We start from the raw sequence: 144,179 nt of genomic DNA, 5'->3' as shown, positions 1-144,179 counted from the left end.
CCTTTTCCAACTTCAGAAAAATACAAAAAAAAAAAAGTATGAGCTATCCTGCCTGAACAGGCGGTAGCACAGTGGATAGAGCATCGAACTTGGATACAGAGGACCCAGGTTCAAAATCCTGAGGTTGCCAGCTTGAGCATGAGCTCATCTGGTTTGAGCAAGGCTCACCAGCTTGAGCCCAAAGTTGCTGGCTTGAGCAAGGGATCACTCGGTCTGCTGTAGCCCTCTGGTCAAGACACACATGAATAAGCAATCAGTGAACAACTAAGGTGCTGCAATGAAGAATTGATGCTTGTCATCTCTCTCCCTTCCTGTCTGTCTTTCCTTACCTGTCCCTCTCTCTGTCTCTCTGTCTCTGTCACACACACAAAAAAAGTATGGACTATCCTTCTATAGGTATTACACCCTCACTGAGGGTACAAGATAATGATCATAGCACATACTCATATTTTCTTCCTTGCTCAAATATATTAACTATATTATAGTCTTTTCTTTTCTAAAAATGATTTTCCTGCCTAACCTGTGGTGGTGCAGTGGATAAAGCATCGACCTAGAATGCTGAGGTCTCCGGTTCAAAACCCTGGGCTTGCCCAGTCAAGGCACGTATGAGAAGCAACCGCTATGAGTTGATGCTTGCTTCCTCCTCTGCCCCCTTCTCTCGATTCTCTCTCTCGCTAAATAAATAAAATCTTTTAAAAAATAAAATAAAATAGGAAAGATTTCCCTTTCCCTTACAATTTCATATAGGGTGTGTTTGTAGTGATTGACTTAACAATTTAGTTATGGGTTTTTAAGACAGTATTACATTAGCTAAAATAGAGGTCAGCAAATTTTTCTGTAAAGCATTTAATAGTAAATATTTAACGCTTTGCAAGTCATACTGTACTGAAAATATTACTCAACTCTGCCCTTGGAGCACAAAATCAACCATAGACAATACAAAAACAAATGAGCATGTCTGTGTCCCAATAAAACTTTATTTACAAAAAAAAAAAAAATGAGTGATAGATTGGATTTAACCCAGAAGCTATAGTTTGCCAAATCTTGAACTAAAGGATAAGTGTGCATTGAAATATTTAGAGTAACCAGTGAGACTTATTCTCCCCTTTGGGGAGAGGGTAAGGAATAGTTGCATTTTGCTTTAGGGGAAAATGTTTTTGTTACCATTGTCATTTTGAAGTTTAATTATAGGTGTTTGTGGACCCAGCTAAAGAGGTGAACTGTGGAAGGTATCACAAATTTGCTTACTCAGTTCCTAATCCTGACACATTTTGTTGCTTTTCTGTATAATAAAGAGTAGAAAACCAATGCTTTATTTCTAAGAATCCCCATTAGATGAGGCTTTACATGTGACCTAAATTTCACCAAGAAAAGACATTCATTCAAGACCTGAGAGTAAAAATGAATAAAGGAGATTAGGCATTCAGAGAAGCAAAGTGGCCAGAGTGGCTATGGTGAAGATGTTACTGTGTGGTCCCTGCTATCACTGGAGTTGAGCAGAAAGCAGCATTGTGAGGAATTTGCACTAGAACAGTTCTGGGCAGGATTGGAGTTTTCTCTGTGCAGCACTGTTTCCAACTGCTAGCATCTCAGGTTGGCTTACTGCCCTCTGAGAATGTAGAATACTAACAAATACTACCTTTTATTATATGACTCTCTCCTCTTCTGAATAAGGACTCTCTTTTAGTAATTTTTTATTACTCAACAACTAGTCTAATGCCTCATACATAGCTGTTACACATTAAAGTGGTTGCAGTAAATTGAAACCAGTGCTCATTAGTATCCTAAATAGGAGAGCCCTCTACCTGAAGTATCTAAGACTAAAGAATGCTGCAGTGGTCACATCAACTTTATTTTCCTTATATCAATCAACTTCAGGGACTTTGGCAAGAAACTTTAATAACACAATGGCTTTTGAAATAAGGCTCAAAAATAGGAAGGCACAGATTTTGTTAGGTTAAAATTTCACCTTTCACAAACAAAATCAGATCACCAGAGGTAGCACTGGTGTATGGTGTGTGTGTGTGTGTGTGTGTGTGTGTGTGTGTGTGTGTGTGTGTGTGTGTGTGTGTGTGTAAAATCATTAATTTACATTTATAACTGAAAAAAAATTTACATTGAACATCTCATTGGCAAAGCATAGATATTGAAGGGGAAAGCAGTCATTGTATATCTATTATGTATTATATATTCATCATGTATTCTATATCTATTATTGCATATCTCTAAATAGATTTTCTTTTTTTGTGTGTGACAGAGACAGAGAGAGAGGCGAAAAGAGGAACATATAGGGACAGACAGACAGGAAGGAAGAGAGGTGAGAAGCATCAATTCTTTGTTGCAGCACCTCAGTTGTTCATTGATTGCTTTCTCAATGAACAACTGTGCCTTGACCAGGGGATTCCAGTCGAGCCAGTGATCCCTTGCTCAAGCCAGTGACCTTGGACTCAAGCCAGCAACAATGGGGTCATGTCTATGATCCCATGCTCAAGTCAGCAACCCAGCGCTCAGCTAGTGAATTCGTGCTCAAGCCAGAGACCTTGGGGTTTCAAACCTGGGTCCTTTGCATCCCAGTCTGATGCTCTATCCATTGAGGCATGCTGAAAACATTTTTTTTATTTAATTGACACAACACTACAGAGTGGATATTATTTTATCTTCACCCAGCCCCATAAAATAAGTATCATGAGAAAAATAGGAGGTTGGTTCATTCATAGAATGGATCATTCTCCCCAGAGCCTCAGGCTTTGCACAAGATCTCCCCTCTCCCTACAATGCTTGGTTTCAAGTAATTATTGTTTATTCACCGTTCATATCTCAGCCTAAACATTGCTTACTCAGAAAACTTTCCCTAACTCCTTCCCCAACCAATCAGGTTTGTCATTTCTCCCTATATCTTTTCTTCTCAGCATGTATTACAGTTTCAACTACTCATCGTGTGGCCTTTAGATTTGTCTGTCTCCTCTGCTGCCATGTAGGCTTGCTGATGCTACCTAGATCTTTGTATCCCCAGTGCCCATCATAGAGCCTGTCACACAGTAGGCACTCAGTAAATATTTCTTGAGTGGATGGATGGATGAATATCATCTGCCAGGAGTATGGCTAAATGCTACCATAATTATCTCATTCAATCCTCACAACAAAACAAAGTCTCGAGTCCTATTTTTATCCCTTATTTTGCAAATAAAGAAGCTGAAAACATAAGTATAATAACTTGCTAGGTTTTACCTACATGGCGAGTGACAGAGCTGAGAGCCAAGACTGGTATCATTCCATTACACCATATTATTATTATACTTTTTAATTTGCATGTTCAGATAGGTTTTTATTGCCTTCATATGAAAGTAAACAATAAGTCAATACAAGACAAGCAAACAATAACAAGCATAGTTTTATCACTTGTGAAAGCTGCTACAAATAGAAGAAAACACACTATCAGGATTAGACTGGAGATTTTTTCATACTTTTGTAGAAGGAAGCAAAAGCTTCCTCAGAGGTTTCAGGAAACAAATTCTGTACTATAAGAACTTTAGAAATAGCTCAACAGATCCTACTATACACACTGAATTTCAATAACACCATAATTTCAAAAAATGGTCATTTTAGGCTTTGACAAAAAAATCACTTAAATACAAAACTTTAAATGAATAAATTATCTTTCATACAATTCCACTTTCCTGAAACAATTTTTTTCCTAAATTTTATCATCTGGACTATTTTACATATAAGTAAACTTTTATTTATTAATATATTTATATTCAGACATAAATTTATGTAAATGCATAAATGTGGAGCTTTTTGTTTATTTGACTTTTGCAATCTCTTTTTTTCCTATCTAGATACATCAGCCCTTACACCCCAAGTGTATCCATTTATACAACTTAGTCTATATCCTTTGATATATTATTTATGCTCACATATTTCTATTTAATCATATATATATAATATATAGGTCATATATATGTGTCATATATACACACACACACAGATATCTATACATTATAGGGACAAGTTTCTCTGGTCATTACTTTACAAGAAGAAGTTAACATTTCTTCATTCTGCTTTTCTCCTTCAACTTCTCATGGAAATCCTTCCAAATTGACTGGCATTGCTTTTATTCATTAGTTTTAAATGACTACATAGCATTGTATAATCTACATATATTGTGCCATTCATTCAATCCTGCCCCTATTGATAGAAAATGTTCTTTTGCTATGGGCCACCAGAGAGCACCCTTGGAGCAGAGTCAGGGCCAGCAGAGCCTAATTTGGGGCAAAGATTTAGAAACATTTGTTTCTACATTTGCCTCAGCTCAGGGAGAAAAGCTAGAATTCTCTAGCTTCTCAAGTAATGTTTTACCATCCCAGCCCCTATGGGATGATAACAGTTGTTCACAAGCTCATGGGGAAAAGACAACAGAAATATTACAGTCAGCATAACCAACAAGAATAGCCACTATCACTGCTGTAATTGTGATACTGCAATTTATAGATACCAAAAATTGCCGATAGACAGGCTAAAACCTTAATGCATGTTATCTCATTTATATTCACCACAGTCCTGTGAAGCAAGCACAATTGTCCCACTATATAGATAAAGTGTGTGTTATAGAAATAGCACACTCAGGTTCAGACCCTTCAGTGATCCCAGGGATTTTCCCCACATTTGTGTGTCAAGTCTAACCCTGGGTGGCCCCTCCTACCTCACTCTCTCTAATTCTTCACTGCCCGTGAATCATTCTCCATTCTGTCCTCAAATCTGACAAATTCTCCATTCCCTAAATAACTTTTCTAGTTTATGTAAAGTCTGCTTTACATATTCCCCATTTATTTCTAGATGAACATGCCACAACCATTTTCCTTTTTACCCTGGTCTCTCCATTACCAACCTGTCATGAACAAAAAGCCCCACTCCCACTTCTGCTTTTATAACACCTTTACTGACCAGGCGGTGGCGCAGTGGATAGAGCGTCGGACTGGGATGCGGAAGGACCCAGGTTCAAGACCCCGAGGTCGCCAGCTTATAACACCCTTTACCTGGCCCTAGCACCAACTGTCTCAGGAACATTACCCCAATCAACCCTTAATCTGCTAGACAAACTCTTCCTTCTTTAAGAAGTCAGATTACATTTTCCCCTGACTGTGGAGTTTCCCCAGGTAGATTCAAATACTGCATATATCTAATTCCCCTACTAAAAAGATGGTGGTAGAAACAAGTCTTACTTAGTATCCCTGTGCCTGGCACTGTTCTTGGCACATAACAGTGTTCTATATGTTTACAAGTGAATAAATAACTGAATGGGTGAGCTGCAAGGGTGCTCTCAAAAAAACTGGAGTCAAACCCAATGCTTAGCAACATAAAATAAATAATAGAAGCCAACAGACTTGGGTCACTTCCTTGCAGAGAGGATTTCTGCGACTAAGCACATCCATAGCAAATAAAGGGCCCCTGGTTTTTGCTCTGCAGCTGATCCTGCAGCAATGACTGCCTGTGGATCTGGGTAGTCAGAACTGAAGAAAGTGTGTTGAACTGTTCACTTATGTGCAGGGTCTGCTATTAGTTGCTGCTGAAGGACAAGGTGAAAATTTTTATTAGAGCAATAGTACATCAGGTTCTAGAAGTTTACAGCAGCTATTGAGGGGGAAAAGAAAACAAAAATCTACCTTTCATCAGAAAATTTTGTGGTAAAAGTGCGTATTATGTTTCTCTGTAAAAATCTATGAAGAAACTGTTTGGCTTGCTTGGGCTTACTTATTATTTCCTCTTGCAAAAGCCTTATCAGTCCTCTCAGGAAAAGAAATGAAGACTCAGCAATGGGAAAGTCACTGGGGCCACAATTAGAAATGTTCTTTCTTGTGTGGTGCTCTTTTCTGTGAACTCTCAGTGCTACTAATGAGAATGCCCAACTATTACATCTATTGACTAAGGGCAGTGCTCTTTGCTGTCCAATAATACAACATGTTCTGGCAGTTTATTCTAATGAGAAACTGGGTTATTGCAGGATTCTTTGCCCAGGAATACAAGTCAAGAAGTTATAGTTTAGGTTGAACTCGCAGCCACAAACGCATATTTTCAGAGGCATTGTGATGAGACCTTAGAAGTTTCCCCACCCCCAAAAGAAGTTGACTTACTACTGTTTTGCATGTTTCAAATCTAATAAAGTAAAAATACATATATTTTTCTTTTTCATTAAAAACTTTAAATGCATTTTTAATATCACAGAACCAGAGACTTGGATGGATCTCTAAATGTTATCTGTCCCACACAGGCAGAACTCTACCTAACTAATCGCTGAAAGCAAACCATCTACCCTTTTCTCGGAAATATCTCAAAGGGACATCAGACACCAGTGCATCCTGCTATTTCTTGGCACAATTTGCTTCCTTGAGGCTTGAATACCATTGTCTTCATTTCCTCTACTGCTCAAGTAGAAGTTTAGCTTTTCCATTGCTTTTATTTCCTCTGCTGCCCAAGTAGAAGCTTAGTTTTTTTCCATTGTCTCCAGAGTCACTGGGCTTTTAGACTACAGAGAGATTTATCCTCTCCACAGTAAGAATTCTTATATCATCTCTAACACCCCGGCGCTTTGTGAGAGCCTCCTCATCTCCACGTTCCGTCACTCCCCAGTCCAGGATGTCAGCTACTAGTTCCTGAGTGCTCCCAGCAGGTCTTCTAAAACTGTCATTCAAAATGTAGTCCTTCGACCAGCAACAACAACATCATTTGAGAGATAATTAAAACCGAGCATTCATATCTTTGGAAGTGGGACCCGGGCATCCGGGTTTTTAACAAGCTTGCTTAAACATAAGAAGCACTATTCTCCAATAGTTCAATTTCAGATAACCTTTGGTAATTGTGGATTTAATGCTCTTGATAAAAAAGAAGATTCATGACATGGAGTTATCATTTCACTGAACAAAATTGAAATAGACTCCTGAGGAGGTCATTTACTGGAAAAGAACCTATAGGAGCCGAGACTCTACAGCTTCACTGAAATTGCTGCTCTTCATTCTTGATTACAGACATATTTTGAGGGAGGAATTATATGGCAAATTTGGAAAGCCATGGACATTTTCCTTGAGAATACCAAGAGTCAACATTTTTGCCCTATAAACATCATGCTGAAATTATTCCTTTCCATGTTTGTCTCATATTAGCCAAAAGATCTAGATCCATCTTGCATTCATTTCAGAACAGATGAGCACTGGCCCTGACACATAGCAAGCAGTTAAGATATTAACTGAAATAATGAATGAATGAATGAATGAATGCCCATACAGAGCATTTCTTTCTGAAAGCTCACTGCCTATTTTAGACAATACAGCCACCAAATTTAGTTTTGGTTTGGTCTCTGCCAAACCAAATAGTATTAGTTTATGCTACTGTTTTTCCTGCTGAGGTCCCTGGACTGACCAACTGAATCTCCATTACCTGGGATGTACATTCTGTACAGATTCCTAGACTAACCATAATATTGTATCTGAATCTCCATTCTGCGATGTCCAAAATTTCAGGTGATTCTCATGTGCACAAAGTTAGAGAATCACTAGATTATGTGGTTATCTCAATTTGGTCATTATTAATAAAAGGGAGAATAATCCCTAACCAGAAAGCTCATGTTTTACATTTAGTATAGGAGGAGTATTGATGAGATAGGAAAGAAAGATTCCATGGAGAAAATTTTGTTATGCAAAGATCCAAACAGTCCCATGAATTCCACTGTTATGTTTGGATTGAAATCCATACCTTCAGCAATAATTGCTTTGGGAAGTGGGTGTGTAAATTTCTTTTGCTAAGTCACCCCTTACTTAAGAAACCAGTGAAATATACTCGCAGGAATTCAAATCAACTAAAGGAAAGCAAGTAGAGGAAGTATGGAGGTTGTGTTTTAAGAAAATAAAAGAGAGCCAAACATAGAGTTCCATATTCTTCCCAAGCCCCTTCTTTATCAAAGACAGATACAAAGCCCCAGCAGATACCAATTGATCATGGAATGATTTCAAGGGATTGAAAACTCCATTTCTGTTCCCTGACAGTCCCTAGAGATGTGTTATTTTCCACAATTTGAGATAACCCCTAAATTATAAATACCCTGAGGAAAAAACACATTGACTTAAATTCAAAATATAATATGGTAACATAATAGCAAGGATGTGTAGTTTCTTTTTTTATCTTTCTAGGTCACCGCATAAACATAGACAGAGCCAAACCAAAAAGCCACAGACAATATTTATAACATTAGTAAGTTATTCTCATGAAGCCCGGAATAAGAGTAAGTGGGGATAAGTCACCAAAACCCATGTAGTATCAGCATGTATACCGGAAGAAGCCAAGGAAAAATAAGGGGGTATCTAATATATCTGTGAATGTAACTCCAAAATCGCCAGCCTCTACTGACTGGGAGAAATGGGCAGACTATTTGATGACTGCCACTGAATTGGAAGAGTTGTTTGCAAGTGAGTGCTATGGGATGGCACTAGGGTTTAAAGAAGCTGGATTAATCTGGGATTTACAAACTGTGGAAACTAACTTGCCAAAGTGTTCTCCCAGGACAAAGCTCTACACCAAGGAGAACCGACTGGGAATAGAACCCAAATTGACCAAGGGGGGGGGGGGGAGCTACAGAGAAAGTAAAGATAAGGAACAAAATGAGGAGATCTCTAAAAGTATGAAAACATATTTTTGAGCAAAAACACTAAAACAGAAAGGCAAAATGCTACAGTAATGAAGCTAGAAAACAAAAAATACAGAAACCATTTTTGGGAACAACAAAAATAAATAAATAAAATAAAACAGAAAGACAAATCTCCACAGCAGTTCCTGATCCATCCATTTCTTCTAAAAGTTAAGAAGCAATCTCCTGTAAAAATGAGCAACAGAGCCTGACCAGGCAGTGGCGCAGTGGATAGAGCGTCAGACTGGGATGCGGAAGGACCCAAGTTCGAGACCCCAGGATAGCCAGCTTGAGCATGGGCTCATCTGGCTTGAGCAAAAAAGCTCACCAGCTTGGACCCAAGGTCACTGGCTCGAGCAGGGGGTCACTTGGTCTGCTGTAGCCCCCCAGTCAAGGCACATATGAGAAATCAATCAATGAACAATTAGGGTGTCGCAATGAAAAACTGATGATTGATGCTTCTCATCTCTCTCCGTTCCTGTCTGTCTGTCCCTGTCTATCCCTCTATCTGACTCTCTCTCTGTCCCTGTAAAAAAAATTTTTTTTAATTAAAAAAAAAAATGAGCAACAGGAAAGAATCATAGTTCAAACTTATACAACATTTTTATAAGAAAAAAGAAAATTTTTTAATCTTATTTTTATTACTTTTAATGCAGTGACATTGATAAATCAGGGTACATATGTTCCAAGAAAACATCTCCAGATTATTTTGACCTTTGATTATGCTGCATACCCCTCACTCAAAGTCAAATCGTCCTCCGTCACCTTCTATATGGTTTTCTTTGTGCCCCTACCCTCCCCCCACACCCTCTCTCCTTCCTCGCCCCCTCTCCACCCCTCCACCCCACTCCCTGTTACCATCACATTCTTGTACATGTCTCTGAGTCTCATTTTTATGTCCCATCTATGCATTGGTTCATATAGTTCTTAGTTTTTTTCTGATTTACTTATTTCACTCCGTATAATGTTATCAAGGACCATCCATGTTATTGTAAATGATCCGATGTCATCATTTCTTATGGCTGAGTAGTATTCCATAGTATATATGTACCAAAGCTTTTTAATCTACTCGTCCTTTGATGGACACTTGGGCTGTTTCCAGATCTTCACTATTGTGAACAATGCTGCTATAAACATGGGGGTGCATTTCTCCTTCTAGAACAGTTCTATGGTGTCCTTGGGGTATATTCCTAAAAGTGGGATGGCTGGGTCAAAGGCAGTTCAATTTTCAATTTTTTGAGGAATCTCCAAACTGTTTTTCACAGAGGCTGCACCAGTCTGCATTCCCACCAGCAGTGCAGGAGGGTTCCCTTTTCTCCACATCCTCGCCAGCACTTATTCTGTGTTGTTTTATTGATGAGCGCCATTCTAACCGGTGTGAGGTGATATCTCATTGTGGTTTTAATTTGCATTTCTCTAATGATTAATGATGTTAAGCCTTTTTTCATATGCCTATTGGCCATCTGTATATCCTCTTTGGAGAAGTGTCTATTCATTTCTTTTGCCCATTTTTTGATTGGATTGTTTGTCTTTCTGGTGTTGAGATTTACAAGTTCTTTATAAATTTTGGTTATTAACCCCTTATCAGACATACTGTCAAATATGTTCTCCCATTGTGTATTTTGTCTTTTTATTCTGTTCTTATTGTCTTTGGCCGTGCAAAAGCTTTTTAGTTTGATATAGTCCCATTTGTTTATCCTGTCTTTTATTTCCCTTGCCCGTGGAGATAAATCAGCAAATATATCGCTGCGAGAGATGTCAGAGAGTTTATTTTTTTGGTTGTAATGTGAAGGGGATTGTTTCCTTAATTTCTCTTTCTGATTGTTCATTGTTGGTGTATAAAAATGCCTCTGATTTCTGAGTATTAATTTTATATCCTGCCACCTTGCTGAATTCATTTATCAGGTCCAGTAGTTTTTTGACTTTAGGATTTTCTATATACAATATCATATCATATGCAAATAATGATAGCTTTACTTCTTCTAAGAAAATAGAAATTTAGGTGCAAGAAAATATTTCTATTCATACTGAAAGCATTCCAGAAAAATGTTCAAAGAACAATGAAAACTGTAACCTAATATTTTTCAAATAACCTAATGGAAAGTCTTTAAATGATAAATTATATGAAAGAACAATATACATCAGAACTAGAAAAACTCAGAAACGAGGTGAAAGAACTAAAAACAAAATAAAAAATTTTTTTTTCAATTATATCAAAATATAAAACTCTGAGTCACATCACAAAAGAAGATATTCAAATGGCTAATAAAAATGTGAAGAAATGCTCAATGTCACTAGTCATCAGAAATTCACATTTAAACCACAACAAGATCTTGTACACCCATAAGAATGGCTAGAATCCAAAAGATTGATAATACCAAGTGCTTGCAAGGATGTGAAACAGCTGTAACTCTTACATACTGCTGGTGGAAATGTAACATTGTATAGCTGCATTAGAAACTGGCTGTTTCTAATACAAATAAAAATACATCTGCCCTATTATCCAACATTTTGGTTCTTAGGCATTTTCCAAGAGTAATAAATTCATATGTTCTCACAAAGATTTATCTAAGAATATTTATCAGAGCTATAGTTCATAATAGCCAAAAATCTGGAAACAACACAAATGTCCATCAACATAAGAAAGGGTGAATTGTGGTACATACATGAACTGCTGATATACACTAGGGTGGATATTATATTGTATATTTTGGATATATTGGTTTTATATCAGATATTTTTTAAGAATCTCAAAAAATATTACCTTGAGTGAAAGAAGTTCAGACATAAGAGTTATCATACTTTTATGATTTCATTGACTTGAAATTCAAGAATAGGCAGAAATAATCTATGACAATAGAAGTCAGAATAATGGTTACCTCTTTTTAGGAGTGAGGGTTTTACTGGAAAGAAGTATGAGAGAATTTTCTGGAATGATAGAAATGTTCTGTATCTTGATCTGCTTGATGGTTACAGAAGTGTGTATAACTGCTCAGAAAAAGTAGGGGATCAGGAAACTTGCAGATACTTCAGTACTTTCAGCCTTTTGTACAGTGCATTTTCACCAATGAAATAAAAGTTGGTTTTGCATCTCATTTGCATAATTGAACAACTTTCTTTGACTTGTTGTTTGCTTTTCTGATATTCTTGTTTAATAAAAAAATCAAGTGCTTGCCCTGGCCGGTTGGCTCAGCGGTAGAGCGTCGGCCTAGCGTGCGGAGGACCCGGGTTCGATTCCCGGCCAGGGCACACAGGAGAAGCCCCCATTTGCTTCTCCACCCCTCCGCCGCGCTTTCCTCTCTGTTTCTCTCTTCCCCTCCCGCAGCCAAGGCTCTATTGGAGCAAAGATGGCCCGGGCGCTGGGGATGGCTCTGTGGCCTCTGCCTCAGGCGCTAGAGTGGCTCTGGTCGCAACATGGCGACGCCCAGGATGGGCAGAGCATCGCCCCCTGGTGGGCAGAGCGTCGCCCCCGGTGGGCGTGCTGGGTGGATCCCGGTCGGGCGCATGCGGGAGTCTGTCTGACTGTCTCTCCCTGTTTCCAGCTTCAGAAAAATGAAAAAAAAAAAAAAAATCAAGTGCTTCTTTTTTTATTACTTCATATTCATTTTTAAATATCCCCTAATTTTTGTGAGCAGTATATATGTGAGCCAGGGACCACAAGACCACACCCAAGTTCAATGAGGAGGAATCATAAGACTCAGCACCATATGCTCATACTGTAAGTTATTACATAAGAAAAGATGCAATGTAAAATCAACAAAATGAAAAAGCACATGGAGCAAGGTTCAGAGTAAACCAGGAGCAAGTTTCCAAAAGACTACTCCCAGTGAAGTCACACATGACGTTAATTCCAGCAACGAATTGTAATATGTGTAAAGCGTTGTCTCCCAGAAAAATCCATTAGAGACCCAGGGTCAGGGGTATTACTGGGAGCTAGTTACACTGGGAGCTTCTGCCTACCATGTACCAGAATTGCATATTCACAGAAGGAAAGCTGTGTTTAACATATATAATATTATTTGTATAAACACATAAGCCACTCTGGTCAGGAAAACAATATAAACCTTCCTAAAATTCAAGTTTCTAGATGCTAGCAAAAAGCCAACCTCATAAGCAGGCCGTTTTAAAGATAGTAGTCATGCCTGCTATGTTAATTCTTTTCTGCATTATATGTAAACAAACAAACGAAAAAGAAAAACCTTCACCAAGCTGTGCATTTAAGATTTTAAGATTTTGCTCTTTACCATGAATGGCCCTGGAAAGCATTACACCAAGTGAAATAAGCCAGTCAGAGAAAGACATGTACAATATAATTTCATTCATATGTAGAATCTAATGAATAAAATAAACTAACAAACAAAATATAAATAAACTCACAAATAGAGAACAGACTGATAGCTGTCAGAAGGGAGGGGAGTTGTAGGACTGGGTGAGAACAGTGAAGGGCTTAAGCAAAAAAAAAAAAAAACAATTCATAGACACAGACTACAGTGTGGTGAATACCAGTGAGAAAAGGGGTTGGAGGAGGTAAGAGAGGGTATGGGGGAATAAATGGTAATGTTAGAAGACTTAAATCGGGGTGGGGAACAAACAATACCATATAGAGATCATGAATTATAGAATTATACACCTGAAACCTACAGAATTTTATTAACCAATGTTACCCCAACAAATTCAATAAAAAGTAAAGCAAAAAAATATAAATTAAAAAATTATTTTGCTGTGGGTTTTTTTACTTTAGTGAAAGAAGGGGAGGCAGAAAGACAGACTCCTGCATGCACCCCAACTATGATCCACCCGGCAAGACCACTAGGGGACCAGACTCTGCCCATTTGGGACCATTGCTCTCTTAAAACTGGGGCCATTTTTTAGCAACTGAGGCAGAAGCCATGGAGCCATCCTCAGTGGCAAAGGCCAACTCGCTCGAGCCAATCAAGCCATGGCTGTGGGAGGGGATCAGAGAGAGAGAGAGAAGGGGGAGAAGTAGAGAGGCAGATTGGGAATCAAACTCAGGACATCCACACAAACACTGAGCCAAATGGCCAGGGCCAGATTTTGCTATTTTATTGCATATAAATTATATATCCATGTAAAACACTGTAAATATATAGATAATATAAATGACAGGTCCACAGATTCTTTTCCATGAGCAGGTTGTCGCATGCCATCAAACAAGAAAATCATAATATCTTTGGAGGCCTATAAACAGGACAAAGTAAAAGAACTCTACCTCCCCTAACTTGTAAAGTCTCAACCCTCCCAGGAGCCTAATGTAATATAAAAGACATGGACTTTGGCATTAGACAAAACTGGTTTCAAAATCTGGCTCCATCACTTGCTAGCTGGGTGATAATAGTCAAGAGATTTCACTTATCTGAGTTTCAGTTTCTTCATCAGCAAGATGACAATTTAATGCCTGCCACTGAAAAGTTGTAAGAATTAAATGAAATAATACATGCAGTCAGCATTCAAAAAATGTCAAGTTCATTACTAAAGAAGCTAAAATCGTAGCAGAAAAGACAAATGTACATATGAAAGATTATAAGACAAGAAAGAAGTTAATAAATTCCATAAGGCTTGTTCAAAGGTTTGACTTCTAGGAGTCTAGACAGAGGGGCTGCTGGTGCTGGACCAGAACCTCATCAAAGAGATAGAACTTGAGTTGGTGATTGAGTAGGATTTTGAGATTCAGAAATGGAGAGAAGGGCATTTCAGGACCAGGGAAGTATACATGCAAATTAGCAAGCTAGATTTGTCTTGGGTCGTTGCTAGCCCAGATTTTGTGGAAAGTACTAGCCTTTATTCACCTACATGATTTGCCACATGAGGCCATTATGGCTATCAAACATAAAGTCATCCAAATGAAGTGACACAGTGGGCTCATCCAGTCTGGATCTAAGGCAGATGCCATTTTTGCCTCCTGACACATAGCAATAAGGAGCATGACCTCAAGCAGGAACACTATTGAATTCATAGGGTAAAATGGTGGCTTCTGGAGAAATGTCAAACATACAAAATCTTGCCTTCATTAGTCTAGTCAGACTCTGTCTCCTCTTTCTTTTTTTCATTTATTAATTAAATATTTATTGACTAGATAGCCTATGCCAGGGATTGTGCTACACTCTAAGGATGAAATATATAGGTACCAGCCCTAAGGAGCTCACAGCTCATCAGAAAGGCTACATGTAAATACATGAATTACATAGAGAACAGTGGGGTCTGTAGGGGACAGAACAGCAAAGGACTTCAGGATCACACAAGATAGATACATCTGATTTCTGCCTTGATGGTGTGCTCACTGCTGACTCCTAAACTGAAGGGTGAATATGATAAGCTAGCTTCTTTCCAAAACTGGTCAAATGAAGAAAAAAAAAAAACACAAAAAAACTGTGCTCTAGGTAAGGTCGGAGTGCCCTCTACTGAAATAGAAAGCTGGAATTAGAAGACAAACTATTCTAAGTTTGTCTATATAAAAACATTCTCTACACCCTTTTATTTGTAGAAATGAATAAATAATCATCCACTCTTAACAGTAATCAATCTTGAGCCTTGTAGAATTCTTATGTTCACTGGGAGGCAATAAAGGAGGGCCAAAAACCATCAATAAAATAGATGTAAACATCCTAATGGCAAAATAGACTTAGGCTAACTAGCATATAAAATTTTTCCAGGTTGACTGGTGGGCTATCAAAATGCAAGGTATATCAACCTGGGCCTTTTCATAGGATAACAACACTAGAGTCCCAACTCCTAGCAATCTACCATGTGTTTATATTTTCCCCACCCCAACGTAGATAAAAATATATATATAAATTTTTAAATGGATTAAAAGAAGTTCAGCCATGAAAAACATAGAGGAGCTCTAGCCAGTTAGTTCAGTTGGGTAGAGTGCCATCCCAACACGCCATGATTGTGGGTTCAATCCCTGGTCAGGGCATATACAAGGAGCAACAGATGAATTCATAAATAAGTGGAACACAAATCAATGTTTCTCTCTCTCTTTCTCTGTCTCTCTCTCTCTTCCTCTCTCTCCAAAAATCAATAAATTTTTTTTAAAAATACATAAAGGAAATGTTACTTATTTATGTATTAATAAAAAAAAATCTATCTGAAGAGCCTACATACTATTGAAATGTAGAAAAGAAAGGCTCTTAGCATAAATAACTTTTAGCAGAACTTACTTTCTCAAAAACAAAGAGACTTTTAGCAGAACTTAATTTTTCTAAAAGACTCCCTACCCCTGGCCTTGAGGCTGGTTTATAGGCTGTGGCCTTGGGATAGTTCCACAAGGTTACAGATGTTCCCAGAATGTTTCTTCCTTATAGATAAACATTGTAAAAGAGCTTGTTTCATTGCTTTGTTTTACTGCTAGGCTTCCCCTCCTCCCCATACCTAATCAGTGTGTAATTTTGTCTTTAAAAGCTAACCTCGAACTTATTCGGGGGGGGCTGCATGATTTGAATGACTTAAGTCTCCCTGCAGTCACTGGGTTTAAAATAAAAACGCCTTAATTTGGCTACTTAATTGCATGACAGAATGTCTGTTTCTTGCTGTTCCAATACAACACTATCTAATCCCAACTATGACATTTTTAAAAAGGTAAAACCACAGAGACAATAAAAAGATCTGTGGTTACCAGGGGCTGAAGAGGCAGAAAACAGAGATATTTTTATGCCCATGAAACTACTACTCTGCAAGATACTGTAATGGTGGATACATGTCATTGTACATTTGTCCAAACCCATAGAATGTACAATACCAGGAGCCAATCCTAATGCACACTATGGACATTGTGTGATAACAAGAGTGTCGATGTAGATTCCTCAATTGTTAACAAATGTACCAAGGGATGTTGATAGTCAGGGAGGAGGTTGCCTGGCAGGGGAACAAGCGATATATATGGAAACTCTGTATTTTCTGCTCAATTTTATTGTGAACCTAATACTTCTCAAAAAACCCAAATCTGTTAAATAAATAAAAAATTAATTCAAGGTAAATTTGTCATAAGGGCAGGTCTCAGAAGGCAAAAGATCATAAAACGGTAATCTGTCCTGCCATCTAAAAAGGCTATAGGTAGGAAGAGAGGATGTGTGTGTTGAGGGAAAGCCCCCAAAATCTAAATTCAGTATTGATTCCAAAGAACTGACATGTAGCCTTATCCAAATTCATAACAGCTTTATTTTATCTCTTTCTTTTTCATAAGAGCTTTAATAGTAGAAATGTATATATAGACAGGCAAAGCAGGTACTTCCAGTGGTGGTGGGCCGGAGTAAATCCACACCCCTCCCAGAACAGGGTCCCTTTTTAGAGGATGTTAATAGCAAAACCATATGGTGGGGAGTCATGTAGACCAGTGGTCCCCAACCTTTTTTGGGCCACGGACCGATTTAATGTCAGAAAATATTTTCACGGACCGGCCTTTAGGGTGGGATGGATAAATGTATCACGTGACCGAGACAAGCCTCAAGAGTGAGTCTTAGACGGATGTAACAGAGGGAATCTGGTCATTTTTTAAAAATAAAATTCGTTCAGACTTAAATATAAATAAAATGGAAATAATGTAAGTTATTTATTCTTTCTCTGTGGACCGGTACCAAATGGTCCACGGACCGGTACTGGTCCGCTGCCTGGGAGGTTGGGGACCACTGACGTAGACCACCAGAAAGAACAATGCATTTCTAAGTTAAAGGTAACATCAGGCAGTTGTTACACTCTATACATCCATTAACCTTCCTCTTGGGACATGATATCTGTCTTGGGCAACAGGCAGTGTTCTGGCTTTTGGAGCAGTCAGCCTAGCATGAGGTTGCAGAGAGAGTCACAGAGAGCACAGCACTTCCAGGACGCCTCTGCTGCTGGAGCCACCTGGCATCTCTACAGTGAGCTTTCCTACAGTGTGTGATGGGCCGTATGGTAGTGTGAGCTTCAAAGAAAGTCACCTTATTTCTTTCTTCTTGTCTAGTCTCCCTACCAAGTAGCCACCCCTAGAGTTAGTGACCATTATTGTCTATGGATTACATTCAGATTAGTAGAAATGGAAGCATTTAGTACTCCAAAGTAGCAATAATTGTAATCTTGACTAACTCTTATTTTTAACATACATCTCAAACTGTGGAACTCAAACTGACATTCGGACTAAGATGTGACACAAAAAGGAGAAGTGATTTGCTTAAGGACCCACCTCCAACAGCCAGGGAGTGCCTGGTCCCGATGATTGGCAGGGACCTGCTCCATGGAATAAAAAAGACAGGGGCAATACTGTATCTTGTAACTAAAATGACACTTTAGCAACTATGTTACCTTTTAGCAGAAATTTGTGCTGCTGAATGTCAAAAGCTTTCCCTTGGGTTGAATTATTTGATCTGAAGCCATTATCTACCTTGAAATAGCTTCATAAAACGAATCCCCTATTTTGAAATAGTGATTAATAAGTCTTCAAAAACCATCCCAGAAGGAATACTAGTCATTTACTTAACTGGCATTCAGAGTAACATAATTAATAGTTTTAGAAATTTTTCTAGTCTCTTTAATTATGGAGCAAGGCTAAATATTTTATCACTCCTGCATGATCAACATGCTTGTACACATGAAAAGGTAAGGGGGAGTTCTCTTTGAACAGGTGCTGAATGCCTTACTTGCAATAAACATCCGCAGCCACTACAAGCGGGACATCTGGTAGAGATTTTTTAGCAATGAACATCTGGAATATAATTTGGTACATGTAATAGAAACTCCTTTCATTTAAAAAAAAAAAATCTCTTCTTTATCCAAAGTAATTTGCAGTCTCATAATCCACTCTCACCCTCACCCAACCTCTTGGAAAAAAAGTCTCCACAATACCTACTGTGAAGACCCTTAGAATTTCTTGCCTTTGCAAAATGCTAACTTCATGGAATTCAAGCAAGCTTATTTCCTTTTTTTTTTTTCTTCATTTCAATCCATTGATGAGCTCTGGACTTATGATTAAAGTGACCTTTCTGGGTATTGCAACTTGATTAGTCGAAGCTGTCATCTATTCCATGGACTGTGGGTTTAACACTCTGTATGGAAGTGAGGTAAAGGTAAGGGGAGGAGGGACTGCAGAGACTTCCTTTGTGTTCTTTGTGTATAATATCCTTTTCCTGTGGAAATGGGCTTTTGTGATTGCCCTTCTCAGGGTTCAGTAGATTGCTTGCTCCACTGCAAATAGCTGCTATCAATAAACACTCCTACTCTCATTTGTGAGAACACCCAACCATCATTCCCTGGAGATAAAGATGGCTTGGATTTCAGCACAATATAAAACAGATTCCAAGACATTTCTTGAATGGATTCGGGATATTTAAAGAAAACTCGACAGACCTTAGATAAGATGGCTTTTGCTCTTTTATTTTTTGCCATCCTCAACTACAGGGTCTGCTAAGGTCCAGAAAGTAAGAAGGAACCATTAGATAACATGAGCTCCTTTTTCAGTCTTAAGGGTGGCAAGTTGCCTCACAAAAATAAAAGACTAGAAGCTGACATTTAGACCCTGAGTGTCTTTCCCAGTCCTTTCTAAACTTGGCCTATGGGCAGTTTTGTGTGCAGTGTAAGGCAAGAAGTACTTCTCAGAATGATTTCCTGTTCCATTGAAACAGATCCCGAAAGGAAACATTGACTCTGACTCTACCCTCAGATTACGCATATTTGGCATTTCCTACCATCACTAACACCCATCTCATTAAATTAAGTGTCCCCAAACAGCTATGACTGTTCCAAAATTGAGTTCCTTTTTTCTCATCTATTTCTCCTTATAACAAATTGTCCCTTTGAATCTAATATATCAGATTCAATCTGCTAAAATACTCATTTTTCTAATAATTAAAATTTGAATTGATTGCCTGTGAAAACCATATTCTGTCCAGAAAAACACATCCCTGTAGTTGGGACCTTTTGAAGTGGAAAAGTTACATATGAGAAATATACAATATGGAAACAGTTTAAGTGGGATTCTCTGAGTCAGAACCAGATGATCTTCCAGTAGTCTTCATTCAGCTTTCAGACAAAATGAAACCTAAAGTTGGTTCTGTAAGGAGAACTTGTGGTGACTGTGTGTGTATGTGTGTGTGGGCGTCGTATATTAGATTGAGAGCACATGTTGTTTAAGGAAAGAAAGCTTGACACGGTTAAAACTTTTGATGCGACAAAGGAAGGAAATTGATCTGGGTGTCTGTCTGTAATGTGCCATTTGATGTGATCAGTCTCTCATCCAACCCTGATCTCTGATGTCCCTGTTTGTTTTGGAGCCATTTCCTGCATGATAGTACGTTCCTGTTTGCCACACCATGCCTGGGAAAAGGCAGTATCATTTACCCGCACCCAGCAGACACAGCTGTACGACGTCATCAAAACCCTTTCTGTTTCCGTTGCTGGGCGTTGGCCATTCTGCTGGGTTTGCATCTTTCTCTCAGTTCTGCAGGGTTTGTACTTCCTGCTCAGTTAAGGGAAAACTATGGAACTGTCCAAAGACTTGGTTTCAAGATGAATTGGCAAAGCTCAGAGAAGGAAGATGAAAAGGAGGTAGATATATTATATATTTCAAGGTCTAAAATTTTATAATCAGAATTTTGAAGACTATAGAATTTATAAGTTCTCTGTTACTCAAAGTGTGATCCATGGACCAGCAGCACTGGAATCACATGGTTGCTTAATGCAAAACCTCAGACCCCACTCAAGACCTACTAATCAGATTTTGCATTTTAACAAGATACTCAGTAAATCTGTGTGCACATTAGAGTTTAAGATTCACTGATCTAGTCAACCCTTTTATTTACAGATAAAGAAACTAGGTCTCAAGTAAGTAGCTTGTGCCAAACTGCAAAGCTATGTAATCAGAGATGGTAGGACTAGAACATTTTTATGAATGTTCCAGTTAAGCTACTTTCACTATATATGAAAGGAAGACATACAGCTCAAATGCCACAGGGACAACATTTCTTCAAATTCCTCATCATCTTTCAACCGCAGGCCAAACCAATTTTTTTTTACCAAACAGAGCCTCCTTACTTCTCTCCTCATCCAGCTTGGTTCCATTATAATCCTTCTCCTGCAAATTCCCAAACCACCCACGTTTTCCATACCTACCTCCAAACAGTTGACCAAAGCTGGAGAAAAATCACTCAACTGAATAGACTGCTATCACTTTACAATTAGAAATTAGCCACCTCCACGGAGCCCTCGACAGTGCCCATTAGTCTTCCTATGTATCTCCAGTAGTACCTTTTCCATTTTACACCTTTTCCAGTTTTCTCAAACTTCTCACACTCATTCTCAAGTAATGACCTGTCCCCAACTTCAGTGAGATAATAAAAGCAATAAATGATCAAACTCTTCAACTTCCCACTGCTGGTTCTAAATCTACACATCCCCCTGCACTTGTTCCTGCTGCACCTGTCTTCTCTCCCCTCGCCCTTTACAATAGATAAATCACTCTCCTGCTGACACAGGGGAGCTCAGAATGGGCTCTGTGGGACTCATTCACTCTCCTCTTCTCTGGAAGGCATCCCACTCTGTATCATCTCTTCCCTAAACGGGCCACATGCGCACATCTTTGCTTCTGAACCACTTCATCTGTATTCAGATTTATTCTAGTCTCTCCTTCTTAAACAAGAAGCAAGCTAACAAAGTTTTAGAGGAAACCTCTTCAGTTTGGTCCCTGTGTCACTTCTCTCCTTCACTGTTAACTTCCTGGAGGAGTGTGTTCCCTACACATGCAGTCTTTACTTTTCATCACCCACTTACTGTATTTCAGAATGACTTCAATTGTGCATGATCTTTTCTTTAATTTAAATAATAGAGAAAAAAAATGAAAGAAGAAAGCAAATAAACAAAAAAAATCACCAGAACTCTCATATCCCCAAAATAATAATGTCTTTTCTCTTTGTAATATCTTTTTCTATTAATAGATGCCAACAAGAGGATGGACAGGTTGGGGAGAAAATGTAAAATGGAATAATATTCTATATGCTATCTTTCTTTTTTCTTTCTTTTTTTTTTTTAGAGAGAGAAAGAGGCAGGGAGAGAGAGATAGGAACATTGAGCTGCTCCTGTGTGTGCCCTGACCAGAGATTGAACTCACAACCTTGTTGTTTTGGGATGATGCTCTTAAAAGACTGAGCTAACTGGCCAGGGTCTGTGCTATCTTTTTAAAGTAAGATTTCATTGTTCTTGAATTTAACAGAAGAAATGAAATTACTAAAAGACCAACTCCTTACTTTGAACAATTTTCCTCATATTCTTAGTTTTATAAGTTATGTTGTTATTTTTAACATTGTCAAGTTATTTAATACTTAAATCTGTTTTTGTAATTATAATCCTCCAAGTATTCAGTCCTAGTTCTCTGTTTGAATGCATATAATCCTGAACACTAATAATTTTTACCATAGGTTTTCCATTCCTGAGTATACTCAATAAATACATTTGGGGCATGTAGCACTTGGGGGATGAGAATAAAAAATGGGTAATATCTTTGCACTCGTAGAACTTACATTCTAAACAAGAAGAGAGAAAATATGCAAGGCAAAGCAAGATACTTTTCAGATTGTTTGTAAGTGCTATGTACATCAGGATACATAGTGAATAAGTAGGGAAAAGGCTATTTTAGCCAGGAAACAACTCTCTTTAGATGTGACATGTGCATTGAGCCCTGAATGATTCAAAAGAATCAATCACGAAAAGGTCTTAAAGGAAAAACATTCTATGTAAAGCAGAGGCAGATTTAAAGGTGGGCACACTGGGCATGCGCCCTGGGCCCCGACTTCTGAAGGGCCCCGCAAAACCCCAACTTTACACTTTTTTCTAATGACACTAAGTTTGGTTTCATATGTGCAATTTTAACATTAATCGTACATAATATTTTTATTTACTTAAAAATATGGTTAACATGTATTTTTATTTTTCCTATCTCTTTTTTTAAGGGGCCCAATATTTTCTTCTGAGCCCGGGGCCTCAACTGACCTTAATCTGACTCTGATGTAAAAGGAACAAAAAAATACCTAAGACAAAGATAAGCAAGACTTGTTTGAACACCCGAAAGTAGGCCTGTGTAGCTAGCTGGAGCTTAGTAGGACAGTAGGAGAGGAGAATACGTGATTGAAGAGGCAGTCAGGAGTCATTTTATACAGGGAATTTCGGGCCAAAACATAAACCTGGGACTTTATTCAAAATGCAATGCAAAGGTTTTAGAAGGAGTAAGCAAGAGAAGGAGAGATGGATATGAACTGACTTACATTGTTTGAACACAGATTTGACTCCTGGCAGGCATCCCCAAACTACGGCCCGCGGGCCGCATGTCGCCCCCTGAAACCATTTATACAGCTCCTGCCGCACTTCCGGAAAGGGGCACCTCTTTCACTGGTGGTCAGTGAGAGGAGCACTGTATGTGGCGGCCCCCAACGGTCTGAGGGACAGTGAACTGGCCCCCTGTGTAAAAAGTTTGGGGACCCCTAGAGAATTAATTAAATGAGAAGGTAGCATGACAAAGTAGACTCAGGAAGTCCAGTTAAGAGATTATCATAGTAATCCAGGCAAGAGATGATGGTGGCCTGAACTAGAGTGATAACAGTGAAGATACAGAGTGTAGCATATTTGAGATATACATTAGAAGTAGAGTGCATGGCACTTCCTGGAGTGGATGGGATTAGAGGTAGAGGAATAAAAAAAATGGAACCAAGGACAGTTCCAGTGTTAGGCTGGTTGGCTGGTTGGTTTTAATTTATTTTCCTTGAGAAACTGAGTGAAAACTAGTGTCATTTATTAAGAAGGGAAAGGCTGAAAAAGTAATAGGTTGGATTGGGAGCAGGGGTCCAGGAATGTTACATTTGAAATACCATTACCTACTAAAAATCCAGGAGTCAGAGAGGTTCAATGGAGAAAGAAATTTAGAAGTGGTCAACATTTGGATGGGGAAATTTAGATATCTACTGGATAGTTACTAGAAATCCAGGAGTCAGAAATTCAATGGAGAGTGAAATTTGGAAGTAGTCAACATAACTCCAAGGGTAAAATCACTCCACAGCCCCCACACCCGCCTTACCTGGCCCAATAAAGATGGTGGTCATAAGTCTTCACTAATACAATGAAATCATCTGAGAAACTTTAAGAAATATTTATGCCCTGTTCTCTACCCCCAATTAAAACAGAATATATGAGGATTGGATGTGGCATAAATGTAGATAAAGAAGTGGACCAGGAATAAGACTTTGGATGCACTCACATCGGACGCTGGAAAGAGGAGAGATTCTAGTAAAGAAGTCTGAGAAGGAGTAGAACCAGGGAGGAAGGGGGAGAAGTGGAAAAGTGTGCTGCTCTTTCTGTCTGGCTCCAGCCATCAGGAAAGCCAAGATGGGCACCTACAAGTACACCCAGGAGCTGTGGAGGAAGAAGCAGTCCATGTAACACACTTCCTTCTCAGGGTGTGCTGTGGGCAGTACCGCCATCTCTTTGTGCTCCGCAGGACCCCACGCCTTACCTGCTGATAAAGTACACAAGGCGGGATACAAAGCCAAGCAAGATTATGTCATATATCAAATTGGTGTGCACTGTGGTGGCTACAAACACCCTGTCCTTGAGGGTATGACCTAGACAAGCCTGTCCATCATGGTGTTAACCAGCTAAAGCTTGCTCAAAGCCTTCAGTCTGTTGCCCAGGAGCAAGCTGGATGCACTGTGGGGCTCATGACGATTCCACATGCAAATTCTTTGAGAGTATGCTCATTGACCCATTCCATAAGGCTATCAGAGGGAATCCTGACACCCAGTGGATCACCGAACTAGCCCATAGCACAGGGAGATGTAAGGGCTGGTGGTTCTCACCATGCAGCTTGGAGAAGAAACCCTCCAGCTCCACCATCACCGCTAATGTAAGTAACGTTTGTAAAATTCCCACCTAATAAACAATGTAAAACAGTCCAAAAAATTAAAAAGTGTGCTGTCCTGGAAACCAAGAGAAGAAAGCGTTTCATGAAGGATAGAGAGACCACTCTGCTACGGACACAATGGGTAAGATGTGGACCAAGTAAATATGGAGGAGTTGGTCAAGTTACCATCTGTTTGTTTGTGATTTATCAGTCATGTAAAGGGAAATCATCAGCTAAGAGAATGTAAAAACAGAAAAGTATCCTAGAAGTTGGAGGAGAGAGAGGAAAATGTGTAAAGGTTGTTTTAAGGAGTTAGAAAGAGACTATACAAAAGATGCCAGAAAGTATTAAGTGCTCTTTTTTTAAATTATAGGCATAAATTTAAAATGGGACTGGTCAATCCATTTCTATTAATTACCCTAATCCCATTCAGGTGTTTAAAGTAGCAGATAGTTTGGTTTAATCATGGGAGGATCTTTTGGGGTTTTTTTATTTTTTGTTTCTTTGTTTTGCCTTCAATATGATAAATCTTTTTGCTCTACAACAAGCAGCAACCTCACCAAAAAAGCTTCTGTTCCTTGGGGAGTTTGACACAAAACAAAGTAAAAAGTTTATTCAGATTTGAAGGGTTTTTAAGAATTTTTTTATTTGTTCAATTACAGTTGATAAACAATACTACATCAGTTTCAGATATACACCCCAGTGCAGTTTTTAAGATTCTCTCTGTCTTTAACCCATTCTTTTTAATTATGACATGTCTTGGTGTGGGCCTCTTTGAATTCATCTTGTTTGGGACTTCCTAAGGATCCTGGACTTGTGTATCTATTTCCTTTACTGGTTAAAGAAGATTTTCTTTTACACTGGGGAACAAATTTTTTTCATTTTCTGTTGCATGAGGTTTTAGAACTGTTTCTATATAGTTCTGCATCGCTGATTCCAAATCTGAAATCTGTTTTTTGGTGCGTGCTCTAGTTTGTATGCAATTTTAATTTTTTTTGTTATAGTTAATGACATGCATTGGTTTTTAAATTGGAGTTAAAGGACAACAACTCTTGGATTGGACATAACCAAAAGGCAATTAATGTTTTACAAACATCACTTTTAAATAATTGTAGTTGTTTTTAAATGTAAAAAATTATTATCTGATAAAAACACCCTCTTATTTTGTTTTAAGACTGAATCATGGCTTCTTCAAGTAGGCATAAATGTAAGAATAGTCCTGACACCTTCTATTATATATGTGGCTGTTATACACTTCAGTGTCAAAGGCGCAATATTTCATCATTTGTGACATGTGCATACATTGCCTATTTTCAAGTTCCCTTTGGCGATCAAGACAAGAATTGGGCTCCTCATGTTGTGTGTCATAATTGTGAGGAAATGCTTTGGGACTGGACAAAAGGAAAATGCAAAGGAATGTCTTTTGGTATTCCCATGGTTTGGCGTGGACCTAAGGACCACAGCAGTCACTGTTATTTCTATCTGATCCATACAAAGGGCATCGACAAGAAAAAATGGCATATGACACATATCCTACTATTCCTTCAGCAATACGACCTATCCCACACTCTGAGACACTCCCGGTTCCAGTTTTCAATGGTTTTATTTCTTCTAAGGACGAAGAAAGTGAACATGGTGATCAAGTGTATTTTGATAAGATGCATGAGGAAATGGTTGTAGAATCTGAAGCATCTTCTTCTGATGCCAAGCAGTCATTAACCCCTCAGCAGTTTAGCCAACCCGAATTGAATGACTTAGTAAGAGATTTGGGCCTATCAAAGAAATCAGCTGAGTTATTAGCCTCCAGCTTCAAGAAAAGAATGTACTTCACCAGTCAGCTAAAGTATCCCATTTCAGGCTATTTCTTGACAGCTCTAAACAGAGTCTGAAATGTGTTCTCCTACATAACGGTAATGTTTATGCAGTGGTTCTAATTGGTTATTCAACTCATCTGCGAGAAGATTATAATGACATAAAAATTGTCCTCAACTTTCTGAAGTATAAGGAGCATAACTGGATCATTTGTGTGGATCTTAAAATGGTAAATTTCCTGCCAAGACAACAGAGAGGTTTCACGAAGTATCCTTGCTTTCTGTGTCTGTGGGACAGCCAAGCTCGGGAGAAACACTGGACACAGAAGGAGTGACTGAAACGTGAAGTTCTGGAAGTAGGGATGCAAAACCTATATTTAATCAAGACAGGATCATTTTTCCCCCACTTCACATCAAACTTGGCTTAATGAAGTAGTTTGTTCAGGCTTTGAATGGAGAAAGTGAATGCTTTCAACATATTATTTCTGCTTTTCCGAATGCCTTATCTTTCGAGAAGATAAAAGCAGATGTATTCCATAGACCTCAAATTTCAACCCTCATATGTGACGAAGAATTTGCCAGGAAGATGAATAAAGAGGAGAAAGCAGCATGGCAGTCTTTTGTGGCAGTTACAAAGAACTTCCTTGGCAACAAAAAAGCAGAAAACTATGAACTTCTGGTTCAAAGGATGCTGTTGGCTTTCCATGACATTGGATGTAACATGAGCGTTAAGATTCACTTCCTGAACAGTCACCTTGATAAGTTTCCCGAAAATCTTGGAGCTGTTAGTGATCAGCAGACTACTGCTGGAGCATCAAACGAGATTGTCCTCAACAATTACACAAACGCAAGAGCTACAAATGCCTATTTTTGCCTGAATAGAATTTAAATAACTTTTGCGCAAATTTTATGATTAAAATAAGTGTTTTAATATGTTCTATTTCAAAACTTTAGACAAATTCTGATGCAATCATATCTTTTAGTGTATTAGTATATTTACTACATTATATAAATTATTATATTTTCACAAAGATGATGCCCAAGAAGACATTCTACTTCATTATGTTAAACTAAATGTTGAAAATTTTACAATAAGATAAAAACCTAAAATCTTGAATTGCAAAAAAACTTGTAGCTTACAGAGAAAAACTAATGTCAGATTTGAGATCAGCACACTCGAATTAGGTAAGAACAAGTGTTTTATGGATGCAACAAAAATTTTGTTCCCCAGTATTACTTTTCAAATAGGTTTTCAATTTCTGGCTCTCTCTTTTCCTTCCAGAGCCCCCATGATATGATTATTGGCAGCTTGAAGTTGTCCCAGAGGATCCTTATACTATCCTCAATTTTTTTAATTCTTTTTTCTTTGTGCTGTTTTGATTAGGTGTATTTTGCTTTCTTATATTCCAAGTTGCTGATTTGATTTTCTGCTTCATCTATTCCACTGTTGATTCTCTGTAATGTATTCTTCATTTCAGTTAATGTATTCTTTATTTTTGACTGGTGCTTTTTTAAGTTTTCTAGTTCTGTTTTTATGTTTCCTACTTCTTTGTTGAAATTCTCACTAATTTTATCTACTAAATTTTGAACTCTGCATCTAGTAGACTACTTATCTTCATTTTGATTAGTTCTTTTTTAGAAGTTTTGCTCTATTCTTTCATTTGAGACATATTTCTTTGTCTCCTCATTTTGGCAGCCTCCCTGTGTTCGTTCCTATGTATTAGGTAGAGCTGCTACATCTCCTGGGCTATATGTAGTAGCTGTCCCTATGTAGGATGGCCTTATATAGTAGGGGCTTTATATAGTAGGTGTCCTTATGTAGTAGAGTGGCCTTATGTAGTAGGTGACCTATAGAGTCCAGTGGCACAGCCTTCTCATTCATCAGGTGGGGCATTGCAGGTGCATACCCAGTTCCCATTCTTATGTGGGCTGTGTATACCCTCCTGTTGTAGTTGAGCCTCGATTACTGTTGGCACCTCAATGGGAGGGACTTATCCCAAGCCAATCAGCTGCAAGGGCTGGCTTTGACCACCATGGAGGATCAGCTGTGCAGCACTCACCCCACAGAGCAAGACTTACTTCAACAAGGCTCTGGTGCCTGCAGAGTTAGCCCCTTGAGACTGTTGCTTCAGGAGGGGTTGTATGGTGATGCTTAGATGTGGTCTGAAGCTATCCACTGGGTGTACTAGCTCTGGGGCCTCTCAGGAGGTTCAGGTCAAGGTCAGCCACCATCTGTGCTCTGCCCAGGCTCACCATGCATGAGCCACAAAGCCATCAGCAGATGGCTGCTAGCTGTGTTGGGCTTGGAGATGCCTGGGAGAGGCCAAGCTACAAGCCAAGGCCCACTGCTACTTCCGGGCCTAGGGTCATTTAGCAAGAGGTGTGGGGTACTGTGAGGCCAGATGCTGCTTGTTTAAGAGATTTTAGGAAAGTCCAAAGTAAGAGCCAAAAGAGGCCATTTGTATGGAAATGCCATTAGAAATAGCTTATGTGGGCCTAAAACTTGGTTGGGGTGGTGTCTCAGAGAATCACCAGGCAGGATGAACAGTGGTAGAGACTCAGATATGGTGACTTCCTGCTGACTCTGTGGAGGGAGGTTCAGAAAAAGAACACTGGCCTCTGCCACCAATACTGTCTAGGTCTAGGAGAAGGCTGCCCTTCCAACACACTTCCTGCAGCCAGACAATTCAGTTCCTCACATAATGTCCCTAGTGTCTTTGAGCTGCTGCCCCAGAGCTGGAGTTCAGAGCAATTGAGTCTGACTAAATCTGTGTGAGGAGAGCCTGGGACTTCAGCAGACCTCTGTCTCACTCAGCCATACTACCCTCCCAACCCCCACTGATCTTTACAGCCAGATGTTATGGGGACTTCTCTTAACCCTGGGCTGGGGGTCTGGTGTGGAGCTGGGACTCCTCACTCCTTAGGGGGGGACCTCCACACCTGAGAGATCCCTCCCATTTGTATCTGTCATACATGGATGTGGGACCGGATCATTCCCTGTCCCCACCTATTCTACCAGTCTCAATGTGGCTTTTGTATATCCTTAGTTGTAGAATTTCAGCTAGGTTTCAGGCAGTTCTAAATGATGGTTGTTCTTTAGTTGTAATTTTGATGGGTTGTGAGAGGATCTGAGTACAGCATTTACCTATACTGCCTCTTGACTGGAAGCCCAAGGAGTGTGTTTTTAACTAAACCCAAGCTAGACCCCGAAGGAATGAGGATAGAAAGCTTGATGAGTAATGAAAAGTGGCAGGATTGACAGACTGGGGATCCCAATGCAGTAGAAGAGTTGGTGATGTGTATGAACACAAGAGCGAGCTAGAGGGCCAGTGATGGTGGCACTCTTTGTTCTAATGCTTTCAACTCTTGCATTTTTCCTCTTTGTTCACTATTATTATCTTCAGCTTTTTCTCTATGGAAATAATTGATTTTCAGATGTGTGTGCTCTTTGTTGTCTTTAATTTACATATGTTTTATAACAATATTGTTTTGGTTATTTTAAAACCTTTATTTATTGCTTTTAGAGAAAGAGGAAGGGAGAGAGAGACAGAGAGAGAGAAACATCCACCTGCTGCTCGGTCCATTTATGCGTTCATTGGCTCACTCTTGCATGTCCCCTGACTAAGGGAGGAAACTGAATCCCTGGCACATCAGGATGACACTCTAACCAACTGAGCACCCGGCCAGGGCTGTTTTGGTTCTTAATTTGTTCCCTTAGCTCTAAAATCACCTTACGCATTTTATGCTGTTATTTATCATTCTCTCCATGAATTCTTATTTTTTATATTCCTGTTCTTAATAAGGAATTCCAGCTCATAATTCTTTTTTAATTGATTTTTCTTTTTAGAGAGAGAGAGAGAAACTTCAATTTATTTTCCATATATTTATGCCATCATTGGTTCATCCTTGTAGGTGTCCTGTCCAGGGATCAAACCCGCAAACTTGGCATGTCGGGACAACACTCTAACCAACTGAACCCCAGTCAGGACCCTGCTCATAATTCTTTTATGACTCAAAGCACCTTTGGAAATGTGGACTGAACTACTCAGCTATATTTTGCCCAGTATGACCCTCTTCCTTTCCTCCTTCATCCTCAACTTTTCTTTTTTTTCTTCCTTCTTCCCTTCCTTCCTTCCCTATTCTTAATCTATTTAGCACCATGCCCCCTTTCACAAGCTGAAGGTGGACAGCTCTAACAACACTTCTTTTTGCTCTAATAAAAGACAAATCGGGCCCTGGCCGGTTGGCTCAGTGGTAAAGTGTTGGCCTGGCGTGCAGAAGTCCCGGGTTCGATTCCCGGCCAGGGCACACAGGAGAGGCGCCCATCTGCTTCTCCACCCCTCCCCCTCTCCTTCCTCTCTGTCTCTCTCTCCCCTCCCGCAGCCAAGGCTCCACTGGAGCAAAGATGGCCCGGGCGCTGGGGATGGTTCCTCGGCCTCTGCCCCAGGCGCTAGAGTGGCTCTGGTCGCAACAGAGCGACGCCCTGGAGGGGCAGAGCATTGCCCCCTGGTGGGTAGAGCGTCGCCCCCTGGTGGGCATGCTGGGTGGATCCTGGTCGGGCGCATGCGGGAGTCTGTCTGACTGTCTCTCCCCTTTCCGGCTTCAGAAAAATACAGAAAAAAAAAAAAAAAAAGACAAATCGGTCCTCACTAACAACTTCTGCAGCTCATTTGAGACTGCAGTTCTGTAAACTGGCTCTCAGCAGGTGTATGGAGGGGAGCCCTGATTTGTAAGGTTTGCAGGTTTCTGTGGTGCACATACTTACACCATGCCATTTTAAACTACTAATAATATAATAACCAATTTGAAAAGTCCTGCATATTTAACAGCAAAAGGCAAGCCTTTCAGCCTGTGACACCATGCAGGTTGCAGCTCTAGAAACCAAGCTCCAGTCTTATTTTTGGAGTGGTATTCAACAAGTTACTTAACCTCTCACAGTCTACATATTTTTACCTGTGAGACAGTTAATGATATATAACTGATAAAATTTGTGAAGGTTAAATTAGATAATTATTATTCTGTGAAATTTTCCTAAATTATCAAGAACACACGGGGTGAGGCATGAGTTTATTATGAGCTGAGCTCAGAAGCAGAGTCTTTGAGGGGCCTCAGAATAACAGAAGACAGGCTTCTGCATTCCATCTCTCTATAACTACTAAACTTAGAGACCACATTAATACTCATTTCCTTCTCTTGGGGCCTCTTTCTCACATCCATACACATTCAGTTTAAGCCTTCTGAATGTCCCATGGTGACAAATCAGCCTCCTGCTTTAGTCCCGACTTCCCTGGGGACTTCTGACAAGTTATTCTGGCTCCTGTCCCTACCACTTCCTCATTGAGAAGAGGAAACTCATAATCAGCACTCAAATCCTCAGACCTCACAGGAAAACTTTCCACGGTGGGTGGGATTGAGTAAAAACGTTTACCTTCCTCCATAGCCTCCAGTCTACTATTACATGTGACTCTGTGACCCTCTTTCCTCAAAGACTCCCACATAGAGACATCTGCAGAAGTCACTAACAAAAATACAATGGAAATGTGCCTTAGCTAGTGTGGCCCCTGCCTGTGCATTACCTAGAGAGTCAAGTTTTGTCTCCCAAGGACAGTGCCCCTGACTGCAAGGCAGAGAGCACCAGGTTGGCAGCCAGCTGACCCGATTCTAAAAGGCCTCAGTTTTCTCCTCAGTAACCTGGGCATAATAACTATGTGCACTTCATAGTGACCATATATAGATACTTCTTAATTATGCTTACTTCTTAATTAAGATCTTGTGTGTAAAGTACTGAGCATAGTGTCTGGCACATAGAATATACTCATAAATGTTAGCTAAAATTATTATTAAGTATATGTTTCTTATTAAGAATATTTTTTCAGTCCTTGGGAAGTTTCGCCTAAAAGTTTAAGACAGGTGCTTGTAAGTAAATCTCAAACTCACATTTCAGAGCTTATTTCACTGTGTTGTTACTCTTTAACTTATCAAAAGCTCTTTTATGATTCTTAATGCCATTTTCCCTGATACAAATTTTTATGACTCGTTTTTCTTGACATGTCAGTTTTGACTGTTTCTAAAACCTTATTTAAGATTCATTTGCTCAATAGTTATTTCTATCTTTTTTTTAAAAGTTGTTAATTTCTATTATATTCTTTTTTCTTTACTTTTACAATATGGATGGAGAGGAAACCAGCATCAGTGTGAAGGTGTAAGTATGGCCAATAGGTGCATTTACTCACTCCACACACACCTGTGGAGTACCCGCCTTATGCCTGTGTGCCAGGCACTGTTCTCGGAGTTGAGGTCAGAGAGAGCAAAATCACAGGCCCTGGCCTCACGGACCTCAGAGAGTAAGTAGAAGATATAGACAGATCAATTGCTAATAAATGTATGGTATGATAAATGCTAGCTACAACCATTTCTGTGATGCTATGGAAAATGTGGGTCAGTGTAAGCTAAATTGAGAGAAGAGGAGACAGAAGGATGTTTGTGGATTCGAAGTGACAACTGAGTGACTGAGGTATAATTAATTAAGAAAGTGAACAAAAAGTCACAGGCACAGAGAACAACCTATGCCTAAGCACAAAGACATGAGAGAGACTGGTCCACTTGGGGAACCATATGTAGTTCAATTTGTTGGAAATTAGGAACAAAGTGGGGAGTTTCCAGAGGTGAGGCCTCATGAACCATATCAACCAGTTTATATTACATCCTTCTGTCAATGGGAAGTGATTGGAGGAGTGAAGAGACCAGGTCTGTGCTTTGAGAGATCACTGTGGTAGTGATACGGAAAAGACTTAAAGGGGAGAGAAAAGCCTGAAAATGGAGAGACCACTTAGTAGGTCACGGTAACAAGTAGAGGAAAGTCCAAGCTAAGGCAATAGTGGTGGGATTTAGAGAAATAGGTGGTATGAGAGACATAAAGTAGCAAAATCAATAACACTTGATGACCAAATAGACATGGTTACAGGGGAAAGGAAAGGAAAGGATGACTCTTAAGTCTTGTTTTATGCATCTAGACACATATGAGTGACATTCAATAATGGGAAACACAGAAGACAAGATAGATATAATGGATTAAATAATTATCCATTTTACATATCTTAGGTTAAATTGTCTATAAAATGTCCAGAGCAAACAGAAAGAAGTGTTTAAGAGTGATGCAGTAAATATTTTGTATTATGTATGTATATCAAATCATCATATTGTACACCTTAAACTTACACAATGTTATATATAGTCAATGATATCTTAATAAAGCTGGGGGGAAAGAGTGGTGCCATTTATCTAGTTTGGAGTTGAAGAGAAAGATCTAGGCAGAATAAAAATAATAGTCAAGGCCATGGACATATATAAAGAGGGGGTAGAATGAGAAGAGAAAAAATGGTCAAGGAGAGAAGACTGGGGAACATACATGGTGAAACAAAAGAAAGATAAAAGAAAAAGCTAAAGAGATAGAACCAAAGTAAGAAAACTTGGAGACCACATTAACACTCAAGCTTTAAGACTTAGTTCAGTATCACCTTTAACAACAAAAAAAAAAGAGAAAAAAATGCCTTCTCTTTCTCCTCCCTGCCTTACCACATTAAGTGCTTTTTCTTTTGGCTCTTAAGCTGAGTTGTAGCCCAATGACATTAAAGCAGCATTTAACTGTCTTCTCCCTAACCCCAGCATCCAGCCTCTAAAGCTCATAAGGACAAGATCCACGTCTTACTCACCTCCACAACTCGAGCAACAAGAATGGTTTCTGGCATACTGTACCTGGTCCATCAATAAATGTTTGTTCAACAAAATTTAAATTAAGGAAGAAAAGACATTCAAATAAGAGGAAATAATCTACTCTATGAACTACCTCCAAGAAGCCAGGTCAAAATATTTTACTTATAAACAAGATAGTGAATTGGCAAAGTTTTTGGCTGAAAGCTTAGTGGACTAAGAGAGGCAGAAATCAAACAACCGGGAAAGTAGATTGAGACAGTAGAGAAAAGAAAAAGAGATTTCTCTTTCAAGAAGTTTGACAGTAAAGGGTTATGTTACCTCATATAGTAGCTAGTGAGGAAATTTTTTTTACCATAATAGCTCTTCATTTAATTATTTAAATTTTTTTTAAATTTATTGATTTCTCAGAAAGAGAAGAGGGAACGAAGAGAGAGAGAGAGAGAAACATCAACTTGTTTTTCTACCCATTTATGCATTTATTGGTCAACTCTTGTATGTGTTCTCACTGGGGATAAAACTCCCAACTTTGGTGTGTCAAGATGAAGCTCTAACCAACTGAGCTACCGAGCCAGAGCTAATGACTCTTTATTTAGCAATTAAGATTTTATAAAGGAGTTAATGTTGTTAAGGGAGGAAGAAATAATAAAATGGAAATGGAAGGGTGATAAGAAATCTAGGGAGATTTCTTTTTAAATTGAAAGATAGTTAAGCATAATTATGTACCAAAGGGAAATAAAAATACATAAGAGAGAGTAAAGACAGAGGAGTCAGAGGCATTATGATAAAGCAATATCCTGAGAAAGTGAAACAAAAGGAGTTCCAGAACACAGATGAATTAATGCAGAATGAAGGCCACTGTTTTCAGAAAAACTGAGGCATGGCAAAGACTTGATGTAGGGGAATGGGAAGTGGGGAAGGATGTTCTGTGTGCACCTATTTATTTTTAATCTATTGATTGATTTTTAGAAACAGAAGAAGGGAAGGAGGGAGAGAGAGAGAAACATCAATTTGTTTTTCCACATATTTAAGCATTCATTGATTGATTCTTGTATGTGCCCTGACCAGAGATAAAATGCTCAGCTTTGGTATATCAGGATGATGCTAACCAACTGAGCTACACAGCCAAGGCCTGTGTATAACTGTTTATAAGAATTTTATATATATTTAATAACATATATAAATCACATTTTCTCATATTTTTATCTGTGTTCTATAATCTAAATAGAAGTAAATGATGGCTTATCCTTTTAAAACCCAAGAACCCAAATATCCAAGTAGTCACCATCATATTCAACATAAATTATGTTTGCCATATTTTCATCATTTGTTTTAAGAAGTAAACATGGCAGTGGTGGTTACCAAGGACTGGGGATCGGGAATATGTGAAGATATTGGTCAAAGGGTAAAAATTTCCAGTTACAAGACTAGCAAATTCTGGGAATTTAATGGTGACTATAGCTAATAATACTGTATTATATACTTGAAAGTTGTTAGGAGAGTAGATCTTTTTTTTTTTTTAAATCAAATGAGAGGCAAGGAGGTGGAAAGACAGACGCTTGCATACACCCCAACTGGGATCCACCCAGCAACTGCCTTCTGGGGCTGATGTTCTGCCCATCAGGGGCTGCTGCTTTGTTGCTTGTCAACTGAGCTATTTTAGAGCCTGAGGCTAGGCCATGAAGCCATCCTCAGTGCCTGTGGCCACCCTGCTCATTCAAGCCATGGCTATGGGAGGAGAAGGGGGAGGGGGAGAGGGAGGAGGGAGAGAGAGAGAGACAGAGAGAGAGAGAGAGAGAGAAGGGGGAGGGGGAGAGAAGCAAATGGTTGCACCTCCTGTGTGCCCTGACCAGGAATTGAACCTGGGACTTCCACACACTGGGCTGACACTCTACCACTGAGCCAACCTGCCAGGGCCAAGAGTGAATCTTTAATGTTCTCACTACACAAAAAAGATTTTTAAAAAGTAATTATATCATGGTTTGGAGGTGTTAGCTAAAGCTATTATAGTCATCATTTGGCAATATGTAAGTGTATCAAACTAACACATGTATACCTAAAACTTAAGCAGTGTTATATTCACAACAAAGCTAGAAAAAACCAAACAGGACAAATATCTCTGATGCTTCTTTGTACTTTTTCCTTCTTTTTTTCCCCAGACATCACCAGATTCTTTGACTACCCTCCATGTTTTCCTACTTTATCACCAAAGTATATTATTATCTATAAGTAATATTGACCTTTACTGGACACTACAATATGTGGCAAAAGAATATTATGTGAAATACATATGGTATTGTTTTTAATGTTTTAATTGTTTAAATGAGTGTCTTCTTACTATACTTATTCCACAATTTTCTTTTTTCACTCTATATTTTGTTTTAAGATTTTCCATGTTAATAATACATGTAACTTTAGATTTAGTTTTATAATTTTAAAGTAATGTTAGAAGCACTGATTTATTTTACTTGAAAAAAATCTTTTTGCAAGGAGGAAGTTTTTAATTCCACTTGCTAATTTAAATGAGCAGTATTTATATATTGCTTGTATTAATTACAAAAGAACAGAATGACTAACAGCTTATTTCTTAAGTAAAAAACAATTCTCTGTTACAAATATTTTCACAAATGTAGTTTCTTAAAACAAATAGTCATTGTCTCAGTTTTCAAGTCAACATTCCTTGGACAATAACTATTATACAAACTTCTGCATATTTTAGGAAACTTCTTTGCTCTTTTAAGTAAACAGACTTACACAGAGACAATTTTATGATAACAAATACAAACAAAACATAAATTAATTTAAAAATTGTGGTTACTGGAATGTAAATATTCTCCAACCTTCTGTGTTATCTTTCTAATCTAAACAATGAATAATGGCTACCCAGTGTTTTGAACTCTCAAAAGCACTTATGCCAATAACTTCATTGAAGTGTCTTATTTAATCACGGAAACATGTGGTTTATAGCTTCAATTACAATTTTAACTGAGGTTGATTCAAAGTATTTGGGGTCAATTTTGCACAATATGAAACATTATAGAATCTATAGGTAGAATCTAAATCCACATAACATATTTATTTTTATTCTATACAGTGTTCCATTTTATGAAGAGTCAACATTTCTATCCAGTCTCTAGTGAAAGAATTAGGTTATTTCCAGTTTTCATTACCACAAGCAATGCAAGAACACTCATGCACACACCTCTGTGTACACATGCAAGAGTCTCTCTAGGTTCCTCATAAGCAGAACTGTTGGGTCACACAGAATGTGTATTTTTATTTTTATATGACATAAGGATTATATCCTTACTAGACACTGTCAAATTGTTCTCGAAGCAGTTAGATCAGCACATCTTCTCACCACCTATGTGTGAGACATGTCTTGTTTCTTCATATCCCCACTCACAGTTAGAATTATCAGACTTTTAAGTTTTCACCAATCTGTTGGTTATGAATCCATGTCTTAATTTGCATTTCCCTGGTTACTGGTGAAACTAAACATTTTTCATATGCTTTTTGTGCATTGCCTCATCATTCACAGATTTTGTCTTTTCTTTAAAGGTTTGTAAGAACTTTTAATATATTCTGGATACAAATTCTTTTTTGTTTTCTTGTCGTTCAGTCTGCAGATTTAGTGCTACCATCTTAATATGTGTTTACCTTCTCCACTTCCTCCTCATCCTTTTTTTTCCTTTCTTGCCTTCTGTCTTCTGTTGCACTTATTGTTATATACCTTCTTTTCTTATCCTTTCTGGTCTTTAAAGCTATATATAATTTATATTCATTTAATTATCACCCTTAATTTTTTACCTAGAGAGTTAGCTACAACATTTTTCTAATGAAGTCTAGAGGAGTGACTCTCAGAGTGGGGACCTGGACCGGCAGTGGTAGCATCCCTTGGTAAGTATTAAAAATAAAAATTTTTGCCTGACCTGTAGTAGCACAGTGGATAAAACCTTGACCTAGAACGCTGAAGTCGCTGGTTTGAAACCCTGGGCTTGCCTGGTCAAGGCACATATGGGAGTTGATGCTTCCTGCTCCTCCCTACCTTCTCTCTCTCTCTCTCTCTCTCCTCTGAAATGAATAAATAAAATAAAAACAAAACAAAACAAAATTTTCAGGTCCTACCACAGACCTAATGAATCAGCACCTCTGGTGGTGGGGCCCACAACTTGTGTGTTCCAAGTGATGCTGAGGATTCAAAAGTCGTAGGTGGATTTTTGACATGCAGGGGCTAAGCCCCTAACACTACACTGTTCAGAGGTCAACTGTATTTACTGCCTTGTGTACATATGTACATTTATTTCTATTTATCCTTTTCATTATTGTTTGTGCCTTTTAAATGCAAGGGCTTATGGCCCTGACCAGTTGGCTCAGTGGTAGAGTATTGGCCCAGCATGTGGGTATGTTCATGTCCCGGGTTAAACTCCCAGTCAGGCCACACAGGAGAAAGAAGCTACATCTGCTTCTCCACCTCTCCTTCTCCCCTCTCTCTTTCTCTCTTTTCCTGTCCCATAGCCATGGTTCGATTGGTTTGAGTGCCTGGGAACAGAGCCTCTGTTCCATGGACCCTCTGCCCAAGGAGCTAAAAATAGCTTGGTTGCAAGCATGGCCCCAGATGGGCAGAGCACTGGCCCCAGACAGGGGTTTCCAGGTGGATCCTGGTCACTGCACAGGCAGGAGTCTGTCTCTCTATCTCCCCTCCTCTCGTTTGGAAAAGAAAGAAAAAAATTTAAAAACAAAGAATGAATAAATGTAAGGGCTCTAAATTTCTTTAACTCTGAAAAGTCCTCAATTACTCTCTCTTTAAATATTCCTTTTCTCTTTTTATACTGCTATATATTTTAAGCAAAAGTGAAGCTTCAAAAAATATATAATGGGTCTGACCTGTGGTGGCGCAGTGGATAAAGCATCGACCTGGAAATGCTGAGGTTGCCGGTTCAAAACCCTGGGCTTGCCTGGTCAAGGCACATATGGGAATTGATGCTTCCAGCTCCTCCTCCCCTTCTCTCTCTCCTTCTGTCTCTCCCTTTCCTCTCTAAAATGAATAAATAAATAAATAAATTTTTTAAATTAAAAAAAAAAAAAAAAAAATATATATATATATATATATATATATATATATATATATATATATAATGCCTTTGTGAGATATAAGTTCTGACCAGGATCAACTTTGTTATAGTTTCAGAATCCAGGGAAGTATACAGAATGATGTGGACTTCCGGTTTCTAGTACAGCACGTAAAGGCATGTAAAGGCATGTAACCCCACCCAAACAACTAGTTAAAAACTGAACAAACTGCACAGTGAGCCTAACCAATTTGGGGAAAGGGAAATATCCAACTCCAGCTCTTTTTAGCCTTTTGTCCTATCTACAGGGGGAGAGTGTAGGGAGGTGAGGTGCACTTGGGAAATTCACAGTCTAGAGGCACAAGCTCACTAAAAGCCTAGACCTGATTATAGGAATAGAAAATATGTCCCCTCCTCCCCACACATCACCAGCACAGCATTAAAGGCCTTATTTATTCACTGGAGTTCCTGATACCTAGTACATCATGTCTGATTTTCAACAACAAAAAAAGCACAGGCCAAAACAATAAAACAAAAAAATAAAAACCACACATACTTTATAGAAACAGAGCAAGCATCAGACTCAGGGATGGCAGGAATAAGACCTATTATTATAAGACCTATTATTTAAAACAACTGTGCTGAACATGCTAAGGCCTCTAATGAAAAAAAAATGACAACATGCAAGAATAGATGCAATAAGTAGAGAAATGGGAATTCAAAGAAAGAATCAAAAAGAAATGCTCACAATTAAGTGGAAAAATAATCCATGTTCACGGATTGGAAGAATCAACATAGTTAAAATGGCCATATTATGCAAAACAATATAAAAATGTAATGCAATCCTCATCAAAATCCCAATGTGATTTTTTTAAAGAAATAGAACAAAATATCACCAGGTTTGTATGGAACCATAAAAAACCTCAAATAACCAGAGCAATCCTGAGGAAAAAGATTAAAGCTGGAGGTATTACACTATCTGACTTCAAATTTTACTATAGAGCCACAATAATCAAAACAGCATGGTATTGGCAGGAAAACAGACATACAGACCAATGGAACAGAAATGAGATTCTAGAAATAAAACCACATATATATGGACAAATCATCTTCCACAAAGGAGCCAAGAACACACAATGGAGAAATAAAGCCTCTTCAATAAATGGTGCTGGGAAAATTGGAAGGCCACAAGCAAAAAAATGAAACTTGACTACAGTTCTTCCCCCTGGACAAACATCAATTCAAAATGGATCAAAGACTTAAATATAAGATCCAAAACAATAAATTACATAGAAGAAAACATAGGTACTAAACTCATGGACCTTTGCCGTAGAGAATAATTTATGAATTTGACCCCAAAGGCAAGAGAAGTAAAGGCAAAAATAAATGAATGGGACTACATCAAACTAAAAAGCTTCTGCACAGGAAAAGAAACTGACAAAACAAATAGGCAGCCAACTAAATGAGAGATGATATTTTCAAACAACAGCTCTGATAAGGGGTTAATATCCAAAATATATAAAGAACTCACAAAGCTCAGCAACAAATAAGCAAAGAATCCAATTTTAAAATGGGGAGAGGACCTGAACGGACATTTCTCCCAAGAAGACATACAAATGGCCAACAGACATATGAAAAGATACTCATCTTCACTAGTTATTCGAGAAATACAAATCAAAACCACAATGAGATACCACCTCAGACCTGTTAGATTGGCTATTATAAACAAGACAGATAATAACAAGTGTTGGAGAGGCTGTGTGTAAAGGGGGACAAATATGTGGTGACAGAAAATGACTTGACTTTGGGTGATAGATATACAACATAATCAACAGTTCAAATGCTATAGAAACATTTACCTGAAAGCTATGTACTCTTATTGATCAATGTCACAGTGTTAAAGTTGATTTTCTAAAAAAAAAAAAAAAAAAAAAAAGAAAGAAAGAAATGCTAGCACTCAAAAACACTGTAAGAGAATAAAGAATGCCTGAGAAGCCCAGATATGACTGAAGATACAGTTTCTAAACTTGAGCATACGTCAACAGGAGCTTCAAAATCTGAAAAGCAAAGAAAAGAAAGATAGAAAAAAAACAGGAGCAGACTATCCAAGGACTGTGGAACAACTACAAAAGGTATAAGGTATGTGTAATGGCAATATCAGGACCGGAATGATGTATAACAGCAAATCTATATCTACATGACCAGTTAAATTTCATCCTCTAATCAGTTTTCTTGGAAGAGAGAACAAATTCCCTGTCAGTAACTCTCTGCAAAATTTCTTCGTAACTCAGTTATAGGCCACACAAGAAAAGCATCTTTGAAGTCACACCCCACATGCATCAAGAATCAAGGTAGAGACCATACAGGCCGTCATTTTAAAGTCATTTGAGTAAGGTCTAAACAAGTGTTGCCACATGCCCAGCACACATACCATGATTGATCTAGGTAGTCCAGGTGACATTGCCAAGGTGTTCCTGTGGCAGCTTCCTTCTATAAAACATTAATTGGTCAAAAAAAGAATAATAGCATTAAACAAATTTAAAAATAATGAGTCAAGCCTGACCTGTGGTGGTGCAATGGAGAGAGCATCAGCTTGGAATACAGAGGTCACCAGGTCAAAGCAAATACAACAAGCAATCAATGAACAACTAAAGTAAAGCAACTATGAGTTGATACTTCTCAATCCCCCACTCCTTTCTCTGTAAAATCAAGAAATAAAATATTTTTTTAAAAAAACTGAATCAAAATTATACAAGTTTTTTTCATTGTCAAACTTAATAAACATAATAAATCTCTATTTCCTGAACTTTCTAAACCAGGAAGGAACAGCTGATAGAATGAACATTCCTTGAAACATACTTTGAGAAATATGATTCTAGAAACATTCACGGTACATTGTTTAGGAGAAAGTACAGAAGTTTGGAGGTAGAGCAGGGCTGGCAAAATTTCTCTGGAAGAGGTCACATAGTGAATACTTGGGGTTGTAGGTCAGATGGTCTTTATCACAACTACTTACCTTTGCTGTGGTAGCAAGAAAAGAGACCTGAGTCAACGTTGGGTGTAGCTGTGTTCAGATAAAACTTTAGGAAAAGAAGTCCTCAGGCTATAGATTGCCAGTCCCTGCTGTAGAAGATAATGATTATGCTTTGCCATAAAAGTCTTTCATTCAAAAAATACTAATTTAAGGCCTTCTATGTGTGTTCTGACTCCATAAATATTGTTGGATGCAAGAACAGATAAATCTATGTGGAGGGGGACAGGGGAGACTTTAGTGTTTAGGGAAGAGGCACTGTACAAAGTCCTAGAATTTTCACAGTTGACATTTAAATTTCACACCTGACATTTTTTTAAATCAGTATTTTTTCTTTTGTAGCAATGGAGAGAGAGAGAGAGAGAAACTGAGAGACAGACAGACAGATAGGAAGGAAGAGAGATGAGAAGCATCAACTCATAGTTCTGTCACTTTAGTTGTTCATTGATTGTTTCTCATATGTGCATTGACCAGCAGACTGACTGCAACAGAGCCAGCAACCCCTTGCTCAAGCCAGCAACCTTGGGCTTCAAGCCAGCAACTTTTGGGCTCAAGCCAGTGACCATGGTGTTATGTCTATAATTCCATGCTCAAGCTGGTAAACCTGCACTCAAACCGGATAAGCCCACACTCCAGCTGGCAATCTTGGGGTTTCGAACCTGGGTCCTCAGCCTCCCAAGTCGACACTCTATCCACTGCACCACTGCCTGATCAGGCTAAATGGTATTTTCAACATCACTCTTATACAGAGGAGGACATGGAGACTAGAACTTTCTTTAGTGGCCATGCCGAAGATGGCAGCTAGGAAAAGAAGGTGCGTAGGCCCATGCTCAGTATGCATTTCCAAGTCACTTATACTTCCTGTGTCAACCTGACATTGTCCCCAAATTATAGTGAGTCCCACAAATATTGAACCGCATGAAAAAATAACTAGCCCTGGCCGGTTGGCTCAGCGGTAGAGCGTCGGCCTAGCATGCGGAGAACCCGGGTTCGATTCCTGGCCAGGGCACACAGGAGAAGCGCCCATTTGCTTCTCCACCCCTCCGCCACGCCTTCCTCTCTGTCTCTCTCTTCCCCTCCCGCAGCCAAGGCTCCATTGGAGCAAAGATGGCCCGGGCGCTGGGGATGGCTCTGTGGCCTCTGCCTCAGGCGCTAGAGTGGCTCTGGTCGCAACATGGCGACGCCCCGGAGGGGCAGAGCATCGCCCCCTGGTGGGCAGAGTGTTGCCCCATGGTGGGCGTGCCGGGTGGATCCCAGTTGGGCGCATGCGGGAGTATGTCTGACTGTCTCTCCCCGTTTCCAGCTTCAGAAAAAATAAAAAATAAATAACTAAGTGGTTTTTGCCTTAGGCAATGGAAATAAATCCAACCCTGCAGTGGTTATTACATAACCATTTCTCTGAGTAGAAATAAAACAAAAGGCAAAGATGGCCATGTGTGTCACTCTGTGACCCATGTCACAGAATGCATAACTGGCAATCTCATGGAGCCTCTGTTTCCAGCCTCCAGACAGAGCTTCCCAGGCCAGTGCCCAAATGCACAGAGAGTAGTTGTCTCATTCATGTTCCAGGATGGGATAGATTCTTGAACTGTTTAAAGAAACTGATTGCATCATTTTCTGTATGTGTACAACTCACTAGTCCTTCTGCTGAACTCAAAACCTGGCCAGTAGCAAGGAAAGTTAAAGGCACCCTCTGTTTTGTTCAATGTTTTGTTTTGAAATCTCAATGGAAAAGCTTTATTTGGCTCTGGCTATCCTGCAAAACTTTCCAAACAAAAGCTTCACAGTTTGGTTACTTTCCAGGTTCTGTTGATTCCTGTAAGTCAAGTTAACCCCAGGCATGTTTGGGCTTTGTTCAAATCACCACCAGCTTCCATTTCCTGCCTGTTTCCCATGCCAGCTGTTTATACTACCGCATTCAGATATCTGCTGCCCTGGGTTACACGGTGCCCTTCCCTAGGAAGAGAGAACCCCCAAAAAGATGAAAGCATTTAGCATCTGACAACTACAGAAGCAGGGGAAGAGAAAGTGATTTACATTAAGAGGGGAGATTGAGGTTCATGATTACTTCCTCAAGTTCTGTTCTACTGTCCTTTCTAAGTGAATAAACACTAAGAGTTAGCCTGCTTCTGACCAAAGAAACCATTGAAATCTCTGTAACGCTATACACCAAGTTGCTGATATGAAACAATTAGCATTGTGACCAGAACATAGAGCTCCAATTCTCAAAAGTGCTGTGTTCCTTGGAATTCCTTAGGCTTGGCTACCCCGCTGGCCACAGACCCAGCCACTGGAATGTTGACTAGAGCAAATGTTGCTCTCGCCTAAGCCATTTTTTTCTCTTTCTAGAATTCCTGTGAAATTTTTCCTGTGAAATAGATTCAAGAGTCAGGATGAACAAAGAGCCTCCTTTTGATCAATTGTCTTCCACTCCCCTACACTTAGCCACACCAGATGAAAGCAACGTTCTCAGATTGCGCAAGCAAATTTGGGGCCTTGTAAGGGCTTGAAAAAGTGGGGGCTGTTCTCCATTGGGTTCAAATGTCTGATCTACATGAAAGCAAATTCCTGGGATTCCCGTTCAGCTGGCATCCTTCAGTGTAGCCATCCCGAACAAAAGTACTGCTACTACATCTGCCAACTGGAATTGTCACCACGCATAAACATCTGCAGATTTAACTCGCCCCAGAGCTTTAAAGAGCGGGAAATCAGGCACTTGTTATTTCTGCAGAACAAACCAACCTTTTGACCGAATCAGGGACAAAAACAAAGCAAAGCAAAATGAAATGGCAAGAGACAGGTGTGAGTGATAGAAGGCAGAATTTAGAGACAAGGGAGGGAGAGGGTTTGTCCTGGGGATGTATAATAGACAGTGAAGAACACCTGACCAGCATTTAGAACTACGCCTTTGGTTAAATTAAACAAGGAGGCTGTTAAATGAATGTGGCTCTCTTGCTGCAGTGGAGCATAAACAAACCAAAATCTAAGCTTAGATGGTGTATGCCTCAGGTTACAAAATCAAAATACTCAGAACAAGCAATCATAAACAACCAGTGAGGCTGTAAGCTACAGCCTGTCCACCATTTTCTGACTTTGGTTCAGCCTCTTCTCTGTCTAAAGGAGCCTTCCCCTGCACCTGGTGCTGGAGCTTGCCTAATTTCTTCCTGTTCAGTGCTGCCTGCTTTAAATCGATTTTTGCTCAGATAAACTCTTAAAATTTTTAATATGCCTCAGTTATCTTTTAGCAGGTCAGCTGTCAGAAGAGGAAGCACCTTCCACCCACCCCCGACCCTGCCCGGAGCTGCAAGCCCAGAGGCTGTCACCCATACCTGCTGAGCCCCTCGGCTCACTGCTTTCTCCCAGCCTCTGGACATGGTGGGGAAGTCCGTTCCCATCCTAGCTCTGCAGTTTTTTAATTAGGAACTTTCAAACTAACTTGAGCCTTTCTTTTCTGGGCTGGGTCACAAACTGACTAGAGTAGAACCGGGTCTGGAGTCTGACGGAGTCGACTGAGAAACCGAACTCGGTTTGTGGTAGAACTGGGCCCGGCTTAAACTGAACTGGGGCCACCATGAGACGTCAGGTGAATAAAATTTAGTTTTAAGGCAACATAAACAGGTTAAAAGTTAACTTACCACCAATAATTCTTAAATTACAGTGGCCATGGTGGAGAACATTTTTTTAGAGAGAGAGAGAGAGAGAAAGAGACAGGAAGGGAGACAGATGGGAAGCATCAACTCCTAGTTGCGGCACTTTAGTTGCTTTTCATGTGTGCCCTGATGGGAGGCGGCTCCAGCTAAGCCAGCGACCTTGGGCTCAAGCCAGCAACCACAGGGTCATATCTATGATCCCATACTCAAGCTAGTGGCCCTGCGCTTTAAAACCTGGGTCCTCAGCATCCCGAGTCAACACTCTATCCACTGTGCCAGTGCCTGGTCAAGCAACAGTGGAGAACTTTCAACCTAGACAAGCTTATCCATTTACAAGATACTCTAGAAAAACAAAAGGAGTCTCAGCCAAGCACTCACCATCAAGAGGAGAGGAAAATTACTTTTCCTCCTTTACTGTTTCTGGTGGTTAATGTGGCACCTTCTGAGAAATCCCACTTGCTCTAGAGCAAGGGTCCCCAAACTATGGCCTATGGGTCGCATGCGGCTCCCTGAGGCCATTTATCCAGCCCCGCTGCACTTCCGGAAGGGGCATCTCTTTCATTGGTGGTCAATGGGAGGACCACAGGATGTATCTGCATCCTGTGCTCCTGGAGTACTGTATGTGGCGGCGCTGCAAAGTGCGGTGTCACTCACATACAATACTACTTCCGGTGACGCGGGACCCACGCGACAGGGCTCTGGAAGCGTGTCATATCACTTGTTACGGCTAGCAGTGACAAATATGGAACTGGACATTGACCATCTCATTAGCCAAAAGCAGGCCCATAGTTCCCATTGAAATACTGGTCGGTTTGTTGATTTAAATTTACTTGTTCTTTATTTTAAATATTGTATGTGTTCCCATTTTGTTTTTTTACTTTAAAATAAGATATGTGCAGTGTGCATAGGGATTTGTTTATAGTTTTTTTTTATAGTCCGGCCCTCCAACGGTCTGAGGGACAGTGAACTGGCCCCTGTGTAAAAAGTTTGGAGACCCCTGCTCTAGAGCCTGCAGAGATGATCCTGGGGCAATACAAGAAGCTGGAGTTGTTTCTTCACTTTCTTTCTTTGTAGTACAGAAAATATATAATATTACATAAAATCCCAGTGAGTCTTGCAATCAGTGGAATCTCAACAGTGGGTGAAATATCTCTTCTTCATCATGGCTGAGTACCAAGTAAACCTTGATAAGAGTCTGAATAATATGCTGTAATTCATGTATATATGACTCTTACACAGAAACTCACCTTTATGACCTCTAGGCCATCAAACACACACACACACACACACACACACACACACACACACATCCAATATTGAAATCCATCCAAAGGAACAGTCTGCAAGGCATGCCTGAGCCCAGTTATTTACATGGAGAATGCTGTGTTGCCTTGCACCCCTCAAGCCTAGAGAGCTTCTAGAGAAGAGGCTCAGGGTCATCAGGTTTGCTTACTTAATAGAAGAGATCAATAGAAGAACATACCCACTCCCCACTGGCTAGCCCAGAAAAGCATTAGCTGCTGTGAGTGAATTACCCAATCTCACAAATCAGTTAAATTACTTATTCTTGTGTGTGTGCTGGGGGGGGGGGGGGGGGGGGGAGGCGCCAGTAGAGTATAGAAAAGAGAAAAACAATATAACTGAAAATGTTACTCTAAGGCTGTTCCCTCTTGAGAAGTAGAACTCAAGTCTTATTCTAATTTCCTAGGGGTATTACAAAAAACTACCACTAACTTAGTGGCTTAAAACAATACAGGGGAAAAAAAACACCTAGAAGTTTATTCTCTTACTGTTTTAGAGGCTAGATGTCCAAAATCAAGGTGTGAGTGGAATTAGCACCTTTTGTAGGCTCTGAGGTAGAATCCATTCCTTACCACTTTCCATTTTCGATGGCTGCTGGCAATCCTTAGCATTTCTTGGCTTGTAATCGCATAACTAGTTTCTGTCTCAGTCTTCACATGGACATCCCCCCATCCCTGTACCAAAGCTCTCCCTCTCTTCTACTAGAAGAATATTAGTCATTGGATTTAGGAACCATCCTAAATCTAGGATAATCTCATCCCAAGATCCTTAATTTGATTATATCTGCAAAGACCGTATTTCCAAAATAAGATCACAATTCACAGGTACTTGGGGTGAAGACTTGGACAGATCATTTGGCAAAACACTAAGCAATTTTTATGAAAGCATGAAAACAAGGATTCTCTCTTTACCTTTCCTTTATTCCAGGAACTGTGCCAGGCACCAGAAATCCATAAATGGGTAAAATCAATGTAGTCTTCATGCTAACAGTCCATTCTTCCCCTTCCTTACTGCCAATGCCCTTTGGGAATGGTCTCCCAATTTTTCTCCCAGCCTCAAGTCTAACTATTTATTAAGATCTAACTTGTGTCAGATCTAAAAGAAACTAAACAAAACTTATAAGAACCAAAACAGGCAATGATATGCTGCAATAACAAATAATCACTGTAGCCTGACCAGGCAGTGGTGCAGTAGATAAGAGTGTTGGCCTGGTACAAAGAGGACCCAGGTTTGAAACCCTGTGGTGCCCAGCTTGAGTGTGGGCCTACAAGCTTGAACACAGGGTTGCTGGCTTGAGAGTGGGATCACAGACATGACCCCATGGTCACTGGCTTGAGCCTAAGGTTGCTAGTTTGAGCAAAGGGTCACTGGCTTGGCTGGAGCCCCTGGTTAAGGAAGCACATAGGAGGAGGCAATCAATGAACAACTAAGGTGCAGCAATGAAGAATTGATGCTTCTCATCTCTCTCCTTCCTGTCTGTCTGTCCCTGTTTGTCCCTCTCTCTCTCTTGCTAAAAAATAAATAAATAACCACTGTATCACAGTGTATTAAATAACAAAGGTCTGTGTCTTTTCATATCCATAACAAAATAGCTGAGAGTCTCCTCTGTGTCATTCTCACTCAAGGACCAAAACTCATGCTTCCATAATGGCTAAGGCAGGAAATGGGTCAATGACAAATTTCTAAAGTTTATGCCCAGAATTGACACACATCACTTTTACTCGTTAGCAGTGGTCAGAGTAAGTTGTGTGGTCCTGCCTAACTTCAAATGTCAAGTAGTACAATCCTAATACAGGCTTAGAAGTGAGAAGAACTGGAAATATTCAGTGAATAGTTCTAATAACTACTGCACTCGTTCTCTTGTTTAAATGTCTTTCGTGGATATATCTTGCCTGCAGGTTAAAGTTGACACTCTTTGGCATGGCATTCTAGGCTCTATATAGTAATCCCAATTTTGATTCTCTGTTTCATTCTCCCTCCTTCTTGCCACATATGCTCCATCTACACTAAATTTGCCTACTCAAAATTACCTGCCATGCCACCTGACCTGTGGTGGCACAGTGGATAAAGCATCAACCTGGAAACGCTGAGGTTGCCAGTTCAAAACCCTGGGCTTGCCTGGTCAAGGCACATATGGGAGTTGATGCTTTCTGCTCCTCCCCCCTTCTCTCTCTCTCTCTCTCTCTCTCTCCTCTCTATAATGAATGAATAAATAAAAATCTTAAAAAAAAAAAATTACCTGCCATGCCATGCTCTCACTAGCTTCCAAGCATTTGTTCACACTGTTCCCTTTACCTGGAATGACCTTTGCCCTATTCATTCTCTAAGTTGTTTTTTTTCTTAAAGGCCCACTCCTCTTTAAAACCATCTCTTTATGTAAAATTAGTCCCTTCATAGGTCATCTTATTTCATTTATATATATCTCATTCCTTCATTGATTTACTAACTCAAGAAGTAAATCATGCACCAGGCAGTACGCTGCAGTAGAGAAAAAAGCATAGCCCAGGTCCTCAAACGCTTACTCTGCGCTGGGGGAGAAAGATGTAATAGGCAATTTACAATACAGAATTACACATGCCGCTGTGGGGAAGTATGAGGTATTATGGGATATGACAGTTAAACTGAGGGAGTGGGGGGAAGGCATGCATTAGCCAAGAAAAGGAGTGGGGAGGAGAAATAGTCCAGTAGAAAGAAAAGCATGCGTGAAGCCCAGAGATAAGAGAGCATGTGGTGAGTCCGGAGAACTGAAAATATGTCCTTAAGAAATACAGGGCACTCAGCGGTAGAGCATCGGCCTAGCGTGCGGAGGACCCGGGTTCGATTCCCGGCCAGGGCACACAGGAGAAGCGCCCATTTGCTTCTCCACCCCTCCGCCGCGCTTTCCTCTCTGTCTCTCTCTTCCCCTCCGGCAGCCAAGGCTCCATTGGAGCAAAGATGGCCCGGGCGCTGGGGATGGCTCTGTGGCCTCTGCCTCAGGCGCTAGAGTGGCTCTGGTTGCAACATGGCGACGCCCAGGATGGGCAGAGCATCGCCCCCTGGTGGGCAGAGCGTCGCCCCTGGTGGGCGAGCCGGGTGGATCCCGGTCGGGCGCATGCGGGAGTCTGTCTGACTGTCTCTCCCTGTTTCCAGCTTCAGAAAAATGAAAAAATGGAAAAAAAAAAATGAAAAAAAAAAAAAAAAAAAAAAAAAAAAAAGAAATACAGGGCAAATATACGTCATATACTGTAAAGCGAATGGAGGACTGAAACCCAGATCTTAAATTGGAGAACAAGTGCCTATTTCCTACTTTCACAATTCATCAGGGTAACTGGTTCCTTAATTTGGCCTCTTTGATCTCTCAGTTCTGAGAGGTATATTCCTTTTTGTCTCTTAAGGCTGCTTCCTATTAGTGCATGTTGGCCCTTTTCCCAGTGCATTTTCTTGCTTAATATTCTATTAGTACTCTATTGATAACATTCTGTCAATATTCAATATTAATATTGTTATATCAACTTTTTGGGTTAGTATATAATTTTCTCATCTTTTCATGTCATTTTTAAATTATTTCATTGTATTTTGTTTAAGTTATGTCTATAAATAGTTTATAATTATGTTTTTATAATTGAGGTATAATTGACATATAAGATTATATTAGTTTCAGGTATACAACATAATGATTTGATATATGTACTACAAAATGATCAGAATAAGTCTAGTTAACATACATCACCAGTTACAAACATTTTTTTTTTTTTTTTTTTAGAGAGTCAGAGAGAGGGATAGATAGGGACAAACAGACAGGAATGGAGAGAGATGAGAAGCATCAATCATTAGTTTTTCGCTGCGACACCTTAGTTGTTCATTGACTGCTCTCTCATATGTGCCTTGACCTGGGGCCTTCAGCAAACCAAGTAACTCCTTGCTGGAGCCAGTGACCTTGGGTCTAAGCTGGTGAGCTTTTTTTTTGCTCAAGCCAGATGAGCCCGCGCTCAAGCTGGTGACCTCGGGGGTCTCGAACCTGGGTCCTTCCGCATCCCAGTCCAACGCTCTATCCACTGCGCCACCGCCTGGTCAGGCCAAACATTTTTTTTATTATGAGAACCTTTAAGATCTACTTTTATATCTTTAATTTTTTAATCCAAACTGAGATTTTTGTATTCAATATTAGAAAAGTGAGTGTAACCTGCATCTAATTATTGTAATTATTGAAATATTGATTTCTACCATCTTTGTATTATATTTTTTGCTATTCGTTCTTACTGGTTTTTTTTTCACTATTTTTCATGAAATAGATCAACTTCTTAAATCTCTTTATTTTCACTCTCCAGTTTGGAAGTTATGCATTTTGTTTATTGTTAGCATACATTCTTACATTTATAATATTTGGCAAAGTCAAACTTAACCTGTATCTCTTTTTCTCTACTGAAAAAGAAAAGGACCTTACCACAAAGAAAATTCTTCTGCCTCACAACTTCCAAGTTATTATGAAGTATTTTATTTCCAGTTTGCTTTCAACCACAAATACAGATACTGTTATGCTTGTTATCTTTAAGGAAAGTACTTTCTAAAATTGTGTTCTATGTTTTACTGCTTTTTTTGTTGTTGTTGTTCATCAATTCTTTTTATACCTCATAGCTTCACTCTGCAACCATTTTCTTTTTCAAGCATCGTCCCCATGGCTGTTAGAGTATACCCTGAGATCTTTGGATCTGGGACCCTGATGTTTGACCCAGACATTTGAAGGTCCCTCTGGACCTCCCTCCATAGTCTTCATCTTCAAAAGCCAAGGAATCCAGGAGCCAAAAAAGAAACACCCATCTAGACATGCACTTCCTGTCCTCTTCAAAAGATTCCAGACCCTGGAATCTTCTGCTGGGTGGCAAATGTTAGGGGCAGATTTTCAGTAAGTTTCTGGAGAACTTTAGCTCCTGCTCTTTGAGGAGGAGTTCCTTTCTACTTTCCAACATGTATATCCTTCATCATTTTGAGCTCAGATCTGTGTGTATTAATATAAAAAATATGTTTTCTAATAATTCTCTTTTGAGTAGAAGGGGTGTTAAGGGGGAGCTCAATTGCATATGTGCTAAATCAACTACTTTAATTTTACATGAATATAAATGTGAAATTTAAGTGAAATAAAATTTATTGAATCACATTACTTGTAGTAGATATGATTAACTCTATGACCTAGGGCAAAGGACATTATCATTCTGAGCTACAATTTCTCATTTTAACAAGATTAGTGTGGACCTGCATATAGTGGCTTCTTTCCAAAGAGTATAGCATGTAAAGAGGAAAAAAGAATAACTTTAAAGGTGAGAAAACTAACAAACATATCTCTATGAGGTGATCAAGGTTATTACTATCAAAGGTAATGTCATGTTAATAATATGTACTCTTGATACCATGTGATGAGAATGGTTGTTTACCTTTATTTACTCTCTTCTAAATCCAGTCTAATAATGAGAAAAGTATCAGACAGACTCCAATAAAGGACAGTCTACAAAATACTAACCAATATAACTCAAAACTGACAGTCATCAAAAACAAACAGCAAGAACAACAAGAAAAAAAACAAAAACAAAGGGAAGTCTGAGAAACTGCTACAACCTAGAGGAGACTAATAAATAACTAATACATTTGCATAGTATCATAGATGGAATTCTAAAACAGGTAAAGAACATTAGTTAAAAACTAAGATAGTCTGGGCCCTGGCCGGTTGGCTCAGTGATAGAGTGTCAGCCGGTGTGTGAAAGTCCAGGGTTCAATTCCCAGCCAGGGCACACAGGAGAAGTGGCCATCATCTGCTTCTTCACCCCTCCCACTCTCCTTCTTCTCTGTCTCTTCCCCTTCCGCAAACAAGTCTCCATTGGGGCAAAGTTGGCACAGGCACTGAGGATAGCTCCGCCTCACATGGCCTCTGCCTCAGGAGCTAGAATGGCTCCGGCTGCTATGGAGCAACACCCCAGATGGGCAGAGCATCACCCCCTGGTGGGCATGCTGGGTGGATCCTGGTCAGGGGTACACTGGAGTCTGACTGCCTTCCCGCTTCTAACTTTGGGAAAAAAAATAAAAATTAAAAAAATAATAATAAAAAAAAAAAAAAACTCCATGATTGATCAATGTCACCCAATTAAAATGAATAAAAAAAATAAAGTAAATTAAATTAAAATTAAAAAAACTAAGATAGTCTGAATAACACATAAAATTTATTTAACATATAAATATTAGTTCATTAATTATAGCAAATGTACCAACTAATGTAAGTTGTTAATAATAGAGGAAACTAGGTGGGGGTATATGGGAACTTTCTTTACTATCTTCACAATTTTTCTACAAATTTAAAATTACTCTAAAATTAAAAGTTCATTTTAAAAGATTTTTTTTTAAAGAAAGTATAGATAAAGATTAGATGAGATGATATTTGGGAGAGTATTTAGTTTCAACATTCTGATACCCAAAAACAAAATAATGAATCACTTCTTGATAACATGATACGAAGCGAAATAAGTAAATCAGAAAAAACCAGGAACTGTATTATTCCATACGTAGGTGGGACATAATAGTGAAACTAAGAGACATTGATAAGAGTGTGGTGGTTGCGGGGGGGAGGGGGGAATGGGAGAGGGAAAGGGGGTGGGGAGGGGCACAAAGAAAACAAGATAGAAGGTGACAGAGGACAATCTGACTTTGGGTGGGGGGTATGCAACATAATTGAATGACAAGATAACCTGGACTTGTTATCTTTGAATATATGTATCCTGATTTATTGATGTCACCCCATTAAAAAAATAAAATTAGTATAAAAAAAAAACAAAAAAAACAAAAAAAAAAATAATGAATCACTAAGGTAAGCAAGAGTAGAAAGAAAATCTCTTGTTAGAGATAGGAAATTGGATCATGCAAGTTCAATAATATGTTTGTACTGTATTCATAAACCTATTATTTCATATGTATCCATTTATACCTTGTCTACCCATCATTACCTTTTCTAGATATATCTATATTGATACTTAGACAATATTCTGTAGTAGTACAATACATGAATATACTGTAATATATTTATGCAGTCCTTCAATGATGAATGTTCCTGTTTCCAATTTTTTATCCATATAATACAACAACAAATATCTCCATACATTATCTTGCACAAAAGAGCAAGAAATTCATACCTCCTGACCAGGCGGTGGCGCAGTGGATAGAGTGTTGGACTGGGATGCCGAGGACCCAGGTCTGAGACCCCAAGGTTGCCAGCTTGAGCGCGAGCTCATCTGGCTTGAGCAAAATAAAAAAAAATGCTCACCAGCTAAGACCCAAGGTCGCACGCTCGAGCAAGGGGTTACTCGGTCTGCTGAAGGCCCGTGGTCAAGGCACAGGAGAAAGCAATCAATGAACAACTAAGATGTCGCAACGAAAAACTGATGATTGATGCCTCTCATCTCTCTCCATTCCTGTCTGTCTGTCCCTATCTATCCCTCTCTCTGACTCTCTCTCTCTCTCCATCCCTGTAAAGAAAAAAAAAAAAAAGAAATTCATACCAATATATATAATTAGGGTTGCTTATATACAAAGCTGTTAGATATCGCCAGTTTAATGTCCAAAGTGTTTGTACCTGTTTACTTTCTAGCCAACACTGAATCCAATAGTTTCATTTTCTCTACATATTCATGATCTCTTTAAATGATATCTCACTTTTCAGTTACATTTCCCTTAAATACTCACATCAATAGGCATCTTTGTGTACATATACTCCCCTTTCAAGTTCTCATTTCATGATTTGGATGATTAACATTTGCTCATTTTTCTCCCAGTTTGCCATTATTTATTTCCTTAATGATTTAGAGAAGATCTATATATATGTATATGTTTTGTTTTGTTTTGACAGAGAGAGAAAGAAGACAGAGAGAGAAGAGAGAGAGAGAGCGAGGGAGGAAGAAGCATTAACTCATTTTTCCATTTAGCTGTGTTCCCACTGATTGCTTCCCATACATGCCCTGACCTGGGACCAATGGGCAACCTTGGGGTCAAGCCAGTTCCTTCAGGATCGAGCTGGCTCCCTTGGTGCTCTGGAACAATGCTCTATCTATCCACTGTGCCACCAGCCAGGGCGATTTTTATGTCTTTTATATTAACTATTTGTTATGATTATATATCTTACAAATATCTTGTCCAAGTTTGTGGAGTGTCTCCTGTTTATGGTATCTTTTGTCATACATAATTAAATGTAATCTAGCAGGAATTTTCTATTTATGATTTTTTTTATGTATTTAAGATATCCCTTTTAATTCAAATATCAAAATTATACTCTATATTTTGTCTGAAAGTTTTGTTTCTACTTCTCACATTTAAATATTTAATCTATATGGAGTTTATTCTTCTTGATGGTATAACTGCATTTTCTATTTTCATGTGAAAACCAATTATTCTTACTTTAGTTTATCCTTTATTCACTGATTGTAATGCCATCTTTATAAAAGGTGTTCTGTTTTTGGATGCTGTGTTTCATTCTACTGTTTAGGCTGCTTATTTAAATGCAGATTTCTGTGTTTCAACCAAAGATTCTTATCTAGAGTGGAGCCCAGGAATCCGCCATTTTAACAATAGACCCCATGGTTCTGATGGAAACGGCCCATAAACCACACTTTAAGTAGATAATCTTGGGCTTTGGAAAACAGGAAAGAATGGCAGAGCCCAGAATATTTCCTAACAGGGATTCCTCTCCCTTTATAATCTATTTTTTTCCATTCATTACCTGAAACCTTACCATTCGCTATTACCAGCCTATTTTAAGGCAATTCGACTCACAGTAGCCTAATCAGAGAGCAAGGCTAAACCTTCTTTCACTTTAAACTTAGAAACTTATATCAAGCAAATGGGTACATCTAAATAGCTAACTTCCCCACGGTAATTAATAGTAACTTCACCTTTGAAGTAGGACTCTACCTACCACTGACAAAGACTCTCTTCCAACTAAACATTAATGAGGCTCCTCTAGGTCCTCTTTCTCCCATCCAAGTACTAACCAGGCCCGACCCTGCTTAGCTTCCAAGATCAGACGAGATCCGGCGCGTTCAGGGTGGTATGGCCATAGACTAGGTCCTCTTTCTGACTAGACCCTTGACCTCAGGCTCTGTCCTTGACCCATTTAGTTCAGTTTTAGCAAGAATCCTGTTGGGTTGGTCAGTTTATGGAAAATCACCCAACCTTGATATCTGATCAGATTCCTCATCCCCAACCTTAGACTTGTATCAGCCTGGCCTGCCTTCAGAAAAAGTCCTGTCAAACCAGGATCCACCTACCCCTGCTGCTTCCTCTTAGTAATTTGCCATCCACCAATGTCCACCTTGCTCCTTGGCTTTAAATCTCCATTTGTCCTTGTATTCAGAGTTGAGCTTAATCTGTCTCTTCTAATACAAAACTCCATTGTTATAGCCCCTTACATAAGTCTGCCTTGTCATCTTTAACAAGTGTTCTAAATATTTTCTTCTTTAATACCACACAAACCAGTATTATAGTCTCTATGTAGCCCTCATCAAAATAATTATTTTATAGGATTGCAAATGTTTTATAGGACTCACAAATTTTTATTTGTGTTTAAAATGTGAATTTTTGACACTTGGGAGGATGTCATTTCAAACATTCAATTATATAATTACAAAAAAAAATCCATGTTTCAGGGAATCATTCTTTTAGATAAAATTCACATCACTTATCACATAGTTACTGTAATTATATAAAGGAGAAACAAAACAAACAGAATTTACAAATTTAGACTACATGGACATTGTGAAGAATCTTTTGTTAATAAGCAACACAATACCTATTTTTACACACTACATTCCAAAAATGATGAAATATGAAAAATATAATAAAGATCATAGTGTTAACACTTCAAATTCAAGGTCAGAGTGTTGAAGATTTTAAATTCAAGGTCATAGTGATGACATGGTACAACAAACTGATTACTTTTATGCTTCATATTAATTATTTGTCCCTTATAAGCAGGTAAAATAATGGCCCAAATACAATGAAATCAGCTGTTAGTTCAAATACATTACTTCAATCATATATGTAGCAGCCATATATATAGGGATTAAGTTTATAATTTAGAAGTTGACTATCCAAAATATCTAATAATTATAGTTGTCAAAATTTTTTGAATCCAATTATTTTAGATATTAAAAATTTATACCTGAAATCAACAAATTAACTGATTTCAAGGAATTGGAAAAAAAAGAGCCAAAAAAATACAGGGTGGTAGCAAAAGTAGGTTTACAGTTGGCAGTATGTGAAAGTTTATTCTTGTATTATTGCTTACTAATTGTATTATTTCTCATACGAACAACTGTAAATCTACTTTTACCCCACCCCATATATCATCAATATGATAAAATCTCTCCCCCTTCACACACACACAAAAACGTGTTTGTAATTGACCTTCTTCCTCTGGAGAAAACTGCACAGGAAGCCCCTAATCCTGGTGATTCCTAATTTGTTTATATATCATCTAGCCACTTGGATCCTTACTTAGCCAGGCTGGCCCATGTTTTCAGTATAAAGATGGAACAAAGGAAAGCTATAATTACCAACTCTCTTCTTTTCAGCTATTAGAAAAGGTGATTTACAGAAATGCAAGACACTACAAACAAAGGGGATTTTCCAGGGCTCACCAAGCACAGCTTCCAGGAAGGTGTTGGGATAAGGAAGCTTCTTTGTGGCCAAGACCCTGGGTCTGGAATCCAAATGGATTATATGTTTCAGAGCCAGATATGGTTACTTATCTCATCTCGGTGTTCAGGAGGAAAATCATAGTTTTATCTGTGACCTTCCTGAGGATGATCAGGAGGGATTCCATTCAAATACAAGTACTCATATTCTGTATGGCACTGACTCTATTAGCCAGTGAATGCTGATCCGGTCTGTGGATTTTTCAGGTTTGTAACTTCCTCCCGAGGATGGCATCCACATCATATGTAAGTAGAGTATGCAGGTGGGCAAAATGCTTTAAGAACAAACCAACCAAATCAACTAAGCAAAAGTTCCAGCAACACATTAACATTATAGACACCATGGGCAGATGTTAAAATTGCATGGTTGTATAAGAGGGAATGTCTTTCAAACATGCAGACCAACCTGATAGTGTTTTGGTTTAGCAAGAACTAAGGGTCCTGAGGGTCGAACACAGAATATGTGAGCAGTGATGGAGAATGGAAGGGACAAACAGGACTGGAAATGTAGTCTTTCCCAGTATAACAAGGCTGCATCAGTGGACCCTAGGCAGTAAGGAGGGGTGGAGGTATGACTAGGAAGAAACCTGTGCAGAAACACGGGAAGGTTTGTTGCCAAAGGCACTCATTTTTCAAAGTCCTCTAACCCAGCTTTCAGCTTGTCATGCAAGTCAGTTTTGAACCATTTTATTACGTTAACATTTTCCCTACTTCATAAGAAAAGTGAAAATGAGGGTGGTTAAAGTACCAAGAGATAATTTGTAATGAGTTGTTTTTATTCTGTTAGTTTATGGTAAAAGGGATTAGAAGAAACAAACTATTAGCTGAACTAGGGTTCTCCCTCAGCAGAACGAAGAGCGGAACACTGCACCCACCAGCTGCAGACCGGGGTGCAGCCACATGTTTTCACTTCGGAATTGTCATTCACATTTCATAGCTTCAGTCCACACACAGCTGGCTTACTGAAGGCATGAATGCAAACCTCAGAGGATGCTCAAACCAATACACTAAACCAGGATCTCCTGGCCTGAGGTCCTGTTTTCTAGACACAAACAACTGAGTTCAGAAAATGTATTAAAAAGTAGGGCAAGGCCCTGGCCAGTTGGCTCAGTGGTAGAGCATCGGCCTGGCGTGTAGGAGTCCTGGGTTCGATTCCCGGCCAGGGCACACAGGAGAGGCGCCCATCTGCTTCTCCATCCCTCACCCTCTCCTTCCTCTCTGTCTCTCTCTTCCCCTCCCTCAGCCAAGGCTCCATTGGAGCAAAGATGGCCCAGGAACTGAGGATGGCTCTGTGGCCTCTGCCTCAGGTGCTAGAATGGCTCTGGATGCAACAGAGCGATGCCCCAGAGGGGCAGAGCATCGCCCCCTGGTGGGCATGCCAGGTGGATCCTGGTCGGGTACATGCGGGAGTCTGTCTGACTGCCTCCCAGTTTCCAGCTTCGGAAAAATGCAAAAAAAAAAAAAAAAAAAAAAGTAGGGCAAGGGTTTTCATAGGGTATTCTCAGTATTTTCCAAATCTAGCATTATCTCCAAAGTTTGTTTTGGAAAAATTGCAGATTTCCTAATCCTTAATCTTGAAAAACTACAAATTAGAATTCACAGATGTCTGGAAATCTGATTTTTTTTTAAGACAAACCACCCAGATATTATGGATGATATGCCATATCTAGGAACCATGACTATTCTTATATAATCCCCAGTGTTATTTTACAAAAGTATTAGTAGTCCCATTTTACGGATAGAAGCTGAGGATCAGCAGTAGGAAACTGCTCAAAGTAACACCGCTGGTAAAGAGACTTAGCTGGCATCAAACCAAGGTTGGTGATCAAAGCATCCACCATGCATACCTGAAGCAACAGACTGTATCAGGCACTTACCTCACTGTCTTGAATTCACTAACTACTCACACACATGTTTTAGAAGCCGGCAACAAGTTTTGACATGGTCTTTTCTCTGTCAAAACTCCTATCCAGACGGGAGCTAACGATGCTCCTCGCTTCCTGAGATTCGTAAATCTATTCTCACCCATCAGTAACCTCTCTCACCTAAACCTTTCTCCCTCAAAAACTGGGTGTTTATGACCACTATGAACTGGTGGGAGAAAGGAAACTTGCTAGACCCTCTCAGATAGTGTCCCAGCCTCTTTCCTGGCAAAGACCAATTTTATTATCCCCCAAGTCCATCCAACCACCTCCCACCTCTGCCATGGAGCTAACGTATTAAAAGGCTTTTGCTTCTAAAACAAACTGCTTGTATAAAATAAATCATTCCACCTTTTAAAAATCTGCAATTACCAACCAGTTCTTTGATAAACGTGAAATAACCAAGGTGGGCAGTTCCCTCTAAAAGCAAAGAAACCTACGTTTTGTTAGTCTGCCTGCACAGCCCAATTGTGTATGTTTTACCCTAAACTCCTTAACAAAAAGAACTTGCAGAAAACAACGAATGGCTGGGATTTCATTGCAGTAATAAAATAACTAACTAATGAAATCAACCTAATGGTAAGAATTTCAGACACAATAGAGGATCTGACTATAGACTTCTGTGGGACCTTTGCCCCAATAACAGCCGTATAGTTTGCTGTGCATCAGACCTGCCTGCATTAGTCACAAAGAATTCCGGGGAAGACAGTGTAGAATGCGGCCATTGGAGTTAAAAAAACAAACAAAAAACCCTCCAACATTAAGATTTGTTCAGATGTATTCTCAAGTTAAGGGAAAAAAGGGAAAGCAATAACAAGGGCTCATCACCATGGGGTTCTCAAGCGTTAGGATTCCTGAGAAACACTTAGGGAGCTGGATATAAAATTACATTGCCAGCTTCAAGTCCCAGAGATGCCAATTCTCCAGTCTAAGCTGTGGTTTGGGATTCTGCATTTTCAATAAGCACCTCGGGGGGGGGGGGGGGGGGGTTCTGATGCAAGTATTTTCCTTACCCTTCTATTTAAAAAAAAATTCTCAAACCTTAGGAAAGTTCCAAGACTAGTACAATGAACACCAGTGTACCCTTCACTGAGATCAAGGGTCAGCAAACGTTTTCAGTAAAACACACAGTAAATATTTTTGGCTTTGCAGGCCATACAGTCTCTGTGGCAACTACTTAAATCTGCCATTGCAATTTGCAAGTCGGTCAACATGTGAGCAAATGAGCGTGGCTGTCTTCCAGTGTGACTTTATTTACTGACAGAATTTCACATCATAAATTACTCTTCTTCTTTTTCCAATGTGCTATAGTTAAAGATGTGAATACCATTCTTAGCTCAAAATCGGTACAAAACTAGTCAGGGGGACAGGGCTGGCCATTGTGGGTAACCTGGATGAATCAACTGTTATCATAAAGTCTAAGTTTTTTCTGAGGATGAACTTGAAATTTGTTATCGCTTTTTGTGTCCAGACTAATTACATTGTCCATTTTAGGAAGTTAAGAAAAGTAGATTCATGAAGTTGTTTTCTGACCTCTTCGTTGTAGTCAGATGTGTTTTCACTGCTGGCTATGGCTGTTATTTCTGGATGCCTGTGGGGCTTAGTTCTTTACTTATAAATCTTCATAGTTCGGTCATTCTCTAATTTTATCACATAAAAAGTGTGAGTGCCCTTCCCCACAACCCCAGAGCCTGATTAGCGTCCTGTTCTCAGCTTCTCTCCCATACTGAAGATAAATTAGGATGAAAAGCCTCCTTCTTTCCAATGACTCTAATGATCCAGCAAGATGTGAAGTGAACAGCATTTTGTTATTTGTGAACAAGGGACTGGGATGTGTGTCCTTAATTTGTTCCTCCCTGACCTTATGTTAAAAATTTGCTCCAGCCTGGAATGTCTGCTCACATTTCTAGGAGACTGGGTTATTACCAAGTAGGCATAACAATAATGATACCAATCTGTTACCTAATTATTCCCATTCAGTCTTCACCTCTAGGGAAATTTTTTTGTTGTTGTTATTTAAACATGGTTTGATAAGTATCTAAAACCCAAACAAGAATCCTGGAGGATAAACTCCAACACTGCATCATGAAGACAACAAACATTGTCGCAATGGAATCTAAGTACTTAAAACTACTAAGACCAACTGGAAAAAAAAAACTAAGTGCATTCCCCCTTACTGAAACGACTTTTAGCTGGACTTACCCAAACATTACCTCATCTCTTAAGGAATGAACACCTAGTTATCTGAACTATTCAAGTCTCTATCCACCACCTCCTTGCCCACCCCTCAACACAGAGTAATCCATTTAATAGCATGAGGATGTGTTCTCTTCAGATGAAGCTCGAGATCAGAGGAGTCACAGGTACCCCTCCCCTCCCTGTCTAAACATCAGCTTAGCGGTTGCTTTGGAGCCATCTCCTAGGAGGCTGGGTATCTGCCTTTCATCTTCTCCCAAGCAGCCTTCTCTGGCCTCTGAAGATAATATATGGATGGCTGGCTGGCTCAGGTGGACAGGCAGGAATCTCACAGCAAAGACTGCAAACCCGAGGTGCTGACTTATGAGAAGGCCCCGTGTTTCTTTCGTCAGCTGGCTGATCTGTAGATGGCCACATTTCAACCAACTGCTTCACCTGATGGAAAATGCTTACGAACTTATAAATTACCTTTGAATATATTTTCTCTGTAGAAATAAAACAGCTTGCTAGCTCCCAACTGCCTAAATGTGTAGATCACTTTAGATGACCAATTTAACAATTTGAGACAGTGAAGGACTAAAAACTGTATTTAAAAGTTCTATTGAAAGAATATCGAAATGCTTTATTTAGGGCTAGGAGTTCTGTAATAATAGATATTGCAAATAAAAATAATAGATAAATGTAATTTTGCTTTTGTCACAAAAAAATTACAGGCTAAAGTTAAACAGTGTGTCTATTATATTCGTGCAGGGGTTCCTAAACCTGGCTGCATGCTAGAATCACCCCAGGGAGCCTTAAAAAAATTCCAATGCCCAGGCTGCACCCCACACCAATCAAATCTGAATGGAGAGGGAGAGGGTGGGTGGGGCCCAGGCCTCCACATTTTTTAAAACTCCCAAGTGATTCCAATGTGCAGACAAGGTTGAGGACCTCTGCATGGGAGCCTAATCCCTGCCCTTTTGAAACTCAGACTCCCTTAGTTGACCCAGTAGATTACTTAGTGGGAAGTTTTCCCTGTCTCATTTCTGCCAGTGACTTCTTTACAGCCAGAATATGGAATATAAAAAGGACAGATTGACTGATTGACCGCTTGCTAGATAGATAAGTCACACACACAAACACAAACACATATAAAAAAAAATACATGCACACATATTTTTATTTATTTAACTTAGGATCTGATAGTTATCATATAAATCAGAAAAACTGAGTGCCTTAGAACTGTATTACATATCTCTCCAAATCTTTAAAGAGCCAAACTCTAAAAAACACACATAAAAAAATATTTAAGTCATTAAAAAACACACACACACACTCAAACTAATCACCTTCAGGAACCATGATCCAATAATATATTTAATAGGTAAGATCTCATTCATCAATGTACAAAACAAACAAACAAAACACCCCCTAGACTTTAGGACGTGTGCCCTCAGGACGAGCATGCACAGTTAGAAAGAGTTCTCGGTAGCACGTTGAGGTAGCATATTTTGTAAAGTAACAGAAGTCACAGAGTTGCTCTGCAGTTTCCCCTGGACACAGGAGACAGGCCACCAGCCATAGCTCTTGGTAGAGCAAAGTGAATCTGTCCTCACTGCCAGTCAGCCTGAATGCACTTCCTACTATCTCGCTGCGGCCATTCCTCCACCACACTTCACACATTAGGACAAGGTAAAGGCATGCCGATGCTTCTTTATTCGTGGTGTGGTGATGTCCCAGGCCAGCAGCCAATCTGCTTTGGCCACATGCAGTCCTCACTGGCAAGAGACGCATGCACACAGTGAGTGGAAGGGAAATAGGGTGTCAAGGCACCTTTTTAAAATTGGCTCTGACAATTTTTTTAAGAGTGACTGACTCTTCGAAGGCTATCACAACATTCATTCCTGAATGTTACCTCTATGATCTGACCCTTAAAAGATTCCCTTCTTTTTCTCCCCCGAGTACAATATTTTGGGGTATCCTTAAGCTTTCTGCAGTTTTCATGGCAGAATGGTGAGCAAAAAAGCTTTTAAAAAAATCTACACACAAAACAACAACAGAAAACCTGGGTGCAGGAGCAACTCTGAGAACAGACTTCTTTTGTGCAAGTTGAAATGACTCGAGTTTACAGTTCAGAAAAACAGCCTGCTTCTTAAAAAAAAAAAAAAGGTACATATTCAGCTCAGCTCTGCAATTTAAACACAAATATACAGTCAAAACAGGTTAAGGATTAAAGCTGTAAAAATGGTCCCAACAACCTCAGACCTTGGTTTAGGTCAAATTTTTGCCCAATGTTCATAGATGAAAGGGATGTCTAATCCCTAAAAGCCCTTTTGTCCCAATGTACTTCCTGTTGGAAAGTTGAACCTTTAAGAAAGAATCGATAAACAAATGAATAAAAATAGCGCATGTCCAGGCAAAAAAGGGCATGGGCTGGGCCTGAGTTGCCACTTAAAACTCTCACTCAGTATCATATGAAATCCTCAAAGGCTGCCCAGAACCAGGGCCCAAGGCATCACTGAACATGCCAGCCCCCCAAGTCAATTGCTGACCCAAAGTCAATGACACAACTGAGCATTAGACTTCAAGTATCCAAGGTGCTACAAGAGCCCGCCCTCACAAGGAGTTAGGCTGACTCTCAGAAGCCCCACCTCACAACACGACACCCCATAATACAAAGGGTGAAGCACTGCTTATGGTCAGTACAAAACGCTGGGGTGGAAGGTGAGGAATAAGAGACCTGCCCTTTAAATATAGCAGCCTAACAAATACAAATAAACATTTTGTACAACTAGAAGGTGCATGAGCTGGTATTTCAAGCAATCACTTTCCACTCTTTCTTTTCTACCCTTTCTGTGTCAAACAGGAAAATGGTTCCATTGGGTTAACAGTGTCATTTTAAAATGCCATAAATTAAATAAGTTAGTTCACATTTTTTCCCCCAGCACTTAAGTTACAGTGAGTCTCTAATGTGCTTTTGAAGTTTGCTTTAAGAGGTCCAGGTCTCTCCTGCGGACCGCGCCGAGTCTGTGACAACCATATTCCTCCAGCTGCAAAGGGATGAACTGTTCCAGCAGCCCCAGGCCCTGTCCAGCAGGACTAGTAAACAGCTTAGGCCATGATGGTTTAGCATTTCCACTGAATCCCAAAAATATGGTACTCCCTAAAAAAAAAAAAAAATCAGGAGAGTTCAACTTTGACATCTCCTAGCTCTGGGCAAGGTAATGTTAGAGGTGAGCAAAACAAAGACAGCTATAAAACAAAATAACTACACTTCATTATGTCAGTGAGTGAACTCTCACCACCTACCTGATGTCCCAAACAACAAACCACATCCCAACACACTTCCTCTAACACTGTCTCCGTATTTAGAAACAATCTTCATGATATCCACTCTAGGAAAATAAGCTCATGAAAATGATCTGGTAGCTACATTCCACCACGAAAATGCTCATGTTGCTGGCCTCATAAGAACTACATAGAAGAATATAAATACAAACCTTTGTTATAAAGATGAGCTGGTTTGGCTAATCCCAGAGGTACTAATGAATCGGAAATATTCAACTGCTTTATTTCTCCTCTTGTGCTCAACAAGACAACAGACCTGTACATAAAAGTCAGAAAATCAGAGCAAATTCCAGTAACTTAGCATGTATTTATTGGGTTCCTTTCTGAAATATATGCAGCAGAGCAGCGATTTTCAACCTTTTTTATCTCATGGCATACATAAACTAGTAAAATTCTGCAGCACACCAAAAAATACATTATTTTTTTGCCAATCTGACAAAATAAAATAGGAATTATTTTGATTCATTCACACTGGACAGCTATTGTTGTGTTGGCTGTTTCATTTTTTTATTTGACGATCTAAGGGAAAAGAGGATTGAATGCTTTAAAAATTCTTGCAGCACACCGGTTGAAAATCACTGCAGTAGAGAAATAGAATAGAAATAGTGGATAAAAACAGAACTCAAAACAAAGCAAAGCAAACATAGAACCCAGATGCTTTTTCATTTCTGCTGTTCCAAGTTCCCACCTCCCTGCCCCACCCAGAATGTCTGCTGATATCACAAGAGGTCTCTAGGCCCTGAGCAGGTGCCTCAATGGATAAAGCATCCACGGGTATGTGAGAAGTTGCGGGTTTGACCCTCAGTCAAGAAGGCACACACGAGAAACGATGAGTACATAACTAAAATGGAACTAAGTGAAACCAGCTGATCTCTCTCTCTCTCTCTCTCTCTCAAATCAATGGAGAAATTTAAAAAAAAGGTCTTTAAATGTAGGGAAAACACATTATTTTAGGTCAGTTGACCTAGTGGATGCTTGGGATACAGACCCTTTATGGAATAAACTATGATAACAGGGGAAGTTAGTTTTGTTACAGATGCTCTATTTATCTATTTATTCAATAGATGGATAAACACCAATTCTAAAAAGAAACAAAATAAAATCTGTTCCCCACGGTTTGGTTTCAATTTCCATCTTTATTATGCGGTATATCCACACAAATACTCAGATTTGTTTGTGGATTCTCTCTTCTCCTGATCCCTCCTCCGCCAATTCCACACCAGCTTAATCATTATGACTTCATGGTTTATTTTAATATCTGATAACATAAGTCGCTTGTATTAATTTGTTTAAAAATTATATTTTATTACTCTCCCACATTTATTCTTCCAGATGAACTTCACTGTCTGTGGAATACAACAACAAAAAGTACTAGATTGGGGCACTACTGGAAATGTGTTAAATTTCTATTTAATTTCGGCAGAGTGACATCTTTACAATATTAACTTTCCCATCCAGAAACAGGAAGAGTCTCTCCGATACAACTATTCTATATCCTTTGTTAAAGCATTTATTTCCTTAATGTGTGTCTTGGCACTTCCTTTTACGTTTCTTAACTTTTGCAGTGGTGTGGGTTTTTGTTCGGTTCTTTCTATCCGCAGTGGTGACCTAATCCAGAATCAGACCTGCAGACCTGGCCTTCTTCAATGGGCCACAGTGACTCAGGCTGGTCCCATGAGATCACTTACAGAGCCCCTTGACCCACGCAGAACCCCACACATGCCCAGTTTCCCTAGAACTCACTGCCAGTTGCCCCATAACTTCCTAACACTTTAAGATACAAAGTACATACAGAATAGTATTTCTAAGTGTATAGCACATTAAACTTCTACAAACTAAACATATTTGTGTAACCAGCACCCAGATCAAGAAACAGAGCACTACAAGTAGCTCAAAAGCCTTCCTGTGTCTCCTCTCTAAAAATCACCTAGTGACATTTTAATGAGTTGGTAGTAACTTATAAATCTCTAGGGTATGAGGGTTGGGGGACTGGGTGAAAAAGGTGAAGGGATTAAGAAAAAAATAATAAATCTATAGGGTACCTTACAGGACTTCTGTGTTGCCCTAAATAGTTGTGGTGAGATTTATTTAGCAGATTGTTTTAGGTGGAGTAAGTGTATGTCTTTTCAACATTAGGAAACATCTTTAAATCCTTAAAGAGAATTGAGGCCTTGGAAAGGAATTCCCAGCAAGTGTTTTAAACCAGACAGAGCTATTACATAGACAATGAATACGACACACAAATAATCCAATGACTTTATGGGACTTGCTGAGATCCGGCTCTGTAATGTGTAAAGAGCGTAAGTGATTAGATCAACTGAGGAGGATTCAAAAGTTAGATGGGCCTTTAATCCTTGGGAAGCCTGTGTTCTTCCCTTAGTGGCTTCACTAAATGAAGGCTCAGGAGTAAATCAACATCTGCAGCAAAGCCCAGGCGCAGAAAGGAGCCTGAATTCACTCCTTGCCTCCAGGCAGGGTCTGACCCACTCCAAATATAAAAAAAAAAAAAAAAAAAAAAAAGGAAAGAAAGTTTCTCTCCTGTGCACCTTTTTCCAGAAACTAACAACAAAAACAACAACAAAAAAAACTAATCATACTAGCATTCTCAAAAGAGAGACCACACACTCATCTACTTAAAAATCAATTTTCTCTTTTCTAGTCACTTCCAAGCGACACAGCTGTGACTTCATACACCACAGTCACAGGGCACTGCTGTCTGAGGTTCCATTAGTGAGACAGATGGCTGCAAAAGTAAAACTGCCTATAAAAATTGCTATAAAATCATAATGATGCCTGACGAGGCAGTAGTGCAGTGGGATGCAGAGGATCCAGGTTCAAAACCCCGAGGTCGCCAGCTTGAGCGCGGGCTCATCTGGTTTGAGCACAGCTCACCAGCTAGGACCCAAGGTCGCTGGCTTAAGCAAGGGGTTACTCAGTCTGCTATAGCCTCCCAGTCAAGGCATATATGAGAACACAATCAATGAATAACTAAGGTGTCACAACGAAGAACTGATGCTTCTCATCTCTGTCCCTTCCTGTCTGTCTGTCCCTATCTGTCCCTCTCTCTATGTGTCTCTCTGTCTCTGTCACAATAAAAAAAAAAAAGGAGACTGTTGGTCAAATAAGTTTGCAAATATGATGTATATGTTTGCTCACTTATAGTTTGCATTGAGTGTGGGGGACAGGCTCTAAGCAGGCAGGGTCGTTATAGCCTACGGCTTAGTTTTAAGACTAAGCTTTTCCCCACACCCTTGACTGTTGCATGATGTGGGGTTGTGCACTCTCATGAGGAATCCCATTATGCCTCAGATGGGTGACTTTGTAACAGAGACTTGTTTGTATATTGGATTAAAGGTTTTGATTTCTACACTATAAAATGGGGCAGAGGAGCCCATGCTGGAGGAGAGCAGAGAAGGGCCACGTAGAGGAGAGGAGAAGCAGCCAAGATGGCAAAGTGCTGAAGGAGAAGCCAGTTTGTGCAGAGTTTGTGCAGAGAGAAGGAGATAGAGAACAGGGGTGAGTAAGGCTGGTGAGGTACAAACCTTTGATTCTAGGAAACTCGGATAAGTCAGTGGCTTTGTGAGCCCTGAATGGAAAGGAAAGTGTTTTCCCACTGTGTGCATTTTTCGCCCGCCAGGTGTGAGCTAGGATTAAAGCTAATGGCCCACCAGTTCTTGGCTCCATTGTTTCATTACCATCTGTCCAAATCAAATGTGATCCTGCACAGGCCAGGCAGCTGTAATGGTGGCCATGCCTACTGACTTTACAGAGGCCCTGGCCAGTTGGCACAGTGAAAGAGCGTCAGCCTGGTATGTGGAAGTCCCAGGTTCAATTCCTGGTCACAGCACACAGGAGAGGTGACCATCTGCTTCTTCACCTTACCCTCTCCCCCTTCTCTCTCTCTCTCTCTTGTCCTCCCATAGCCATGGCTCGACTGGTTCGAGTGAATTGGCCCCAGGCGCTGAGGATGGTTCCATGGAACTTCCACCTCAGGTGCTAAAAACAGGACCCTGGTTGGGGTGCATGCACGAGTCTATCTCCCTTCCTTTCACTTGGAAAGAAAGAATAATGAGCCTTCTAAGCAAGTTGGATGCAATGTAGATAAACTTAGTACTAAAACATGGAGAGTAAGGTTCCAAAATATTGAGGTTTTCTCCTTATAAGAAACTTTCCACCCTTTGCAAACTCTTCTTTGCTATTGATAAGCCGAGATTTACAATGATAAGCAGGTTAGACCACACTGGCACCAATCTGAGATGAGGCAGGAATAAAAACCTTTCAAAAGTCCCACATGCCCGGTAAACAAACCGCAGCTCAGAGTAAACCAGGTGTCACCTTTCATGTGGCTTGCCCCTCCCCAGAGCAAGTCTCACCAACCTTGGAGGGATGCCTGTTTTTAAATACTCTCTCACGAGGCTGACATCAGCAAGAGAGAAAAACTTCTTTTCGTTCAGACGGAAGGGAACGCTGCAGGCATCCACCGTGAGGAGGAGGACACCTGCGCTGGCAAAGGGGAAGTTGGTGCCGTTGACCTGAGGACACAAAAACATCTTCCGCTGTAATCACCATTTCATCATCTCCAGGAACACTCATCTTTCCCCCCCCATCCCTCTGTCTCCTAAAGCCACAAATCAAATTATATTCAAGATTCTAATTCGATGTTCCATTTGTTCTTTCTATGTCTCTCTTTGAAATCATCTGTGTTCTCAGACTTTGCCTCGACTGGACTTTACTGACTGGGCAGGATGCCCTGAGCGAGCACAGCACGGCAGCCCACGCTCGGCTGAGCACAGCGACTCTCTCTGCAGATTCAAGGCCTCCATTCTTACACCCACTCTCTCACTGGCGTCAAAGCTAACTCAGCAATCAGGTGGCAGCCTCTATGCTGCAGCTCAGCTCACTTACTGTCACTCTGGTTCAGAAAAAAATATCCCCCCTCCCCATCGGAGTTTAGGTTTAGAATATCAGAGGAGCCAGAGTGTACCACCTCCTTCATTTCATCCATAGCTCTCCTTTGAAATCAAAATGGAAAAGTGGCCATTTTACCAGGATGTAAGCTACAAGTCCATTACTATACTGTGTAATTTCCAGTCATCCTCTTTAAATGGTTCAAGACCTTTTCAAGAAAAAGGAGCTCTATACACATCCAAATATCACTCATTCCTCAACCAAAAATGAAGGAAAAAAAAACTTACTAGACTGAAAAATGATTCAACACTGAATTAAGCCATAGACACTATTTCTGTTTAAAATATGTAAAATTACTAATCACTACAGGTCTCCCAAGAAGCAAAATGGCCATTCAGCTGTGTTTAAATTGCTCTAATCCAGAGGACAATTCTGGAAATGCTGGCTATAAAGTGCCATTTTATATCTCAAAGACCTGAAGTTATTCTCTTATCTTAAAAAATCCGAATACGTAAAATTGAGAGGCATTTGAGAAAAAATATAAAATGATCTTCTACACACTCAAACTGTCCTCTTAAAAAGAATCCCCTCCCCCGAAACCTACTGCTTAAAGAAAACATAAAACTTTCCATAAAATCTATATAATGCAGTGCCATGTCCTTGCAAAGACTCTTCAGGTGATACATTGAAAGTACTGGAGAAAAATATGACAAAAAACGGTGCCCTATGACTTTTCTAGGATCCCAGGCACCTAATGTATAGCAATGGAGTTAAACAGTGTCTTCAGATCCAGGGGCATAGCCTGTATAAAATTTTGGGGGGCAAAACAATATCTTCTTTAATTATCTAGTGAGTGTACAGCACAGGGAATATAGTCAATAACATAATAACATTCAATGACAGATATACCGTAAGGTTTATAAATGTAGAATCATGTTAAACACCCGAAACTGATATAATATTGTACATCAACTCTACTTTAATTTAAAGATATTTATCTAATGACCTAGCAGAGCAGTGAGCCCTCCACACTTACTTCCTCTATACAGCTGACTCCCGCACGATACCAGGCTAGATCTTGAGTGCTTATGTATCTTACTCAACTGAAACTTTAGGCCTGTTGCTAATAATGCCCCCATTTCAACCACCCCCATAAAGTGGCAATAATTCAGAGTTATTAAAAAGTCAAATATATGTTCTGAAAATGGGATGTAGCGATGGATGTATTTCATACCACTGAACTGTACATTTAAAACTGGTAAGATGGTGAATTTTATGTTCCTTATATCCTGCTCACAAAAAGTAGGGGATATTTCATATACCCTACTGAACAATGTGTCGCACTCTCATCCAGTTTGACACGCTTCTGTTCACCCTACACCCTACTAGACAATGTGCGGCACTCTCGTCCAGTTTGACCTGCTTCTGTTCACCCTACACCCCACTAGACAATGTGCGGCACTCTCGTCCAGTTTGACCTGCTTCCGTTCACCCTCACCAGTATGTCACTTGCTGCTCAATCACGATAATTGAGTTTGCAACTCATTTGCATAATCAAACAACTTTCTTTGAGTTGTCGTTTGCTTTCCTGTTCTTCTTTAATAAAAAAGAATCAAATGCCTTTTCTTATCACTTCATATTCATTTTAAAATATCCCCTATTTTTTGTGAGCAGTGTATTTTAACCAGATAAAAAAAACTGAGAAAGAAACAAAGGGTAAAATTGATTTTTTTCCACATTTATGTGGATTTGTCATTGTGTCACCCACCACTTAAAAAAAACTATGGAGCTCCTGAAGAGAACACATGAGCCTGGGCCCAGGCCCCGGCCGGGAATGGTTACACGGCTACATGTCTGTTCCCCAAAGAGCTCTTTCTATGATGGCACTCGGGTCAACCTGATTTTGGACAGGCTATGTGCCAAGAGCTGGTCACCAGTGGCTAGCATGGCTCTTAGCCCAAATTCTAATGTTGACCCTGAGGCTCCTTCCGTTAACTCACTTAGGAAAGACAACCAACACTTTGCATCTTCCCTTTCCTCATCTTAAAAAAATGGGAGACGGGCAACCTCAAACTACAAAAGCCAAGGAAAAAATTTTAAAACTCGTCTGCCACATTTTAAACAAACAACTTGAAAACCCCTTTTAACTTCAAAAACCAAGGTTAAACAGTTTTCTACATTGGATTGCCTGTAGCAATTATGTTTTAACCAAAGATGCCTTCGCTCCTGTAGAAATGAAATCTGGGTCACCTGTAACACTACTAATGAATGAAGAGTAATTTGAGTAGTTTAACATTCACCTAAATGTTATCAATAAACACAATCTACTGAGAAAAAAAAAATTAATAGTCACCCCAAAACGTAAATGTTCAGGAGGTATTTATACATCTATTTGTATTACTTGACTCCAATAACCAAAGTGTGATTACAAACAAGAGGTTGCTACTGGAAATAATTCATGTCACCAGGGTGAAACGTAATAATAGCAAGAAGCAGAGGCGCGTACACGCCAGATGGTACTTACAGAGATGACAGACAGGTCTCCGCGCTGGGTCTCCACTTTACCGGGGGACTGGAACTGCACAGGGAGGTAGTTTTTATGAGGATCACTGGTAAACACCACCTAAACATGGAGAAAGCGCCAATTTATGTCACTGTATCTTCCTCCAAAACGATGCCTCAATATAAACTCAATTATAACTAATGAGTGGGTGTTTGGTTTTTATCCCCAGAACTTTTTATACCTATTTCATGACCTGGAATTCTACCTTTTGATACAGGCTTAATATGAGTAAGGTATTTCCTCATTTTCTGGAACAACCCTAGTTTTGAATAATTGTAATCTTGTTAATAAAAATCAATCCTACAAATGACTAAATGAAAGTGTTTTATATCGACATCTTTATAAACATTTTATGCAAAAACAGTCACAAATCTTTTCAAAGGACCTTTCCAGGCCAGTTATCCTGAATCAGCACTGTCACTCCAGGATCGAGGAAATAAGTATAAATGACCAGTTAAAAACAAAACAAACTTTAGAACTTTAGTAGCCTTGTAATCACCAGGTCTCAATTCCTCTATCTGACCTCAAAGTGTCACATAAATCAAGCCACGCCTGATAAACAGGTTCCTACTTCCCATTGTTCTATCACATTCAACAGATAGGACAGTTTCCTGATTTTTCCACAAGCGTTTTACCTCCTTTCCTGACACTCTACTTTCGTAGATATTCCCTCTTCTTCTCCAAATCACTCTCCGTCTCCAAGTCCCAACCCCTACCTCCTTCCTAAAGGCTCTCTTCTCATTCAAAAGCACTCAACTCGCACACAATGCAGTACCTAAAATATACGTCTAATTGGTATTAGCAACTTCATTGATGATAATAACAAATAATCATTAGGCAACTCAGCATTCTGAAGCTGGATGCTTCTTCAAAGTCTCAGGTTTAGTGTCAAATATTTGTGTGATTTTTCCTACTTACTCTTAGTATACATGTGGGGTTTTTTTATTATTCAACCCTAATTTCCCCTCAAATTTCCAAGATGCTTGGATGTCCCAGATGCTTCAAATACTTCAAACTAACAATACATTTTTAAAAAATGAATTCTAATCAATGCTTCTAGCACAAAGAATAGAGAATGCTAAATATTAATGCACGGAACCATTTAACAAGATGGACCTAGAATACATCCAATTGTTTTTATTTCATAACATTTATTATAATTAGTGTAAATTCGACAAAGTCTTTTCAGCAATAAAAGACTTTCTCAACAAACTCAGCGGGAGATTTAGGCTGCAGCATTTACTTCCCCACAAAGATTTTCTAAAACTGTCACTTTTATATAAACCATCTCCTGTACATGGCTTTTTGTGTGGTTTCAGCTGAACTGCAATGGAGGTGGAAGAGGGCTATGAGACTGAAACTCTGATAGTGAGTTAGTTGCATGATGACACATCTTATATATCATAACAAGAAGCATAAATCCATCAGCCTCTCCCTCTCTATTGCCACCAGTGTGTAGAAACAAATGAGGAAAATCAGAAATAAAGAACTCAGGCAGCAAAAGAAGATTTTTTTGTTTTCTAAATCACTTTGAAAGATTTAGAGGTTTCCTCCATATTAATGTGCAGTAATTATTTTTTTGGCAACTTAGCCCGGTGAAATTACACTCTGGACACATATCAGACTCCCTTCAAGGCTTATTAAAGCACAGGCTGCTGGTTGAATAGGACTGGAGTTGCGGCCAAGAATTCTAATCTCTCACAAATTCCCTGGTGACGCTGTTGCTGTTAGTTAGGGGACCACACTTGGAGAACCATTTCCCTTTCTCTGTATTTGTTTATATAAGATTAAGTATTAATTAGGGCAGCATTAACTCCACACTTCTTTTGCACTTGGAACTGAGCTGACTTCCTCTGGTACCCTATGCCTGATTTCAGGTCATATTTTCGATTTACTTTTATTGCCATGGTTTTTCAAGATCCAAAAGACCATCTAATTAAAAATATGTCAGGAGAAGCATTTCAACTCCAACCAGTTTGTACTTTTAATTACAGGTTAACATAATACCATGTTTCAAAATTAAAAATGGTTTTCTGCCTGACCAGTGGTGGTGCAGTGGATAGAGGGTCAACCTGGGACACTAAGGTCCCAGGTTTGAAACCCCAAGGTTGCCGGGTAGAGCACAGGGTTGCTGGCTGGAGCATAGAATCATCAATATGATCCAAGGTTGCTGACTTGAGCGAGGGGTCACTGGCTCTGCTTGAGCCCCCCAGGTCAAGGCATGTATGAAAAACAATCGATGACAACAAAAGTGACGCGACTAAAAATTGATGCCCTTCCTATGTCTCTCTCTCTAAAAAAAAAAGAAAAGAAAAAAGAAGAGTGGTTTTACACCTTAAAAAATAAAAACAATTTCCATGAGCTGCATTTTCAGAAGCAAAATTTCACACTACCAAGAAAAGAAAGGATATTTCTACATTACTGACAAGTAAACCCCCAAACAATATTGTAACAGAATCACATCAAAGGAAGAAAAGATGACCACCAATAAGTCAACCATCATCCAGGGCAAACTCATGTATCAGAGAAGGAAGGTATTTTTACAGTAATTTGGACAAGTTTGCTTCTTATGAGCATCACATTCTAGAATGGGCCAAATTTCAGGAGGAACCATGCAATATTTATAAATCGTCAACACAAATAGTCCCCCAAAAATGCACCTACTGCAAAGAATCTTTTGACTTTTTCTCAGGCCACACCCACTTTTCTTCCTCGTTTACCTGACGGGTCCCACAGCCTTGGCAGGCTCTCTTGAGCATGGCTGGCATCCGCTTGAGGGCTGACGGCTTTCTATAATACTGGGGATATGCTTTGGCCATGCAGTTACTGGTGTCTTTTGAGTCTGTTGTCGCCTGGATCTTGACTCTTTCACATCCCTGAGATGAACAGTAACTGTGGCCATCCCTGTGGCCTTGAGCTTTGAGATACAAAAACAGCAACCTGTCCAAAACAGAAAGCAACCCACTGGGTGTTAGACTGACTCTTAAAAACTACCAAAAATTCCTCAAATTAACTAATGACTGAAAGGTATATTCCTCTAATAAGGTAAATTTTCCCTAAAAAAAAATAATTTATAAAACTAATGAAGTTATTTATTTTTCCTTTCTATCCTCCTGGAGTCCTAAGTCAAATTCAATGATGAGTCAAACTCCTTTAGAAAATACTTTGATAACCTGATTCAGTTGTAGAAGATATCAAAGTTGATTTCTAGTTTGAATTAGTTCAACAGGTGATTTGGGAGGATGGAATTTGGCTTGGCTCAAGAATTCCTTGGAAAATTTCATACTTGTATTAAGTTTAGAATCTGATAAATTAGTATGTTTTATTTTTCTTTTCTTTTCTTTCTTTGTTCTTTTTGGTTTATAAATCATTTTAGTTTAAGGCATAAAATTCGAATAAAAACAGCAACTATGATTAATTTGGCTAGGGCTAAGAAATGGTTTCAAATCAATTCCTGTGATGTTTACTAAGAGCAGATGGGCCTGAAGTCCTTCTGTCTGTACTTTGGCCAAAGCCAAATGAAAGGAGCAGTCCCACCGACTCTGATTTATCCTCCTACTGCCAAGATGAATGGAAAAGTAACTTCCAGGCAGCAGTCCAACATCTGTCAGCAAACCTCATCCTCCTAAAGCAAAGGAAGTCAATATTCAAAAGGACTTGATCAAATGTGATTGATTGCTGAAGATCAGGAATTCACATTTTAATACGAGGTCAATGAACAATTCAAAGAAGCAATTATGAGGTAAACATCAACTATCCCAACATCCAGTGATTCTAACCTATATACATAAAGAATGAGAAACCTGATTAGCATGGGCCTTTTGATGTATAATTAAAATCATCAAAATGAACAGAATAAAAAATTAGAACCTCGAAGGCCAAGGGATTCTAGAAATACCCAAATGATGACACATTTCTCATCTTTTTACACATTTAATCATTACTTTGTGATCACCAGTCTGTCCTTACAAATCTGGTTGTTCTATTTATTTTTGTGAAAAATCAACTGGGAATGTGGAAGTTCTGTCATGTGTAATATAAGATGTAGGATATGTCTAATTAGAAGTTGAAAATCAAAGACTACTATGATTAAAAAAAAAAAAAAGATTTAAGCTGACCTCACTGACTGCTCAAAGGACCCTGGAGGGCAAATAAGTTGCATCTTATTCAAAGCCTACCAAGGCACTTGATTGAACTCCCAACCACATTCCCCCAATCAAACTTGCCACCCTTACCCCAGTCTGAATGTTTGTCTTCCCCCAAACATGCCATGCCACGTTCTTCCATGCCTCCATGCATTCATCCACATTGTTCTTGGGATAATTCACCCATCTTTTTCCATCTCCTCCTACTCATTTCTCAAGAGTTCGCCCCAGTGTCTCACGCTTGTGATGTCACTGGTTACCTTAGGCTGAACTTCTAGGTTACCTCAGAAGGCACACTGAGTATCCCACAATAGGACTCTGAGCATTTAAACTCTCCACTCTCCAATTTCCTGCTTTACATGCCCACATCCTTTAACAGACTGTGAATTCACAGAAGAAGTGCATCTTATTTACATTAGTGTCTTACTATGATACCTAGATAATGCAATAGAGGAGGAATATCAGCTTAAGAAATGGCTAGGAAGCATGCTAGTTGCTGGAAGAGTACAGGAGATCGAGCCTACCATCACCCACTGGCTGAGAGACTGTAACTGGATAAGAGCAGACAAAGCCAACAGGACCCCAGGTGAACAGGATTAGAATTAAAAAGTGGAAAGATGCAGCCTAGAGAAAGTTGGAAGTAAATATGCCATGGTTATACAGTGATTTTAAAAACTCAAGGTTAACTTGAGATAGCTTTAAAGGAAAAGAAAAGTGAGCTTCCACTGAAATATGAACTATATCGCATGTAAATAATCAACTTGCAGAGTAATTATTGGAGAGAAATTAGTTTAAGTTTCAATTGGGCCCACGGGTTCTTTATGGACAAGGGTAATTTCTCTCTCTAAATTGCCTTAATAGGTATATGGCAAACATCTCTACTCAATTCCTACTGCCAACTATAATTATGAGTCATTCTAGTCCTCTAAGCCTCTAATAGTGATGAGCAAAGAATTACCCATATCAGCTGATTGTCTAAAGAGCCATCACATCATAATCTATTCTTAGTTAGGCTGAAGAACTAGTAATTTCACCATTAAAGAAAAATAGCAGTAATTCTCATTCACTGGTTGAGCTGAATTACCCTGTGCTGGAGTCAAAATAGAATTTCCTCTCAGACTGCTTTCTCTGCAATTCTTCCAGTGAATTCACAGGTTCATAATCTTCTGTTTTGGATAACGAGCCATTATGCCGCTGTAAAAAGCCAAAAGTAATCTGAAACACCGTGTTTGAGGGATAGCAGAGGCCAACTTGAATCCAGTCATTCCTACCAGGGAGAGAAAATGAAAAAGATGAATTCACACTTGAGCTGATATAGTTTGGGCATTACAACATATGCAAATATTAGCATGATTTTTCTCCTCCCTAAAAGTCTGCAATGTACTTAGCCACTAACAATGGAAGTCCTGAACCCTGATACTAGTGAATCATCCACCATTAAATGTTATCCAAATTTCTCCTATCAATGTATTTACAACAATCACATGGCTTACAGAAACTTCTTGGTTTCAACAGGGCTTCCGGAAGGAATGTGAATAGAAGCTGGATAAGATGGACTTTGACACGGTAAACAGATAATAAAATGAAGCTACATAGTCGGGCACGTACTAAGAAGGACGAAACACTGGTCGCCTGATAGTGAAGGTGCGTACTGCGAAAAGCTTTCCAAAGAATTTCTTTGTTCATAAATACATTTTTATCATTTACTATTACATTAGGGTAAATAGCCAGTGGTAAGATTTCTGAATATAAAGGTGTGTGCATTTTTAAAGCTTCTGATGCATATAACCAAAGGGCCACAGTGTTTTTTCTTACCTAAAATCCTCAGATATAAAATTAATACTTTTTAAAACCATTAAAAATATTTTCCCCTTTCTATCATTTACTTTTTGGAGGGTGGTTTTTAACCGTGATAAAATATACACAATAAAAGATTTACTGTTTTAGCCATTTTAACTCTCCAGTTCGGTGGAATTAAGTATATTCACAAGGTTGCACAACCATCATCACTATCCATTCCCAGAACCTTTTAATTATTTTAAAGAATTTTTAAAAAATATGTAACAGGGTCTTAAAATTATTCACACAGGTTTCTCTCTCTAATTCCACTAAAGAATAATTAGAAATGCAGACCAAAATGTATATTTTTTTAAAAAAATGTTCTGTGCAGTATATTTATAATAGCAAAGGGAGGGGTGGGCAGGAGGGAAAAAAACTAAATGTTTATGGGGGAAGGGAGTAGTAAATAAATTTTGATATATCCATATGCTCAGAAAACACATAAGGACAGAGAAAAAACACTATCAATGTTTATAATGCCTCCCCCTGTTTAGGAAAATTATAGGTTATTTCAATTTTCTTTATGGTTTTCTACATTTTCCTTATTTTGTTTCATGAATAAGTACAGCTTTCATAACTTTGAAACTGTAATTTTCAGAAGTGGCACTATGACACAATCTATGACCTCTCTATAATTATATTAAATTTCAAAAATAAGATTGTCCATCTCTTCCTCTTGCCTCTGCCCATGATGATGTAATTTTCACAAACTTTCAGCTAACTAAACTAGGAAAGTCTGACTGAACTTCAAGCCCATGTAGAGTTTTGAAACTTTTGGGTTCAGCTTTTTTTTTTATTCTAAAATGTTTTTACTTGGTACTTGTTCAAAAGTTATGCATGACACTGACGGGACCCTACATACCTTTTGGTTGTAACATCTTGCCTAAAATTCATAACCTGCCACAAATAAGTTTTTGGATTAGTTGTTGCCCTTTGTTATTTCTCGTCAGTCCTCTCTGACCTCATTTGTTTCATTCACTGACTGCTCTGCAGAGTGAAGTGGAGTGGAGATGGGGTGATAACATCAGATAGGCTTTTAGAAACCTCACCCTAGACACTGTGGACTAAGGACTGGAGGTGGGGGGACCAAGTAGGACCCAGACAAGCGATGATAATGGCCTGAACTCAGCCACACACAGTGGGCGTGGAAGGAAGCAAGGAGATTTGAACAGCAATAAAGACACAGAACTAACGGAGTTTGGTCACTAATGAGAATGAGAGATGAATGAGGGAGAAGGAAGAGATAAGGATGAGTCCTGGGACTCTTGGCTTGGCTGACTCAGTAGGTGGGGGTGCAACTCTCCCACAAGGACATATAGAAGCAGCAACAAGTGTCAATGGAAATAGTAATGGTTCCATACAGAGAGCTTGTGCCAGAGACCTCACATTTCAGAATAAAAACACTGGTCATCATGTTCACTGATCCTTGGAAGTGACCTGGTTAGAACTGACTTCCTAATGTCCACCTCTTAATTTCTATTGTGTTTTTTATGAACGTTCTGACAATTCAGAGCATTATGACCAATCAGATAAATAAGCCATTTCAAATTTTTAGGTACATATCTGAACACTTTCCTACTGTCTCGTGGGTTAACTACTACACGTAACTAGACTGATTTAACTCTGCCTTTCAACATATACAGTGTGTCTGTTAAGTCATGGTGCACTTTTGACCGGTCACAGGAAAGCAACAAAAGACAATAGAAATGTGAAATCTGCACCAAATTAAAGGAAAACCCTCCCAGTTTCTGGAGGATGATGTGGCAGCATGTGCGCATGCGCAGATGATGACGTAACACCGTGTATACAGCGGAGCAGCCCATGGCCATGCCAGTAGAGATGTGGACGGTACAGAGGAAAGTTCAGTGAGTCTGTGGCTCACTAAATTTGAATCCGTGACCAAAGTGCAACATGAATATCAGCGCGTTTATAACGAAGCGCCACCACATAGGAACAACATTACTCGGTGGGATAAGCAGTTGAAGGAAACCGGCAGTTTGGTGGAGAAACCCCGTTCTGGTAGGCCATCAGTCAGTGCCAAGTCTGTAGAGGCTATACGAGATAGCTACCTAAGGAGCCCTAAAAAATCTGTGTGTGAGCCCACATCGAACTGCACTGAATAGGTATGAAACTGGGAGAGTTTTCCTTTTATTTGGTGCAGATTTCACATTTCTTTCATCTTTTGTTGCTTTCCTATGACCGGTCAAAAGTGCACCATGACTTTACAGACACACTGTATATAGCACCACCCCTCCCTTTCTAGCTTCACTTCCTGTCACTTCCCTTGCCACACCCTACCCTCCCATCCCACTGCATCCATCAGCGGCTGACCAGAACTAGCCCTTCCCCAACTCGGTTGCTTTTGTAACAGGGCAGTTCATTTAGTATCCCTTTCTCAGCACAGCCTAGCCCAACTCCCATAGGCAGGATTAGTTGTTCTATCCTTTGTCTGCTAAAAATCAGCTTTTTGATTTTCTCAAGTTTTTTTTCTATGTGTATAGTGTGAGCTCTTGGAGAACAAGTACTTTTCTTACTCATTGTTTTCTGGCACAAAGTAAATGCTTGGATAAATTAATGTAAAAAAAGAGCTTCAGATTGTAAATAATGTTATTTAGACAGACAATTGAGAAATCAAGAAGGGACAGAAAGATGCTTTCAGGCAGGAGTGGCAAATACCTGGCATTCACGCCATAACTCTTCCACCTCTTACCCACTGCAGACATTACTAATTAATCACGTTCCTCTCTTCTGTCAAATCTAAACCTGGCCGCAAAAGTCTTTTTTATTTTCCAGGTAACCAAGTGCTCAGCTGGAACACCACATAAAACTTCTTCCTATCCCAACTAAGGAGAATTGAAGTATTCAGCAGACTGTATTAGAGGCTATTGTTAAATGGCTTTCTTCATACAATACCTTGACCACAGAGAAAGAGAAATTATTTTTTAAATGAAAGGATTCAACTAGTATAATTTCTTAATTCTATTTTCATAAAATATACAGCCTCCCACAAGAGGAAGGGAGTGCATGAAATCTGCATTCTTACTTGCTACAAAGGAGCTGTGTTATTTTCTCCACTACATTCCTACTTGCTCAACTATTTGAAGGAACAGTAATAGAAACATACTTGTTGAAATTTATGAGGTATAGAAATACAGTCTTCAGTGCTGGCCCATTCCAGTGGATGGTGTAGCCCTTCTCCAGCATGATCACAGGCTGGTACTGCAGAAAGACAGCCTTCTGGTTAATGCCCCGAAGCACCATCGGGTGCGATGGATACTCATCTCGTGTGATGGTCATAGTCAGATTGGGAGTGCTCCATGTCTGCACATAGACCTTCAAGAAATAAATTAAGAACTAAGGGGAAGGGCATAAAAATTCAAAGAACTAAACACACATTTCCAGCACAAAGCCAAGTGTCTCTGCTTTCAAGAGAGATTCTGTGATCTGTGCCAAACTAAATGAGTAGTAGCCAACTTCATCCTAAACCACACTTACAACGAAGGCTGCTTAAACTGAAATGGTAAAAACAGACCATGCATTCTGCTAGCCAAGACCGTCATCATCTCTTCCACCACCACAGGCCAACTTATTCATCAGAATATAAAACCTTTATGGCTTATGTAGCCTGTCAAAGAAATCCCTCAGTCTGAAGGATACACATACAAGAAGTTAGTAAATTAATGTGAAACTGATACCCTTACTCAAATCTGAGAGTCTTTCCTCTAAAACAAGAGAAGGAAAACGTAAATATCTTAGAGTTTATGGCTTTCAATTTTCCATGACCTATATCAACCCAAGAAGTTGTTTTTCTTCCCTTCAAGGAAAAAAAGGGTTAGAGAGCACTCTGCAAAAACTGGGAAAACATAATAAACAGAGACAAATTTGAAAGACCTGAATTTATTTCAGTGGCATTTGAGCCCCTCACTGTGCCAAAACAAAGCCTTCCCCGAATGCATCCTCCAAAGGACAGACCTCAGAACAATTTCCTATAACAAATGAGTATCCTGGAAAAATTTCCCCAGATATATTAAAATATCTGCAGAATATTGTATTTAATCCACACTACTTCTCTCTAATTTTCTCTTTCCATAATTTCTATAGTTTGTCCATAAGTGATTTCTCAATTATATATCCTTTAAGCCAGAAAATCTTTTTAACTCTCATTCATGTCTGACTACTTCAATATAACATTCTTCTCAACTGACACCACTTAAAAATTTTACATAGAGACAGGAAATATATATTTTGAAACTACTGTCTTTATTTAAATATATATTTAACCTATACTTTAATATATTATATGTAATTTACATTATATATAATTAAGTATGCTTACATTATATATAATTAAATAAAGTTTACATTAAGTTATATAAATGTAGGTTATATGTAATATGTTAATAAAATACACACACACACACACACACACACACACACCTACATCCTGCCTTCTTTCAAATCCAAAAAGGATCGGAGGTAGTACATGTAATCTTAATTCTCCTTACGTTACCACCTTTCTTCCTAAGCACTTTTATCCATTGGGTCAGCAAAGAGCAGACATTTCATTAAAATAAATTTACAAATAGCTAAATAATGTTTGTCATGTCTTGAGATCCAGTTGCTTTTATCTCTTGCCTAAAAGCATCCAGTATTATCCATTAGCTCAGTAGAAACAACAAATGGCTACAGATCTGAGCTCCCAGCCCAAATTCCAAATTCTCAGGACAAGATTTCTAACCTGTGGCCCTACCATTCCCAGAGCCTCCTGGACAGTATTAGATGACTTGTTCCTTTCTTCATCTTCAAATAAAAATAGAGTTACTAACCTGGTTTGTAAGATAGAAGGATCAGGTTCAGTCTCAAATACATTAGAAACCAAAGAGTTTTTAGACCCATTTATAACAACTTTAAAATATAGTTTTCATTAGTGAGTACATATCATTTTAAGACAAATACACAAACACACCTTTGAATACACATGTCTAGCAAGAAATTTAACTAAAACCACAGCTACAAAATAACCTTATTTTTTTTTTCATTTTATTTTAATTCTAGAATTTCTATTGCTCTCTAGGTATTGATGAGTCAACTTAATTTAAGGGGGCGATTATGATTAAGAATAAAATGGGCCCTGGCCGGTTGGCTCAGCGGTAGAGCGTCGGCCAGGCGTGCAGGAGTCCTGGGTTCGATTCCCAACCAGGGCACACAGGAGAAGCGCCCATCTGCTTCTCCACCCCTCCCCCTCTCCTTCCTCTCTGTCTCTCTTCCCCTCCCGCAGCCGAGGCTCCATTGGAACAAAGATGGCCCAGGCGCTGGGATGGCTCTGTGGCCTCTGCCTCAGGCACTAGAATGGCTCTGGATGCGACAGAGCGACGCCCCAGAGGGGCAGAACATCGCCACCCCCCCCCCCCCCGTGGGCATGCCGGGTGGATCCCGGTCGGGCACATGCGGGAGTCTGTCTGACTGCCTCCCCGTTTCCAGCTTCGGAAAAATGAAAAAAAAAAAAAAGAATAAAATGAATGGAAATGAGAAATACCACAACAAAGAAGCTAATTTTACATTAAAATAAACCACAAAATCTCTCCACTCTTTACTCCTCTTAAGTCCTTTGTCTTGTCTATAGACAACAATATTTTTAAAGATTTTTTTTTAACTTAAGAATCATAACAGGCTTTAGCCATCAAGATTCAAAATCAGAAGAGCAATGAAGAATTCTGCTCCAAGAAGCTCCCAATATAGAAGGCTTCAGTGGTAGAAACCACTGGAGACCCAAGAAGTTGAAATGCAGAAGCCCACGAACACGCCCTTGATAGGCAAAGTAGCGAGAGCTTGGGGAAGGACTTCATCACAGACTGGTCCTTCCAGAGAAGAGCCCTCCCTATAAATAGAGCATGTAGCAGCAAACCAACAAGGATGGCTTCTCTCAAATTTGGGACTACCAGAACCCAATTCCCCTTAAAAGATCCCTCGCTCTTCCCGCATTTCTTCTGTCCATGCTCTAATTCTCCTTTTCCTTTATCTTTTCTCTTCCTTGACATCTATTATTAAATCCTGCCCTGTAATTGTATAATATATGGAAATAAAACACTGCTCCCTTCAAAATTCTGTGCAACCCTGTCTGCAACCTCTCCATCCATCCAAACATCGCTATTAAAATCATCGTTGAAACTTAGAGCTCTGCTCATCAAATACTACTAATCGCAGCAAGCATTTCACTGTGTGCCAAGTCATGGGCTAAATGCTTTATATACAGTTATGAATTTATTGCTTCTCGGCCTTTTGGCTAAGATCAAGTGCAGTACAGTTATAAATTCTATCTTCACAACAGCCTCATATGAGAGAACTATAGTTGTATCCTTGTTGTACACAGGCACAGAGTAGTTAATTAACTTGCTCAACTCATATTTAAGGAAATAATATAGCTAAGATTCAAATCCAGGCAATCTGGTTCAAGCATCTGTGCTCTTCATATACTACCACCCAATTTAGTCCCCACTCTTATACTGGGCATCCAGTTAATAAACTCACACTAGCTTAATGTTTCCAAAGAGGTGTTTCCCAACGTACAGCACCCCCTTCATATCTTCACAGATATTACATCATAATAAAATTCAAAGAATTTCCTTGTCTACTCATGTCCAATTCCCAGCTCTGTCTCTGGGAACAACTTGCTTTCATATGATACTGATATTCTGTCCCAAATTCAGATTCCCATATTTAGTAGAATAATACTCTGAAAGCAAAGAATAAAGCTCCCTCTCTGGAAGCAGAACTGTAGCCGAGCAAAAAATGTGGTCTAAGACTCAGGAAATACAGGTTTGCACCCCAACTACATCCCAAACATATCTAACCAAGGGCAAGTAATCCCTCCTCTCTTGGACTCAGCATTTCTTCTTGTTAAATTGTTTTGGAGTGGGAGAACTAGAAAAAAATTGGTGAGACCATGGTTCCTACTGAATTTTTCTCTTTGCTGTTTCTTTTCCTAAAGAAAACTATGCTTTGGAAACTATCAATCATGCTGAAGAGCTGAAGATCACTCCTCACAGAAGCAGCGATGTCGGGAGTTGGTAAGGAAGTGGGCATCCCAACGCATTCTGGCCTACCTGGGCGTAGTTCCCACTGCACACCACTGCGTTCCACTCAGTGACGTTCACACAGCCAGGATGGCGGATCAGGTAGTTGTCAACTCTGCCCACGTAAGCGTCCTTGTATCCTGTTACAGAGCCATCAGTGTCGTGGAATATGGAGTTCTTATCACCATCCAGCTCACAGTCTTCAAACCAGGGCCCAGGCTTCCCAAAGAAGACATTCAGAGAGACCTGACGGCAGTGAAAAACAAGGACATCACAAATGAGGGCTCCTGCCACCTTGGTCAGCATCCCCTGCAAGGATCCTATTGCATGATCATTACAACTGCTTTGAGATTAAAGCAGTTCTGAGTCACAGTTCATAGTTGTCAACTAAGGCACCCAGTCAGTCAAAGTTGTCGTTAATTAGGATATGCTTAGGGGGAAAAATTTCCAAAGCCTTGTGGAGTTCAAGTAGCAAATGTTAAACTATATCTTTGGTGGTTTCCCTTTCTTCCAGTTAAAAACTATTACCTGTTCTCCAGACAAAGCTATCTCCAATAAGAGAAATTAGAACACTTGTAAGAAGGGGAATTAATTAATATATATTTGTTTAAAATTATAAACTTTATACCTAAGATCTGTGCATTTCCCTGTATGCAAATTATACCTCAATTAAATAAAAATCTGGGCCCTGGCTGATGGCTCCAGTGGGTTGAGTGTCAGCCTGGTGTATGGATGTCCTGGGTTCAATTCTAGGTCAGAACACACAGAAATGACCGTTTGCTTCTCTTCCCTCCCTCTCCTCCCTTCTTTCCCTCTACCCCTCCTGCAGCCAGTGGTTCCTGGGCTCTAAGGATAGTTCCACTGGAATGCATCAGCCTTAGGCACTAAAAATAGCTCGGTAATTGAGCATTGGCCTAGATGGGGTTGCTAAGTGGATCCCAGTTGGGTGCATGCCAGAGGTCTGCTTCACTATCTCCCCCCACCTAAAAAAAGGAAATAAATAAAAAAAATTTAATTTATAAATAAATAAAAATCTGTAAATTGTATCTTTCCAAGCTAATAATTTTATTTCTCTCCAAGTGCTTTAGTTACTTGCTCATATGATTCCCCCCACCAAAAATAAGTACGGTTATTAATAAGACTGTGATAACACAGTCTAAGAACTGCCTTAGTGTGATTGGGTGACTACTGACCTCACGAGAACCGGCTGAAAAGGGTATGTACCACTTTCTCCTCAACATAAACCAAGCCCAGCTCTGTAACTTTCATGTCAGGTGCAGTCCACTTAAAGCCTTTATTGATCACATAGTTGACGGCTGCAAAGCACGCTGTAGATAACCTGTTTTATAGTCCTTAGCTGCTTCTTATTAGTTGTAAATTACAAACATTATTTGAGCTATGCAGATATACTTCAAAAATGCTTCTATGTACTCATCACCCTGGGATGTTTTTAAATCAACTAAACATCTAAATGATAATCAACTCAATGAAAAATCAATAATGTTTGGGCCCAGTGGCTCTAGGGTCTCAGGTCCAGGCTTTTTTTTTTTTCATTTTCCCTTATACCTTTTATGGTTATATCTAAGAGAAATCTAGGGCCTATCGGTCCACCTCTTAGATAAAGCAAATTTGACAAACCATTCCCTTTATGAACTATTCCCAGGGCATCACCACCATTGGGAACTCAGGCTGGTGAACCAGTACACTTAAATAGAATGAGTTCTCTTAGGCTGTTAAAACTCCACAATTTCAACCAGTGCAACATCTAACAAACTTGATTTCCAGTATGACCATGTCAGTGGTCACTGAACTCTCTGCATGCAGGGATCCATGTGGGCAGGAAGTGAACAGCCAAACTCCATACTAGAGCACTGATCCAAAGCCCACCCTATTTAAATATGTGGGACGCTAGCCACTAGTATAGCCCTTCCTCTTCCGCTGGAGTCCTGTATCCTAAAAGAGAACCAGCTAACTAAACTGACCGCAATTTGCACCTGTGCCTCTGTTCCATGCCTCGGCTATTCTAGCAAACCAAATACAAACTCTGGTAAAAATATCCCCAAGGTCTATTTTGAACTGGGCAACCACAGTTTGCCTGTGGGCACGAATGAGAGCACTATTAGCCACTTTCTACTTGCTGCCGCCTGTGGGAGCAGGGAGAGAGATGGTCTGAGACTCAATCTCTCTATGTTGCTGTCATCTCAAAACTGCAAGGCAGGGCAAGTATGTAATCACATTGTCCAGTGTATTAAGGGTAACGAGCGTCCTGACAAAACTAGGAAGAAAACTATTTTTGTGGGCTACCATATTGTAAACAATTATTTCTAAGTCTTCTTTGCAATATTCATAAACACCTTCCAACAGTTCCTATCAGATATAAAACAATTTGTTTCACACCACCCCAGCATTCCTCTTCTTTCCTAACCCTTCCTTCCTTCATTTTCCCAGAATAGATATCGGACAAGTAAATTTCCAGGCAGATCCTAAATGTCTTCATAGATCATTATGCTGAATGTCCCACAACCATGTCCTCTTGCTTTTATGAAACTCTACATTCCCTCTTCCCATGTCATCACTTTGGGTGTTTTTCCTTTTCAAGATATCACTTGAATGTTAAAAAATACCCCAGGTCACATGGGACTTCTATTCTCACCTTGAATTCAATGTGACAAAGTGAGTAAAATCAAAGGTTTCATCTGCATACATTTCTCCCTCCAGTCACAAAGACTTGGTACTACTGCTTTGTTGTGGGTTTTGTCTTTGGAAACATGCTATCCCTCCCTCTGCCGCCACGGTCACTGTGTGAGAACCCTAAGAACATACTTACATGTGGACCAAACTTCACAAGGGAGATGTTATTTCTGGGGGTTATCTGCCAGGTATTCTTCATGAGGAAGCCAATAGCACTGGTATACCTATCTGGAGTCGGCACATATTTTTTGAAAGTGCACTTGGTGAGATGGATGGGCCCGTCGTAAATCTGAAAGCCTCTAATCGGGAATGTCCTGTGGAAATACAAGATTTTGTTTAATGCATATGGGCCTGTTCCCTTAATAACACTTCACTTACATATATGTTTTATAAATACTATTGAATATTTTACAAACAAAAAGCGCAGTTCTAGAATACAGTGGTAACCAAGACAAGATACCTGGTCAACTGAAATATACACTATAGTGTGAAAGGCAAGTAGGAGAACAAAGGCTAATTACAGATGAGTGCTATGGAGACAATAAGAAATAGTAATACATTTCTTATTGTCAAGTTGGGTAGGAGAGATGCTATTTGGGATAGAATGGAGGCCTCTCTGAAGCAGTGACTTTTGCTTCCTTGAATCAACCATTTAAAAACTTTTATTTGGTAACTCATATACTTTAGTTTTGGTTCCAAAATCTCTAATATGAGAACAACAGATGAATTTGCTTAAACTGACAGAACTCCTTTCAAGCCACTAACTGATAGTACTAAGGTGAAATGATATACTAAATAGTATGGAAGTCCAATTCCTGAAGCATCCCCATGTCAAAAGGCTAGCCAGATTTAGACATTAGTTTTATTCATGTTCCTCCTTTCTGTTCCAACATGAACCCCTTCATCATATATTATTAATCATAATTAATGTATAAAACCCATAATATTCTGTATCCCTTAAGTTTCTCCCCTATTAAATTCTTTGATGTCACTGCAGAGGATTTCTATAGCAACTAATTAGTTTGCAACTTGGCAGTGTTTTACAATATATGCTAGCAAAAAATCAAGTAGCCTGGCTAAAATATCTATGCATCTTCATGTATTTCTAAGGATATATCCCCAAATACTTATCTTCCGTAGAAAATGTTGTGACACAGTGAAATAAAAACTGGATCCACAGACTAATGAGGAATCTGCTTTGGAAAACCTTCCTTAGCAAGAAAGCAATAAGCCTTTTGAAATAAAACTGGAGGCCAATGTAAAATAGAAAGAATGAAAATTGAATTGGTTGCCATCATAGTGCAGCCCATACCAGAACCAATGTAGCTATTTTTTTCTTTAATCTGCACATTAGAAGAGGCAGCTATAGCCTAAATGTGAAAAGCACAGCACTGAAGCAAAAGTAACAGGCTTGAAATCCTACCTCAGCTACTTTTATTAATGTATTTATAAAGCAAGATGGTGATAATACCTACACCTCATTAGGCGTTGTGAGGATTAAGTGAATAAAAAAGTATTTAGAACAGGGCCTGATACATCATAAGCATTTAATAAATGTTAGCTATTAAAATTCCACACAGTTCCTTTCCTAGTAGCTTCTGTGGTCTTAAGGAGTTCTACACAGAGCGTAGCATATAATGATGTTCAGTATTTCCCCAATGACAAGCACAAGGGGAGAGGGACCAAGCATAGGTCACCATCTGCTAGAAGCTAGTAAAGCCCTTCCCCCAACCTCCTCCCCAAGCTAAGAGTCCATCTGTCCCACCCCCCTGACCCGCCCCACCCAGCTCAATGCCCAGGTGGAATGTGTAGCTAAGGGAACTGGCGCTTCAGGAACTGACATTTGCCCTGAGGTACCATTTCTGGAACACTTGTTTTTCTCCACCTAGTTTTCTCACAGGTAAAATAAGGACAACTATAAACTGAGTCTCAGAACTGAGGATACATTAATTACTTAATAGTTCCCTAAAAGCTCTGAAGACTCTTTCTAGTATTAAGTGCAAGTTTAATGACTCTGATTATTTTGACAGAAAACATGCCAAAAGTCTACCCCCTTACCCCTTCAACATCTGAAATACTGTTAATTATACGGCCGTGGTTAGGTTCTGAGTCAGCTTTGGCATCTAGCAACTTCTCTAGGACTCTTTTCAATAGGTAATTTCCTTTTTCCAGTGGCTATTTCTGAAAACCAACATCGCAAATTGAGGGAAAACTGACCTAATGTCACAGTTTATGGTTTGGCAACTTTCTGTGGCTCAAGAAAGAAAGAAAAAAAGAAAGAAAGAAAAGTACTACCAGTTTATACAAGGCCTTAAGTAAGGAATGAAAAAACAGATAGGTTCTTTCATTATAAAATTATTAATGAAATCTAGATAGCATTTAATAGTTAATGCTCCAAAATTCCAGAGGGTAATACACAAATAGTTACAGTGATAATAATAATAATTATAATAATACTAAGATGAAGTAGGAAAAGTGTCACAGTGGAAACCAATCATCCAGAATTATTACAAAAACTTCCATATGGATTAGGTTTCCATTTATTGTTTAAATTCAACCCTCAGATGCTAAAGCAATGCTTACCTATTCCTGGGCAATGTCCGAGGCTTCTGGTCTATCCCTCCGGTGCCTACATACTTGTTCTGACCACCCTGGTAGCCGTAATTCCTGCTCTCCCCAACAAAGAGCGATTCGGATACCTCCTGGCTAGAACCTTCATCACTTGGGAAGCTTCCATCACTGTTAGAATGAGAAGGATCATTCACTATACAGCTCTAGGAAATTTATACTGACTCTCGAATGAAGGCAAGCTAAAACTCAAAAAGTTAAAACACTTCATAGCAGCCAGTACCTTTAACTAAAATATATTACTGAGTCCTCAGAAAGTGTTTCTAAACTGTGAACATATCTCTTATTTGATACAAATTAATTGTATTAAAAATTAGTAGTTTTCAAATTAGATTTAAACAAGTAAAACTTAATTTGGCAGCAACAGTTGATTATTCTAGTCTCAAGCAACAGTATTGCAAATGGGGAGAATAAGCTTGCCCTGAATACAACAGTTTTGATGACAAGTATGTTTAAGGTGGCAATGAGAACATTTTTCAGGAGAATAATATATAACACAAAAAGTTCAGGTCTTAAAGACCACTGAAAAATCTAACCAACTTCTAAGAAAGAAAATATTTAACGTACTCTCAACTTTTGCTCCCTTCCTCTTTAGTCCCATTTTTTTAAGAACTTTACTGCTAAATTGGTATGAATTCGATTAATCGTTAAAAATGTATATCTGGCCCCCTAGTGGTATCAGGAAGCAGATGTTAACTTTTTTCAATGCCAATAAATGGTATAACATTCCAGTGTGTTATCCAAAAAAAATAAAATAAAATCAAGGGTTATTTTACCTACAGCTTCAAAATAATCAGAGAGGTATTTTTTAAGTAATTACAAACCTGGCGAAGGTGAGTCCTATTCCATTATCTGCAAAGCTATAAGAAAAAAAAAGAGAATATTTTAATTTACCACATCACGTAAGAAGAGGTATTCTCTCAATGTTTAATTGTCTCAAAATCCAGGAGGTTTCAACATTTGCTCTCCAAGACCACAAAATAAGTTTCACTTCCCAATGACTAAAAGCACAGACTCTAGCCCTGGCCGGTTGGCACAGTGGTAGAGCATCAGCCTGGCGTGCAGGAGTCCTGGGTTCGATTCCCAGCCAGGGCACACAGGAGAAGCGCCCATCGGCTTCTCAACCCCTCCCCCTCTCCTTCCTCTCTGTCTCTCTCTTCCCCTCCCGCAGCCAAGGCTTCATTGGAGCAAAGTTGGCCCGAGCGCTGAGGATGGCTCTGTGGCCTCTGCCTCAGGCGCTAGAATGGCTCTGGTTGCAACAGAGTGACACCCCAGATGGGCAGAGCATCGCCCCCTGGTGGGCATGCCGGGTGGATCCCAGTTGGGTGCATGCAGGAGTCTGTCTGACTGCTTCCCCATTTCCAACTTCAGAAAAATACAAAAAATAAAAATTAAAATAAAATAAAAGCACAGACTCTACAGTGAAAACACCTGGTTTAAATCTCAGCTTTGCCAGTTACCAGCAGTGTGACGTTGGGCACATTACTCAATCTGACTCTCTTTCAGTTTTCCCATCTACAAGTTAAAATAATAATTTAAACTTCCTCTAAACAGAATATTTAAGAGCATTACACATATTAAATAATTCCAACTGTTTAGAACAATGCCCTGCATACAGTAAGCAGCATATAAGTGTTAGCTGGAATTATTATTTTTATAATTATTTCTTAAAACAATTAGACTATGGTAGTCTCTTCTTCAAAACTTTTCAACATTAATACCTAAGCTATTTCTACTGATTTAATATATCTTTTTTTGCATGATTAAAGGCAGCGATATGGATAAAATGCCAAGAAGCTAATGTCAATGACAGCCAGGAAAAAAAAGTTTTATACGCAAGACTTCTAAAATTATACAAATGGAAAAAAAATGAGGTGTTTACTGCCTCAAGTCATGTTAAGACATACATAAGTCAACACACTTATTTAAGGTGGAATTCACAACTTTTGTTTTGAATGGCAGTTAAAAAGCATCAAAAAACCTTTGAGTTTCGAAGAGGAAGGAAAAAAATCCAGGTAATTTCAAAATCTTTATTTAGCTCTCTGACACAGACCCTGTTTGTTATATAAAGTTAAATTCCCAGTTTCTGTTCAATCTCATCAAAAAACTTTCATGTCACCAGACAAGTTCAGTTCCAATAAAAGCAGCCAATTGAGACAATTCCAAACATTTGTAGCCTGTTAACGCCAGCACACTTCCTCAGAGCTTGCCCTGTCTATTGGTAACAATAATATGACTCCAGGAATCATCACTGTACTTTCAGTCTACTAGGTTTTTCAAAATAGCCTTAAAAGTATAAACACATCAGTGTCATCAGATAATAACTGTAGAAGATACCCACGCTGAATTCTGAACGACAATGTCTCCTCCTCTGATCCAAGCCCCATGGTCATTATTTTTAAAAGCAATGAGCCTGTCAATTAAAGCAGCAACACGAGGCTTTTCAGGGTCACCATCCTGATGAGGCCGAAACCTTGGAGTTGGGGAAAAAGAAAAAAAAAGGACTTGTTAAAAAAAGTAATAAAAAGGCAATGAATATCGGCTATTCACAATTGTAAACTTAAGTGTCAAAAAATTTAAATTTGACCAAAACCAAAAAGGTGCAAAAAGAAAAAAAAAAAGCCCTTAAGACACAACTTAATTGTATTTCAAATACTGGGAAAAACAATTACATTAATTTATATAAGTTTATGCAAATATGAGAATTGCTTTCATAGTTATTTTTTAAAATCAACTTATAAAATAGACATTGCAGAATATTCTAAACACTAAAATCATTAAAAACAAAACAAAAAACTTCAGACCAGGAAAACTGGCATGTTTTCACAAATTCTTAAGCTCCATGATACCAATATAAACTTACTAAATAAGTTAATCATATATTTTAACATACATATATTTGAACTGAAAAGTATTATTTGAGTTGTGTGCTGGAGAAATATCTTATGTAGAGATAAAACTGAGTGTAATATCTTAAAAAGGCCCCAAATTAAAATAGATTGTATTTGACTTATTAATTATAGCATCTACATTTTACCTTTGCTTTCTCTTCCTTCTAAAACACTTACCAGGACCTTAACAAAAAAATTGGTGTCAAAACTGTCCACTATAATAACTCAAATAAATGACACCATGAGGCTGCCTATTCTTTAGAAAATCATTTCTCTCTTAATCTTACAAAGCTATAGGGAGGGTAGGGAGGGGGAGGAGGTGAACAGCTAAACAGCTTTTCAAAACCAATTTAGCAAGTTGAGCTTTTCATACAATGAAAAAACTTCATTTGTACAAAGGCTTCTACCAGTTGCTGGCACACAGTAGGTGCTCACTAAATGTGTATGATTAAAAGAAGCTATGCACAGAGAAGAGCAAGTACAGAGGTTCTCGGACATGAGTGAGCTTGGCACACTCAGGGAACAAGCAATTTGGCTGGAAAGTAAGAAACAAGGTGGGGGGTAGGGGGGACGAAGAAGAAAGATAGGCGTGTGCCAGGCAAGGATATAGTTCTTCATTCTAAATGCAACGGGAAAAGCAGAGTGTAATGGTGGCTGCCGGGCACTGGGCGAGGAGGAAATGGGGTGGTGACGGGCAAAGGATATAAAGTTTTAGTTATGCAAGAGAATAAACTCTAGAGATCTACCATAGATCATAGTGCTGAGAGCTAAAAGATACTGTATCGTATACTTAACATTTGCTAAGAGAATAGACCTTATAAGTGTTCTTATCATGAAAAATTAAAGTTTTTTAAAATCTGAGCAATAATAATAAAGAAGATGAGAGGAAACTTTGGGAGGTGATGGACAGGTCCATGGCTTTGATGGTGGTAATGACTTCATGGGTGTGTACTTATGCCCAAACTCAATGAGTTTTATATATTAAATAAGTATGGTAAACCTTTTACATGTTAAGCACACCTCAATAAAATGCATGAATAGATAGAAACATTATCTAGATATGATAAAAAGTCATCAGAAACAGGGACTCAAAGAAGTGATATGACCAGATTTCATTTTTTTTTTTAGAAAAATGGTCACTAGCTGCTATTGGTGAAAGGACAGTAGAGAATGCACTGTAAAGAGACCAGTCTGGAAAACATATCCACCCTTAGGTTGTGTATATATGACCCCTTACACTGAACAGCTCTAACCCAGGGGAGAGGAAGTCTGACTTGGAGCTACCGCTGGCACTGTAGGTGCTGCCACGCTGCCTAACAGCTTTGCAGTCATTATATAGTATCAAGCAGATGGAAGAGTTCTGGAGAGAAAACTACACAACGTTCTAAAACAGGGGTCAGGAACCTTTTTGGCTGAGAGAGCCATGAACGCCACATATTTTAAAATGTAATTCCGTGAGAGCCATACAATGACCCGTGTACATTATGCATTATCCAATAAAAATTTGGTGTTGTCCAGGAGGACAGCTGTGATTGGCTCCAGCCACCTGCAACCATGAACTTGAGCAGTAGGAAACGAATGGATTGTAATACATGAGAATGTTTTATATTTTTAACATTATTATTTTTTTTTTTTAAAGATTTGTCTGCGAGCCAGATGCAGCCATCAAGAGAGCCATATCTGGCTCGCGAGCCATAGGTTCCCGACCCCTGCTCTAAAAGAAAGTCAAGAAGATAAATAAAAAAGGACTGATAAAACATCCATTCCTCTGCTGTAGCCATCTCATTGTTTCTGACATTCCTATCCATATAAATCAGTTGCTGACCACTTGCGTGGACACCCTCTTCTCATCCCCTCCCCACTTGGTGTGCAAATGATACAGTCAGCTTTCCCAATGTCCAATCATCCTTATTTATGAGCTTTTAGCAGCCTTCCCAGCCTTCTCCCTTAACTGTCCTCTGCTTCAAGTGTACTTGTGGGTTCTCATGCTTGGTTCAGTTTTAGATGAAATTTCCCAGTCTCAAACCAAGAATTTTCTTGAGTTAAACTTTCGCATCTTAGGATTCCTGTAATTTCACATCTTGAAGACACAAGGAAAAGCTCATCTGTTTAACTATTGAGTCAACTTCCTCTGTGATAAACAGACTGAATTATCTTCTGGATTCCATGAGCCTGATGTTTAATTACCTGACTGGCTTATTACTCACTTGTGTTACAGTTTTGTCATTTTTACTCATGTCTAGACTGCATAAATGCATGTGGGCACATTCCATACATTAGCTTAAACAAAATTAAATACATATATACACAGGCTGCTAAATGCCTTGTTACTCTCTTCCATTATCAGGTCTTTTCAAATAACAACTTTCAAATGGAGCCTAGCTCCTTACCCAAGATGTATGTATTTATAAACTACTAAAAGAAATAACAGAGAACAGAGGAAAAATGACCCTTATCATAATATCATACACACACATCCCATAAAGAAACTTCTTGGGCCTGACCTGGCGGTGGTGCAGTGGATAGAGCATCAGACTGGGATGCAGAGAACCCAGGTTCGAGACCCCGAGGTCACCAGCTTGAGCGCGGGCTCATCTGGTTTGAGCAAAGTTCACCAGCTTGAACCCAAGGTCGCTGGCTCGAGCAAGGGGTTACTCGGTCTGCTGAAGGCCCACAGTCAAGGCACATATGAGAAAGCAATCAATGAACAACTAAGGTGTCGCAACAAAAAACTGATGATTGATGCTTCTCATCTCTCTCTGTTTCGTCTGTCTGTCCCTATCTATCCCTCTCTCTGACTCTCTATCTCTGTAAATAAATAAATAATTAATTAAATTAAAAATTAAAAAAAATTTTAAAAAAAGGAAACTTCTCAGGCTAATATTAAAGAGAAACAATTTTATTGTCAAGTCTAATTAAAATATCAATGGATTCTGAAATATATTTCCTCATCCATCCATTCATACATACACACATATTTTTTAAGGTAGGGAAGAGAATCAATTTTATTGTGTTTATGATTTTTCTACTAATACTAACTTAACAATGTACACAGACCAGTTATAACAAATTCTCTAAAATCGAAGAAGTAGCAGCAACCATCTAGCAAAAAATTCTCTGTTTTGCCAAATAAAATTCTCTTCTTGGTTGATAATTTGTCATCTCCATTGCTACTTTTTCATGTTAAGTTCATTTCCTTTGGTTTTCAATTTCATATCTTGCTCAGCTATATGGTATACACTACCTTGTGTTTTATTTAATAACACCCACAGTTTTGCAACTTCTCAAACCCTGCCTAATCATTGCCTTAAAATATTTCATGCTCAACTTGACCTTTAAGAGATCCTGATGAGTAAATTTACTGAGCATACTTTCCCTAGTTTTCTCCTGACCTCATTCTATATTACTGTGTCATCCGGATCCTGCCTCACCCGAAATTAGCTCACTGACTGACAGTGTGGCTCCTAAGAATCAAGCCTGGCATCCTTTTCTTAAATGTCTATCAACAGACCCTAGCTCCTTACATCTTAAGTTGGTCAATCAACACAAAGTATGAAAAAATGACAGTTCCTACTGAATATGAATTTAAGTTGCCATCTTGTCCAGAAAATTGTTTTTCCATTGGAGACATTTTATTTATTTTGGCTCTCATATAGCCTATAAAAGAACTTTGTTGAAAGGCTGATCCACATCCCAACCACATTCTGTGGTTATAAAGGAGAGTAACACAGATCCCAGCTACGACGTGAATCTGAGACTACAAATGACTAAACCAGAACTAGCTTTCCCTTTGAAACAGACTTCATGCAATGTTCCATTCTGACCGCTAACAATAAATTCTGTATGCTTTGGTTTTCATGAATTACACTAAAACTAAGCTTAACTTGTATTTCAATGAATCATATTGTACTTTAGACCAAATTTGAAACCTTTTATGACATATCTTTTTCTTTTTCCTTCTGCAGCTCTAGCATCGACTTACAAAAGGAAAAAGGATTAAAAAGCCTGGCCAAGGCCCTAAGACAGCAGAATAACTTCATTTTAAATGTCTTACTGGAGAAAAGAACACAATGGCTTAAGTCAGAAAGTTTTGCTCTGGCAAGATATGCTTGAGTGTTATTTCAAAGGACCGGCTCTACCTTGCACTGTTATCCAAACAGAGGTATTCCCGTGGGTCAGCACTACTAGCATTGCTTGTTTTGACGCCTTTGTCAATAAATAAGCCAGCCTGGAAAATATAATAATGGACTGAAATAAATATGAATCCCAAGTTATATTTATGTATACAATGATTCGTAAAATAAGTTTTAGGTTATTGCATCTACAAAAAAAAAAATAAGAGAAAAGCAGGAAGGAATAAACAGCAAAGCACAGGTATCATGCAAACAGCTACTTTCCTGGGTATTTTTATAATTTTACTCATTCTGTCATTTGCAAATATTTATGTAGTGCCTACCTTGTAGTTGGCACCAAGCATTATACATTAACAAGAAAATTAAGGTCTTTGCTATTATTGACACATAAATTAGCAGGAAGACGTGCAATTAAAAAAAAAAAGTACAATCCAGTATGACAAGCATATGATACAGGAAATAAGATGACGCTGCGGCAGCACATAAGAAAGGCCCACGACAAGACCCTTGGCGAAGGTGGGAGTGAGCAGATCCAGGACATGTCTCCTAAAATAAGTGGCCCCTAAAGCTGAACCTTGAAGGATGGGGAGGAATTAACCACACAAAAGGACAGGCTGAGGATGAGGGGCAGGGAGTGTGAAGGCAGCTAGCGCACTCGGATGCAAGGAGTCAAGGGAGTCGTGTGTACAAAAATTCTGGAGATGAGAGAAGGCATGGAATACCTGAGAACAAAAGAAATGTTAGGTGGACTGGAGGAAATGGATGGAGGGGGAAAGGTAAGGAAGGAGAAAGAAGCAAATGGCACATGATACAGGGCTGATACACTGAAGAGTCAAGGCGATGGGACTTCTAAGAAAAGTAACATGATCAACTACATTTTAAGAAAAGAATACTCCATCTTCAAGAAGAATAAGATTGAAAAGTGCCAAAGAAAGACATAAGAGCTAAGGTAGAAGATGAGGGCTGCCCTGCCTGGTTGGCTCAGCAGTAGAGTGTTGGCCCGGGGTGTGGATGTCCTGGGTTTGATTCCCAGTCAGGGCACACAGGAAAAGTGACTATCTGCTTCTCCACCCCTCCCCCACCACTTCCCCTCTCACAGCCATGGCTCAAATGGGTCAAGCAAGTTGGCCCTGGGCTCTGAGGATGGCTCTATGGCCTTGCCTCAGGTGCTGAAATAACTCGGTTGCTGAGCAACAGAGCAGCAGCCCCAAATGGGCAGAGCATCACCCTGTAGGGGCTTACCAGGTGGATCCCAGTTGGGGTGCATGCAGGAATCTGTCTCTTGCCTCTCTGCCTCCCCGCCTCTCACTTAATAATAAAAAAAAAAAAAGTAATAAAAAGATAAGGGCAGTAACCCAGAAGAGAAACAAAGATGACCTAGTCTGTGGTGGTAGTAATAGGAAAAAATGAAAAGAGTAAAAATTTTTTATTAAATAGTATTGACACCATTTAGTAATTAACAAAGTGTCTGAAGGAGACAGTATAATAAACGTTCATGCATTTCTAGTTTAGGCAATTAAGTGGCTAGTGGTTTCATTCACTAAAACATGTATGGGAATGGGTCTGCTGATAAAAATAAGAATTTCAATTTTAAACACATTTTGTTTATGTGACCTTGAGACATTCAAATGGTACAGTCACATCGATATGATTGACCTAGACTAGGTTTGGAACACATGAGCAACCAAAGCCACGGAGGTCAGTTTCTGTGTACTTATGACTGATTTATATTTGACAGGTTCCTCTCTGTGGACTCAAGGGGTTCAATTTCCTTTGACTACTAGGGGTTTCATAATGGATAGTCCCAAATTTAACAATTTTTTTTTATTCAGTGAAAGGAGGGGAGGCAGAGACAGATTTCTGCATGCACTCCGACCAGGATCCACCTGGCAAGCCCACTAGAGGGTGATGCTCTGCCCATCTAGGGCATTGCTCCATTGCTCAGCAACTGAGCTCTTCTTAGCACTTGAGGCAAAGGCCACGGAGCCATCCTCAGCGTCTGGGGCCAACTCATTCTAATCAAACCATGGCTGCAGGAGGAGAAGAGAGAGAGAGAGAGAGAGAGAGAGAAGTGAGAGGTGGAGGGGTGGAGAAGCAGATGGGCGCTTCTCTTGTGTGCCCTGACCGGAAATCAAATCTGGAACTTCCACACGCCAGGCTGACGCCCTAATACTGAGCCAACTGGCCAGGGAAAATTTAACAAATTAAAACTTAATTATCTACTCATTATTCAGAACTAATATTCTTATTAATGGAGTAGATAACTATATGTCCTCATGATACATTCTTAAAATCAGAATGAGGTATATTTCTTATACCACATGTAATCAGAAAATTTTGCAGATTTCCACTTTGAAATGTTACTTTCAATAATGATTATCATTAATCAACTAATCAGCTCACAAAAATCATAATGCTGTGTAAATTTTATTTCCTCCCTCAAGTCTGTATCAAGTGATTCCAAGCTCTTCACATGATAACACACTCAAAGTTTTTAAAGGCTACTGAGTGTCATAATCAGCAAGTATTCACTGAACTCTGATGTGGATATCATCGGGGTAAAGAATCTTGGTGCATAGCATACAATGAAAATATCAAAGTGCCTTGTGAGCAAGAAATGAACCAGAGGTATTTACCACTGGATGGTGTGGGATGAGTGCCAAATACTATGGAAATTGGAGCTCCTAAGTGGCCTTTAGTTTAGTTGGCCTGCATCATTTTAAATTAGGTCAAATGTTCTTAAACAATATTTTACTATTTACGTAATTAGTATTAAAGGTCCATAGGACACTCCAGCAGCACTAAGAGAGGACATATGCCTTTTAACCCTCAGAAGCACATAAACTAATGTGTGAATCCCTAGAAACATATAATGATATTAAAGACTGGAAAGAAAGTGAAAGGAAGAGAGGAAGAGGATGAGGACTCATGAATCAAGTCCATTATTATAATTATTCCAAATGCATGAGCATGTGTGTATTCACCTATATTCTTGTGTGATATTCAGGCTGCATACGCATGTGCATGTTAGGGTATACTCCTGTGGGTTTAAATAGAAAACTGTATATATATATCCTTAATATGAAAGGGTTAGGAGTCTACTTCTTTAATCACAAATTACTTTCTCTAATGACAAGGTCTACCTAAAACTGACATTTCATAGTTGTAAACACAGTAATCTATTCTTTACCCTGTATAAATGATATATACTGTTTGTTAAAACTTAGAAACTTGTTGAAGAATTGGGCAACTGAATCCTGTATAAGTATGTTAACCAGTGTCACCCCAATAAATTTTAATTAAAAAAAAAACAACTTAGGAACCTACCTTAAAACTTGAATGGACCCTGTTGTTATAAAATATACCCAATGGAGTAAGTTCTGGTTTCGGTAAAAGCTGCAATGCACTGGACTCCCCAGTAGGTTCCTTGTGAAATAGATACCATATTCCAGCATCCTATAATTAAAGGGCAGGATCATTAAAAGCCTTCTTTCATAAAGCCACTCTATTAAACACCCTTATAAATTAAGTACTTTACAAGCAAGTTTAATCTTTCTAACACTAACCATGCATTGTTTCAGGTTAAGAATTGACTATAAAAAGCTGTACATTTGGCCCTGGCTGGTTTGCTTAGTGGTAGAGCATCAGCCTGGCATGTGGAAGTCCCAGGTTCAATTCCAGGTGAGGGCACACAGAAAAAGCACCCATCTGCTTTTCCACCTCTCCCCCCCTCACTTCTCACTTCTCTCTCTCTCTCTCTCTCTCTTCCCCTCCTGCAGCCATGGCTCCATTGGAGAGAGTTGGCCAGGGGCACAGAGGATGGCTTCAGGGCCTCTACCTCAGGCGCTAAAAGCTCGGTTGCTGAGCAATGGAGCAACATCCCAGAATGGAAGAGCATTGCCCCAAGTGGGCTTGCCGAGTGGATCCTAGTTGGCGAGCATGCGGGAGTCTGTTTCTCTGCCTCCCCTCCTCTCTCTTAATTAAAAAAAAAAGTTGTATACTCATCTAGCACCCTTAACGCAGTTATATCATGTTTGGAAAAAAAAAATTTATTTTGCTTGCAGGATTGGACAAAAGACAGAAATAACTGACTGACAGCAAAAATATTTTTTCAAAATAATTTTCCCATTATTATCTACTTTAAAAAGTTATACAGAATTAGAACTAAACAAGCCTTCCATCCTTCCATGTGACCAGGACAGCACAGCCTTTCAGCAATATGGGTTTTTCTGTTTACCTCCAAACCCAATTAATAGATGAGTCAGACCTATTAAACAACTATCAGCTAACAAGCAGAGCTCACTGACTTCTTTCAAACTCCAATGTCCTTCCTGTCCTGAGGCAAATTTCTGCCAAGGTAAAAAAATCTACCACACGCATGAATCGGGATGCTGTCTCAGTCTGAATCCTGTCTATTCAATTTCAGTATTATTGACCTCAACAGGAACAGAACAGTTTAAAAATTTTTGACACTCAAAATGAGACATAAAAATCAAAGGTAAATGCTCTTAATCTCTGTGATAATGTTTTATTTTACAATTCAATTAAAAACCACCCCAATGTGAAGGACAGCTTCACCTGATAGAACTTTGATTAAATAGTTGTTGAAACTTAAACCTACAGTCCAGAAAGTATGGTACTTATTCAAATTTGGCAAATATTTATTTAGTGTCCGCTCTATGCCAGCTGTACAGTAAAACTGTTCTCAAAGAATTCATAGTTTAATAAGAAATACAGACAGAACTAAAACACATGTAGTAAGTACTATATAGCTGTAACAAAATGTCCTTTGGGAGCACAGAGGAGAGAGGAATTATGAAAAGCAATAGTATCTACACACCAAAATGTATGTAATAGTTAACATTTTCCCATTAATGTATCAATGGGTTTTAAAACAAAATATTCTGAAAAATATATTTACCACCTCTACTCTTTGTGGCACAAACCAAACCATGGAAGAAGACGTGGAGGGTTGTGAAAACGGCTCCGTACCAGAGCCCTATAAGCTGAGGCACAGCAAAGCCTCCAGGGTGCAATGGTGTTGGATGGGGTGGGGGTGGGGTGGGAGCGGAGGAGGAATAAAGGGGTATCAGGAAGCAGGTAGTTTCCAGGTAAACAGCACAGTGTCAAGGGAGCTTTGTGAAAGGCAGTGGAAAGGTACAACTAGAAACAGTTTGGTTGACTTTGGGGGGGAAACCCTTGCCAAAACATGAGCTTTACTGGAACAGTTTTTCTAGAGAGAAAAGGAAGAACAAACAAAATGGAAAGGAAGAAGAACATACAGGAGATAGACTTTTATTATTTTCTCACATGAACCCCAAAAAGGGTTTCTGGCAACCTCATCTTACATTTTTCAGGGACTATTTTCAATTTGCTCTGATCTTCAACCCATGATTTCTGAAAATAGGTGAAAGGAATCTCTTCTCTGGCTGTTCCTCTGCTCTGAATCTGGGGTAAGGCTACTTATCAACCCCTTGGTCATCTTTACCCAAAAACTCATCTTCCAATTAGAAACTCTCAACACAAACCCTATATGGGCATGACAAATATTTGATGAAAAATTAATGAATGAAAATCCGCAATAATTAAATGTCCAGGTCTCTGCCCTGTCGAATTAGAATTTTATGTTTTTAGGGAAAATCATGAATGTAAATTCTACCATCACCTAAAGATTGCCTGTATTCTATTCATCTCAAAGAAATATTCCCTGCAACTGATCTTTTACTTCACCCTAAAAAGACAATGGTAAGTATTTCTTTCCTACTTAAAATATTATTAGCCATGATGTAGAAACATAAGTATTTCAGTACTGCTTTAAAGCTCATTATTTCTGTACTGCAATTTTCAGCACAGATATAATTGTAATAGTATGTCTTACTGTTTTCTTTTTTGTATTATAAATTAGCAATTTTAAATCACACTCAATTAGAAAAGTAAATTTCTCCAAGCTTATCCAGGGGACATTTCTGCCATCCGAAAAATAGTTCATTTATTCGTTTAAGTTATTCTGTTTGTGAAACAATTCAAGGTACACAGTTAATAAAAGCCACACAGTTAAGTACAGCTGCTTTACCAAGGAGATGAAATCCCCAAGTGTGCATGATTAAGAAGAGGATGAGCCCCTGGACCCAAGTGACAACTGTCATAGCATTCTACAGAATAATGCACTCCCATAAAGAAAAGCTATAAAGCTTTCTTTGTTTATCAACACTGAATACTACAATGATTTGAGTTACTGGGCCACACCTGACTTAAATATGAGAAGTCAGATAGACTATCTATCTATCACACACTAAAACTATACTCTGGAGATAACGTGATAACCCTAGAGATTATAAGACTTCTTTTCCTCCACTTGGCATCTATATGTCTTACTATATTCACAAACACTAACTGGCATAAACAATTCTTTTTAATGTTGCCAACATCATTTTATTGGTACAGTTACATAATTATTTATTTAATTTTGATTGTGGCCATGTCTTTTTCTCATTTTTACAACATGGTGTTTAATACTGACGTATAGTTTGTCTATTATCCATTTGGTGGGCAAAAATTAAACAAGTTGAAAACTTAAAAATGGCAAGTGGAGCTAAATTTAAATGACATGTCTCAATAAAATTCATGATGTAGAAATTATTCAACATTTCAAACTAACTTAAATATTTTTATTAAAAATATTTTAGTGAAATATGAAGATTCTTAAATGTTTGATTGCTTCACTGATTAAAAAATTAAACAGATCATATGGTAGTTCTAGTTTTAATTTTTTGAGGAACCACCATACTTTCTTCCATAATAGCTGTACTAGTTTATATTCCCACCAGCAGTGAATGAGGGTTCCTTTTTCTCCATAGCCTCTCCAACACTTGTTATTACCTGTCTTGTTGATAATAGCCAATCTAACAGGGGTGAGGTGGTATCTCATTGTAATTTTGATTTGTGTTTCTCTAACAGCTAGCAAAGATGAGCATCTCTTCATATAATCTGTTGGCCATCTGTATGTCTTCTTGGGAGAAGTATCTCTTCAGGTCCTCTCCCCATTTTTTAATTGGATGTTTGCTTATTTGTTGCTTAGTCTTGTGAGTTCTCTATATATTTTGGATATTAACCTGTTATTGGAGCTGTTGTTTTAAGTATCATCTCCCATTTGGTTGCTTGCCTTTTGGTTTTGTTGTTGGTTTCTTTCGCTGTGCAGAAGTTTTTTAGTTTGATTATGACAACATGGATGGGCCTTGAGAACATTATACTGAGTGAAATAAGTAAATCAGAAAAAGCTAAGAACTATATATTTCACACATAGGTGGGATATAAAACTAAGACTCATGGGCATAGATAAAAATGAAGTGGTTACCAGGGGGAGGGGAGAGGAAAGGGATGGGTAGACTGGAGCAAAGAGGTACAAATACATGGGGATAGAAAATGACTTGACATTGGGCAATGGACACACAATACAGTCAACAGTTCAAATGCTATACAGATGTTCACCTGAAACCTTATGTACACTTATTGATCAATGTCACCCCATTAAATTTAATTTCTAAATAAAAAAATTAACAGCATTATAAAATTAATCTCATACTATAAAAAGTTAAAACATTTTATTATGTACAGTTTTTATTATGACTTGTAGCTATTGTGGGGGAAGGAACAAACTTCCCTCTACCCTCATGTTCTTCTGGTTGGTCTAATAAGCAAATAGACATGAGAGAGATCAGCACAAGAAAATCACCAAATTCAATACATACATATGTATGAGAACCCCACATACACGAGAGTCAGAGACCCCACGTAGAGGGGAGGCTCAGAGACAGAAAGGATTAAGGCGTGTAAGACATCCTGAGCTAGGGCTGAGATAAGATGCCTTAGGGGCTTAAAAGGGTTATTGATGAATGATAAGAACTGGCATAAGTGATTTAAAAGAAAAGAAGCACTCAACCACATCCTGCTCTCATCTATACAAGTAGTACCAGAAAACAATACAATGCTGGAGACAGATTGCCACACACTGCATTATGGCCGTAGCATAACACCCATATCCAAGAATATTTATAAACACGAACAACAACAACAAAAAAACTGAAAGCACTTCAGTGTTATTTACCTGTGAGCCTGCAGCTGCATTATTAATCAAATTATTGTTGGGATGAGCAATCCAGAAAGTTGAAACAGCCCTGCAAGGCATTTTTAAGGTGATTTAAATATTTATCATGAAAAATCCTCCCTACTAAAATCTTCCCCAATACTCAAAGACTTTAACCAACACATATGAGTTTTTCTCTCAGCCAATTACTCACATACAGTCAGTGGTAGGCACAGGGATATAATTTCCAAACACTTTCTCTCGCATTGTGGTGCACATGGTGTTATTCCTGTCGGTGGGGAGGAGGGTGCCTGGCTTGGTGAGGAGTCCCAGATTGTGGAACAAAGTATTTCTCTGTTCAACACCATCTTCCAAAAAGAAACAATGACCTAGTGTGTCAAACCCAATGGTGTCTTTTATCTGCAGAAATACAAGTGTATAATATCATTGGTAACAAGATTGAGTGTGGTTGGAGTAACAAGTGCTATTCAGTGTAGCATGCTGGGTACAAATGCAAAAAGAACTTTCAATCTTATCTGAAGAGGCAAAGCCAAAGGTCAGGTTTCATTGCTCTTTAGAGAATAATTTGCATAGCTAAAAAAAGAGGGCTGCCTTTGCACAAAAAACAAAGTTCTACGTAAAAGCAGGATAGAGTAAAATAAGGCATGTGGTGAGGGTGGGAGCAAAGCTTACTTCTATAAACTGAGGATTCATGAGATTTAAGAAGTAACTGCTTCCATAATATGGAGCAACATAACAGGCTTACCAGCAAGCCATTGGTGCCATGCACAGTGATGCACCGGGAGAAGCTGTGATGAACGGACAGTCCGTCCACAGATGTTGCGGGTCTGTACCCTCCTTTATAATCCACGTCTCCACACAGGTGAAAATGAACCGGGTACCGCCCCAGCTGCTGCTGCTGGCCCATGTGTTTCAATTCCACATAGGAAAGATGGACTGAAGTAAAATTTTTCCTTATCTGTAAGACACAGTAATCAAAAGTGAGATGATATATTTCATTATAGGAAAATAGCAAAATCTATTTTAATAGGAAATGTCTGAAGGAGAATATATAGAAAAACATTGATTGTCTTTCCCATCCTCTTTTCCCTAGATCCCCAGCTAATAATTTAGCAAATGTGCCTTTATATAAGTGATTGCTTTAAAGAGCTATAGAAATAGCATCTTACTAAGAACAAAAGGAAATGTAACCAGAAAAACTACAGAAATAATTTCTGTATGTGTATTTAGATTTGTTCAAATATTCTGGTGAGTTCCAGTCTCATGTTGTTATTTATTTCCATAACTTCCACTACAGTTTGAAAAATAGTTATTTTTAAACTGTCCCTCAATATTTGTTAGCATATACCATTTCAGTTCTTTTAAAAAATTCCTGTGAAACACAATTAGGGCTTTCAATATTTTTAAACACTGGATTTTCAATCATACTACTAAAAAGCAAAGAAATAACCTAGACCAGTGGTAGTCAACCTGGTCCCTACCGCCCACTAGTGGGCATTTCAGCATTCATGGTGGGCGGTAGCGGAGCAACCAAAGTATAAATAAAAAGATAGATTTAACTATCATAAGTTGTTTTATAAAGATTTATTCTGGCAAACAGCGAAAATCTGACAAAGTACTTGGTAAGTAATTATTATTATATGCTTTAACTTGCTGTAACTCTGCTTTATAAATTTTATAAAGTAAAGTTACTTCCCTACTTTATAAATCACAATTACTGTGGAACCAGTGGGTGATTAGAAAATTTTACTACTAACGGAGATACAAAAGTAGGCGGTAGGTATAAAAAGGATGACTACCCTGGACCTAGACCAACATTTCAGAAATCAGTGTAACAGAAATGTTACTAACAAGCATAGCCCACTTATCACACAAAAACTGATATTAAAACAACGGCAGCCAATATGCAGCTCAAAAGTTTAATAAATTAGTGCACAGAGCAAAGCTTACTACATAATAACCACTCAATACTTTTACAGACTAAAAATCTACATATAAAAATATTTTGACATAAACATATTTTGCATTTGCATGTTGCTTAATAATGTCTTAAAAAGAACCAATTGATTCTTTCACACCAAGATTATTTTTTTTTGTCTCTGTATAATTGCTTCTTCCCAATATACTGATTTTTTTTCTTAAGTGAGAGGCGGAGAGGCTGAGAGACAGACTCCCACATGTGCCCTGGCTGGGCTCCACCTGGCAAGCCCACTAGATGGTGGTGCTCTGCCCACCTGGGGCTGCCACTCCTTGGCTTGGTGTCAGACAGATTAACTTAGTTTATACTCACTCTGTTAAAGATAGCCACTACTCTTACATGATACAGCTAATTGCCCTTCTTCCTTGGGAAGGGACTTGATTATGCTAATGTGTTTTGGGGGAGGGCTTTCGTACCAAAAGGTTTTGAAAGGAGGACCTAGGAGGCTATTTTGGAGAGAGTGGCCACATCCTTGTAGAGAGGAAGAGCCTATGTTGTAGCAGGGCAGGGCGGCCACATGGAGGAGATGAGGTAGCCAAGATGGCAGAATGCTGAAGGAAAAGCCAGTTTACACAGGAGAAGGAGATGGGGAACAGAGGTGAATAAGACTGGTGAGGTGGAAGCCTTTGATTCTAGGAAGAAACCGGAAAGAGTGGGTTTTGATGCCCCACGTGTTTTTTACTCGTTGGCCGGTACAAGTCTAAAATAAAGGAAAATGGACCACCAGTTTTTGGCTCCACAATTTCTTTATGATCAATCTGAATCAAACCTGAACCTGCACTGGCCAGGCAGCTGTGATGTTGGCTGCAACTACTGGCTTTACACTTGGCAACCAAGCTATTTCAGCACCTGAGGCAAGGCCATGGAACCTTGGGTCCTCAGCGCCCAGGGTCAACCTGCTTGAATCATTTGAGCCATGGCTGTGGGAGTAGAAGAGAGAGAGACAGTGAGAAAAAGAAGGGGGAAGGGTGGAGAAACAGATGCTTGCCTCTCCTGTGTGCCCTGATCAGAAATCAAACCCAGGACTTCCATATGCCAAGCTGATGATCTACCACTCAGCCAAGTGGCCAGGCCCCAATATATTGATTTAATTCTTCATAAGACAATTCTTCTTAAATGGCTTCCTTCAGGTCAACTAAATGAAGATATAAACTTTCTTTTAATTATCTAAAATCTGCTCTTTGTCATTTGGTAGAGAAATAAAATGTGATTTCCCTTTAATATCTTTTTAGATCTCATTCCAAAACTTTGAAGTTTTTTCAAATATATTTAGCAACCAAGATTTCAAAGAACTCATCAAATCCTTCTGCCTACCGTGACATGTCCCCCAAAGGTATCATAATCAAAGAATTGGCACTGGTTATCAGCATAGCATGAGTCTTCCATTTCTCCTCGGATTACAACATTCCGGGTGAGAATTCCAACCTCAGCTCTCATGTCCACACCATCTATGATCTCACCCATATGCAAGAACTGAGGGGTTTCTGGTTGATGTGGGCAAGGGAAAAAGAACATTGGAACAAAGAAAACATGAAATTTATGTCAAAAAGACAGTCATGTGTATTCTATAACCCCAACACATTATCAAAATTTATCATCTGCTTCCATTCTTTAAGACCTCAGACTCACAGAATCCCAGGAAGTAAAGATATTAAAGATTTAGCTGAACCACCCACTAAATGCTTAAACACTTACTACCAGCTGTCAATTCTACCTACAGAGCTTGCTCCTCCCTGAAGTAGCTCAATTCTTTCTTGAACAGCACCAATAATTTGGAACCTACTTAAGAATCCATATTCTTTCTCTCTGCTTTCTATCCATAAGCTTATTTTTTCTATTTTTATATAAAATTTTAATTGAATTTGTTGGGGTGACATTGGTTAATAAAATTATACAGGTTTCATATGTACAATTCTACAACATATCAACTGTATATTGTATTGTGTGTTCACCACCCCAAGTTAAGTCTCCTTCTGTCACCATTTTCCCCTCTTTTAGCTTCTTCTATCCCCCACCCGACTTTGACCTTTATTATCTCCTCTTGTGGTCTGTATCTGAGCTTTCTTTTTTCTTTGCTTAATCTTGTTAATACACTTTTAGTCCACTCCCCTGAGGACACATGAAGAACAAAATGCATGGTGAGTCCAAATGCATGGTTTTATAGATGTTAATGACAGTTGGTTTTGTTTCTACTGCAAAGCTGAAGTAACCTGTATTATTCATTAACAGTACAGAAATTACCACCTTTGCTTTCCTACTTCTTACTTTAATATTACTATGCATTCTTTTCAAGTCCTACCTTGAGCCTGACCAGGCAGTAGAGCAGCAGATAGAGAATCATCCAGGGACACAGAGGACCCAGGTTCAAAACCCCAAGTTTGTTGGCTTGAGTGCAGGCTCACCGGCTTGAGCATGGGATCATAGATATGACTCCATGGTCACTGGCTTGAGCCCAAAGCTTGCTGGCTAGAGCCCAAGGTTGCTGGCTTGAGCAAGGGGTCACTGGCAACTAGAGCCTCCCACCCCCAGTCAAGGCACATATGAGAAAGCAATCAATGAACAACTAAGGAGCTACAACAAAAAAATTGATGCTTCTCATCTCTCCCTTCCTGTCTCTCTGTCCCTATGGGTCTCCATGTCTCGCTAAAAAAATTAAATAAATAAATAAGTAAATCCCCACCTTGATTAGAAATTAGAAAAACTTCAATAGTGAGATTCTCTCTGATGTTTTAATGATATAAACTCAGGGGGGGGGGGGAAATGCAAGTAAATCAAGGAGTTGAGATCATGGAGATTCATTATCATTTAGACTTGTTAACAAGAGTGGGAATTTCCAAACAAAATTAAGGCCAGATGACACCACAGTTTTCTGGGTTTTCCTGTTTTCTGCTTATGCTCTGTATTATCAACAAGGAAAAGTACAACGCGGAAGCACAGAAAGTGCCAACTGAGCCAGCCTATCATCCTATCTTTTCCAAAGCAAAAACTCTTGCTTAAATTTCAAAGCTCTAAATTACCCACTGAGTGAGTATCAAATAGTTACTATAAGTTCTGGTTTTGTATCATAAATGTCTAATCTTGAAGACAGAAGCAAGGAAAGCAAAATAATGAGTGAAATAAACAGTGAGGTCCATAACTGAGGTGATGCAGGAGGAAGCTCTGTCTATAACCAGGCTCAGAATAAGTAACTGATAGATGCCACCCATTCTTTCTAAACACAGTTTCCATAAGAGTCTCACCGTGCAGTGCTCTACCTCAATAGACATATTATTAAAGACTACAGCCGGAAAGGTAGTCTTAAACTAAAATACCTTTTTGGGTCCATTATAAGATTTAGTTTTTCCCAAGGAAGTAGGCATTAAAAAACCAAGGAATTTTTTTTTCTAATTAAGAAGACAGTTATTAATAAATGAATCTCACTGAATGGTTGGGCTTACTATTATTTGACAGTGGGAAATTAAAAAGAAGTTGGAAAGAACCTTGGAAAACAATTGATCCACTAAGTCTGCACCTTTTATTAAACAAAAATACAAGCATGAAACACGGTGATGGTGGTGGTGACTGGGGGAAAAATATAACTCCAGGAATCAAATCCTAAGAAAAGAGTGTTTCCCAAAAAGCACTCTGAGCAGTCTGATACCTTTGACTTTGACCTGGAAACGGCTACACGCAGGGCAGGGAAGAAGTGTGAACTCTTCGGCCTGGTACATGGAATAGTCTGTGCTTGCAACCACGATCTGATCTCCAGGCTTCCAGCTACTGACATCATCAAGCAGATGAAGCTTCACTCCATCTACAACTTCCACCCGGAAACCTGAAAGAGAAACACCTAAACCAAAAAAGCAAGAAAGAAAGTGATGCATTAGTAAGAATTGTTTCCTTTTTATATTGACCCTCTTGCTGACTAATAAATCAACAGTTAAATAAACACGAGTCAAGAATTTTTTACTAATGGTAACCATGTGGAAGTCACTCTGGAGATATGTCATTAAAAGGTGCAAATATAGATCGTGCCAGGAGGAGAGAGCCCCCTCAACCCCCAACCAGAATATAACACACCTATCTGGTGCTCCTGTAAGACAATGACGTTAAAAAACAATAACATGAGTGAAAGAACACACTTACAAAGCTAGGGAAATCAGAAGGAGGGAAGTTCAGGCATGGAGCAAGGAATAATACAGCTTTCCTTATAGTCTTGAGCCAACTATCCTGATAAAACCTAATCTGAGCAAGTCTTCAATTCTATCCCTTGAAACTGTGGCCTATCCTGCTTTTTTTTTTCTACTAAGCAACAAAAAAAAGAGACCTAATAAATGTAAAGTTCATTTTTAATATGTTTATTGTATCTAAGACTAAAGCCTATCATAGAATTTTGTTCAAATATAACTTATAATAAGAACAGCTAACCTTTTATTCTTTTAGGTAAGAGGAGGGGAGATAGTGAGGCCGACTCCTGAATGAGCCCCAAACCCATTTGGGGCCAATGCTCAAGTACCAAGCTATTTTTAGTGCCTGAAGCTAATGTGCTCCAATGAAGCTATCCTCAGCACCTGGGGCCAAACAAAGGTCATGCTCAAACCAATCCAGCCACTGGCTGTGGGAGGGGAAGAGGGAGAGAATGGGGAGATGGAGGGAGGGAAAGGCAGACGGTCACTTCTCTGTGTGCTCTGACCAGGAATCAAATCAAGGATATCCACATGCTGGGCCAACGCTCTACCACTGAGCCAACCAGCCAGGGCCATAAAAATTTCATATAAATTTCATTAATGCTTTAAAAAAGATGACAAGGATGATTTTAAGCTAAAATCCTTAAAAAAAAAAAACTAAATAAGTAAGTTTTGTCCCTAATGATCATTAGAATTTGTTTGTTGGCCCTGGCCGGTTGGCTCAGTGGTAGAACGTCGGCCTGGCGTGCGGGAGTCCCGGGTTCGATCCCCAGCCAGGGCACACAGGAGAAGTACCCATCTGCTTCTCCACCCGTCACCCTCTCCTTCCTCTCCATCTCTCTCATCCCCCCCCCCCCCCCCCGCAGCCAAGGCTCCATTGGAGCAAAGATGGCCCGGGCGCTGAGGATGGCTCTGTGGCCTCTGCCTCAAGCACTAGAATGGCTCTGGTTGCAACAGAGCGACGCCCCAGATGGGCAGAGCATCGCCCCCTGGTGGACGTGCCGGGTGGATCCCGGTTGGGCGCATGCGGGAGTTTGTCTGACTGCCTCCCCGTTTCCAACTTCAGAAAAATACAAAAAAAAAAAAAAAGAATTTGTTTTTTGTTTTGTTTTTAATCCAGAAGGTAAGATGGGGAAGATCTTTATTATTTAGTAATTCCTCATGTCTTTTTCTGGCTTTAGAAGAAAATCCTGCCTAAGATTATCTCCTATCAGCACCAATGAACTGGAAGTATGAATGGAAGTAAGTTCATCCTCCCTCCTTCCTGAAGAGAACTGCCACCTCTTCCAGAAAGTAAGAGTCACTGAGAACATGAGACACAACAATATCCTATTCCAGAAAGCTAGCATGTTACCCTCTTCCAGAAATGAATAGTCATCAGTAATGTAGAAATAAAAACAAAATTTCCCACACAGGAAGTGTTGACTTGAGCTTTGTCAGTAATTATCTTTTGCCTGGAATCATTCTGGAAGCAGTTGTACTAGCAAATTCCTACTAAGAAACGACTATCACCCACCTTGGCTTTGCCAGAGGCGGCCACGATGTGATAGAGGAAGCAGGAGTCTTAGAGGCAGAAGGCTGAGGCTTTTTTCCAACTTCCGCATCCATAATACTGCCATCCCCTCACCCCAAACCCAGAAGGTTGCTTAGAGGCAATATGTGAAAAACCCCTATTTCATAAAAACAACTCTACTTATCTGTTTGTTTTCAAGCAAAAGTCTCTCCTTAATTATAATTCAAAATACACCTATTTATAACTCAAGTCATGCAGGTACTTGCATCATCATTAAAATAGGTAATATTTATTGAGGGCTTACGATACACACTGTGCTAAAAACAAAAACAAACTTCATATTCCTCTCATTGGATACTCATAGCAGCCCTATGTGGTAGTTTCTATTATTATCCCCATTTTTCAGATAAAGAAACTGAGCATCAGAAAGTTAAAATTACATACCCACCATCACAGAGTAAGTGAAAAAGCTGGAATATGAACCCAGGCATTCTGTCACTGGAATCCACTTTAGTAAACACGTGGCTACATTGCTTCTAAAACCAGAGCTATCAGCCCAGTCTAATAGAAGCCATTTTGGATATTTAGAGATATTAAAGTACCTCTTACTTACTCATCTCACATTCACTTGAGTATAATATTTGGTTGGGAAAAAAAGGTTGTGGGCAAGCACAGACGGGAGGCTGCCAAACCATACCTGAAGCCAAAAATCTGGCAGCAAAGTAAATAAGTAAAAACATTACACAATGAACATCATCAAGAGAAAAAATGTCAAAAGCACACTACACACCCAGTGCTACGCATTATTCAAACAAATTATAGCTCTTCTGAAAGATGGCTTATAATTAAGAGTATATTGAAGAAAATGTAAAGACATGGGATATCTTTATAATATGTTATTTAGAGAGAAAAACAGGTTAAGACAAAATGAACACTAAGGGAAAAACATACATAAGATTAAAAAATCCTAGATTATTTGCACCAAAAAAGAAAAAATTCTCTCCAAATGATGGGGTTAAAGATTGATTTTTACTTTATACTTTCTGTGTTTTCCAATTGGTATTAGCTGCATCATCAGAAGAAGACTGCTAAAAAAATGAGAAGTTTGGCCTGACGAGGCAGAGTCACAGTGGATAGAGCGTCAGAATGGGATACAGACAGAGGACACAGGTTCGAAATTCCGAGATCACAGGCTTGAGCGCGGGTTCATCTGGCTTGAGCAAGGCTCACCAGCTTGAGTTCAAGGTCGCTAGCTCGAGCAAGGGGTCACTCGGTCTGCATAGCCCCCAGTCAAGGCACATATGAGAAAGTAACCAATGAACAACTAAGGTGCTGCAACAAAGAATTGATGCTTCTCATCTGTCTCCCTTCCTATCTGTCTGTCCCTATCTGTCCCTCTATCTGTCTTTCTCTCTGTCACACAAAAAAAGAAAGAAAATGAAAAGTTTGTTTGCACAGTGTGTGTTCAAAGGCAGCATTTTCTGACACATCTACATAAAGAGAAGGCATAAAGCTACAAGATCACATTCGTCATCACAAAGCACAAAGAAAGTTCACCATATCACACCCAAACTGGTTCAGTAAGCACTTAATCCAGGAAATAAATCTATTTTCACTACTTAGCCACACTCTACAAATCAAGAACCACGAACAAAGTTCAGTTGGTGATGCCCAATTTAGAACAGCTCATTCTCTAGTCCAGAAAGACCATTGAGATTAAAAGATCAAGGACAGTAGAGAAACTACAGGTTTACCTTCAACCAGTTGAGAAATCTACCTGGAATGTCATCTGAATACAACATCATTTTAAAAGAATAAAATCTGTCACAGTACTTACCAGTGTCATACTAGAGTATAACCCTACTTGCCTACCTTCAAGCCATTCACTGTAAGCTGTCACAGAAAACTTCTGACCATCCACAGTATAAAATTCTCTTTGGGCAAGAGCCTTTCCTCCACTACTATGATTTTCATAGTTTCTCACAGATTCATTGCAAGGAGTGCTTCCATCATCAATGACACCAACCAAGGCCCAAGCTTGCCTGGAAGGAAAAAGAACATGTGCGTTTGATTATTTGTCATGGTGCTGACTCAAATCCTTGACACAGATGTTAGGTCAGGTGCTGTCTAATTCTCATTTCATTCTTTGTCAGCCCCTCCACCTTTTCCTCCATAGGAGGTTGCAAGTCCCAGTGCTGACTGAAGTAAATGACGTCACAAAAGGCAATTCTTGTTTGTTCAGCTCTGTAACAGGTAAACACTGATGACTGTGACTTTGATTAATCATTGACTTCTTCAGTATACTCCCATTTCATTCAGTACCATTCTGGCCACAAACCCATTCACTGTTCCTTCCTTTAAAATATTTCCCTTCTTTTAGCCTGACCAGGTGGTGGCGCAGTGGATAGAGTGTCGGACTGGGATGCAGAGGACCCACTTTCGAGACCCTGAGGTCGCCAGCTTGAGTGCGGGCTCATCTGGTTTGAGCAAAGCTCATCAGCTTGGACACAAGGTCACTGGCTTGAGCAAGGGGTTACTCAGTCTGCTGAAGGCCCACGGTCAAGGCACATATGAGAAAGCAATCAATGAACAACTCAGGTGTCACAACAAAAAACTGATGATTGATGCTTCTCATCTCTCTCCGTTTCTGTCTGTCTGTCCCTATCTATCCCTCTCTCTGACTCTCTCTCTGTCTCTGTAAAAAAAAAAAAAAAAATCCCTTCTTTTAAAATCTGCTCTTTTCAACTTTCCTGTCTGCAATGTTCTCCAATCTAGCTGCACAACAGAATCACATGGGAGCTTTCAGACATATCGATGCTCAGACCCAACCCAGACCAATGCAAGCATCATCTCTACAGTTGGGGCCCGGCATTGGTAAAAAAAAGTCCACTGGGGGGTTTAGCTGGGCAGTCACGCTTGAGACCACTGAGCCATCGCAGGGGCTCTCTAGTGTCAGCAGACATGAAAACCACCTGGAAGGCTTGCTAAATCAGATTGCTGGGCTGCACCTCGTGTTTGAAATGGGGCCAGAGAATTTGCTTTTCTATCAAGTTCCCAGGTGACGCTGTCGCTTCTGGTCTGAGGACCACACTGCACTGAGAACCCATGAGATGGAGACCAGAGCACAGAGCAGAAGTTATCAACCTGGACTGCACATCAATCACCGCGGGTCCTAACTTTCACAGATCCTCTGAAGTAAGTGATCTAAGGTGAACCCTGGTCATCAGGATTTTTAAAAATCTCAGGTGTACAAGGAAGGCTGAGAACCACTGGGTTAATCGTTTCTTAACATTCTTGAAGCTATAGAATTACTACCCAACAGATTTTACAGGTTATATGTCTATCTGTTAAAAGCAATTTGTTTTTGAAAACACCATTTTATTTCTGTGATATTTCAATAAACCTCCCAGGGACTTTCTGAAGTTTGTTGCCAAAACCAATTAAAAAAAAAAAAAGAACAAAGACAAAAAGCCAGAAAATTTGCTTTAAGATTCCTGATTTAAAACATGAAAAAAAAAAAAAAAAAAGTCAACTTCTTTCTTTAGGGAAAAAATACACCAAGTGTAATCTACGCCAGACAGATGGCCGGACAGTCACAGATAAAAGTTCACCAAAGCATGCCTACAATCTTATAAATTCCACACCCACCCATGCCTGGATTTAGCTACCCTCAGGCTGACAATGCTTTATAGCTCTATTTATATTCTTCAACACAGCAGAAAGGATCAAATGAAGAATCTCTCAATTTAGTATCTCCTGTATGAGAGGGAAGGAGAAGAAGACTATCAGAGGCTTCCTTGATTTTCCAGCACTGCCTCAGCAACTTGAAAACAATGTTGTCTTCTACTGACACGATCTCCAAAACACTCCTACTTCCCTCCTCGCTTCAGGAAAATTTCAGTGCACCAGAACATTATCTTCAAAGGGGTGTGTTTATGTACACTGGAGATAATGTGGAAGCAGTGGAACACTGGCAATGGATCACGACTCTAATTCCTCCCACAAGTCAGCAGCTGTATTTTAAAGGAAATTTAGAAACCAGTAGAGAGAGTAACCAAAACAATAATAAGTCAAAATATTACCTAATGATCACACAAATCTAGAACAATAATGGCATAAAGAAACAAAATGTGTAACCTCTGGCATTACTAGATAATGAAACAAAGTAGGAGTGTAACTTTGAAAAGACCATGCGTCACTTCTAGGTCTATAAAGTATAAAAATATGTGCACACGAGCATGGAGCATCAAGAGATAGGTAAAAGAATATTCAGAGAAGCCCTTTTTACAACAGAGGTTCAAACTGGAAAACCACCCAGATATCCAGCAATGAATACATTGTGGCATAAGAGTATAATAGAAAATAAACAGCAATGAAAATGAGCCAGCATTACATGCAACAACATAAATGACACTCAAATAAGAAAGTTGAGCAAAGCAGACAGACACAAAATGTGACATACTGTCTGTCCTTATTTATATGAAGTTCAAAAACAGGCAAACCTCGCCTTGAGTCAGGAGAGTGGCTGTCTTTGGAGAGTGGAAGGAGTGATCAGGGTGAGAGGAGGGGGGCTTCGGGGCCCCTGGCAATGTTCTATTTCATGATCTGGGTGGTAGCTACCCAGACATCACATTGTGGTAACTCATTAAACCCTACATTCTTGCTTTTAGCACTTTCCTGTATGTGTATTATGTTTAATAAAAATTTTAAAAGAACACTTCTAAGGTTTGCACATGCCATCTCCCCTGTCTGGAAAGACCTCCGTTCCACTGCCTAGATGTAGTAGTCCTAAACATTCTCGCCTTCAGGAAGCCTCCAGACCAATATGGGGACTTCTTCTACTGCAGCCTCATTATAACCTGTAGATGCAGCAAGTGTATAATTGTACAGTCCTCATCTATTCAGGTCTCGGGCTCTCTACTAGATTAAACGAAGGTCCTGAGACAGTGTTGTTTCATTGAAGCATCGATGGGTACCCAGCTCTTAACAGCTCTTACATATTCCCCAGGTGAACAAAAAGTATTTTTAAAACATTACAGAGCTCGTTTCTTAACTCACTTGGTCTTAACTTTCTCCGGAATTTCTGTAGATAATATTCCATTCCAACAACCAAATTTCCAAGGAAAAAAATAATGAGATCAACTGTCAAAAAAAAAAAAACTAGATCATTTCAACATGTGAATTTTGAAACCCTACTACTTTTCACTGCAGCTATCCCCTGAATTTACAAAGAGCAGTAAACAGAATTGAGACTTTGGTTTTCTGAATTAAATGTTAAGCCACCTTGGGGATGCATTAGAAAATCGAGGTTAACTAACTAGAATATGGCACCAGAACCATAAATAGTAGAAATGATTTCTATTGTCTGGATGAACTTCCTAACCCTCCAACTCTTCCTTCCTTACTTGTGCTAGGGCTCCACAGACCTGCATCGATGGAGCCAGCAAATCCCAATTAGCACGCCAAGGCCTGACCAGGCAGGGGCGCAGTGGATAGAGGGTTGGACTGGGACGCGGAGGACCCAGGTTCGAAACTCTGAGGTTGCTGGCTTGAGTGTGAGTTCATCTGGTTTGAGCACAGCTCACCAGCTTGAGCCCAAGGTCACTGGCTTGAGCGTGAGATCACTGGCTCAACTGGAGCTCCCCAGTCAAGGCACATATGAGAAAGCAATCAATGAGCAACTAAGGTGCTGCAATGAAGAACTGATGCTTCTCATCTCTCTCCCTTCCTGCCTGTCTGTCCCTATCTGTCCCTCTCTCTGACTCTCTTTCCGTCTCTGTCACACACAAAAAAAATTAAAAGAAAAATAAAATAAATAAACATATTAGCATGCCAACGAAAGACAAAATTGTGCAGCCCTGGCCAGATAGCTCAGTTGGTTAGAGCATCATCCTGGAGCACAGAGGTTGCCAGTTCAATCCCCAGTCAGGGCACATACAGAAACAGATTGATGTTCCTCTCTTTCTCTCCCTTCCTCCCTCCCTCCCTCCCTCTCTAAAATCAATAAACTAAACATTAGAAAAAGAAAAAGGAAATTGTGCATGTTCAATCCCCTCAAGCTTTTAAGACAGCTTCCACACCTAGCACAATATTGGGCCCTGATCTTTCACCTCCTGAGTTGCATGTGACACACTTCAGAAGGTAATGAAAGAGGAAAGTAAACTGTTCTTAAACTGCCTGATCATGTGGGGTTTTTCCCAGAATATTTCTATTCTTTTTACAAGCCTGACGCTACAACTCACAAAGTGCTTCATATGCCAAAGCCAAGAAAAGAGCTTTTGTAACCAGGATCCATGTTTCAAAGCAAGAGGCAACCAGAACCTCCGAAGGGTAGTGACCATTCTGCCCAGAAATGAGACTGTGGTGTATTGGGTGTCTTCCTCCACCCTCACTCTCCTCTCACACAAACGTAGACTCTAACCCAGAGCTGGGAAAGAAGTACAAAGGTATGCCCACCTGTAGCCCAGCCCTTGGATCAGCTTACTTCCCAAACGGTCCTGGATCACTTGTATGGTTCCCTGTAAGAGGCTTTTGGCTGCTGAATCTCCAACAGCTATAGCAACAATCCGTCCCGGATCCTGGGCTCTCAGAAAGTCCTGAAGTCGCTTGCTCTCATTGTGGTATTCATGGGTATCAAATCTTGCAATTTCCAAAATTTTGGCTGTGTCCTGGTCAATGACCCTTACATTGAGGCCCCTGGAAAAGTTCTTTTGAAAGCCATAGGTCAAGCCTGAGGAGTTCAGAGTTCTAGCCAACAACGTCCACGATGTCTTCTGTGCCCCGTGTAACTCCAGTGTCCCGCCAGCTTCCACACCAATAAACTTTTTGCCAAATATTGGCATACTTTCACCTTCATCTGACTTGCCATACAAGGCAATTGTCGCTTTGGATTTGTAGCGGCATCTTTCTGCTCCAATATGAAGCGCCCCACCATCCTTGATCAGGATATAACGAGTCCTCAAAGTAATATTTCTGGATCCATCTTTATCGTCCCCAAATACAAGCAGTCCTGCAGAGAACAACACTAGTATCAGCCCACTTCTGAAACTTCTTTCTGACATATAGAGATACATTTCACGTGGGGTGGGGGGCACTTCTGCAATCAAGTTGGGAAAAAGAATTTACTAAGAGTCCCCTTAGAAAATCAAACCTGCCTGACCTGTGGCTGTGCAGTGGCTAAAGCATCAGCCTCTAATGCTGAGGTCGCCTGTTCGAAACCCTAGGCTTGCCCAGTCAAGGCACATACCAAGAAGCAACTACTATAAGTTGATGCTTCCCGCTCTCCTTGCCTTTCTCTCTTTCTCTCTAAAGTTAATAAATTAAAAAAACCTTTAAAAAAAGAAAATTAAACCTGTTTTCAAAACATACTAAAGGAAGAGATGAAGAGTTCATATCTCAACACACTAAAAATACCTATGCATATGAATTTCAAGCCACTTGCAGGGGTCTCAAACTCGCGGCCCGCAGTAAACTGCATGTACGATTGTGCTTGTTGTACTGATTTTTTTTTTTGTTTTCAACTGCAGTGAGAAAAGTATTGCGTAACAGTTGCCTTTTGTAGACCTAGTGCGGCCAGCCGAAAGGCTGTGATCTTGCTCTGCGGCCCACATGCTGAGTTGAGTTTGAGACCCCTGCTTTAGAGGTAAGTCATTTCCAGAAAAGTATCTAAGAACCTACAAAGCTGAATCTCATATTCACATGTTAACCCATGTTAATTTCCTCATCACTCTCCATAGCTGTAACAAAGATCTATCAGAAATCACCTTCTGGAATTGCTTCCTTTTCTATAAATCAAGAGTGTTGACTTGAGTGATTTCCATCTAAGGCCCTTCTTAGTCTTGAATTCTGTGGTTCTAACTAAGCAACTTTTCATGTCTCCGTGGTCAGTGACACCACATCCTAATGGCTAAGAATAGTTTTATATGGGAAGAACCTCAAAGGTGCCCCATGGTAAAGAGCAAGCTTGCAGTTCCCATAGGCAGGGATCGTCACTTACCTCCATCCTGAATGACTATAGAATTCACTGTGGCATCTGAGGTCAGACGGAACAGATCTCCCTCCTTGATAACAACTTGCTTTGCAGAATCTTGTCCGGGATCCCAGTTCCTGAGACGAGGGTTTTGATCTGGGCAATTCTCTGTAAGACAACCCAACATCAGTTATCCTATCAACCCAACAAAATGCATGGATACCTTAAGCCAAATCCAAGCACTACCATCATTTGTTGCAATCTGTAATTAAAGGGCTGACATATTTTAATTTGCTGCCAGAAGGATGGAAATCCACTCCCTTCCCAGCAGAGATATGTCAAATCCTTCCTCCAAGCGTAAAAAGGTCTCATCACAAAGCTACGTTGCTACCATCTATTCAGGACACATTCCACAAAGTCAAAATGGAATTCCCCTGAATTATCTACTATAGAAATAAATCAACAGTAAGAAGCAAAACTGTACACTGTCCTTGGACTCACACTAGAAAGCTGTTTTAGAAAAGAAAATATGTTCACAACATAGTGGTAAGTAAAAAATGGAAACTGCTAAGCAACATGTATATTAGGTCTTCCCAAGTTCTTTCCTGTGCACAGCGTGTCATTAGTAGGTGACAGAAGCATCTCTTCCATTCCAAAGGCAATAGCTGATAAATATCACTATCTTTACACATGTACCCTTTCCAACAAAACTGCAAGAGGCAAGTGGCCAAAGACATGACTTCTCATTTTCAGATATGAGGAAACCACCACAGATTAAAGAAGCCAAACCCAAGATTACTCAGCACGTTGAGTGATAAGGAAGTACCCTTTAAGAAATAAAGTTTGCTTTACTTGTAGTGGCCCTTTAAGAAATAAGGTTTGCTTTACTTGTAGTGGCCCTTTAAGCAATAAGGTTTGCTTTACTTGCAGTGGCCCTTTACTAAACTTAGAATTGCCTCTTGAAATAATGAAACATAAAAGTATTCTGCATTGCCCTGGCCGGAGCTCAGCTGGTTGAAGCAGCGTTCCGACACATCAAGGTTCAATCCCCAGTCAGGGCACAGACAGGAGTCAGACAGTGAGTGCATGGATGGGTGGAACAACAAATCTATGTTTCTCTCTCTCTAACATCAATTAACAAAATTTAAAAACAAAGTATTCTGCATTGCCACAGCTATTTAATGCATGAGAACTTTAGTTTCTGCTATAACTTGAAAGAAGAGAGGGAAAAAAAACACCACACCAAAGTGGATCAATTAATGACCAAGTATTTATTGAGAATCAATTTGTCCACTCTTTGCTAGATACTTTAAAAATATATATAGATAGATATATAGATATGCATATAAAGCAAAGAGCCCACATTACTCCAAGCTTATAATCTAGCTTGGAAGAAAAAGACAAAATGTATGAAATAATTAAATATTGAACAACATGGTAGTTCCTTCAGGTGTCAAAGAGCTCAGAGAAAGGAGGGCTGGGAACCTTTGATGAAACAGGTGACAAGCACAGGCGAGATATGCTTGGGAATCATAAGAAGGTGGAAGGTATATGTTGGGAAATAATATAAGAAAAAGTAAAGAAACTGGGAACAGCACAAAGATATCGTTTTCTGATAGAAAGAAAATTCTGACTCCTCATTTTGAACCTGTACAACACTAATACAAACAGTTCGTTTCTAAGCACTCCTGTTGCCCGAGGCTTATGCTTTCCTCTGGAGGTGACTGGAACTACTACAGTTAAAAATTAGTCTTGCTCGTTAAGACCCTGGCAATTATTTCATGGAATTAATTTTCCTCATAGCAGCTTCCTAATCACTGATGTTCAATTCTGATAAATCAATGATCATCACTGTTATACTAAGAATAATCTTTAAACTTTCCTTCCCATTGAAGAAACAAGAATTTCTCTCTCGCATTTGTTCTGAATGCTGAGGTTTTAAGTTTTTTTTCTACCTCCCTCTCTTGCCATAAAACATCTAGCTGAAATTCTCCATGTTATATCAAAAGCAAACCTACACTCCATGTAACAAGCACTCCAGCTATGGAGAAGGAAATCCAGTCTTTTGATATCTAGAGTGGACTGCAATCGTTACATAATTCCTCTTTCTAATTCATAATTATTCCCCGGAAGCACATGCTTCATTAGAACCATCACCAAAAACTCCAGGCAGTTTCCTTCCAGTAAAGTACATTTATGAGGAAACGGGTGTCTGCAGGAAGCACTGGAAACTAGCTCAGCCTGCCACATCTTCCCGGCTACCCGCTCGGCGAGCAGTGGGTGTATCACCAAAGTTATGTAAGAGCAATAACCACACTGAGGCTGACCCTGAAATATTCCAGCATACCAAATCTTTCCACTGCTATTCTGCACTTATACTGCCAAAACATGAAACTGAAGAATGTTGATTCGAGGAACCACATCAGCAATTCAATGTCTTAGATGGAATACGAGAACACCAGTTAAAGCCACAGATTTCAGCTCTGATTTTCCACTAACCCAGCATCCCTTTCCTGCAAATTACTTGAGAAAAATAAATCAACAGCAGTGAGTTTGGTAACTGTCCTGGCAAGAAAAGGTGAGAAAGTCAATGTTATGGACAATGAAAAGCAATGTTATAAGTTCATAATGGGGTCTACTAGCATGGTTAACAAAGATGTTGACATGAACACATCTCTTACTTCAGGTCTATTTAGAAGTATTGACATGACCTCTCCCCAGAGCTTTAATGTCTGTAAAACCCCTGAATCACCCATGAACACCAAATAAAATAATATTTACAAGTCTTATACATGATAAGATGCTTCTCACATGTTATATCCATTGAGGAGGCATTTCATTTGACAAAAATACATTGTAGACTTTCCTGACCAGTTAGCTCAGTTGGTAAAAGGGTGCCATCCTGAAACACCAAGGTTGCAGCAGGTTCAATCCTCATTCAGGGGAAGCAACCAGTGGGTGCAGAACTAGGTAGGACAACAAATGAATGCTTCCCTCTCTCCCCCCCTTCCTCTCCCTTCTTTTCTCTGTCTCTCTAAAATCAATCAATAAATTTTTAAAAAATTTTATAGACTATAAAATGCAGATGACTATGGTGCCCAGCCCCAGCTGTTATGGTCTGCTGCTTCTCCCATAACCTGGAGCCTTCTGATTTTCACATGGATGAATGGGATCTGTTAGGAGGGCATTCTCTGTTGGTATAGTATTTAGGCTGACTGATAACAAACTTCTTTAAAAATCACCCAAAATACTAATATATTATCAACATTCAAAAAAAAGCAAAGGCTATATAGAAATTAAAACCTCCCTACATTATGTTTAACTATGAAGTAATGAGTGATATTTAGACAAATATTTCAGAAATCACACCTCCTAATGGGTGTTTTCCTTTTAGGATACACATGGTTCCTAAAAAACATTTGAAGCTTCCCTTTGGGAACAGTCCTCCAGACAGTTGCAAACCACAGAACACAAATCTTATTATTTTCACTTATATATACTTTTGAAAAATCAAATGTAGTTTTAGCACTACAGTTAGTGATTTTTCCCCCATTGATTTGAAAGAGAGAGAAAGAGAGAAACATCAACTCATTGTTCCACTTAGTTGTTCCATTTAGTTGTGCACTCATCGGTTGCTTCTTGTATGTGCCCTAACCAGGGATCAAACCCATAACCTAGGTGCACCAGGATGACACTCTATCCACTGAGCCACTTGGACAGGGCCTACAGTTAGTGATGTTCATCACTAAAAACTTTTGGCACTTGTAAAATCATACTTTCCACAAAGGATGAAATTGTGCTACCACAAGAACTCAATCAAGACTCTTAAAATTAGCATTTCGGAAATATTCCAAGAATGTCTTTAGCGTTGAGATGAAGTGACAAAATGAAAAGGAAGAGCCATCCTTTAATTTCATCATTTCCAATGGATTCCTCTAACAGTCATTCTCATTTAAAAGTTATACCTCATATTCACTGATTATATATTAGGTAGCTAGTGCCAACTTAAGACAAATCTTATTCTACTATTTTCCTCCCCTTCTTTCTCCTCCTAGAATACGTCCTATATGCACACATGCGTTCACACACATACAGGCTTATACACTTACCATCTGGAGCATATTTTGAGGATATTCCTAAAATGACTGCAAGTGCAACAAAAAATGAGAAGCTAGTAATAGCAAAGCAAATGAAAGTATTCTTGTGCCTCTTCTGCTTTTGGCTTTCTCCCTGGGCTTGCTGCTCTTCGGGTGAGAAAGCAAAACTGGCCCGGGCTTCCTGTCTGATGGAGGGACATTTGGCTGAAGCTTGGCTCTTTGGAGGAGGAGGGGGACGCAGTGGGACAACCTTCCCCGGAACATAGCCAGACGAGCGATGGCCGTTTCCATTTTGAGGTTGCAGGAAAGCAGGGGAGCGTCCCCTGGAATTAGTGGCATGCATGATACACTGTCACTGCGAACAGAAAAAAAAAAGTTAAGGTTCAGAAATGTGAGATTGAAACAGCATTTTTTTTTTACTATGTTTTATTGTAAAATATACACAACATAAAACTTATCACTTAAGCCATTTTTAAGTGTATATAGTTCAGTGACATCAAATAACATTCACAATGGTATACAACCATTATAACCATCTGTAGGGAAAACAGCTGTGTTAGGCTTGCTCGCTTGCGCTTTGCATGGTTGGTATCTGAGCACATGGCAATACCAGGTATATATAGCCTATAAAGTCTATGGGGCTTGTCCTCTGGGCAGAATGTGGATTGCCTAGCCACCACTATGGGGGCCATTTTGCTGTTTGTTCACCTGCTGCCTTGAGAAGCGGTTTCCCCTGCCTGTTTGCTCATCTGCTGCTGTGAGACTATTAAATGAAAATGGCCCAACGCTTTCCAACTCCGCAGTTCCTACCGTCTGCCCGAATTCAATGTGGACCCACCTGGCCTTGACCACTGGCATTACACCATCCATTTTCAGAACCTTTTCATCATCCCAAACAAAAATTCTATAGTCTTTAGGCCAGTGGTCCCTAACCCCCGGGCCGCAGACCGGTACCGGTCCGTGGGCCATTTGGTACCGGTCTGCAGAGAAAGAATAAATAACTTACATTATTTCCGTTTTATTTATATTTAAGTCTGAACGATGTTTTATTTTTTTTAAATGACCAGATTCTCTCTGTTACATCCATCTAAGACTCACTCTTGACGCTTGTCTCGGTCACGTGATACATTTATCCGTCCCACCCTAAAGGCTGGTCCGTGAAAATATTTTCTGACATTAAACCGGTCTGTGGCCAAAAAAAGGTTGGGGACCACTGCTTTAGGCTATAATTCTTCATTTCCACCTTCTCCTCAGTCCCTGGTAAATACTGTAATGACTTTTTAAACTACCTAGTCAACTTACATCCCTTTAGGGACAAAAAAGGAGTTCTATGGAAAGTAACCTCAGAGTGACCTTATCATAGATTCCTAATTGGGCAGGTCACGGTGGGAGTCACTCCCCAGTAATATAATTTTTTTAGTAAAAGGTTTGTCTTTGCCTTTAGCAGGCCCTGTCCACTGTCTCTGTGCATTGAAGTTAAAACACCTTTGAAATGCCTCTTTCCAGACCCCTCAAGCAAAACCACCTTCAAGAGAGCACAAGATATTTCACTGTCTTGTATAATCCATGCCTTGCTTCCGCCCAACTTTGTGTAATCTTCCTTAAATTCTTTGCATAAAAGAAGCTGCAAACTGCTATTCTAGGAAGCCTTTTTTAAAATTGAGTTTAGAAAGAGAGGAAGTGGGGAGGACGGTGACATCAATGTGTTGTTCTATTTATTTATGCATTCACTGGTTGATTCTTGTGTGTGCCCTGACTGGGGCCAGAACCTGCAACCTTGCTGTATCGGGACAACACTCTATCCAACTGAGCTAACTGCTCAGGGCTTTAGGAAGCATTTTTTAATTTTTCTCATTCTGTTGCAATCTTGCTTTCAGGTGTATCCTGTTTGGTTCAAATAAATTTTTATAAAAATTCTCTACAGGTTTGAACAGTCCTACATCAACAGCTAATATAATAAACTATGTGGACAATTGCCTTCACTAATCATCTAATTCCACTGCTTGTCAATCCTGACTGCACATTATAATTACTCCTTAATGTTAATGCCCAGTACCATGCTTCACATAACTAAGTCAGTATCCATGCACCTGTTCTCTCTCTTTTTTTTTTTTTTTTTTGGTATTTTTCTGAAGTTGGAAACGGAGGCAGTCAGACAGACTCCCGCATGCGCCCGACCGGGATCCACCCGGCATGCCCACCAGGGGGTGATGCTCTGCCCATCTTGGGGCGTCGCTCTGCCACAATCAGAGCCATTCTAGCGCCTGAGGCACACCTGTTCTCTTTTAAGTGTGACCCCACATGAGTTTCTCATAAGCACCTAGGTTGAGAGCTACTGTTCTACAGTAAATATTCTATTTTCATATACCTAAGAATCATCAGGGAAGCTGATTAATTAAATATTTAGATTCCTTGGCTCTCCACCCTAGTGATGCTGGCTCAGTTGGTGCAAAAAGAGACCTGAATTTTACGTTATTAAAATAATACGTGGGTGATGCAGAAGCAGGTGGTCTTACTTTGAGTGTTATTATTGTAGGTGCTACAATTGAACTTGAAGTTCATATGTCAAATGAAGACCACAGGAGGTGGTCTTCAAATTCCAACAGACAAACTCTCAGACTCAGTGTTTCTTTCCCCTCACTAGATTCATCTCGGAGTAAAGTACCTTAAATATTTCTACCTGTATTACCTCTTAACTATGTGAATTCATTAAGGGAGAAAGTCTAAAGTCCTTATTATCATTTTAAATCCTAAAATTTTGTTTAAAATAGTAGGCATTCAAAAGTATGGCTAAGATGATTAAAAATAGCTAACATCTATGGTGTACTTACTTCCAGGAACTGTTCCAAACACATTACGTGTATTAATTCAGCTAATACATTTAACACAACAAATCTATAGGTAGATGCCATTACCCCCGCTTTACACAAGAAAAACTGAGGCCTAGAAAGGTGAATTAGCTAATGTACAGGAGAACCAGGACTCAAACCAGGGCTCGAACCCAAGTGTTTTTACTCTAGAGTTTAGGCTCTTAAGAGTTACACTAATATGTGTTTCAAAGCAATTGAGAGGCAGTAATTTCAAAGAATCAGTTTCGCAAGGGTGTAGCTAGAACTGTGCTGAAAGCGCAGAGTAATACTGCAGAACTTCTTCATGCAGAAGTTCAGTAGAACTTCCCATACGTGGTTCTTTCTTAGCTAAGAAAAGCTGGCACACACAAAAACAGATAGTCCTTTCTATTTTTTACATTATTTATAGTAAGTACATATAAGTTTTTGAATGAAAGAATAAGTTTTGAATGAAGCTTTACTATTTCTTTGCCATGTGAAAGGAAGGAGGGAGGGAGGGAGGGAGGGAGGGAGGGAGGGAGGGAGGAAGGAAGGAAGGAAGGAAGGAAGGAAGGAAGGAAGGAAGGAAGGAAGGAAGGAAGGAAGGAAGGAAGGAAGGAAAAAGATGCTTTGCCACATACTGTTCTTTTTTTTTTTTTAAGATTTATTGATTCTTTAGAGAGGGGGAGAGAGAGAGAGGTGGAAGAGGAGTGGGAAACATCAACTCATAGTTGCTTCCCATATGTGCTTTGACAAGGCAAGCCTGGGACCTCAAACCAGCAACCTCAACGTTCCGGGTCTATGCTTCACCCCATCCACTGTACAATAAAACAACCACAGGTCAGGTGATATGATATTCTTATTGCAATGACTGTGGATAATTAAGATGTGCTCAGTGGCTTCAGAAATTTGATGTTCAATCTCTTCCATTACTTCCCTTCTTCAACAACTCGAGTGTTTCAGAGTCACGTGACTATAGTCAATAATACCCTTAAAATGAATTCCGCTCAACTTCTTCCAAAACAATAAATAAGATCCTAGTCATAAGGGTACCTCCAAGTTGCTCTAAATGACAGCAAATCTATTAACACAAAATGTGATCATTAGAGAAGCTACAAGTAAGCATTCTCAGGACCCAAAAGACCTAGAAATGAACAGGGACAGAAAGGGAATCTAATCAGCTAACTTTGCATGGAGCAAAGGACATTCTCAAAGTCAGTGTGTCTGTCAAAAACACTCGGTTTGTGGGGTTTGATTACTGAACAAAAGTAATTATTTGGATGAAGCTTAAGCTCCATGACAAAGGGAAAACAACGTGATTTGAGGTGCTACTGAAGAGACTGCTATATGTGTCAAGGCACAGAATAAAAGAATGAATACATTCTGCTGGAACGAACAAAAGACTATAACAAAGACCCCTTTATGATCATCTAATATCAAAGAAAGGACTAAACTAGATATTCTTGAGTGCCAGCCTCACCAGGGTGGGGATGAATCACAACTATCATGTGTGCGGAAGGGAGTGGGAATCTTTTGTTTAAAGCTGCGATCAGCTCTGACCGGTTGGCTCAGCAGTAGAGCGTCAGCCTTGCGTGTGGAAGTTCCAGGTTCGATTACCGGCCAGGGCACACAGAAGCACCCATCTGCTTTGCCACCCTTCTCCATCTCTTTTTTCTCTGTCTCTCTCTTCCCCTTCCACAGCCAAGGCTCCATTGGAGCAAAGTTGGCCTGGGCGCTGAGGATGGCTCCAAGGATGGCTCCATAGCCTCCACCTCAGGAGCTAGAATGGCTCCAGTTGTATAGGAGCAAGGCACTAGACAGGCAGAGCACTACCCCTTAGTAGGATTGCCCGTGGATCCTGGTCCCAGTCAAGTACATGCGGGAGTCTGTCTCTCTGCCTCCCTGCTTCTCACTTCAGAAAAATACAAAAAAAATAAAATAAATAAAAGATTAAAGGAGATACTGATTGTTGGGGGGGCTATAAAAAGATCATGATTTTTCAGAAAACTGAAATATTCTCACTTAAAGTTTTCAAACATGGTGCTATCTCATCCATGAAGCCCTCTCAGGATTTCACAAGTTCCCTTCATGTTTTTTCTGTCTTCTGTTTAAAACTCTTATTAGTTCATCTTGCTTTCTGCTTTATGTTTTAATTAATGTATGTACTTGTCCATCTCCTACAGTTGACTATAAACCTCTTAAGAGCAAGGACTTCTTACTTATCTTAGTATTCTCACAGGATCTTACACATAGTAGAGACTCAATAAATGCTTGTTGAACTTAGATCCCAGTCTCTCTTCCTCTCTCTCTCTCTCTCTCTCTCTCTCTCTCTCTCTTTCACATATACATGCCAGTGGTGGGATTCAAATAATTTAACAACCAGTTCTCGGCCCTAATGACTGTTTTAAGTATAAAAAAATGATATACCGAAAGGTAGTTTATTATTTCATGCATTTAATACTTAAATAAGAACAATAAAAGAGGTACACAAAACTAAATTATGTTATGAGTTTTAAAATATTAAATAATACCTGACAGAAAACAATAAAACTGTTATTTAAGATATTTCCATATTGCTTCTTGATTGGCGTCCTCACTTGCAATTTTTTTCACCTATGAACAGAATGAACATTACTACGGGTGTTTAGAATACGCTGTTGTTCAGATGAATGTTAAAAGAGTAAGGAATGTAAATTTGTGATTTCCACACTGAGCAACTGCTCAAGTGCCTACTTTAGAGAGAACCCTGATTGCAAGCACCATTTTAACAACCGGTTCACCAAACTCAACAAAATATTAAGTACTGGTTCTGCCGAACCAATGTGAACCAGCGAAATCCCACCACTGACACACGCAGATACACGCACATGCACGCACACATGCGCACATGCACTCACACACACACACACACACACACACACAGTCATTTCCCATTTAATTCTTCTTCAACACCCTTGAGGCTCTAAGAAATTTGTCTAAATCACATATGATTTGCCCTGATTTGGGGAAAAACTGAGAACTTTTACTACTTCAAGAAAAAAAGTCAATGCATTAATTTTTACAAAATGCGATCCTAGTAAGTAATCTAGTGGGTAAACAGTATTATTAACAACCACAAACAGGAATTCTAAAGATAAACAACAGCAAACTACAGACAATCTCAACCTCTTACAATATTTTATAATAGTTTTAACAACATATGAAATGCAGTAGACACATGGGAAAAAAGAAAAAGTTCCATTCCACTTTACATGGTTATGCTGACAGCCAATGATATGATTAAAGGGAATGTCTGGAAAGCCTTCTCAATAGAGATAAGGACTCTATAAAAGAGCTTGAGTTTTCATGTTCTTTCCATTTGCTGAGATGCTAAGGTAGGAGACAAATTCACTTCCATACGTGCTTAGCACTTACACACAGTGGTTGAGGGCTCTTGTCCTTTAGGCCATATGATAGGCCCTCCAACCCAACACCAAGAAAGTCCCATTACCCAGCACTGTACCAGGCATATTGGCTCCAACATATTGAACACCTAATGAAAATGCAATAAGTTTGACTCATGTAATAAGCTCTTTTAAATCCTGCCTGCATTTGTTATGAGGACATATTTTTGAATGGAAAATCCAGGCTTGTAAGAATAATCAAGAAGCTGGCATGATCTCATCAAGATTTTTTCTTCTTTGATCAAGAACATAACTCTTAAAACAGTATCCAACCTACAGTTCTATAAATTACAGTCTTTTTACAAGAGTTTCGGTACACTATCCAAAATCTTTTATTAAGATCTTACAGGTCTTTATAACACATTGACTCATATGCTCATCATAGCAAAGAGTAAAACATGCCAAGAAAAAGAGGTGTTCATGAATCATCATGAAGATAAATGATAGATGTTTATAATTATTAGTAATTATGACCTAATAAAATTAGCCAGTTCCTAATGGTCTTGAACTTCCAATAATGGTTCCAACTTATAATCTCCTGTTTTAGGAGAAAAAAAACAGAAAATAATATTGCAGTGATTTTTTAGGTTTTTTTTTTTTTTCAGGGGGAGTTAGGTTGGGTGATTCGTTTAGTTGTTTTTTAAATTCAGATTATGCCTGCAGTTATACATAAACAATGCAGTTATAGATAAACAATAATGCAAAACTGTTCAATAAGGAATACACTTAAAAGTTGACTTTTAGGCCCTTTAATTTCTCAAACTGTCAAATAAATATTTAAGTGTGATCAATGTTCTTATGAAAATTGTGTATTTAAATACACAGTATAAAAAATTTTAGAAACAAAGGTTGAAATAGAGTTTTTTTGGGGGGGCTTTTATATACAGTTTAGAGAACTGTATTTCATTATATATTCTATTCTCAGAGCACAGAGGATAAAATACATTTTTCTACAACCGCTGCAAAGAAATTCAACAAAAATGCTAGGTGTAAACCTATAGCTATCTGGGAGAAAATAAGACAGATGGTGAGAAAAAATTAAGTTCACTTCCATTCAGAGATGTGCTTGGTTTTGTGTAAGCACAGTCCCAAAGAACCAAATACCCTGCAATCTCTAGTGCCTTCACACTCTGCACAAAACACAGGTTCCGTTATAATCACGCATTTGTACTTGCCTTAGCCCTGTTGTCTTTTTCTTTCAACTCTCAAAATCAAGATGAGTCACTATCACCTGGTATTACAGTACATTCTCAAGAAATAAAACACTTTGAACAGTTAGTTTACTTACATTGATCCTGGTTCATAAGTCCTAAGCTGATCATACCCAAGCCAATGCTTAGAGGTGGAATGGGACTGCGTCAACCTATCATCATAAACCTCTTCCAATGAAGTAAAAGAATTGTTCTACCTTAAGTCCAGTCTGCTAACCTTCTTTATCCACTTGGTTGATCTAGACATATATGATGAAGGATATTCCCCAAAATTAAGTCTATTCACCAGACTTCTAGTTTGGTATCACCATGTATTGTTCACATTACCTCCTCCCTCAAAAACTTTTTTTGCCAATATACACTAACTCTATTAAAATATAATACAGAAAAATAATAAGGACTATTTCAAACACAGAGTCCTAAAAAGATTAAAGTTACTAAAAAAATTGGGTCACTAAGCACTAGAGCTAGAATAAGTATGTGAGTTAGAATAAGTATTATTCTAAAGTTAGCAGATATTTGTCTTTTTCCTGCTTAGAAATTTACTTTTCAGTTAAGCTATACAGTATTTTTTTTTTTTTGCTAGAAAACAGTCAAGAAATAGTAAATCCCTGGAAAACAAAAATTAACAAAAAACTCTCTGTTTGCTTACGTCGAAAACAATGAAACAAATGTTTAAGGATATGTATTTAAAGAATTCAGATTAGCAAATTAGCTACAATCACAAAAGTGGATATGTCCTCAGCAAATTATATTATTATCTCCTGTTAAAAAACAGGTCCCTCAAAACAAAGAGTTTTTATTTCTATCTAATGCCAAAACTAAACCAAGGGGATAGTTTCCTGCGTTATTTTTTTAAGTTAAATAAGTGACCTCTAAGAGATATTTTAATCCATTTATTTCTCTCATTTATTCAAGGTACATAAGGCAGATGTCTAATATTTCTGCCAGTAAATTAACTTATTAATCCTGTCTTTTTTCAAATTTGTTAAGCATGTCCATGAAAAGCAATGCCTGACCCTAAAACCAAGATGGCTGTTAGAGTGAAAAGGCAGGAGAATATTATTATGGGCAACAAAAGAGAAAGAAAGGGGGAAAAATACAGATCTATAGACCAACAGGGTGACAATCTACAGAAAGAATAACACTGAAGAATATTTAATACTTTGTCCAATCAAAAATAAAAATGTTTGAAAAGTAAAATATATAGGCCTCTGCATGGAAAAATTAAAGGATAAACAAAACTGGAGGGAAGAAAATTGTTTTTCAACTTGGAAAACTGAAGAAAGAAGAGGGTCGTGTTACCTACCAGTTTTCTGCTTTTCACTTCTTTCCTCTCTCTAAATACTATTCCTCCGATTCCTTTTTCTCCTTTATTCTTTCCTTTGAAAAGCTGTTCTGTGTTCTCTTCTCCCTCCCAATTCTCCTTAGACCATCCCCCTTCGCCTCTGCTCCCCACCGGCTGAGGGGACACTGCAGAAAGGCTCTCAACCTGCTGACAGTGACGGATAGCTGTGCAGAGGCACACAATGGCAGGCTCAGGCATGTCATCAGCCTTGCAGCTGGCCTTCGAAAGAAAGAACCAAAACCAGAGTCTGACCTGCGGAAGGCTGATTTAATTAAGGTTATAGCAAAGGGCAAAGCTGCCTGTGTGCTGGATTCTCTGCCAAGCGCCAGAGACAAAGCTTTAAAATACTTCTCAAGAAGAAAGAGCCAAGAAAGTTATGTCGGTAGAATGTTAAAAGGTAGGGGGGAAAAAAGAGATGTGTTTGATAAATAGGCACAGATGTACCAAAAGTTCATGATCCAGTGATATACAAGCATCACAATGCAGTGATAATAGGAAACTTATAATGAGTATGTTTTGACATGCCTTTCAAACTAAGAAATATTCCAGATGAATAATGAGATGTGCAGACTGAAGTGATCCAGAGCTGCTCAATCCATGATCAAAGCAAAGTTTCTATTAATGGCAGGACCAGGATCAGAATTCAAGTGTACTATTTCTCATATCTACAGCACACAGCCTATTTTAAATACACTATTAACCACAGAGGGTAAAGCCTTCCAAATGGACAAGGTTTGAGCATCTCTTATGAGATAAGGATTCTGCTAAATGATGGGGACCCAGTGGTGCAAAAAACATGATTTCTGCCTTCAAGGAGCTCAAAAACCAGCGTTGAGGGGTCTGAGATGACCTGCATAAACAGTAATTACCACACATGTTGGGGCAAAGACATTGGGCTAGTCAGTCTAAAGAAGTGAAACCCATGGTTTATTAAATCCCTACAAATGGAACAGAGTTTAAAGTTTTAAGAGCTCTGGCAAACTTACCAAAACGTACATGGTCAGACCACTACTACTAGCTTCCTTACTTGGTGTGTGTGAACTAAAATCTAACACTGAACTCTGCCACTAACATGACAACAGACTGTCCAGCAATGACCAATATGGGGGGAAACAACAGCTTCATGAAGTCTGTCATATTCTCTGGAAGGCTGAAAGGAAGAGTCACCCACAGGTAAGTTGCAGGCGGAAACACAAAACAATCAGTCACAGTCCCTGTCCTCCCAGGGTATGGGAGACCTAGGCCTACCAAAGGGACCATCTTACACCTCCTTCACAGTCTCCTCGAGAAAAATGGCAGGGTCCCCAGGGCACGAACAATTCTCAGCACTAGAGCGGTGGCTGGACTTTGCACAGCTGGACAGGGTGGACCAGGCAAAAGGGGGCTGTATGATGAGCTCAGGTGCCACAAGCAAAAAGGGGCAGCAAGATCTAATACTTAAGCTTTTAAGGGTAAAGCCAAGCTCAGATACAGAGCGACCAGGTGGCTGGGGAAAATTATGCATGAGCTGACCATACACTGCCAAGGCTGGACGTATGGTAATAACAGGCAGTGTTAAATCAATGGAGGCACTTGGACAAGCAGCACTTACATTAATGAAAAGATGTCATTCGCCATGCTGAAAAGATGTTTCATCTCTCAGTTGACCTTTTCAGCTATACCTTCACACACCACCTACTTCCTACCGGATTGCTAGCTTCTTGACAGCACTAGTACTTTGTTTCTGAGTATGCGAAGGATGGCTGGGGAATGGCTGACATGAAACACCTATCAAACAATTAAAGCCAAACTTTTGCATTAATAAAGTATAATATTTTCAAATCCTCATATGACATTTATTTTTATAGTAGAAGCACTAATGGTATTAAAAAACAATGTTATGTGGGTTTTTTCTTATTTTACCACAATAAGAAAACCAAACAATCACTCATTTTTCTCATTCCTTCTGAAACAAAAATCAGGTATTTGTACTTGTGCTAAACTTAATCTTTCCAATCCCTAAAATGTTAATATAATTAGTTTCCCAACCTCATGTGAAAAAATTATGCAGGGAAGTTAATCACGATTAGCTGAGACCATTATGGCAACAGAAAGCTTGTAGTGCAATCCAATAATTAGGCAAGAGCCCCCCAAAATAGTAACAATTTCACTCTTTGGAGAAACTTAGTGATCAAGCATGACCAGGACTTCTCCTTTGAGATGAATGTTCATAAATTTTAAGATACATCAGATTCAGAGTCAAGAGGGCAATTCTTTTCTCAGTGGCTCAATATCACTTGTCTTTAACTGCAACCTTTTCAGGAAACAATAAGTTCCAATTGTACATCTATGCAGCTTCAAAGCCATTTTCTTAAACACATTAAAGCTAAGCCTATCACAGCTCTCCTAGGCAAACTTTTCATAATAAAAAATGTTGCCATCAAATGTTGCCCAATTTTTATTTTTTATCCATACTAAGATGAAGCCCTGCTAAATAAATATAAAATGTTTATCACTTGCCACCACATTACGAAAACAAACGTCTTGTTACAAATCAGATTAAAAGGGTAATCTAATATTAACAATTTCAAAGCAGATTTGCCTACAAGATCAAAGGACTCATATGTTAGGAGGTAGCAATTCTGTCTTAAGTCATACACAGTTTCTGAGTCTCTTTTACTTTTTATTATTATTATTTTTTTTTTTTTTTTGTATTTTTCTGAAGCTGGGAACGGGGAGAGACAGTCAGACAGACTCCCGCATGTGCCCGACCGGGATCCACCCGGCAAGGGCACGCCCACCAGGGGGCGATGCTCTGCCCCTCCGGGGCATTGCTCTGCCTCGACCAGAAGCCACTCTAGCGCCTGGGGCAGAGGCCAAGGAGCCATCCCCAGAGCCCGGGCCATCTTTGCTCCAATGGAGCCTTGGCTGCGGGAGGGGAAGAGAGAGACAGAGAGGAAGGAGAGGGGGAGGGGTGGAGAAGCAAATGGGCGCTTCTCCTATGTGCCCTGGCCGGGAACCGAACCCGGGTCCCCCGCACGCCAGGCCGACGCTCTACCGCTGAGCCAACCGGCCAGGGCCTCTTTTACTTTTTTTTAAAAAGAGACAGCTTAATAAAGACCTTAGGCCTCATTCACCTTTGTATTGCTCACAGCAGCCAGCACACTACGCCTTGCACATCTTAGGAATGCAATAAAATATTTGCTAAACATAGTTCCTAACAAACAACATTAAAGGATTCCCAAAGCAACTACAAAAAAAAGAAAGGAATATGCAAACATATTTTATATGCTTTTGCCTTATGATTCATAATACAAATCTGAATAATGTTTCCAGGAACTTGCTTCCTTAAAAAAAAAAAAAGTGCACTTCTACAATATTTGACATTTCTTTACTATTTTTAGAAAATGCTTTTACACTTAGTTTCTTATTTGATACTTAACCCCCTTATATGCACAATATCCTGTGTAGATTCTCCTAAACAAAAAAGAAGTTATACTGTCTGCCTTAAACTTGAGTGCAATGGGTTTCTAAGCCTAAATGTAAATTATTTCACCATTAAGACATTAAAATCACTAAAATTGCTAAAACAAACAAACAAAAAAAAAAACCCAAAACAAAAAAAACTAACAAATTAGAACACACTGGAGAAAAAAAATGCTGACTAGAAATAGGAACAAAGGGGTTCTTGTCCCTGTTCAGCCATTAATTTACTACATGACCTTACCTAATTAGTCAGCCTCTCTGGGTCTCTACTTCCTCGTTTCAGTATTATTTTTAAGGCCCTTTACAAGTACATGCTAAGATTCAGCATGTGCAGCACTGACTTGAAAACTAATTTACAGTAATGATGCCCTCCGCCCAAAACTTTAACATGACAGTTTTAAATATCTGAGTATGGATTTCTATCAAAGGCCACTTATTAAAATGTCAGATGAGTTTCAGTCCATTCCCAGACAAGAATTAAAGCAAGTATATTAACGCAAGCCGTGCTTAAAGATTCAAGTTTCACCTAGACAGCAGCTGCTGTTATTGAGAGAACAGCCTTTCTCTAACAGTGTAGTTGAAAATTACATCTCTTTACAAATGGAGAAAACTAGTTCAACTAGGGTAATTTTTTAAAAAATTATTTTTCAGTTATGATTGATATACAGTATTATATTGGTTTCAGGTGTACAACATAGTGATCAGGCATTTATATACCTTATGAAGTGATCATCCCAGTAAGTCTAGTACCCATCTATCAAGGGTGATTTTATGGCTTCAACAATGCAGATGCATAGCTTTCTTTTCCTTTTCTATATTCCTTTTGTTAGGATAGAGGAAAGTGGAAGGGCTAACTTGACTTGAGAGGTGGGGTTAAGACTATGGAAGTTATAGAACAGACCCAGACAAGCTCCTCTCAATTGATGTACTATACTAGACAGCCCAGCCTTCCAATTGAGTGCTCAAAACCCGAACACCATGAAAAGGTTTCCAATGGCTGGAATGTCTGAACAAGTGAGGAATGCCATATGACAATAGCTGATGTCTGAAAACTCCCTGTTCAGAAAATGAAAATCTGTGACTGAGATCCATTAGACTAAATTATGATTTGTATCTATTTGTGACTTTAAAAAGAACATATTTTGAAAGTACCTTTTGATATCAAACGGTACGAGCTTGTATGGTACTTTATCATATACATAGTATATTAAATCTAAGTTAATCCTCAAAGAATTCCATCAAGTATTTTAAACTCGTTTTAGAGACGAAGCAAGCCAAGTGCAAAGAATTGGGGGGATTTGCCCAAAGCAGATGGTTAGCAACTGCAGAGTCTTGTTTTAAAATGAGTTCTGATTTTAAGTCCTTTAACCTTTATGTTTCAAAATGGACCTTTGATACGAGTTATCAGTCCCTACTGTTTTGTCTGATTTAGGAAATTTTAGTTTTCACTAAACTGCTCTGCTCTCCCCCCAAAAAAACTGGTCTTCCTTTGGGTTTTTAAAGCATTCTATGCTTAATTTTCCAAATACACACTTACTGAGCCTTCTCACTGTTCATTTCCTTTTCTCCTTTGCTGGACTCATTTCTTCAACAGCAGAGATTGTCTTATCTTCCTTTATAGATAGAAGCCACCACACATTATCGACACTCCCTATGACCTCCCAGGAATCAACCACTCCATCCAACTCCCTCTCCTAAACAGCAAGAACCCTCTACAGAGCTGGCAGGCATTCAGTTTGCTTCCACAGGGCTTGACACACTATAGGCGATTAATAATTGCTAGTTAAATGTATGGTGAGTGGGAGGGTAGATAATGCAATACTCATATTTTACAGTACTTTACAAGGTACAAATTTACATAGCGCCTCCCATGTGAGTCTTAAATTGTGAATTTGATAGTGACCATATAAATGTTCTTAAGTGTAGTTTATCACCGCATCATTCTCAGTTTCAAAAAGTTGCCCAGAGGTCATAACTAGTAAGTAGTAGCACTTCAACTTCAGTGTAGCTCACAACTACTTCACTCTCTTGCTTTTGCCTTCTATTTCCAAGGTAGCTGTTTGAGAACAGGCTTGATTAGGTCTAGTAGAACACTAATGAGGTGTTGTTCCATCCTAGTATCCAGCTGTGAAATTTGAGCCTTCTGAAAGCCTGTGGGTTACAGGCTAGATGAAGAAAGGAGACCTTACTCAATCAGTTGTCACAAAGGAAATCATGTAAGAATTCACTGATTCAACTTCCCTGTCCACACACACACTGACCAGTCCTCAGTTGCTCACTCAGGTAAAGGTTGTTAAAGTAGAACACATGATGACTCAGAACTCACTTCTAACCTCAATTTGCTGAGCCTGTAAATACACATTCATCAGATAAAAACCATCAGGGGGACTGGCTTTCTTTTCAACAGTCAGAAGCCTGACTTCCCAGTTCCCCTCCCACACACTCTGATCCTGCAGATACACAGAAAGATGAGGGGAATGCTTTTATTGAAAAGCATCAGATGGTGCTACCCAAGGTTTCCCAAGAGGAGGAAGTGCCTACTGCACTTTCTTCAGTGGTGCCCAGAAATGCAAACTCAAATGATCCCTTTGCATAGCCAATTTAAAGCACACAACTAGAGTATGATGCCCAGATACACAACTAGAGTATGAATGCCCAAACCAACTTGGAAAACAGCAAGCTTCCTTCAAGTGTCAAACAGTAATAGCTCCATTTCAGCCAACCAAAGAAATTTAAGACTAAATTATTAAATGTGTTTGTTTTTAACTCAGAGTTATTTCCAACAGGTATGCCTGACTGCCTTGAGGACTCAGGCCTCTCTCAGCTCAGGTGAACCTCCCGCCCTGCCTCCCGTCTAAAATTCTCCACTTTGATCTAGAAAGAGCTCTAAAAGACATCTGCGAACGCTCAACACGTGCAATTATGCAACATCACATCACATTGTCATACTGAAGCAAGCAGAAGGAACACAAGCCAGTGAGTGGCTCCTACGTGGAATGAAAGTTCTTAAAATTATTAAGCACTCTATCCGTAACTCCTACTGCTGATGAAAGGAGACATACATCAAAGCCTGTTTTCCTAATTTACGTGGAGAATTTAAGTGAACAGTTCCCGCCCCACAGCCAGGTCTGGTGACACACATCAACCCTCAGCAGAGAGCATCCAGGGATGTCAGGTCCTAGATTTTATTGCAAGGAATGTAGCAACTAGCATTAACTGCAGCATTTTGGGGGCCTCACGGTTCCCCCTCCGTTGCCAAGACCTCATAACTCTGCAATGGAAAGCTAGTATTTGGGGTCTAAGCTGAACACGATATTAACTCCTCGCCGTACTTGAACTGAAAGCGAGGTGGGGGCGGGGCCACGCCAACCCCAAGTTGTAAAGAGACAAAGATCACCCCAAAGACATACGCGCGCGCGCGCACACTGAAGCCGAGACTCTGCAACACACATTCCATCAACCTTTCACTGCAGTCGGCTTCCTGTGGGGTTTCTTCCCCCAGCCCACCCCTCTCCAGAAAGTTTGAGGCTGTTCACTCCGACTTTCAAAGGTCCATTGTTTCCTTCCCCGTAAAGGCAATAAAAAGAGAGAGGGAGAAAGAAATCACAGACCAAGGACTCCAAAAGACCCTTTCTTATGGTGAGGATTTACTCCGGGGTAGTCTTGTTGCTCCTAATCCAAAGAGGGGAAAGGCGGCGCGCGGGGGTAGCGGGGAAGGGTGCTGCAGGGGGCGGGAGAAGGTTTTCCATTTCAGCAGAAATGCCCAAATGCCAAGCAACCCGGCGCAGGGAAGATGCGGGGGGTGGGGGGCCACGGTCCGCCCTCTCACAGTGGCCCGCAGGGGGCAACGAGAGAGGCGGAGCGAGGGCGGGTGACCCCATCTCTTCTTACCTTTCCCTGCCCCGCTCAGCGTCGGCCAATTCAGGTGCCTACACAACTGTCCAAAGAGACGGAGCCGAGCTCTGGGCGTCCCCAGGTCCAGATCTCCTCTCCATGGCCACGGAGCCCCTCAAGCCCCGGCGCCTTCCGCCGCCGCCGCCGCCGTTGCTTTTACGCAACTGGCAGCCACAGCCACAGCCTCAGCGTGTAGGTGAAACTCTCCTCCCGGGAGTGACGCGCGCCTCCCTCCGCCTCCTCCTCTCCCAGCCCGGAGCCGCGGGGGCAGGGGCCTCGGCTGGCTCTCTCCCGGAGCAGCCGCTCGGCTTTCCTGCCTCTTCCCCTCCGGGAGGAAGAGGAGGAGAATGGTGGCCCGGGCGGCGCGGGCCGGAGCGTCCCCGCGACAATGGGGAGGAGGCGGCAGCACGGGGCTGAGGGGGTTCCCGGGAGTCGCGCTTGTCCCTGGTCGGCGGGCGCCGCGGCTCACTAGGGTCGCGCTCAGCCACCGCCGGCCAGACAAGCGACCCGGCTCTCTTGAGGCCGAGGGCTGCGGATTGGGCCGGCGGGCAGGCAGCACCGAGGAGGTGGAGGGAGAGGAGGAGCCTGCGGCCGGAGGAGGCGGTGGCCGCGCCGGGCTCCTCCCGCCACACCCGCTCTGCGCGAGCTGCGGACCCCGGCTCTCCGAGCTGGTGGCGCGGCGCTAGGGAACAGCTACCGGAGCACGGCCGCCGGGGCAGGCTACCCGGCCAGCGCCCGGGACTGCAGCTGCCAGCGCCACCCTGCCGCGCCGCGCGCACAGGGCCTGGCTGAACTTGACCCTGCGCCCCATCACTTCCGGGCCGAACCTGACCGTACCCCCATCACCTGCAATTGAGCCTCACTCTGCGCTGCCATAACCCCCCAAAGGGAGGAGTTGTACTTCCACAACTCCTGCAAATGTTCTGTTCGTCCGACCACCGCACCACGGCTGCCCCCACCTGGCCAACCACGGTCTCTTGTGTTCTTAAGCTTTTCCGAAGAACAAGCCAGCTCTCGGGTCAGTACAGCTCCCCTGGCAGCTCTGAATGGCCCCAGCACACCGCTCTAATGTCAGAATAAATACACCTATGCCTCCCCACGCCCCCGTGCTCGCGCCACTCTGGAATGGCTGCCGCTTGCAGGAGTGGCGTTAAAAGCCACTCCCAGGCCCACCACAGTGTCTTTGAGTACCTCTGTTTGGACGCCCCCATCCGGGCTGGAAAAGCCCAGCTCCACCACCCGGCCCCTGGCTGGAGCTGCTATCGCGGAGGAAAAGCCTTGGCTCCAGCTAAGGGGGGTCCGGCTTGATTAGTCACACCCACGAGGTTCCAAGCTAGTGACAGCAGCAGGATTGCCAAATCCGGGCCGTCTTCATCCTCTTTTTAGTTCAGAATTGGAAGTTTTCCCTCTAGGGAACTCTGTCAGTGAGTGAGTACTGTACAGATAGGATTGTTCAGGCTTTTTTTCTTTTAATAACTCAGTCATGTAACCAAGACACACCCAGCAGGCGGGAAGGAGAATTTCCTATTTCAAGCATTTTGGTTCAGGACTTTGTAGGATTTATGTTTCTAAATCATAGCTGATGATAAGATTCCCCTGGGGCATTTTGAAATTTTTGGATTCCCAGACCTCACACTTAGTGAATCAGAGGGGCCTGACATATGTAAGTTAAAGAAACAGTGCTAGCGAGCATCCTCAAATTAAATAAAGCCTTGGTAAGATGCCTGCCAAATAGCAACACCATTCAGTGTTGAGACCTTAAAGCAGGGGTCCCCAAACTACTGCCCACAGGCCACATGCGGCCCCCTGAGGCCATTTATCCGGCCCTCCGCTGCACTTCTGGAAGGGGCACCTCTTTCATTGGTGGTCAGTGAGAGGAGCATAGTTCCCATTGAAATACTGGTCAGTTTGTTGATTTAAATTTACTTGTTCTTTATTTTAAATATTGTATTTGTTCCTGTTTTGTTTTTTTACTTTAAAATAAGATATGTGCAATGTGCATAGGGATTTGTTCATA

At 39.7% G+C, this 144,179-nt stretch overlaps 1 protein-coding gene, 1 long non-coding RNA gene and 1 pseudogene across 2 annotated transcripts; 2 read left to right on the top strand and 1 right to left on the bottom strand.

The window, feature by feature from the left end:
* The first annotated feature begins 24,034 nt into the window (after window positions 1–24,034).
* On the top strand, window positions 24,035–24,550 carry LOC136393771 (large ribosomal subunit protein eL15-like; annotated as a pseudogene).
* Window positions 24,551–63,292: 38,742 nt separating this feature from the next.
* Window positions 63,293–142,662, bottom strand: CEMIP2 (cell migration inducing hyaluronidase 2). Its single transcript, XM_066368004.1, has 24 exons — window positions 142,160–142,662; window positions 125,986–126,328; window positions 121,904–122,044; window positions 120,364–120,916; window positions 115,780–115,949; window positions 111,869–112,057; window positions 109,543–109,712; window positions 106,996–107,208; window positions 106,444–106,649; window positions 106,251–106,320; window positions 101,474–101,602; window positions 98,153–98,241; window positions 93,464–93,595; window positions 91,947–91,982; window positions 91,078–91,233; window positions 88,631–88,808; window positions 85,834–86,049; window positions 81,855–82,063; window positions 77,976–78,158; window positions 75,467–75,686; window positions 72,708–72,806; window positions 69,653–69,807; window positions 65,428–65,531; window positions 63,293–65,090 (listed from the first exon to the last, which is right to left on the bottom strand). Exons 2-24 carry the CDS (start codon window positions 126,314–126,316, stop codon window positions 64,894–64,896), a joined length of 4,146 nt encoding a protein of 1,381 aa, XP_066224101.1. The 5' UTR covers window positions 126,317–126,328; window positions 142,160–142,662; the 3' UTR covers window positions 63,293–64,893.
* LOC136394616 (uncharacterized) lies at window positions 78,408–86,082 on the top strand. Its single transcript, XR_010749211.1, has 3 exons — window positions 78,408–78,535; window positions 85,719–85,797; window positions 85,953–86,082. It is a non-coding gene; the product is annotated as an uncharacterized lncRNA (long non-coding RNA).
* Window positions 142,663–144,179: the final 1,517 nt, after the last annotated feature.

Source organism: Saccopteryx leptura, chromosome 2 (genome assembly GCF_036850995.1).
Source record: "Saccopteryx leptura isolate mSacLep1 chromosome 2, mSacLep1_pri_phased_curated, whole genome shotgun sequence".
In the NCBI taxonomy this organism is placed as follows: domain Eukaryota; kingdom Metazoa; phylum Chordata; class Mammalia; order Chiroptera; family Emballonuridae; genus Saccopteryx; species Saccopteryx leptura.
Note: the sequence above shows the minus strand (reverse complement) of the source record. Positions and strands in the feature narration are given on the sequence as shown.

What these genes read in the sequence shown, in the direction of transcription:
- CEMIP2 (XM_066368004.1), bottom strand. Translation starts at nt 126,316, where the DNA reads ATGCATGCCACTAATTCCAGGGGACGCTCCCCTGCTTTCCTGCAACCT. An exon ending in ATGGCACCAATGGCTTGCTG is followed by an intron (nt 106,650 to 106,995) that starts GTAAGCCTGTTA and finishes GTATTTCTGCAG; the next exon opens with ATAAAAGACACCATTGGGTT. An exon ending in TGTTTGGATAACAGTGCAAG is followed by an intron (nt 93,596 to 98,152) that starts GTAGAGCCGGTC and finishes CCCAACTCCAAG; the next exon opens with GTTTCGGCCTCATCAGGATG.